The 131,106-nt window shown below is 62.1% G+C and overlaps 9 protein-coding genes and 1 long non-coding RNA gene across 18 annotated transcripts in view; 7 read left to right on the top strand and 3 right to left on the bottom strand.

The window, feature by feature from the left end:
* The window catches only part of PELP1 (proline, glutamate and leucine rich protein 1), a gene marked incomplete at its 3' end in the record, with an annotated part of 7,435 nt that extends 6,270 nt beyond the window's left edge, over positions 1 to 1,165 (top strand). The window contains 2 exon segments of the mRNA XM_082334502.1: positions 1 to 770; positions 897 to 1,165. The exon segment at positions 1 to 770 is cut by the window's left edge and continues 9 nt beyond it. Coding sequence (XP_082190628.1) covers positions 1 to 770; positions 897 to 1,165 — 1,039 coding nt within the window.
* A 4-nt stretch (positions 1,166 to 1,169) lies between these two features.
* On the top strand, positions 1,170 to 3,414 carry SNAPC2 (small nuclear RNA activating complex polypeptide 2). 2 transcript variants are annotated; one of them, XM_082334504.1, is made up of 5 exons: positions 1,170 to 1,417; positions 2,185 to 2,304; positions 2,382 to 2,450; positions 2,571 to 2,808; positions 3,078 to 3,414. In XM_082334504.1, exons 1-5 carry the CDS (start codon positions 1,208 to 1,210, stop codon positions 3,326 to 3,328), a joined length of 888 nt encoding a protein of 295 aa, XP_082190630.1. In that variant the 5' UTR covers positions 1,170 to 1,207; the 3' UTR covers positions 3,329 to 3,414. The 2 variants fall into 2 exon arrangements, with proteins under 2 accessions (XP_082190630.1, XP_082190631.1); XM_082334505.1 differs by lacking the exon at positions 2,185 to 2,304.
* Positions 3,415 to 13,477: 10,063 nt separating this feature from the next.
* Positions 13,478 to 18,424, top strand: COPS6 (COP9 signalosome subunit 6; the record flags this gene model as incomplete). Its single annotated transcript, XM_082334475.1, has 10 exons — positions 13,478 to 13,607; positions 14,391 to 14,516; positions 15,850 to 15,981; positions 16,450 to 16,538; positions 16,625 to 16,687; positions 16,798 to 16,845; positions 17,174 to 17,288; positions 17,553 to 17,645; positions 17,850 to 17,950; positions 18,167 to 18,424. The coding sequence occupies 10 exons, from the start codon at positions 13,478 to 13,480 to the stop codon at positions 18,305 to 18,307; spliced, it is 1,038 nt and encodes a 345-aa protein (XP_082190601.1). The 3' UTR covers positions 18,308 to 18,424.
* A 258-nt stretch (positions 18,425 to 18,682) lies between these two features.
* Positions 18,683 to 23,383, bottom strand: MCM7 (minichromosome maintenance complex component 7). Its single transcript, XM_082334485.1, has 15 exons — positions 23,243 to 23,383; positions 23,059 to 23,138; positions 22,622 to 22,786; positions 22,406 to 22,530; positions 21,978 to 22,158; positions 21,763 to 21,900; positions 21,155 to 21,304; positions 20,958 to 21,072; positions 20,716 to 20,847; positions 20,369 to 20,452; positions 19,902 to 20,295; positions 19,626 to 19,709; positions 19,383 to 19,551; positions 19,105 to 19,214; positions 18,683 to 18,949 (listed from the first exon to the last, which is right to left on the bottom strand). Exons 1-15 carry the CDS (start codon positions 23,271 to 23,273, stop codon positions 18,745 to 18,747), a joined length of 2,163 nt encoding a protein of 720 aa, XP_082190611.1. The 5' UTR covers positions 23,274 to 23,383; the 3' UTR covers positions 18,683 to 18,744.
* A 94-nt stretch (positions 23,384 to 23,477) lies between these two features.
* AP4M1 (adaptor related protein complex 4 subunit mu 1) lies at positions 23,478 to 26,983 on the top strand. Of its 3 annotated transcripts, XM_082334486.1 has the most exons (16): positions 23,478 to 23,562; positions 23,870 to 23,934; positions 24,032 to 24,126; positions 24,203 to 24,309; positions 24,387 to 24,483; positions 24,769 to 24,879; positions 24,971 to 25,051; positions 25,129 to 25,191; positions 25,356 to 25,422; positions 25,512 to 25,565; positions 25,673 to 25,779; positions 25,862 to 25,953; positions 26,040 to 26,084; positions 26,154 to 26,204; positions 26,281 to 26,398; positions 26,616 to 26,983. In XM_082334486.1, the coding sequence occupies exons 2-16, from the start codon at positions 23,877 to 23,879 to the stop codon at positions 26,802 to 26,804; spliced, it is 1,335 nt and encodes a 444-aa protein (XP_082190612.1). In that variant the 5' UTR covers positions 23,478 to 23,562; positions 23,870 to 23,876; the 3' UTR covers positions 26,805 to 26,983. The 3 variants fall into 3 exon arrangements, with proteins under 3 accessions (XP_082190612.1, XP_082190613.1, XP_082190614.1); XM_082334487.1 differs by lacking the exon at positions 23,478 to 23,562 and having other exon boundaries at positions 23,783 to 23,934; positions 26,302 to 26,398; XM_082334488.1 differs by lacking the exons at positions 23,478 to 23,562; positions 26,154 to 26,204 and having other exon boundaries at positions 23,783 to 23,934.
* A 41-nt stretch (positions 26,984 to 27,024) lies between these two features.
* Positions 27,025 to 36,593, bottom strand: STAG3 (STAG3 cohesin complex component; the record flags this gene model as incomplete). Its single annotated transcript, XM_082334501.1, has 33 exons — positions 27,025 to 27,033; positions 27,137 to 27,199; positions 27,303 to 27,396; positions 27,561 to 27,596; positions 27,683 to 27,833; positions 28,359 to 28,549; positions 28,768 to 28,896; positions 28,978 to 29,123; positions 29,549 to 29,650; positions 29,729 to 29,856; positions 29,932 to 30,112; positions 30,187 to 30,279; positions 30,363 to 30,443; positions 30,528 to 30,615; positions 30,938 to 31,020; positions 31,374 to 31,574; positions 31,899 to 31,988; positions 32,064 to 32,153; positions 32,232 to 32,335; positions 32,880 to 32,991; positions 33,069 to 33,168; positions 34,054 to 34,161; positions 34,368 to 34,447; positions 34,516 to 34,614; positions 34,716 to 34,839; positions 35,010 to 35,083; positions 35,161 to 35,312; positions 35,387 to 35,591; positions 35,662 to 35,738; positions 35,841 to 35,937; positions 36,084 to 36,200; positions 36,281 to 36,374; positions 36,448 to 36,593. 33 exons carry the CDS (start codon positions 36,591 to 36,593, stop codon positions 27,025 to 27,027), a joined length of 3,645 nt encoding a protein of 1,214 aa, XP_082190627.1.
* Positions 36,594 to 38,755: 2,162 nt separating this feature from the next.
* Positions 38,756 to 42,516, top strand: GAL3ST4 (galactose-3-O-sulfotransferase 4). Its single transcript, XM_082334468.1, has 4 exons — positions 38,756 to 39,022; positions 40,255 to 40,368; positions 40,610 to 40,877; positions 41,315 to 42,516. The coding sequence occupies exons 2-4, from the start codon at positions 40,259 to 40,261 to the stop codon at positions 42,116 to 42,118; spliced, it is 1,182 nt and encodes a 393-aa protein (XP_082190594.1). The 5' UTR covers positions 38,756 to 39,022; positions 40,255 to 40,258; the 3' UTR covers positions 42,119 to 42,516.
* Positions 42,517 to 43,329: 813 nt separating this feature from the next.
* TRAPPC14 (trafficking protein particle complex subunit 14) lies at positions 43,330 to 47,978 on the top strand. 5 transcript variants are annotated; one of them, XM_082334490.1, is made up of 11 exons: positions 43,356 to 44,006; positions 44,240 to 44,335; positions 44,737 to 44,869; positions 44,946 to 45,032; positions 45,212 to 45,332; positions 45,548 to 45,695; positions 46,087 to 46,169; positions 46,436 to 46,599; positions 46,824 to 46,978; positions 47,059 to 47,252; positions 47,607 to 47,835. In XM_082334490.1, the coding sequence occupies exons 1-11, from the start codon at positions 43,608 to 43,610 to the stop codon at positions 47,758 to 47,760; spliced, it is 1,734 nt and encodes a 577-aa protein (XP_082190616.1). In that variant the 5' UTR covers positions 43,356 to 43,607; the 3' UTR covers positions 47,761 to 47,835. The 5 variants fall into 5 exon arrangements, with proteins under 5 accessions (XP_082190618.1, XP_082190617.1, XP_082190615.1 ...); XM_082334492.1 differs by lacking the exon at positions 46,436 to 46,599 and having other exon boundaries at positions 43,330 to 44,006; positions 44,845 to 44,869; positions 47,607 to 47,978; XM_082334489.1 differs by lacking the exon at positions 46,436 to 46,599 and having other exon boundaries at positions 43,342 to 44,006; positions 47,607 to 47,978.
* A 541-nt stretch (positions 47,979 to 48,519) lies between these two features.
* On the bottom strand, positions 48,520 to 49,998 carry LAMTOR4 (late endosomal/lysosomal adaptor, MAPK and MTOR activator 4). Its single transcript, XM_082334472.1, has 4 exons — positions 49,949 to 49,998; positions 49,674 to 49,754; positions 49,283 to 49,400; positions 48,520 to 48,913 (listed from the first exon to the last, which is right to left on the bottom strand). The coding sequence occupies exons 1-4, from the start codon at positions 49,949 to 49,951 to the stop codon at positions 48,816 to 48,818; spliced, it is 300 nt and encodes a 99-aa protein (XP_082190598.1). The 5' UTR covers positions 49,952 to 49,998; the 3' UTR covers positions 48,520 to 48,815.
* A 94-nt stretch (positions 49,999 to 50,092) lies between these two features.
* LOC309601478 lies at positions 50,093 to 56,559 on the top strand. Of its 2 annotated transcripts, XR_014230568.1 has the most exons (8): positions 50,093 to 50,334; positions 53,385 to 53,753; positions 54,031 to 54,141; positions 54,615 to 54,704; positions 54,861 to 54,965; positions 55,289 to 55,307; positions 55,426 to 55,466; positions 55,939 to 56,559. It is a non-coding gene; the product is annotated as an uncharacterized lncRNA (long non-coding RNA). The 2 variants fall into 2 exon arrangements; XR_014230569.1 differs by having other exon boundaries at positions 54,615 to 54,965.
* Positions 56,560 to 131,106: the final 74,547 nt, after the last annotated feature.

Raw genomic sequence — 131,106 nt, 5'->3', positions numbered from 1 at the left:
GCCGGCGCCCCCCGAGCCCCCCGAGGAGCCGGGGCCCCCGCCGCCGCCCCCACCGCCCCCGCCGCCGCTGCCCCCCGTCCTCCCCCCGGCCGCCCCCCCGGAGCCGCCGGGGATCCCCGGGGAGCCCGACCCGGCCGTGATCAACATCAACAGCAGCGAGGAGGAGGAGGAGGAGGAGGAGGAGGAGGAGGAGGAAGAGGAGTTTGGGGAAGAAGAGTTCTTCGAGGAGGAGGAAGAGGAGGAGGAGGAGGAGGAGGAAGAGTTCGACGAGGAGGAAGAGCTGGGCGAGGAGGAGTACGAGGAGGATGAGGAGGAGTACGAGGAGGACGAGGGCCTCTCCGAGGAGGAGGAGGAGGAGGAAGAGGAGGAAGGGGGTGCTGAGGAGGGGCAGCCCCTGCCCGTGCCTGAGGAGCCCCCCCCCGCCCCCGGGGGACACCGGCGCCCTGGTGATGGAGGTGGACGAAGGCCACCCGCCCCCCCCCGGCTGAGGAGGAGGAGGAGGAGGAGGACGAAGAGGAGGAGGATGAAGAGGAGGAGGAGGGGACCAAAGCCCCCCAGGAGGGGGGGGAGGAAGAGGGGGAGCCCCCCCCAGCCATCCCCGAGCCCCCGCCCCCCCTCCTGGAGCCCCCCGAGGTGCCTCCCCCTGCCCTGGATGCGGCCCACCCCCCCCCCGCACCCCGACCCCCCGGGGGGGGCCGGCAGCCCCCCGCCCCCGGTGCCCCCCCGGCTGGAGGAGGAGGAGCCGCTCCCCCCCCGCGGCCAAGGAGGAGGTAGGGGGGCGTTGGGGGGGCGGGGGGCAGTTTGGAGGGCAGGGGAGGTCCGGGGGGGGGAGGAGGCAGGGGCAGTTGCCCCCTCCCAGCCCCCCCCGACTGCTGACACCCCCCCCCCCCCCCCAGGAGCTGGACGAGACGGCCACCATGCTCGCGGATTTCATCGACTGCCCCCCGGACGACGACAAGGCCCCCGAAGCCGCTCCGTGAACCCCCCGGGCGCCCCCCCCCCCCCCCCGCCAGCGGCGAGACGTGGAATAAACGCGGCCCCCACCCCCGCCTCCCTGTGTGTTAATGGGGGGGGGCTGGAACTACACCTCCCGGCGTGCCCCGCGGCTCTGGGCGCGCCGCGAGTGGCGCCATCAGGCGGCGCCGTGCGGGCGCGCCGCGAGTGACGCCATCTCCGCGCGCCGGCGGCGGCCCGGGCCGGTACCGCCATGAAGCCGCCGCTGCGGCCCCGCCTGGCCCCGGCGCGGTACGTGACGGGCCCGGGGGCGGCGGCGGAGCCGGAGCGGCCGCGAGCGGCCTGGTCGCTGCGGGAGAAGCGGGCGCTGCTGGCGGCGCTGCGGGCTCAGGCCGCCCTCGGCCTCCCCGAGCTGCAACCGCGGCCGCTGCGGGAGCGCCTGCCCCGGCGGAGCGAGGCCGAGGTGGGGGCGAGGGGCAGCGGGGACCCTCGGCCGCCTGGGGGGAGCGGGGGGGGCGGGGGGGATCCGGGTGCCTGGGGGTGCGGGGGCCCGGACCCCCGGGGAGGGGAGGGAATGGGGGGGGGGGGGACGCCTGCAGCCCCGGGGCTGGGGGAGGCTGACGTGGGGGTCCCTGGACGCTGGGGGGTGACGTGGGGGTCCTGAGGAATGACGTGGGGGTGTCTGGGGGTGACGTGGGGGTCCCTGGACGCTGGGGGGTGACGTGGGGGTCCTGAGGAATGACGTGGGGGTGTCTGGGGGTGACGTGGGGGTCCCTGGATGCTGGGGGGTGACGTGGGGGTCCTGGGGAATGACGTGGGGGTCTCTGGGGGTGACGTGGGGGTCCTGGGGAATGACGGGGGGGTCTCTCGGGGGCTGACATGGGGGTCCCTGGACGCTGGGGGGTGACGTGGGGGTCTCGGGGTGAAGTGGGGGTCCTGGGGAATGACGGGGGGGTCTCTCGGGGGCTGACATGGGGGTCCCTGGACGCTGGGGGCCCTGGACGGGTGACGTGGGGGCTCTGAGGAATGATGTGGGGGTCCTGGGGGGTGATGTGGGGGTCCTGGGGGGTGACGCGCGGTTCCCCATCACTGGGTTCCCAGGGGGAGCAGCGGCCGCAGAAGGGGGTGCGGGATCCCCTGGCCCCCCCCAGCCCCACGGGGGTCCCCGTGTGTCCCATCGGCCGCAGCCCCCCCCCCCAGTGGGAGCGCAGACCCTGACCCCCTCCGCAGATCCTGGCGTTCCTGTGCCGGCTGCGGGGCCGTGCGGCGCGGGAGGCCGTGCGCACCCAGTACCGGCACTGCCTGGAGCAGCAGCGCCGCCGCCGCGCCCAGATCCCGGCCCCCATCGAGGTGCGGGGGCGAGGGGTGGGGGGTCCCTGCCCGGGGGGGGTGGCTGGGGCCCGGTGTCACCCCCCTTCGCCTTCCAGGTGTGGCTGGAGCTGGCCGAGACCCTGGCGGAGGGGCTGGAGGAGGCGACGGCGGCCGCCTTCTCCCAGGTGAGGGGGTTTGGGGGGGCTTCCGGGTGGGGGGGCGGAGGGGACAGCCCCCCCCCCCTCCCCCCCGGGCACCTCTCGGGGTGCGTCACCGCCCCCCTGTCCCCGCGTTGTCACCTCCAGGTCCTCACCGTCGCAGCCACTGAGCCGCTGAGCCTCCTCCACTCCGTGCCCCCGCATCCCGCTGGCACCGTGGCACCGCCGGATCGGGTGGGGGCGGCACCGGGAGACCCCGCAGCCCCCCCGTCGCCCTCCCCCGAGCCCCGCGCCCCCGGGGGCTTCGCCGTCGACTTCCAGAAGGTCTACGAGTACCTGGCGCAGCTCTGCCGGGGCGGGAAGGGCCCCGCGCTCCCCCCCGGCGGTGAGAGGCTGTCCCCGATGCCGGGGGGGGGGCTGGGGGGAAATTTGGGGCCCCCCTGCCGGTTTCGGTGTCATGGGGTGGTGCAGGGAGGGGGATTTAGGGAGTGACGGTGGGAGGGGGGGCCTGGGGGGGTGGTCTGTCCCTTGCTGGGGGGGGTCTCGGTCCCAAACTGGGGACAGCGTCGCTGCTGTCGCCCCCGTGGGGCTGGGACGCCCCCGGGAGGGCGTGGGGCGGGTGGGGGGTCCTGACGCCGCGTGTGTCCCCCCCAGAATCGGCGGTGGTGCTGGCGCTGCTGGGCTCCCTCCCCCAGGAGCTGGGCGCCCTGGACCGCGCCGCCCTGCACAGCCACCTCCGGGGGGCCTACGCCGCCCTGACGGCCCCCCGGCCCCCCGCCGCGGCCGCGGCCCCCGAGGCCGCCCCGGCCCCCGGCCCCTCCGGCTGGAGGGGGGTCGGCCTCTGCCCCCTCAACCTCTTCCTGGTGCCGCTGCGGCTCCTGGCCCGAGCGGAGCCCTCGGGCTGAGCCCTGGGGGTGAGCCCTGGGGGTGAGCCGGGCCCCCGCTCCCCGGGGCTGCCCCCCCCCCCCCGCCTGGGGAATAAACGCCGCCCTTTGCCCAAAACGGGAGTTTCTGGAGTCACTGGGGCAGGGGAACGCGGGGGGGGGGGGGGAATCACCATTTGTGGGGGTGCAGGGAGGAGCCCCGTCCTCTGCCCCCCCCCGTGAGGCACCGGGAAGGGACTGAGAGAGCTTAGGAGAGAACTGGGATGGATTGGGAGGCACTGGGATGGACTGGGAGGCATTAGGGAGGGACTGGGGGGCGCTGGGATGGACTGGGAGGCATTACAGAGGCACTGGGATGGACTGGGGGGCACTGGGGTGGACTGGGAGGCATTAGGAGGGACTGGGGGGCACTGGGATGGACTGGGAGGCATTACAGAGGCACTGGGATGGAGTGGGGGGCACTGGGATGGACTGGGAGGCATTAGGGAGGGACTGGGGGCACTGGGATGGACTGGGATGCATTAGGGAGGGACCGGGGGACACTGGGATGGACTGGGAGGCATTAGGGGGTCTGGGGGGCGCTGGGATGGACTGGGAGGCATTAGGGAGGCACTGGGATGGACTGGGGGGCACTGGGATGGACTGGGAGGCATTAGGGAGGGACTGGGGGGCGCTGGGATGGACTGGGATGCATTAGGGAGAGACTGGGATGGATTGGGGGGCATTAGAGAGGGACTGGGATGGACTGGGAGGCATTAGGGGGGGACTGGGGGGCACTGGGATGGACTGGGAGGCATTACAGAGGCACTGGGATGGACTGGGGGGCACTGGGGTGGACTGGGAGGCATTAGGAGGGACTGGGGGGCACTGGGATGGACTGGGAGGCATTAGGGGGGCCTGGGGGGCACTGGGATGGACTGGGAGGTATTAGGGAGGCACTGGGATGGACTGGGGGGCACTGGGATGGACTGGGAGGCATTAGGGAGGGACTGGGGGGCACTGGGATGGACTGGGAGGCATTAGGGAGGGACTGGGGGGCACTGGGATGGACTGGGAGGCATTACAGAGGCACTGGGATGGACTGGGGGGCACTGGGATGGACTGGGAGGCATTAGGGAGGGACTGGGGGCACTGGGATGGACTGGGATGCATTAGGGAGGGACCGGGGGACACTGGGATGGACTGGGAGGCATTAGGGGGTCTGGGGGGCACTGGGATGGACTGGAAGGCATTGGGGGGGGACTGGGGGGTGCTGGGATGGACTGGGAGGCATTAGGGAGAGACTGGGGGGCACTGGGATGGACTGGGAGGCACTGGGATGGACTGGGAGGCATTAGGGAGGGACTGGGGGGCACTGGGATGGACTGGGAGGCATTACAGAGGCACTGGGATGGACTGGGGGGCACTGGGATGGACTGGGATGCATTAGGGAGGCACTGGGATAGACTGGGAGGCATTAGGGGGGACTGGGGGGCGTTGGGATGGACTGGGAAGCATTAGGGAGGGTCTGAGGGGCACTGGGATGGACTGGGAGGCATTAGGGAGGGACTGGGGGGCACTGGGATGGACTGGGAGGCATTAGGGAGGGACTGGGGGGCACTGGGATGGACTGGGAGGCATTAGGGGGGACTGGGGGGCACTGGGATGGACTGGGAGGCATTAGGGAGGGACCGGGGGACACTGGGATGGACTGGGAGGCATTAGGGGGTCTGGGGGGCGCTGGGATGGACTGGGAAGCATTAGGGAGGGACTGAGGGGCGCTGGGATGGACTGGGAGGCATTAGGGAGGGACTGGGGGGCACTGGGATGGACTGGGAGGCATTACAGAGGCACTGGGATGGACTGGGAGGCATTAGGGAGGGACTGGGGGGCACTGGGATGGACTGGGAGGCATTAGGGGGGACTGGGGGGCGCTGGGATGGACTGGGAGGCATTAGGGTGGCACTGGGATGGACTGGGGGGCACTGGGATGGACTGGGAGGCATTAGGGAGAGACTGGGGGGCGCTGGGATGGACTGGGAGGCATTGGGGGGGACTGGGGGGCGCTGGGATGGACTGGGAGGCATTACAGAGGCACTGGGATGGACTGGGGGGCACTGGGGTGGACTGGGAGGCATTAGGAGGGACTGGGGGGCACTGGGATGGACTGGGAGGCATTAGGGGGGCCTGGGGGGCACTGGGATGGACTGGGAGGTATTAGGGAGGCACTGGGATGGACTGGGGGGCATTAGGGAGGGACTGGGAGGCATTAGGGAGGCACTGGGATGGACTGGGGGGCACTGGGATGGACTGGGAGGCATTAGGGAGGGACTGGGGGGCACTGGGATGGACTGGGAGGCATTAGGGAGGGACTGGGGGGCACTGGGATGGACTGGGAGGCATTACAGAGGCACTGGGATGGACTGGGGGGCACTGGGATGGACTGGGAGGCATTAGGGAGGGACTGGGGGCACTGGGATGGACTGGGATGCATTAGGGAGGGACCGGGGGACACTGGGATGGACTGGGAGGCATTAGGGGGTCTGGGGGGCACTGGGATGGACTGGAAGGCATTGGGGGGGGACTGGGGGGTGCTGGGATGGACTGGGAGGCATTAGGGAGAGACTGGGGGGCACTGGGATGGACTGGGAGGCACTGGGATGGACTGGGAGGCATTAGGGAGGGACTGGGGGGCACTGGGATGGACTGGGAGGCATTAGGGGGGGACTGAGGGGCACTGGGATGGACTGGGAGGCATTACAGAGGCACTGGGATGGACTGGGGGGCACTGGGATGGACTGGGAGGCATTAGGGAGGGACTGGGGGCACTGGGATGGACTGGGATGCATTAGGGAGGGACCGGGGGGCACTGGGATGGACTGGGAGGCATTAGGGAGGGACTGGGGGGCACTGGGATGGACTGGGAGGCATTAGGGGGGGACTGGGGGGCACTGGGATGGACTGGGAGGCATTACAGAGGCACTGGGATGGACTGGGGGGCACTGGGATGGACTGGGAGGCATTAGGGAGGGACTGGGGGGCACTGGGATGGACTGGGAGGCATTACAGAGGCACTGGGATGGACTGGGGGGCACTGGGATGGACTGGGAGGCATTAGGGAGGGACTGGGGGGCACTGGGATGGACTGGGAGGCATTAGGGAGGGACTGGGGGGCACTGGGATGGACTGGGAGGCATTAGGGGGTCTGGGGGGCACTGGGATGGACTGGGAGGCATTGGGGGGCGACTGGGGGGCACTGGGATGGACTGGGAGGCATTAGGGAGAGACTGGGGGGCACTGGGATGGACTGGGAGGCATTACAGAGGCACTGGGATGGACTGGGAGGCACTGGGATGGACTGGGAGGCATTGGGGGGGGCTGGGGGGCACTGGGATGGACTGGGAGGCATTAGGGAGGGACTGGGGGGCACTGGGATGCATTAGGGAGGGACTGGGGGGCACTGGGATGGACTGGGAGGCATTAGGGAGGCACTGGGATGGACTGGGGGGCACTGGGATGGACTGGGAGTCATTAGGGAGGGACCGGGGGGTGCTGGGATGGACTGGGAGGCATTAGGGAGGCACTGGGATGGACTGGGGGGCACTGGGATGGACTGGGAGGCATTAGGGAGGCACTGGGATGGACTGGGGGTCACTGGGATGGACTGGGAGGCATTAGGGAGGGACTGCGGGGCACTGGGATGGACTGGGAGGCATTAGGGGGGGACTGGGGGGCACTGGGATGGACTGGGAGTCATTAGGGAGGGACTGGGGGCACTGGGATGGACTGGGATGCATTAGGGAGGGACTGGGGGGCACTGGGATGGACTGGGAGGCATTAGGGTGTCTGGGGGGCACTGGGATGGACTGGGAGGCATTGGGGGGGGACTGGGGGGTGCTGGGATGGACTGGGAGGCATTAGGGAGAGACTGGGGGGCACTGGGATGGACTGGGAGGCATTAGGGGGGGACTGGGATGGACTGGGGGGCACTGGGATGGAGTGGGAGGCATTAGGGGGGACTGGGGGGCACTGGGATGGACTGGGAGGCATTAGGGGGGAATGGGGGGCACTGGGATGGACTGGGAGGCATTAGGGGGGGACTGGGGGGCACTGGGATGGACTGGGAGGCATTAGGGAGGCACTGGGATGGACTGGGGGGCATTAGGGAGGGACTGGGAGGCATTAGGAAGGGACTGGGGGGCACTGGGATGGACTGGGAGGAATTAGGGGGGGACTGGGATGGACTGGGGGGCACTGGGAGGGACTGGGAGGTATTAGGAAGGCACTGGGATGGACTGGGGGGCATTAGGGAGGGACTGGGAGGCATTAGGAAGGGACTGGGGGGCACTGGGATGGACTGGGAGGCATTAGGGGGGACTGGGGGGCGTTGGGATGGACTGGGAGGCATTAGGGAGGCACTGGGATGGACTGGGGGGCACTGGGAGGGACTGGGAGGCATTACAGAGGCACTGGGATGGACTGGGGGGCACTGGGATGGACTGGGAGGCATTAGGGAGGGACTGGGGGCACTGGGATGGACTGGGATGCATTAGGGAGGGACCGGGGGACACTGGGATGGACTGGGAGGCATTAGGGGGTCTGGGGGGCGCTGGGATGGACTGGGAGGCATTAGGGAGGCACTGGGATGGACTGGGGGGCACTGGGATGGACTGGGAGGCATTAGGGAGGGACTGGGGGGCGCTGGGATGGACTGGGATGCATTAGGGAGAGACTGGGATGGACTGGGGGGCATTAGAGAGGGACTGGGATGGACTGGGAGGCATTAGGGGGGGACTGGGGGGCACTGGGATGGACTGGGAGGCATTACAGAGGGACTGGGATGGACTGGGAGGCATTAGGGGGGGACTGGGGGGCACTGGGATGGACTGGGAGGCATTACAGAGGCACTGGGATGGACTGGGAGGCACTGGGATGGACTGGGAGGCATTAGGGAGGGACTGGGGGCACTGGGATGGACTGGGATGCATTAGGGAGGGACCGGGGGGCACTGGGATGGACTGGGAGGCATAAGGGAGGGACTGGGGGGCACTGGGATGGACTGGGAGGCATTACAGAGGCACTGGGATGGAGTGGGGGGCACTGGGATGGACTGGGATGCATTAGGGAGGCACTGGGATGGACTGGGGGGCACTGGGATGGACTGGGAGGCATTAGGGGGGACTGGGGGGCGTTGGGATGGGCTGGGAAGCATTAGGGAGGGACTGAGGGGCACTGGGATGGACTGGGAGGCATTAGGGAGGGACTGGGGGGCACTGGGATGGACTGGGAGGCATTACAGAGGCACTGGGATGGACTGGGATGCATTAGGGAGGGACTGGGGGGCACTGGGATGGACTGGGAGGCATTGGGGGGGACTGGGGGGCACTGTGATGGACTGGGAGGCATTAGGGGGGGACTGGGATGGACTGGGGGGCATTAGGGAGGGACTGGGAGGCATTAGGGAGGGACTGGGGGGCACTGGGATGGACTGGGAGGCATTAGAGGGGACTGGGGGGAGTTGGGATGGACTGGGAGGCATTAGGGAGGGACTGGGGGGCACTGGGATGGACTGGGAGGCATTAGGGAGAGACTGGGGGGCACTGGGATGGACTGGAAGGCATTGGGGGGGGACTGGGGGGCGCTGGGATGGACTGGGAGGCATTAGGGAGAGACTGCGGGGCACTGGGATGGACTGGGAGGCATTACAGAGGCACTGGGATGGACTGGGGGGCACTGGGGTGGACTGGGAGGCATTAGGGGGGGACTGGGGGGCGCTGGGATGGACTGGGAGGCATTAGGGAGGGACTGGGGGGAGTTGGGATGGACTGGGAGGCATTAGGGAGGGACTGGGGGGCACTGGGATGGACTGGGAGGCATTAGGGAGAGACTGGGGGGCACTGGGATGGACTGGAAGACATTGGGGGGGGACTGGGGGGCGCTGGGATGGACTGGGAGGCATTAGGGAGAGACTGCGGGGCACTGGGATGGACTGGGAGGCATTACAGAGGCACTGGGATGGACTGGGGGGCACTGGGGTGGACTGGGAGGCATTAGGGGGGGACTGGGGGGCGCTGGGATGGACTGGGAGGCATTAGGGAGGGACTGGGGGGCACTGGGATGGACTGGGAGGCATTAGGGGGGACTGGGTGGCGTTGGGATGGACTGGGAGGCATTAGGGAGGCACTGGGATGGACTGGGGGGCACTGGGATGGACTGGGAGGCATTACAGAGGCACTGGGATGGACTGGGGGGCACTGGGATGGACTGGGAGGCATTAGGGAGGGACTGGGGGCACTGGGATGGACTGGGATGCATTAGGCAGGGACTGGGGGGCACTGGGATGGACTGGGAGGCATTAGGGGGGACTGGGGGGCGCTGGGATGGACTGGGAGGCATTAGGGTGGCACTGGGATGGACTGGGGGGCACTGGGATGGACTGGGAGGCATTAGGGAGAGACTGGGGGGCGCTGGGATGGACTGGGAGGCATTGGGGGGGACTGGGGGGCGCTGGGATGGACTGGGAGGCATTACAGAGGCACTGGGATGGACTGGGGGGCACTGGGGTGGACTGGGAGGCATTAGGAGGGACTGGGGGGCACTGGGATGGACTGGGAGGCATTAGGGGGGCCTGGGGGGCACTGGGATGGACTGGGAGGTATTAGGGAGGCACTGGGATGGACTGGGGGGCATTAGGGAGGGACTGGGAGGCATTAGGGAGGCACTGGGATGGACTGGGGGGCACTGGGATGGACTGGGAGGCATTAGGGAGGGACTGGGGGGCACTGGGATGGACTGGGAGGCATTAGGGAGGGACTGGGGGGTACTGGGATGGACTGGGAGGCATTACAGAGGCACTGGGATGGACTGGGGGGCACTGGGATGGACTGGGAGGCATTAGGGAGGGACTGGGGGCACTGGGATGGACTGGGATGCATTAGGGAGGGACCGGGGGACACTGGGATGGACTGGGAGGCATTAGGGGGTCTGGGAGGCACTGGGATGGACTGGGAGGCATTAGGGAGGGACTGGGGGGCACTGGGATGGACTGGGAGGCATTAGGGAGGGACTGGGGGGCACTGGGATGGACTGGGAGGCATTACAGAGGCACTGGGATGGAGTGGGGGGCACTGGGATGGACTGGGATGCATTAGGGAGGCACTGGGATAGACTGGGAGGCATTAGGGGGGACTGGGGGGCGTTGGGATGGACTGGGAAGCATTAGGGAGGGTCTGAGGGGCACTGGGATGGACTGGGAGGCATTAGGGAGGGACTGGGGGGCACTGGGATGGACTGGGAGGCATTAGGGAGGGACTGGGGGGCACTGGGATGGACTGGGAGGCATTAGGGGGGACTGGGGGGCACTGGGATGGACTGGGAGGCATTAGGGAGGGACCGGGGGACACTGGGATGGACTGGGAGGCATTAGGGGGTCTGGGGGGCGCTGGGATGGACTGGGAAGCATTAGGGAGGGACTGAGGGGCGCTGGGATGGACTGGGAGGCATTAGGGAGGGACTGGGGGGCACTGGGATGGACTGGGAGGCATTACAGAGGCACTGGGATGGACTGGGAGGCATTAGGGAGGGACTGGGGGGCACTGGGATGGACTGGGAGGCATTAGGGGGGACTGGGGGGCGCTGGGATGGACTGGGAGGCATTAGGGTGGCACTGGGATGGACTGGGGGGCACTGGGATGGACTGGGAGGCATTAGGGAGAGACTGGGGGGCGCTGGGATGGACTGGGAGGCATTGGGGGGGACTGGGGGGCGCTGGGATGGACTGGGAGGCATTACAGAGGCACTGGGATGGACTGGGGGGCACTGGGGTGGACTGGGAGGCATTAGGAGGGACTGGGGGGCACTGGGATGGACTGGGAGGCATTAGGGGGGCCTGGGGGGCACTGGGATGGACTGGGAGGTATTAGGGAGGCACTGGGATGGACTGGGGGGCATTAGGGAGGGACTGGGAGGCATTAGGGAGGCACTGGGATGGACTGGGGGGCACTGGGATGGACTGGGAGGCATTAGGGAGGGACTGGGGGGCACTGGGATGGACTGGGAGGCATTACAGAGGCACTGGGATGGACTGGGGGGCACTGGGATGGACTGGGAGGCATTAGGGAGGGACTGGGGGCACTGGGATGGACTGGGATGCATTAGGGAGGGACCGGGGGACACTGGGATGGACTGGGAGGCATTAGGGGGTCTGGGGGGCACTGGGATGGACTGGAAGGCATTGGGGGGGGACTGGGGGGTGCTGGGATGGACTGGGAGGCATTAGGGAGAGACTGGGGGGCACTGGGATGGACTGGGAGGCACTGGGATGGACTGGGAGGCATTAGGGAGGGACTGGGGGGCACTGGGATGGACTGGGAGGCATTAGGGATGGACTGGGGGGCACTGGGATGGACTGGGAGGCATTACAGAGGCACTGGGATGGAGTGGGGGGCACTGGGATGGACTGGGATGCATTAGGGAGGCACTGGGATAGACTGGGAGGCATTAGGGGGGACTGGGGGGCGTTGGGATGGACTGGGAAGCATTAGGGAGGGTCTGAGGGGCACTGGGATGGACTGGGATGCATTAGGGAGGGACTGGGGGGCACTGGGATGGACTGGGAGGCATTAGGGAGGGACTGGGGGGCACTGGGATGGACTGGGAGGCATTAGGGGGGACTGGGGGGCACTGGGATGGACTGGGAGGCATTAGGGAGGGACCGGGGGACACTGGGATGGACTGGGAGGCATTAGGGGGTCTGGGGGGCACTGGGATGGACTGGGAGGCATTGGGGGGGACTGGGGGGCACTGGGATGGACTGGGAGGCATTACAGAGGCACTGGGATGGACTGGGAGGTATTAGGGAGGCACTGGGATGGACTGGGGGGCATTAGGGATGGACTGGGAGGCATTGGGGGGGGACTGGGGGGCGCTGGGATGGACTGGGAGGCATTACAGAGGCACTGGGATGGACTGGGGGGCACTGGGATGGACTGGGAGGCATTAGGGAGGGACTGGGGGCACTGGGATGGATTGGGATGCATTAGGGAGGGACTGGGGGACACTGGGATGGACTGGGAGGCATTAGGGGGTCTGGGGGGCACTGGGATGGACTGGAAGGCATTGGGGGGGGACTGGGGGGTGCTGGGATGGACTGGGAGGCATTAGGGAGAGACTGGGGGGCACTGGGATGGACTGGGAGGCACTGGGATGGACTGGGAGGCATTAGGGAGGGACTGGGGGGCACTGGGATGGACTGGGAGGCATTAGGGGGGGACTGAGGGGCACTGGGATGGTCTGGGAGGCATTACAGAGGCACTGGGATGGACTGGGGGGCACTGGGATGGACTGGGAGGCATTAGGGAGGGACTGGGGGCACTGGGATGGACTGGGATGCATTAGGGAGGGACCGGGGGGCACTGGGATGGACTGGGAGGCATTAGGGAGGGACTGGAGGGCACTGGGATGGACTGGGAGGCATTAGGGGGGGACTGGGGGGCACTGGGATGGACTGGGAGGCATTACAGAGGCACTGGGATGGACTGGGGGGCACTGGGATGGACTGGGAGGCATTAGGGAGGGACTGGGGGGCACTGGGATGGACTGGGAGGCATTAGGGAGAGACTGGGGGGCACTGGGATGGACTGGGAGGCATTAGGGAGGCACTGGGATGGACTGGGGGGCACTGGGATGGACTGGGAGGCATTAGGGAAGGACTGGGGGGCACTGGGATGGACTGGGAGGCATTAGGGAGGGGCTGGGGGGCACTGGGATGGACTGGGAGGCATTAGGGAGGCACTGGGATGGACTGGGGGGCACTGGGATGGACTGGGAGGCATTAGGGAGGGACTGGGGGGCGCTGGGATGGACTGGGAGGCATTAGGGAGGCACTGGGATGGACTGGGGGGCACTGGGATGGACTGGGAGGCATTAGGGAGAGACTGGGGCGCGCTGGGATGGACTGGGAGGCATTGGGGGGGACTGGGAGGCACTGGGATGGACTGGGAGGCATTAGGGAGGGACTGGGAGGCACTGGGTTGCACTGGGAGGCATTATGGATGGACTGGGACGCACTGGGATACCCTGTGACGGGGGATACCGTGGGTGAAGGGGGGGGGGGGGGGCACCGCCACAGTGCGCATTCGCGCCCCGTCCCATTCATGCGCCCCGCCCCATTCATCCCCGCTCCCCCCGCGCATGCGCAGAGCCGCGGCGTACGGCGGCCGGGCAGGGACCGGCCGAGCCAAGATGGCGGCGGCGGCGGCCGGCGCCTCTTCCTCCGCGGCGGGGAGCAACGGGGCCGGCGGGATGGAGGTGGACGTGGCAGGTACCGCCCGCGGGGCCGCCCCGGCACAGGGGACCGCCGCCTCCGCGCCGGGGCTGCGGGGCCGCTCCGGCACCGCCCCGAGCGGCCGGTCGCTTCCCCGGGCCCCGCTGCCTTCGGCCTGGCCCCGCGCTTTTGCCCCGCCCACACCCCGGGGCCCCGCCCCTCCGCCCTTGCCCCGCCCCTGGACCTTTGCCCCGCCCACACCCCCGGGCCCCGCCCCTCTGCCCTTGCCCCGCCCACACCACGGGGCCGCGCCCCTCTGCCATTGCCCCGCACACACCCCGGCCCCCCCCTCCGCCCTTGCCCCGCCCACACCCCGGGCCCCCGCCCCTCCGCCCTTGCCCCGCCCCTCTGCCCTTGCCCCGCCCCACACCCCAGGGTCCCGCCCCTGGACCTTTGCCCCGCCCACACTCCGGGGCCCCGCCTCTCCGCCCTTGCCCCGCCCACACCCCGGGCCCCCGCCCCTCCGCCCTTGCCCCGCCCCTCTGCCCTTGCCCCGCCCCACACCCCAGGGTCCCGCCCCTGGACCTTTGCCCCGCCCACACTCCGGGGCCCCGCCTCTCTGCCCTTGCCCCGCCCACACTCCGGGGCCCCGCCTCTCTGCCCTTGCCCCGCCCACACCCCGGGGCCCCGCCCCTCTGCCCTTGCCCCGCCCATACCCCCTGGGTCCCGCCCTGGCCTGTGACCACGCCTCAGGCCATTGCTCCGCCCCCATTCCCTATGGCCCCGCCCCCGGCCCCAGCCCCGCCCCCAGCCGCCCGCCTGCTCACGGCCCCCCCGCAGCCGCCCCCTCGGTGATGGCCGGGGGGGTGACGGGCAGCGTCTCGGTGGCCCTGCACCCCCTCGTCATCCTCAACATCTCCGACCACTGGATCCGCATGCGCTCGCAGGAGGGGCGCCCCGGACAAGGTACCTGCGGCCCCCCAGAGCCCCCCGGGTCCCCCGCAGCCCCCCGGGATCCCCCAGAGCCCCCCTGGGTCCCCCGCAGCCCCCCGGGATCCCCCAGAGCCCCCCAGGTCCCCCGCAGCCCCCCGGGATCCCCCAGAGCCCCCCTGGGTCCCCCGCAGCCCCCCCAGGGTCCCCCACAGCCCCACGGAGCCCCCCAGAGCCCCTCTAGGGTCCCCCACAGCCCCCCCAGGGTCCCCCACAGCCCCACGGGGCTCCCCAGAGCCCTCCCAGGGTGCCCTGCAGCCCCCCAGAGCCCCCCCAGGGTCCCCCACATCCCCACGGAGCCACTCAGAGCCCTTCCAGCGTCCCCCACAGCCACCCGGGATCCCCCAGAGCCCCCCCAGGATCCCCCGCAGCCCCCCCAGGGTCCCCCACAGCCCCACGGGGCTCCCCAGAGCCCTCCCAGGGTGCCCTGCAGCCCCCCAGAGCCCCCCCAGGGTCCCCCGCAGCCCCCCGGGATCCCCCAGAGCCCCCCAGATCCCCACGGAGCCCCCAGGGTCCCCCGCAGCCCCCCCAGGGTCCCCCACAGCCCCCCGGGATCCCCCAGAGCCCCCCCAGGGTCCCCTGCAGCCCCCCAGAGCCCCCCCGGGGTCCCCCACAGCCCCTCCAGGGTCCCCTGCAGCCCCCCAGAGCCCCCCCGGGGTCCCCGCAGCTCCCCTGCACCTCCCAGAACCCACACAGCGCCCTGGGGTCCCCCACAGCCCTTTGGGGCCCTCCAGAGCCCCCCAGAGCCCCCCCAGTGGCTTCCATGGGCCCCCAGGGTCCCCTGCAGCCCCCCTGCAGCCTCTCCGGAGCCCCCCAGGTCTCCCCCAGCCCCCAGGGTCCCCCAGGGTCCCCCACAGCCCCCCTGCAGCCTCTCCGGAGCCCCCCAGGTCTCCCCCAGCCCCCAGGGTCCCCCAGGGTCCCTCACAGCCCCCCTGCAGCCTCTCCGGAGCCCCCCAGGTCTCCCCCAGCCCCCAGGGTCCCCCACAGCCCCCCTGCAGCCTCTCTGGAGCCCCCCAGGTCTCCCCCAGCCCCCAGGGTCCCCCACAGCCCCCCTGCAGCCTCTCCGGAGCCCCCCAGGTCCCCCCAGCCCCTGGCCTGGCCTCCGTGTCCCCCGGGGGTCTCCACGTGCCTTCCCCAGCCCTGGCCTGGGCCCAGCTGGTGCCTGGGGCTGGTTTGGGGCCCCCCCAGCACAAGGCTGAGACCGAGGCCGAGGCCGGTGCAGCGTTGGGTAGGGGCCGTTGGCGGTGGCCCCCAAACCCTGGTGACAGCCCCCCCCGCGCCCCCCCCGCGCCCCCCGCCATCCCCACAGTGATCGGGGCCCTCATCGGGCGGCAGGAGGGCCGCAACATCGAGGTGATGAATTCCTTCGAGCTGCTCTCGCACACGATGGACGGGCACGTGCTCATCGACAAGGAGTACTACTACACCAAGGAGGAGCAGTGTGAGGGGGGACGGGGGTCCGGGGGCGGTCCTGGGGGGCTTTGGGGGGTCCTGGGCTGCTCGAGGGGGGTCCTGGTCTGTCCCAGGGAGTCCTGGGGGGTCCTGGGCTGCCCCAGGGGGCCCTGAGGGGGGGTCCTGGTCTGTCCCAGGGAGTCCTGGGGGGTCCTGGGCTGCCCCAGGGGGCCCTGAGGGGGGGTCCTGGTCTGTCCCAGGGAGTCCTGGGGGGTCCTGGGGGGTCCTGGGCTGCCCCAGGGGGCCCTGAGGGGGGGTCCTGGGCTGCCGAGGGGCAGGGGGTCCTGGGGACGGCCCTGGGCTGTGGCTGAGGGGCTGCCTTGGCGGGGGGGGCGGGGATAGGGCCTGTTGGGAGGGGGGTGGGAGTAGAGGTGGTACCTGTTTACTGCCCTCAGAGGGCCTGTGGGGCCCCCCCGGGCTGGGGGTGGGGGGTGATGGGCCCCCCGTCCCTCCCCAGTCAAGCAGGTGTTCAAGGAGCTGGAGTTCCTGGGCTGGTACACGACCGGGGGCCCCCCCGACCCCTCCGACATCCATGTCCACAAGCAGGCGAGTGCGGGGGGGATGTGGGGGGGGGGCAGATGTGGGGGGGAGGGTGTGCACCCCATCCTGACCCCCCCCCCCCCACATTCCAGGTGTGTGAGATCATCGAGAGCCCCCTCTTCCTCAAGCTGAACCCCATGACGAAGCACACAGACGTGAGTGGGAGAAGATGAGGAGAGATCTGGGCGTATGGGGGGGCCCCCAGGACCCCCCCCAGCGTGGGCCTGGGCCCCCCCAAACACCCCTCTTTCTCTTCGCCCCCCAGCTGCCCGTCAGCGTCTTTGAGTCCGTCATTGACATCATCAACGGGGAGGTAAGTCAGTGCTGGGGGGGGAAATGGGGCTGGGGGGCTCCTGGGGGGGCTCCTGGGGATCCAGGGGTTGCTGGGGCCCTGGGGGAGGCTGGGGGGACCCCGGGGTGGGTGGGGGGGGTCGTCCAGGGGGGTTACTCAGGCTGGGGGGGGGGCTGCTAGGGACCTGGGGGGCTCCAGGGGAGCCATGGGGGCCCCAGGGGTGTACTGGGGCTGGGGGGGGTCACTCGGGGGGGCTGGGGTTGAGGCCATAGGGATTCTGGGGGTCCAGGGAGGGGGCATGGGGCTGTCTTGCCCCCCCGTCACCCCTCCTGTGTCCCGTCCCCCCCAGGCCACGATGCTGTTTGCGGAGCTGACCTACACCCTGGCCACCGAGGAGGCCGAGCGCATCGGGGTCGACCACGTGGCGCGAATGACGGCAACCGGCAGCGGGGAGAACTCCACAGGTGGGGGACGTGGCGGGGGACGGGGACGAGGGGGGGACAGCGTGGGGTGGGGACAGGTCCCAGCGTGGGGGGAGGTGTGCAGGGAACGGGGGGGATGGAGACGTGTGGGGAGCATGGGGACGCGGCCCCGGAGAAGGGGCACGGGGACAGGAGCTGCAGGGATGCGGCTCTTGGGCTGCCTGGAGGGACTGGAGCTGCCTGGGGAGGGCAGGGGGGAATGGGGATGTGGGGACGCAGGGGGACGCATGGCCTTGACCCCCACAGTGGCCGAGCACCTCATCGCCCAGCACAGCGCCATCAAGATGCTGCACAGCCGGGTGAAGCTGATCCTGGAGTACGTGCGGGCCTCCGAGGCGGGTGAGTTGGTGACAAGGCTGTCCCCGCTCTGCCTGGGCTTTCCTCGCTGTCCCAGAGCGGGGCCGGGGCAGGTTTGGCCCTGGGGTGTCCCCAGGGGAGGAGGGCTCTCCCCTGTGCCCAGGAGGGGATCCAGGAGGGCCCCGGGCCTGTCCCCGAGGGACCCGGCTGTCCCCCGGGTCCCCGAGGCTGACGCAGTCCTCGCAGGCGAGGTGCCCTTCAACCACGAGATCCTGCGCGAAGCCTACGCCCTGTGCCACTGCCTGCCCGTCCTCAGCACCGACAAGTTCAAGACCGACTTCTACGATGTGAGTGATGGCTCGGGGGGCCCTGGGGGGTCCCCGTGGGGCTGTGGGGGCGGCGCGGCCGGGTCCCCACGTCCCTGTTGGGGCGCACGATGGGGCTGAGCTGCGTCTCCTCTGCCACCGGTGCTGTTGGTGGCCCCTGGGCTGCTGCAGCTGGGGGGGGGGGTAGATGCAGTTTGGGGGGGCCGAGCAGCCCAGTAACCCCCACTCCCCCCCCAGCAATGCAACGACGTGGGGCTGATGGCCTACCTGGGCACCATCACCAAGACCTGCAACACCATGAACCAGTTCGTCAACAAGTTCAACATCCTCTACGACCGGCAGGGCATCGGCCGCCGCATGCGGGGCCTCTTCTTCTAGGGGGGACAGGACACTGGGGACCCCCCAAGCCGTGCCCTGAACCCCGCCCCGGGCCTGGGGGACTCCAGACCAGGACTGCGGCCCCCCCTGTCCTGGAGACTCCCCCAATAAATCGGTGCCAGGATGGGAATTGTGGCTCCGGCCTCGTGCGATGCCCTGGGAGAGCTGGGCCCAGGTGAGCGTGGTCCTAGGGGGGGTAATGTGGGCCCAAGGGGGGGAACGTGGGCCCAGGGGTGGGGACCAGGCTGGTGGTGCCACCAAAACCAGTAAGAAAAGCCTTTTTATTGGTAAAAAAAGCACTTAACAAGATGCTGTAACGAGGGGAGCGGGGCTGGGGCAGGTAGCAGAGACACGGGACGTGTCCCTGTGTCCGTCTGCATCCCTGCACAGCCCCTGCCCCGTGGGGGGCTGCAGGGTGTCCCCACGTGTCCCCCGCCTCAGACGAAGGTGATGCGGGTGCGGGCGGGGTTGACCTGCAGCACGTTGAGCTCCTCGTACTCCTGGAGCGCGGCCTGGACCTGCGCAGGGGTGAAGCCCTTGGCCAGGCAGCGCTGCAGGGCCTCGGCGTAGGGCACGGCCCGGCCCTGGCCCCCCGCCAGCTCCCGCACCGCTGCAAAGATGGCGTCGGCCGGACGCTGCACCCTGGGGCGGGGGGGACGCGAGGGTCAGGGGGACCCTGGCACTGCCACCTCCTCCCCACCCACCCCACGGCGACCCCAGGGTCGGGGCTCCCCCAGCGCTGCCACCCCCTTTCCTGGCAGGCTGGGGCCCGGGGAGGGACACCGTCCCCTGCTCACCGGCTCTGCTGTCCCTTGTCCCCCAGCAGCGAGTCCTTTGACATCTCCATGAGCCTCATGGCCTCGTTCACGTCCTCCTTCTCCACCACGTCCACCAGGCGCAGCCGGGCCTGTGGGAGCGGGGCGGGGGTTTAGCAGCAACCGGGACCCTGCCCAGTGCAGCCACTGGCACCCTGTGACATCGCCCGGGTGCCCCCTGAGACCACTGGAAGCCCTGCCGGTACGCTTGCCCCTGTCCTGGGGGCTACCTGCCCGTCCCTGCCCGCGCCGGGGCTCACCAGGGCGGTGGCCAGGCGGAGGATGCCCAGCAAGGTGCGCGCCGAGGTGTAGGTCGTGTCCTTGCTGGCCCAGGCCTCCTTCCGCATCTCCACGTAGGCGGCCGTGATGTAGTCGGCCAAAGCCTCCGGCACCACGGGCTGCTTCCGCTTGCACATGGCGATGTAGCGCCTGGGGGACGGGCAGGGTGAGGGGACAGCGGGGACGGGGGGACGGGGACAGGGGCCGCTCGCGGCCTCTCTCACCTCATGAGCTTCATGTCAAGCTGCTGGAAGGAGCAGGGGGGCTGGCGGCTGTGCTGGTGCACGTAGGTGATGTGCTGGGCCAGGCTGTGGGGCAGAGAGGGGCTGGCAGCAGGGCCGGGGCTGCCCCATGACTACCAGCCCAGCCCCACGGCTCTCCTGCGCGTCCCATGCTCCCTCCAGCCCAGCCCCCCAGCACCCAACGCTCACCCCACAGCTCCCAGCCCCACGCCCGCCCCAGGGCACCCCTCAGCCACCCCCACTGCTCCCCCTGCTCACCGCAGGTCGTTGTCGCGGTCGGGGCGGTCCTGGATAAGCCAGAGCAGGTCGAAGCGGGAGAGGAGGGCGGCGGGCAGCTGGATGTTGTGCTCCAGGCTGCGCTTGGGGTTGTAGCGGCCGTAGGCGGGGTTGGCGGCGGCCAGGATGGCACAGCGGGCGTTGAGGGTGGCCAGCACGCCCGCCTTGGCGATGGAGATGCTCTGCTGCTCCATCACCTCGTGGATAGCCGTGCGGTCGGCCTCCAGCATCTTGTCAAACTCATCAATGCAGCAGACGCCCCGGTCGGCCAGCACCAGCGCGCCCCCCTCCAGCGCCAGCTCCCCCGTCAGGGGGTCCCGCAGCACGGCCGCCGTCAGCCCCACGCCCGAGGAGCCCCGGCCTGTCGTGTACTGGCCTGGGGGCAGAGGAGAGCGGTGGGGTGAGGCGGGGGCGCGGGCACCCTCCACCCCCAGGAGCCCGGTACTCACTGCGGGGCGCCAGGCGGTCGATATAGGACAGGAGCTGGGACTTGGCCACGCCGGGGTCGCCCATGAGGCAGATGTTGATGTTTCCTGGGGGCAGAAGTGGGAGAACAAATCTGCTCCCTCTGCGCCGCTTTGCTGTGCTCCCATCCCAAATCTCTCGGCTGCGGCTGCCGATTCCCTCCGTGGTCCCACAGGGCCAATCCCATCCCCCAAACCTGCCTATGTGAAGCAGGATGCCCTGATCCCGAACCTCCCGGAGCCTTGGCTGATCCCGGACCCCCAGACCTTCCCACAGGATGGGGGGACAGCCCTGGCAAAGGTCCCCACCCCAGCACAGCGCGCGGCCTCACCCCGGATCTTCATGCCGTGGGGGTTGCGATCCACGCCGCCCACCAGCAGCAGCAGCAGCGCCTTCTTCACGTCCTCGTGGCCGTAGATCTCGGGGGCGATGGAGGAGGCCAGCTTGTCGTAGAAGTCCTCCTCTGTGAAGGCAGCGAGGGAAGCTGTGGGGCGGCCGCCTGCCCTGCCGTGGGGCGGCCCCAGGCCCTGCTCACCCCCAGCTGGGTGCGTCCCGGCTGCTTGATGGCCTCACCTGTGATCTGCCGGAGCTCCTCCTCGGTCAGCTCCCCAGCTCCTGACTCATCCTCCTCGCTCTTGTTCGTTTTCACAATGCAGTGGGCCTCCAGGTAGGTCTCGGAGAGCAAACCCTATGGGAGAGGAGGGCGGTGGTGGGTCGGGGGCAGCCGCGGGCCCCCAACGCGGCCCCCCACTCGCTGCCTCGGTGCTCACCTGGGCCATCTGGCGGAAGCCGGTCTTCAGCAGGGGCAGGAAGACACCGGTGACGCTGACGTGGTCCCCGGGCTGGGCCAGGCGCGTGTTCTCCCCGTGCACGGCCACGCTGATGGAGCGGGGAAGGTGCCCCACTGGCACCTGGTCAGTCTGTGGAGACAGACAGGGCTGGGGACCCGCAGCACCGGGGGGCACTGCCGGACTCTGCCCCCATCCCCGAACCACCCCTGCACCAGTACGGACTGGAGCAGACGAGGCAGGACAGAGTCACACAGACGTGTCACCCCCTTGTCTCCGGCGGTGGCAACGCTGACCCGGGGCTGGGCTGCGTTGGCTGGGGGAGGACTGTCCCCCTCCACCCCACGCTGCGGAAACCTCAGGGGGAGGCTGGGGCCCATCTGGGGCCTGAGGCCACCGCAGCCCCCGAGCTCCACGAAACCCTGGGGAGGTGACACAGCGGCGCTGCACCACCGCTCTTGGCTCCCTGACAGAGCCAGACCGGCCCCGGGGGAGAGCAGGGGAGGGGAGGAAGCCCAGGAGAGACGGGACCCTCCAGCTGCGGCCGGGGTTCACGGGGACACCCCAAGGTCCTGGCCCCCCCCACTCACATGCTCCTGCATCTTCAGCTCCTGGAACTTGATGAACTTGGAGCCACGGCTCTGCAGGTAGAGCCGCCCCCCTGAGCGGTTCGTCTGGCACTCGCGGCTCGGGCACATCAGCAGTGGCATGAAGGTGGGTGACTGGATCTGGGGAGAGCCGAGGGGGTGGGCTCAGGCCGGCCAGGGCCCCCGCGCCCACCCCAGGGCCCTTCCTCTGCGCTTACAGGCTGGTAGGTCTCAGCCCCGCACTGGTCGCAGCTGTAGGTGGCCACCACCATCATGGGCTTGACCTCGGTGACGCGAGTGACGATGCCGCGGACAGTCACCAGCTTCCCAATGCAGTCGGCTTTGACGTCGCGGACCACGCGGGCTTTAGCGGTGGAGGGGGCTTTGAAGTACAGCTCACTGGGGATGGGGGGGACAGAAAGGGCCGGGATCAGTGGGGAGGCAGCTGAGGCAGGGATCGGAACGGGGGATAAAAGAGGAGAGGGTTGGATTTGGGGGCAGCACACAGGGATGGAACGGGGCCCCAGGAGAAGCAGGGAATTGGTAGTGGGGGTTAGAGAGGAGACGGGGCTCCCCGGGGACGCTGGGCAGCGGGGCCGGGGGCAGAGGGGAACGCAGGGGGCGTGCGGCCCCTCCTCGCACTCACAAGCGCCGCAGCAGCTCGGGGGGGTACTGGTTCTGGGGGCTGCGGGCGTCCCCCGCGTCCCGGCCCCGCTGCTCCAGCAGCAGCCGGTGCTCGATGTACACGTCCAGCACGTCCTTGCGGGACACCTGGGGACGCGGGGACGTCGGAGGAGGGGGGATGTCAGAGGGGGCCGCCGGGGCACCCCCTTCACCCCCCGCCCGCCCGGGGAGCCCCCACCTCGCGCTCCTTGTAGAGCGGCAGCAGCTCGTGGACGGCGTCGGCGAAGAGGCGGCTGTAGCGCTTGGCGTTGTCGCAGACGGCCTCGGCCAGCTCGGGGTCGTCCTCCGCCACGTCGTCCAGCGCCACGTACAGCGCCACGCGCTCCCGGTGGGCCAGCGCCGTCTGGGGGGGCGAGGGGAGGCGTGGGGACCCCAAACCGGCCACGGGGACGCCCGCACCAGGGGACAGGGCAGGGACCCCAACGGGGGCGGGGTGACCGGAGGGACCCCCGGCTGCCACGGCGGGGGGGCCGCCGCTGTGATGGGGGGGCCGGCCCCAGCGCGGGGGGGGCGACGGGGACTCCGAGCCGGCTCGGGGGGGGTCCCACGGCGACAACCGGCACCGCGGATCCCCACCGGGCCCGGGTCCCCCGGGACGCGGGCGGCCGCTCTCACCAGCTGCTCCCGGTACGGGAACTCTTTGCCGCCGTCGGCGCCATCGCGGTAGAAGTCCTGCAGGAACCGCTTCGCCTTCTCTGGAGGGGGGATCTCGGTCACGCCCCGGCCGGTTCCCCCGGCCCCGGGCCCGGCCCGGCCCGGCCCGGCCCGGCCCGGCCCTCTCCCCCCGGCCCGCCCGCACCTTTCTCGGCAGCGTAGTCGCGCGGCGCCATGCCGGAGCCGGTCCCGGGCCGGACCGGGCCGGGTCACTTCCGGTGCCGGTTCCGGTCCCGGTACGGGTCCTCGCGAGGGTCAGTCCCGGTCCCGCCGCCGCCGCCGCCGCTCCGGCTCCCGCCGCCGCAACCAAGAGTGGCGCGAAAACCGGCACCACGTGACCGCCGCCGCCCAGTCCGGCGCAGGCCACGCCTTCGCGCCGCCGGCCAATAGCGGGGCGCGCCGGCCCGCGCCCCTGTCGGCGGTGTCATGTGACCGCCACCCGCCAGGCGCCGTCACCCCGCGCAGGTTCGGGGGTCCCGGCGGGGCCCTGGGCCCGCCCCCTCTTAAAGGGGCCGCGGCCGGGGCGGCCGGGGGGGCGCTGGGGCGGCGGCCTGGCGGGGGACGCGGAGCCGGGGGCGGCTTGGGGGGTGCCGAGCCCCGGGGGAGGGTGGGGGGGATCTTGGGGCGCGGGGCCGGGGGGCTCAGGGGCCGGGGGGGGGGGCGCTGGGGACTCTGGGGCGGGGGGTCTCGGGCAGGCGGCCTGGGGGTGCGCGGAGCTCGGCGGGGTGCGGGGCCCTGGGGGGCCCAGGCCGACCCCTCCCCATCCCGCCAGCCCGGCGATGCTGTCCCAGATCTTCATCCTCTCCTCCAAGGGCGACCGGCTCATCCACAAGGACTGTATCCTCCGCCCCCTGCACCCCCGCGGGTCCCCCCGCTTGGGGGGCTCCCCAGGGCCCCCCCGTGTCCCCCCCCATTCTCCTTAACCCCCCCCCAGTCCGCGGGGAGACCTGCGGCACCAGCACGGACCTCGCTGACGCCTTCTACCGCAGGATCACCTCGCTGCCGGGGGACCAGGCCCCCGTCTTCATGGTAAGGGGGGCTGAGGGGGAGACGGGGGGCTCCGTGGGGGTCCCGCGGGGGGTCACAGCTCTGCTTCCCCCCCCAGGCACACGAGGGCCGGCACTTTGTCCACGTGCGGCACGCAGGGCTCTACTTCGTGGCCACCACGACGCCGGACGCATCACCCTTCACCCTGGTGGAGTTCCTCGACAGGTATGAGGGGCCGGGGGGGCTGGGGGGGGCAGCGGGGGGAGCTGGGGACCCCCTGATGGCCGCGGGTCCTGCCACAGGCTGGTGACGCTGCTGCGGGACTTCTGCGGGCCCCTCAGCGAGAAGAACGTCAGCCTCAACTTCGCCCTCATCTACGAGCTGCTGGATGAGATGCTGGTGGGGACGTTGCCGGGGGGAGCTGGGGACACGCGGGGGAGGTGCTGGGGACACGCGGGGGAGGTGCTGGGGACACCTCATGGGGGTGGGGACACCCCTTGGGATGGCGGGGACCCCCTTGGGCCTGGGGGTGGCCCAAGGGGGTGACGGGGACCACGCCGGAACGCCCAGTTGGGACACCCTAGAGGGAGGGGGACAGGGGACAGTTCTGGGGGGGGGCAGAGGACACTCCAGGGGCCACACGGGACAGCTTCGGGGGGGTGACAGCCCCCTCCGCCCCCCCAGGACTATGGCTACGTCCAGACCACAGCGCCCGAGGTGCTGCGCAACTTCATGCACACAGAGCCCGTGGCCACCAAACCCTTCAGCCTCCTCGACCTGGGCTCCATCGGGCTGGTGAGGACCCAGGGACACCCCAACGCCCCCCCCAGCCCCCTCAGCCCGGCCGGGGCGCCCAAACCCTGCGTCCCCCGCCGTGTCGTTGCAGTTCGGCGCCGAGACGCAGCAGAGCAGGGTGGCCCCAAGCTCGGCTGCCAGCCGCCCCGTGCTGCCGCCCCGGGGGGAGCAGGTAGGACCCCCCCCCAATGTCCCTGTGTCCCCCTGTTGTCCCCCCCCCCAGCCTTGACCCCTGCTTTCTGGCTACAGGGCGCCAGGAATGAGCTTTTCGTGGATGTGGTGGAGAGGCTGACGGTGGTCATCGCCGCCAATGTGAGTGGGGATGGGGGCCCTGTGCCCCCCCCGTGTGTCCCCAAAGCATCACCCCATGTCCCCTGGGTGCTTTGGCTCTGCCCCGCCCCCGGGACCCCCCTGTTCCCCTGAAGTCTCATCCCCCCCCCGCCCTTCCCAGCTCAGCCCACGTCTCCTCTCCCCAGGGGACGCCCATGAAGGTGGACGTCCAGGGGGAAATCCGCCTCAAGTGCTACCTGCCCAGCTGCGTGGGTAAGGGGGGGCCAGGGCTGGGGCACCAGGGCCTGGGGACAGCCAGGGCCGTCCCCCGGCGCGACCCCACGCCATCCCTGTCCCCGCAGAGATGCGCATCGGGCTGACGGAGGAGTTCTGCGTGGGCAAGTCGGAGCTGCGGGGTGAGCCCCCCCAGCACCCCCAAATACCCTCCTGGCTGCCCCCCAGCACCCCCCTACCCCCTGCTTTGCCTCCCACCACCCCGTAGCACCGTTCTCTGCCCCCCTAGGCTACGGCACAGCCGTCAGGGTGGACGAATGCGCCTTCCACAGCTCAGTCAAGCTGGACGAGTTTGAGAGCGGGAGGGTCCTGAAGGTCACCCCGGGCCAGGGGGAGGTGAGGGACACCGGGGGACACTGGGGACACCGGGGGACGTGGGGGGGCTGCCACAGCCCCCCCTGAGCCCCGTCTCCCCCAGCTCACACTCATGCAGTACCAGCTGGCGGACGACATCCCCTCGCCTCTGCCCTTCCGCCTCTTCCCCACCGTGGACCAGGACCCCACGGGAAGGTGAGGGGGGGGCTGGGGGTGTCGCCCCCATTCTGACCATCCCTGGGGGGGTGACCCCAATTCTGACCATCCCTGTTTCCCTGCAGGCTCCGGCTGTACCTGAAGCTCCGCTGTGACCTGCCCCCAAAGAGGTAGGTGGCCAGGGGGGCCGGGGGGCCGCGGCGGAGCCCGACCCCTGACCCCCCCACCCCAAATTCCAGCCAAGCCCTCAACGTCCGCCTGCAGCTGCCCGTGCCCAAGGGAGTGAGCAGGTGGGTGCCGGCATTTGGGGGTCTGGGGGCTGTCCCCCGCCTTGTCACCCCCTCACGCCCCCCTGTGCCCCCCCAGCCTGGCACAGGAGCTGAGCAGCCCCGAGCAGACGGCCGAGCTGCAGCCCAGCACCAAGTCCATCCGCTGGGACATCCCGCGCTGCCAGGGGGGATCACAGCTCTCTGCGCTCTTCAAGGTGAGGGCGGGGGGGCTGAGGGGTGGGGGGGGCCAGGCAGGGACCTGTCCCCCCCCTCCTTGGGGAGCCTTTGGGTACCTGTCCCTCTTGCGGGGGTGGCTGTGGGGCCTGGGGCTGGGCAGGGACCCACGTCCCCTTTGGAGGGGGCAGCCGTGGGGCCCGGGGCGGGAAGCCGGCATCCCGTGCCGTCCCTGGTATCGCTGCGTCCTCCCCGCAGCTGGAGGTGCCGGGGCTGAGCCGCGCGTCGCTGCTGGAGCTGGGCCCGGCCAACCTGGCCTTCGAGCTGCCCGCGCACACCTGCTCGGGGCTGCACGTCCGCTTCGTGCGGCTGCCGGGGCCGGCTGGGCCCCCCCACCGCTGGGTCCGCTACCTCACCCACAGCGACTCCTACGTGCTGCGCCTCTGAGGGGGTCCCGCGCCCTGCGGACCCCCGGCACCAGGAACCCACGCCCTGACACTGGGGACCTGCGCCCCCGAAAGAGGAACCTGCGCCCCGATGCCGGTGTCAACCAAGTATTTATTAACCGTCACCAAACAGGGCCCAGGGAGCCGGGCTCCCCCAGATCCGGGCTTGTAACAACAATAAACAGGCACCAAACTGCTCCGCGCCCGCAGGGCTCCCTCGCTCAGGCATCCTGTGGGGAGAGGGGTCCTGTGAGACCCCCCCCAAAGTGGGGGGGAAGGCTCTCCTTTGGGGTCCCTCTTCCCCGGGGACCCCGTGCATTCCCCCCAGCTCACCTCGATGCCCAGGATGGTGGAGTCGAAGAGGTCCCGGAGCCGGTCCTGGGAGGCCAGCAGAGTCTGGGGGGGGGCAGGTTGGGGCTGGGGGGGGCACCCCAGGGCACCGCCAGCTGCACCCCTGCAGGCGCAGCAGGCTGGGGGGGCCCTTGGGGGGTGGCCTCACCCTGTCCTGCTCTGGGGTGTTCTCCTCATGGCTCTCCTCTTCAATTGTCACCTCCTCTTTCTCCTCCTCCTTCTCCTCCACCATCAGGCTGAGCCTGGGGGAGAGGGGAGGGAGGGAGGTGCAGGATGGAGGGCACCCCCCCAGACTCTCCCCCCGCAGCCCCAGTGTCCACCCTGGTCCTTCTGAGTGCCCACCACGTGAGCCCCAGCAGCCCCGGTCCCCCCCACGCCCACCCAGTGCCCCCTGGCCCTCGCTCACCGGTTCATCCTGCTGCGCCGGCGGGATAGCGAGCTGCTGTAGGGAGGAGAGGATGGGGAATGAGGGGGGGCCCTGGGCAGGGGGGCACCCGGTCTGGGGGGGGCTCGCCCCCAGCCACTCACCTCTGCAGGAGGCTGGGGTCGGAGCCGGGGTCCTGTGCTGGTGGCCAGGGCAGGGGGGGCCGGGGGCCACCTCGCAGCACGGTGGAGGTCAGGGCTGGGCTGGGGAGGCGGCTGCTCGGCCATGGGCTGGAGCTGGGGTGCTCCAGGGGGGCTGTGGGAGGGGGCTGAGCACGGGGACCCCTGCCCCATCCCCACGCCCGATCCCTGTCCCCAAGCCCTGTCCCCGTCCCCACACCCTGTCCCCATTCTTGAGCCCCGTCCTTGTCCCCGTCCCCAGACCCTGTCCCCATTCTTGAGCCCCGTCCTTGTCCCCGTCCCCAGACCCTGTCCCCATTCTTGAGCCCCGTCCTTGTCCCCGTCCCCAGACCCTGTCCCTGTTCTTGAGCCCCGTCCTTGTCCCCGTCCCCAGACCCAGCCCCGTCCCCTCCCAAGCACAGTCCGGCTCAGGTGATGGTGCCGACACGAGCCCCCCTTTGCCACCTCTCAGCTCCCCGCCCCGCAGCGACCCTGGCTCTGTGCTGGGGAGCCTCAGACTGGCCCCAGCCTCCGGCCAGGGCCCCCCCAGCGAGGGACGGAGCGGGACGAGCCCCCCCAGCCCTGCCCAGCCCAGCCTGCGTGCTGGGGGTGGTGCAGCCCCCAGGACATGGGGTTCCCCGGGGCTCAGCCCCTGCCTCACCGTCCAGGCGGGGTCTCTTGGCAGCGGAACCGGGCAGGGGGCGCAGGCGGGGGGCTGAGCTGCGGCTGCTCACTGAGCCCCCCTCCTCCTGCGTCTGCAGGGAGTTGCGGTAGGTGACAAGGGATGGCCATGGCGCATCCCGCGGCGCCAGCCACTGCCGCTCCTGGCACATCTTCTCCAGGTAGGCCAGGCTGGGGGGGGACGGGGAGACACGTGGGTGACGTGGCACCAGGAACCCGTGGGGTGCTGGGGGACACCGCGTGGCCCCTGGAGACCCCACACGTCCCTGGGGGACCCAACATTGACCCCGAGGATCCTACGTGGACCTTGAGGACCCCGCTGGGGACCCCACATGGCCCCTGGGGACCCAAATGGGACCCCCCCCAGGAACCCATGCTCCCCCACTCACAGCAGGGCCTTGTCGGGGCGCAGCAGCCGGGGTGAGAACTCACTCAGCACCTCCAGGAAGGGCAGGTTGAGGGGCGGCAGCCCCGGCCCAGGGCCCGGAGGCTCCTGGAAGGCGAACTGGATCCCCTCCCTGGCCGGGGCAGAGGGATGAGGGGGCAGGCTGAGCCCCAGCCCGGTCCCCCGGCCCCCCCAGCCCCCTAGCCCCTCGCACTTGTGCATGCTGAGCAGTGCCGGGCGGTTGCGGAGCTGGTGGAGGCTGAAGAAGAGGGAGAAACGCCGCGCCAGGTCCCGGATCTCCAGGAAAGCCTCAGCCGCCCGGATCTCAGGGCCCTGCTGCAGCAGCAGCTCCGTCATCAGCTGCACAAGGGCAGAAGGTCAGTGTGGGACCCCTTGGAGACCCCCAGACCCGCCTGGAGACCCCCAGACCTCCCTGGAGCCCCCAAGCTTCCAGTGTCCACCCTGGTCCTTCTCCAGTGCCCACCACATGAGCCCCAGCAGCCCCGGTCCCCCCCACGCCCACCCAGTGCCCCCTGGCCCTCGCTCACCGGTTCCCCACCCCTCTAGAGTCTCCCAGACTTCCCCCCCTAAAGCCTCCTGGACCCCTGGACCCCTCCAGAGACATCCCCCCAAACCCCATCCACATCTCCTGGAGCCTCCCTGACCTCCCTAGAGCACCCCAAAGACCCCTAGACTCCCTGGGAGACCTCCCAGATTCCCCAGAGACCCTCAGAGCCTCCTGGACAACCCCAGGGACCCCCAGAGCCCCCCAGCCGGCGCTGTACCTGCTGCAAGCTAAGCAGCAGGGTGCGAGCCCACCCCTGCCGGTCGATCTGCCGGGTGCAGTTCAGCGTCTCTTTGATGATGTCCCCGTAGTCGCTGTAAAACTGGGGAGGAGGTGACAGGGCCCGATGACCCCAAGCCATTGCCAGGACAGCAGGACAGCCCTTCTGCGCGCCCCCCACCTTGGCGTAGTGCTTGAAGACGTCGGAGGCGGCGCTGAGCTCCAGCACGTCGTAGATGATGAGTTTGCAGAAGCCGGCCAGGAGCACCCGGCGTTGGTGCAGCTCCTCGATGTGGCTCTCGCTGTCCTCTGCAGAGACAGGAGGGGACGGTGTGGGGACGGGCATCCCAGGGGACAACCCTGGGATGCGCGGAGGGGACGCACCTGTGGCCGAGAGCTCCTCGTGACTGCAGGCGTGGTGGAAGACATGGTCCATGAGGAAGGCGGCCAGCTGGGACTGCAGCCCTGCGTCGGGCAGCAGCACCAGTGGGGCCAGCGCCTCCCGCCCATCCCGCGGCAGCTGGGGCCCGAACACCAGCAGCAGGTCGCTGAGCACCACAAAGGCCTGAGGACACGAGGAGGGGCTCAGCGCCAGGCCCGGCCCCGCCGCCCCACCGCATCCCCCCAGCCCCTGCGTACCTGCTCCCGGACGCCGGCGTCCACGTCAGACAGGCAGCTTTGGCACAGCGAGCAGAAGGAGGTGACTCTGGTCTTCAGGCTCTGCAGCTGCTCCTGGCAGGGGGACGCCATGGCCTTTAGGGACACGGGGGCTGCCCCAAGTTGCCCTTGAAGCCACTCCTGTGCCACCCGCTCACCTGAGGGACACTGGTGCTGGGCAGGTGAGAGAGCTCCCAGAGGATGTGGAAATGGAGGCAGGCGATGGCAGGGACAAGGACCTGGGGGGGCGGATGCGGGCAAGGGATGGCCCTGGCGCTGAGGAGCCCCACCACGTCCCTGCCGTGTCGCCACCGTGGTGGTACCTGCGGGGGCACCTCGCCTGTGTCCACAGCGCGCTGCAGGAGCTGGGCGCAGGGCTTGAAGAGCTGCCAGGGTGTCAGGTCATGGGCGCTGCAGGGACAGAGTGGCATCAGCAGGGTGAGGGGAGACGTGGGGCAGGGGACAGGATGCTGGGGGACAGACAGACGGGGAGCACATGGGGCAGGGGACACAGAGGGCAAGGGACGGGACACCGGGACATGGGACACCACTGCACAGGCAGATGGAGAAGAGCACACGGGGCAGGAGACGGGGTGTCAGGGACACACCGGGCAGAGGGACAGGAGGCCATGGGACAGGGAACAAGGGAGGCAGGTGGAGCGGGACAAGGGTGCTGGGGGACCCCTGGGGACGTGGGCAGAGGGGCGGTGTGGCCCCACGGCTCCACACTCACTTGAACAGGACAGAGATCCTCTTCAGTGTGGCCGCCATGCTGTACACCTCCTCCTCGTCCAGGGACGAGGCCTGGGCAGGGCCCGGGGTTGGGGACACCCCACGCAGGGCTGGGGACACTCCGCGCGGGGTCCAGGACCCATGCCAGGCTGGGGACACCCTGCTCCCTGCGGTCCCTTGCTGGTTCCCCCACCCAGCACCCCTCGGACCAGCTCTTCCCCACCAATGCCCCATCCCTGCCCGGGCCACCGCTGTCCCTACAGGTCCTGGTCCCTCTCCTGTCCCCAGCCCTGTCCTGGAGTCTGAGTCCCTACCCTGGGGTGGCCCGAGCTCCGTTCCAGGCTCCAGGTCCATGTCCTGATCTTCAGGTCCCTGCCCTGTTCCCAGCAGTCCCCAGCCCCATTCCAGCCTCAGGGTCCCTCTCTCATCCCCTCTACCTGGAGCAGCTCGGTGACCTCCTGGTGGAACTTGTCGGCCAGCTGGTCAGCGAGGCGGCTGCGCACCAGGTCCCCACGGCCGTGCAGGGCGAGCTCAGGGTTGCAGAGCGCGTGGAGCGCGTGGGACGCAGCCTCCAGCACTGCCTGCCCCACATGCTTCTCCACCACCTCCTGCAGCTGCCCCAGCACCAGCTCCAAGTGCTGCAGGGAGAGGGGGCTGCAGGAGGGATTGGGGGACACGGGGCCTCCCATGGGGACGAGGGACTTGCAGCCTCCCGCAGGGATGTACGGCTCCCCGGGGAGGATGAGGACAGCCGCGGGCCCCCCGGGGGAACAGGGACAGCCCCTTACTGGGGGGCACAGGGCACACAGCCTCCCAATGGGGAGAGGGACGCAGAGCATCCCGAAGGGGACACCCAGGGGACTCAGCGGCATCCCGTCCCCACAGCCCCGTTTCCCAGGGTCAGAGCAGCTCTGCCCCAGCCCCGGGGGCCGGATCCTGCCTGAGGGGCAAGGGGGCAGCACCTTCTCCAGCCGCCCGGTGCAGTAGATGCTGAGGTCGAAGCAGCGCAGCACCTCCAGGAGCGGAGCCGCCTTCTCAGCGTCAGCCGAGAACTGGGGGGGGCGGGGGGGTGTCAGTGCCGACCCCCCAGGCCCCTGGCAGCGGCGGGGGGTCCCCACCCCCCTCACCTTGGCCAGCAGCTGGGGCAGGGCCGGGATGAGGCAGTGGGTGAGCCGGGTTCTCTCCTCCACCTGCGCCTTGCGCTCCCGGGCCGAGGGCTGGGGGCAGAGTGGGGGCTCAGGGCGGCCCGAGGGGGACCCCCACCCCCTCCCCAGCCCCCTCCCCAGCCCCGTTACCTTCTTGGCTGAGCCGCGGCCCACCGGGGGCTGCCCCTCGGCCGCCTGGACCACACTGGCCGCCAGGATCTCCACCAGTGCCTTCTCCTGCCGGTCTGCCAGGCCTGGGGGGAGGAATGGGAGGGCTGGGGGGCGGCCTGGCACCCCCTCTGCTGTGCCAGGGGGTCCCAGGGCATACCAACAAATCCCAGTATGTCCCCCAGCCACCCACCAGCGCCCCCACAATGTTGCAGCACAACCCAGTGACATCCCAGCATGTCCCCGTGTGTTCCAGTGATGCCCCAGTGCCACCCCATCACACCCCAGCATCTCCCAGCAGCGTCCCAACATCTCCTAGGGATGTCCCACAGCAACCCCAGTGTCTTCCAGTGATGTCCCAGTATATCCCAGTGCATTGCAACAGCATCCTGGTGCCTCCCTGTGATCTCTCAGTACACCCTAGTCATCCCAGCATCTCCCAGTGCATCGCAGCAATGGGCCTGTATACCTCAACGGTGTCCCAGGGTGTTCCAATGTAGCCTACTTGGTCCCAGTAACGTCCCAGCATATCCCAGTGTCTCCCAGTGACATCCCAGTATATCCCAGTGTTTCCCAGTGACTCCTCTGTGATGTCCCAGCACGTTCCAGTGTCTCCCAGTAGTGCTGTACCCTCGGTGGGCGACTCCTCCAGCAGCAAAGCGCTGATGGTCTCCCAGTCCCTCAGCCGGGGCCCAGCGCAGTCCCACAGGCTGTCCACCAAGTAGGCTGCGTGCTCGTGGAGCTGGGGACGGGGGACGGGGGACCGTCACGGTGCGCAGGGCCCCCCTGCTCTCCCGGGCCCCCCGCGGCCGCTCTCACCTCGCTCTCAATGAAGAAGGCCAGAAGCAGCCGGAAGAAGGTCCTGTTGTCCCCATCACGAGAAGGCTCCCTGCCCACCTCTCGCTGGGGGTCCAGCAGCCTGGGGACATGTGCGCAGGGTCAGGCGGAGGTCCCGTGTGCCCCTGCTGGGTGCGAGGGGGACAGAGCTCCGGGGGGACACAGGCATGGGGATCCCAAGGACCTGAGCGGGATGTACAGGGGACAGCGCCCCAAGGGACAGGGACACAGGGGTCCCACGTACCCCCCACCCTGGGGACAGAGCTGGGGGACACGCAGGGACCAGAAACCCAGGGGACAGAGATGGGGGAATCCATGTACCTCCTGCTCTGGGGCCAGAGGCCCAGGGGACACAGACGCGGGGGCCCCCCCGGCCCCCACCCTGGGGCGGCACCCGAACCCCGAGCCCCGGGCGACAGGGAGGACCCGGGCTGACGCCACACGCAGCTGCTGCCGCCCCAGATGCGCGGGGGAACAGGGCCACGACAAGCCCAAACACTGCCGCTGCCAAGAGCCGCCAAGGCCTGCGCCGAGATAAACACGGCGCCGCCGGCCCCCTCTCTGCCGAGCGCGCCAAAGCTGGCGCGAGAGCACGAGCGCGCGAGCGGGATGCGCGGCTGGGACGCCGGGCAGCTGACCCAGCGCGTGCTGGGCTCGCGCTTGTCCTGCAGCGACCCCGGGGCTGGATGCGGCCGTCCCAGTCCCCGTTCCGGTTAAGGACGGTGCTAATGAGCTCGTGACGAAGGTAGCCTGTCTGCCGGCCTCCGCCGGTCGCCTGCCAGACGCTCCCCATGGTGGAGCAGGGAGGAAGCTGAGCCTGAGTCAGGGTTTGGCAAGCAGAAAACGCTTGGCTTTTTTGCGGGGCCTGTGGCTGGATGACGGCAGCAGCTCCAGTGCCAGGCAGGGGTGGGCTGGGGACCAGCCCCTGGCGTGGGATGGGCCATGCCAGGCACCGGCCCTCGCTCACCTGCGGTAGAGGAAAAGCCCGGCGGCGGAGGCCAGCGCCCGGCTGGAGACGTAGACCACAGGGTAGACGCTCTGGCAGTCCTCCTCTGTCAGCGCCTCCTCCATGTTCCTGTGCACGAGGAACGGTGGGGGTCCCTGCTCCTCCCGTTCCCCAGCCCCTCTCCCCCGTCCCTGTTCTCGCTGCGGGGCTGTGTTCCCAGGGCCCTGCATTCAGGACCCCATCCCCTGGGTGCCCTCCGGGCCCATCATCTGTCCCCACTCTCACTGGAGGACCCCGCGTCCCCACGTCCCCCCCAGCCCTGGCCCCGCGCTCACTCCAGCATCAGCGTCAGCAGCTTCACCACCTCCACGGCCACGTCGGGCTCCTTGTCAAGCACCATGGACACCATGCGGGTCTGGCGAGGGGGATGCGGTTGCCGACACCCTGCAGGGACCTGGGGGACCCCCGCAGGTGCCTGCTCACCTTGAAGCGGCTGGTGAAGAGCTCCATGTGGGCGGCCGTGTCCCGGCAGCAGTACAGCCCCTGCAGCGCCTTCACACACTGCAGGCGCACCTCCCGCTGCTGCGGGGACAGCGACCGTCAGCGGAACCCCTGGGCCGGCCCCGTGGCCCCTGGTGCCCCATCCCTGGCCCCCCATCCCTGGCCCCCCATCCCTGGCCCACCTTGTCATGCAGGGTCCAGCCGATGTACTTGAGGTAGCCATCAGTGAGGAAGGAGGCCGCATAGCTCCTCATCCACATCCCCAGCTCCTCCATGCAGATGGCCCGGATCTCGGGCACCACGTCTCTGCAGCGTGTGGCAACGCCCGGGCTCGCACCATGGTCCCCAGCAGCGCCACATCCCCATCCCCTCGTCGCTCCCACCTGCCCTCCCAGCCCAGCCATGCCACACTCCATGTCCCTTCTCCCCAGTCACGAGACCCCCTTCCGCTCCCAAGCTGTCGGGCCAGCCCCGACCTGTAGCGGTGCACAAAGACGCCCTTGAAGATGGCATTCATCATGTTCTCGATCTCCTCCTGCTGCTCCTGGAGCTGGGGGGACACAGTGGGGCTCAGGCGGGGCCCAGCCCCCCGCCATTGCCGCCCAGCCCCCCGCCGCCGCTGCTCACCTCCCGGCGCTTCTCCAGCAGTGCCTCCAGCTTGTCGGTGGCCCGGCGGCTGGGCCCCTTGCTCCGCTCGGCCTCGTACTGCCGCTGGTTGTTCTCCTGGTGCAGGCTCACGCCCAGCGCCACGTTCACCAGCGCCGTCATCAGCTTCATGGCTGGGAGGACGGCGTGGTGGCAGCGGGGACCCCCATGGGGAGCCCACGGGGAGTCCCCCCAGGGAGCTGCCTACCTGCCAGAGTGCTGGTGTGGCGGAAAGCCCGCACCTGGGAGTCAGAGAGGCCGGTGAGCAGGGAGATGAGGGCGTCCATCAGGAACTCGTCGTAGACAACGCTGTACTGGCACTGCCGCACCACCGCTGACACCAGCTCGCAGAAGCCGGCCCGGAAGCGGCGCCAGGGCTGGGTGCCCAGCGAGAGCGGGTACTCGGCCGAGTCCTGCAGGAGACGGGGTGAGCTGGGCCCCCCGCCAGCCCTGCTGCCACCTCCCCCCCCGCCTGCCTGGCACCTCCTCGAACTTCTCCGTCAGCTGCTGGATGATCTCCGAGTTCTGCAAGTGCCTGAACATCTCCGGGGTCACCACGCCTGCCGGGGCAGCCAGGAGTAAAACAGGGGTCCCCGGCCTGGAGTGGGGGGGCCCCACCAGCAGTGCAGAGGGGACAGAGCACCCGGCGGGGACCCCCCCACCTCTGCAGCCGCAGGAGCGGATGATAAAGTTGACGAGCTCCAGGAACCCCGTCTCCCGGTCCTGCTTGTAGGTCTCCAGCCAGTCATCCACCACCGTCTGCGGGCACAGGAGAGCTGGCATCGAACAGCGGCCAGCTGGGGACACCCGCGTCCCCCGCTTGAGACGCACGAGGCCCCCTGCGTCCCTTCATCCCCTGCACGAGCCGGCTGGGGCCCCCCAGGGTTCTGCGTGAGTGGGGTTACCTCGACGGCGATCTTGGCCGACCTGATGGCCTCGAAGAGGGTGTTTTGCTCCGGGTTGCTCGTGGCCGGACTGCTCCCATCCCCGCTGGGCTCCCTCCTCCGGGGACGCTTTGCGACCTGGTGCGAGGGGGACACGGCAGAGATTCGGAGCAGCCCCAGGATGAGGAACACGGCCAGAAGCGGGGGGCAGGACGTACGGGGCCGCGGCTCAGCGCTCGGTGGGGTCCCCGCTTGCTGCGCAGCCGCAGCGTGTCCTCGAAGTCGCTGCCGGAGTCACCGCTGCCGAGGTCCCTGCGGGGACGGCACGGCAGTGGGGCACAGCCGAGGGCTGGCTGGGCCTCCACCCCCCGAGCCCCCCACTCACGGGCTGTCGGGGGCCGGCGGTGACGGCGGGGAGCTGCTCTGCACCCCGGCCGACCCCGGTGCAGGGCTGGAGCCGGCGCCCGGCCCGGCGGAGGAGCCGGAGCTGGAGGAGGCGCCCTGGATGCGGGCCGAGCGCCGCGGGGGCATGGGGACGGCAGGGCCTGGGGGACGGGGCAGGCAGGTGGGGCCGGGGGGACTGGGATGGCGGGGGCGCCCCCTCGGCCCCGACACCCCAGGGCCGGGGGGGCCCCAAGTACCCACAAACACCCCCTGCCTGGGGCTACCGAGGAGGGGACGAGGACCCCAGGGCTGCCCCGGGGGGCAGGGGGGGAAGGCCCCAACCCCGGGATCGCACCGGGGGTGAGGCCCCCCCCAACCCCGGGATCCCACCGGGGGGCGAGGCCCCCCCCAACACCAGGATCCCACCGGGGGGGTGAGGCCCCCCCAACACCGGGATCCCACCGGGGGGTGAGGCCCCCCCAACACTGGGATCGCACCGGGGGGTGAGGCCCCCCCCCAACACCAGGATCCCACCGGGGGGTGAGGCCCCCCCAACACTGGGATCGCACCGGGGGGTGAGGCCCCCCCAACACCGGGATCCCACCGGGGGGGTGAGGCCCCCCCAACACTGGGATCGCACCGGGGGGCGAGGCCCCCCCCAACACCAGGATCCCACCGGGGGGTGAGGCCCCCCCAACCCCGGGATCGCACCGGGGGCGAGGCCCCCCCAACACCGGGATCCCACCGGGGGGCGAGGCCCCCCCCAACACCAGGATCCCACCGGGGGGGTGAGGCCCCCCCCAACCCCGGGATCGCACCGGAGGCGAGGCCCCCCCCAACCCCGGGATCCCACCGGGGGGGTGAGGCCCCCCCAACCCCGGGATCCCACCGGGGGTGAGGCCCCCCCAACACCGGGATCCCACCGGGGGGGTGAGGCCCCCCCACCCCCCCGGGTCACGTGCCCGCCGCCGCTCCCCGCCCCGCCCCCCCGCCCTGCCTCGCCTCGAGGTCGGGCCCAGCACGTGCGGGCCGGGGCGGCGCGCGCAGCTCACCGCGCGCGGGCACAGCGGCTACGGCGGCCCCGCCCCCGGCCGGCACGTGCGAGGGGCGTGGCCCGGGCGGCCACGTGGGCGGGGTGGCCCGGGGCCCCTGTAGCCCCGTACAACCGGGGGTCCCTTGTGTGCTGGGACCCCCTGCAGCCCCGTGTGGCGCTGGGGTCCCACACAGGCCTTCCCTATGGCGCCCTATATGCCCCCATAGGTCCCCCTATTCTGGGGATCCCCTATAGGCCCTATGGCCACGTAGCACCGGCGCCCCAGCTGGTGCCATTTGGCCCTGGCATCTCCAAGAGCCTGGGGATCCCCTACAGCCCCATATGGCCTGGGGGGTCTCCATAGCCCCCTGTACTCTGGGGATCCCCTACAGCCACATATGGCCTGGGGGGTCTCCATAGCCCCCTATACTCTGGGGATCCCCTACAGCCCCATATGGCCTGGGGGGTCTCCATAGCCCCCTGTACTCTGGGGATCCCCTACAGCCCCATATGGCCTGGGGGGTCTCCATAGCCCCCTGTACTCTGGGGATCCCCTACAGCCCCATATGGCCTGGGGGGTCTCCATAGCCCCCTATAGTCTGGGGATCCCCTACAGCCCCATATGGCCTGGGGGGTCTCCATAGCCCCCTATAGTCTGGGGATCCCCTACAGCCCCATATGGCCTGGGGGGTCTCCATAGCCCCCTATAGTCTGGGGATCCCCTACAGCCCCATATGGCCTGGGGGGTCTCCATAGCCCCCTATAGTCTGGGGATCCCCTATAGCCACGTACGGCCTGAGGGTCCCCCATGTCCCCCCGACCTGCTGCCCCGCCTACGCCCCCCTGTGCCCCCCACCCACAGGCTTGTCTGTGTTCGTCTCCCCGTCCCCCTGCCCATCCTGTCCGTGCGTCCTCCCTCCGTCCCTCCTCTCCCCCCGCGGTGTCCCCCAGTACCCCCCCAAGCCCTGCAGCGTCCCCCCCAGTGCCTTCCCAGTGCTCCCAGTTTCCCCCAGCCTCCCGCAGCCCGGGGAGCAGGGGCAGCTCTTGGCCCTGGGCCATGCTCGGGAACGGCCCCCGGTGTCCCCAGGCTCTGTTCCGCTACCGGGCGGGGGGCGAGGGCACGGGGCGGGGGGCCCGTCCCGCTCCCGGTGCCGGTGCCGGTGCCGGGGCGTCCCGCCGTGTCCGGGCGGGGGCGCGGGGGCCGTCCCGGTACCGGGGGCCGTCCCGGTGCGGCGGGGCGGGGCGGGACAGCGGGAGACAAAGGAGAAAACTTCGCGGAGAGCGAGAGCGCGGCCCGGGACACCGGGAGCCGCCGGGACACCGGCCCCCGCCGAGCCCCCGGCCCGGCGTGCGAGACCGCGCCGGGCATCGGCTCCCCCGGCAGCGGGACCGGGGCGGCCGGACCCCCCGCCTGGGACACCGGGGCGGCCGGAGCCCCCCCGCCCCGAGCCCCGGGCCGCCCCTGACCCCCCCGGCCCCCCCCCGGGCCCCCGCGGAGCGCGGCGGGATGCGGCGGGGCTGAGCGAGCGGCCCCGCGTCCGCGGTGAGTGCGGGGGGGCACCGGGACGGGGGGGGAGGCGGGGGGCACCGGGACGGGGGGGGACAGGGGGGTGCACGGAGGGCAGCGTGGGGCACGGAGTGCCGGGGGACACCGGCACGGCAGGGAGCCGGGGGGCTGCGGGGGACGGGGCGGGCACAGGCGAGGGGTGCGGCGGGGACACGGGGCCGGGGATCCACGGGGGGGGGGGGGGGGGGGGCACAGGACTTGGGGGGGAGCCCCGGGGGGCAGCGTCTGGGAAGCCACGGGGCCTGGGGGCCACTGGGGACAGTGGGACGAGGCGACCGTCAGGCCACGCAGGGGACGGGGGTCCTGGTGGGACTTGGGGTCCGGGGGGGGCACGTGGCTGTGCAGGACATGGGGGGCCAGGGAGGGGGGCTGTAAGGGGCCGGGGCGATGGGGGACCCAGGGCTTAGGTGACCCAGGGGTCTGGGGAGCGGAGGGGGACGGGGGGGTCAGGGGGACCCGAGGGAGAAGGAGGTTCTGGAGGGGAGACAGGGGAGATCCAGGTCTGGGGGTCAACCTGGGGGGCGGGGGGGGCCCTGGAGCAGGGCTGGGGGGACATGGGGCCGGGGGGCTGTGGAGGGGGCGTGGGGGTACAGGGAGACACAGGGGGTGATGGGGAACACCACAGGGAGATGTGGGGTCCCAGGGCCCCGGAGCAAAGCAGGGGGGACAGGAGGGATGTTGGGGATGGGGCTGGGGACACGGGGTCAGGGGACAGGAGCGTCCTGAGGGGGTACAGGGGGATGCGGCATCTCGGGGAGAGGGGCTGTGGGGGACGGATGATGTCTGATGGAGGGGGACAGGGGGATCCTGGAAGGGACGGGGGGGGGTCCTGTAGGGGGACAGGAGGACGCGGGGGTTTCCTGGAGGGATGGGGAGAGCGGAGGGTCCCAGAGTGGGACAGAGAGGCCCGGGGGCACAGGGGGGTCCTGGTGCACAGGCGGGGAGGGGGGTGGCAGCGGCCCATCCCTGTCTCCGTCCCCTTCCCGTAATGGCCCCAGCTGTCCCCGGGTGGGGCCGGGCTGGCGGGGGCCCAACACCCCCGCAGACCCCCCCGGCGCCACGACGTGGCTCTGGGCGGTCCCGGGGCTCTGTCCCCCCCGGGCGGGATGCAGCTGGCTTAGGGGGAGCTCGGGGACCCCGATGCGGCAGCCCCCCCGTGTCCCCCAGGGAGGTGACGCCGGGGTCCCCTGAGCCGCGGGTCCCCGCAGGACGATGAAGCTGCCACCCGCCTGCTGCCGGCTCCAGACGCTGGGGGCCGCCCTGGGGGTCTGCGTCACCATCGGCTTCACGGTGCAGCTCCTGGGGGGGCCCTTCCAGCGCAGGTGAGACCCCCCCCCCCCAGCCCACACTGTACCCCCAAAATCCCCTGGCGCCTCACCCAGGGGATGTCCCAGGTCGGGCGGGACGCGGGTCCCCAACCCCTCGGGTGTCCCCTGGGCAGATGGGATGGGGGTCCCCAAGCCCCTGGGGGTCTCGGGACGGGTCCCTGTCCCCTTGGACGGCTGGGGCCCGGCAGGACTGGGGGTCCCCACCGGCACCCGCTGACCCCGCCGTTGCCCTCAGGGTCCCCGCGGCCCCCGCTGGCCGCCCCCCAGCGCCCTGCCAGCCCCGCACCCACCTGGTGTTCCTGAAGACCCACAAGACGGGGGGCAGCAGCGTGGTCAACCTGCTGCACCGCTTCGGGGAGGCGCGGGGGCTGCGCTTCGCCCTGCCCCACCGCTACCAGTTTGGGTACCCCAGCCCCTTCCGGGCCGAGCGGGTCAAGGGGTACCGCCCAGGGGGTCCCCCCTTCGACATCATCTGCCACCACATGCGCTTCAACCTCAGCGAGGTACCGCAGCGGGGACGCAGCGGCTGGGGCGGGGGGGAGGCGGGGGGACATGGAAGCGCGGGGCTGGGTTGCGGGATGCGGGGTGGGGGACAGGGCTGGGGCGGGGATGGCTGGGGCTGGGGGCATCTGGGGAAGGTGGGGGACATGGGGGGAGACGGAGGAGGTCTGGGGAGACTGGGAAAGGGAAACAGCGTCTGGCGGAGCCAGGGGATGCCCGGGGGGGCGCGGGGTGTCTGGAGGAGGTGAGGCAGATGAGGTCTAGGGGCGACGGGATGCCTGGGGGAGACGGAGGAGGCTGGGGGAAGACGGGGGGCGTCGGGGGGATCCGGGGACACCCAAGGGAGCGTGGGGGGGGGGGGACACAGCGGGGACGGGGGGGGGCGCAGCTGGTGGCCGCCCCGGTGGGGTGCCGAGCCGCCGCCGCGCTTCCTGCCCAGGTGCAGAAGGTGATGCCCAACGACAGCTTCTACTTCTCCATCGTGCGGGACCCGGGCACGCTGGGCGAGTCGGCGTTTGCCTACTACCGGGCCGTGGCGCCGGCCTTCCGGCAGGCCCCCTCGCTGACCGCCTTCCTGGCAGCCCCGGAGCGCTTCTATGAGGCCGGGGCGCGGGGCAACCACTACGCCCGCAACCTGCAGTGGTTCGACTTCGGGCTGCCGGCGGCTGGGGACGGGGCGGCGGTGGCGGCGGCGCTGGCGGGGCTGGAGCGGACCTTCGCCCTGGTGCTGCTGGCCGAGCACTTCGACGAGTCCCTGGTGCTGCTGCGCGAGGCCCTGTGCTGGCCCGAGGAGGCCGTGGCCGCCTTCGCCCACAACGGCCGCCCCGCCGGGGACAGCCCCCGCGTCTCGCCCGCCCAGGCCGCCCGCCTGCGGGCCTGGAACAGCCTCGACTGGGCGCTCTACGCCCACCTCAACCGCTCCTTCTGGCGCCGGGCCGAGGCCTTCGGGGCCGCCCGCCTGCGGGAGGAGGTGGCCCGCCTGCGCCAGCGCCGCACCGCCCTGGCGCGCCGCTGCCTGCGCGGCGGCGGACCCCTGCCCGCCCGCGCCATCCCCGACAGCCGCCTGCGCCCCTTCCAGCCCCCCGGCCGGGCTCAGATCCTGGGGTACGCCCTGCGGGCCGGGCTGCCCCCCGCCGAGCGGGAGCGCTGCGCTCGCCTGGCCACCCCCGAGCTGCAGTACAAGGACATCCTCGACCGGCGGCAGTTTGGGGGGGCCAACGTGTCCGCCCCACCCAGGGGGTAGCAGGGCCCCCCGGCAGCGACACGCGGCCCCTGAACCCTGACGGGGGTCGGGGTCCCCCCACGGAACCACTTTGTGCCTCGGTTTACCTGCTGTGGGGAGCGCTGCCCCCTGCAGTCTCATAGGGATTGGGGTCCCCCCCACGGTACAGCTGCGTGCCTCAGTTTCCCTGGGCTGGTAACGGCCACCCCTAAACCCTGACAGGGATCAGGGTTCTCCCACGGTACCACCCTGTGCCTCAGTTCACCAGGGCCAGGGAATGGCCCCCCCCACGGTACAGCTGCGTGCCTCAGTTTACCAGGGCTGGGGAATGGCCCCCCCCACGGTACAGCTGCGTGCCTCAGTTCACCAGGGCCGGGGAATGGCCCCCCCCACGGTACAGCTGCGTGCCTCAGTTTACCAGGGCCAGGGAATGGCCCCCCCCCCCCGGTACAGCTGCGTGCCTCAGTTTACCAGGGCTGGGGAATGGCCCTCCCCCCGGTACAGCTGTGTGCCTCAGTTTACCAGAGCCAGGGAATGGCCCCCCCCATGGTACAGCTGCGTGCCTCAGTTTACCAGAGCCAGGGAATGGCCCCCCATGGTACAGCTGCGTGCCTCAGTTTACCAGGGCCGGGGAATGGCCCCCCCCATGGTACAGCTGCGTGCCTCAGTTTACCAGAGCCAGGGAATGGCCCCCCATGGTACAGCTGCGTGCCTCAGTTTACCAGGGCCAGGGAATGGCCCCCCCCCCATGGTACAGCTGCGTGCCTCAGTTTACCAGGGCCGGGGAATGGCCCCCCATGGTACAGCTGCGTGCCTCAGTTTACCAGGGCTAGGGAATGGCCCCGCCTCATCAGGGCTCGCTTTGTGGTAACTATGGCAATAAAGACTGGAATCAGACCGCTGATTGGGTGCTGCTGCTGCCAGTCACTCGTCGGGGATGTCCCACCCTCGGGCAGGAGAGGAAGTCCCGCCCCTCCGGGGGCGATTGGTCCCTGTGCCGGAGGCGTAGCATCGATGCGTTCGGCGCTCGGCTGCCCGACCCGACCCAGGCGCTCGGAGCTCGGTCCTGCGCCCTGCGTGCGCCCCGCCCAGCCGCGCCCGGTCGCTCTGGCAGCGCCGCGCGGAGCCGGCCCCGGCCCCGACCCCGGGAGGCCCCGGCCCGGCCCGCTCCGCTCCCGGCACCTCCCCCGGCGCGGCCCGGCTCCGGGAGACCCTCCGGGCACGTCCGGCCCGGCCCCGGCATCCCCACCCCCGGCGTCCCCCGGTCCGGCCCCGGGATCCCCCGGGCCCCTCGTCTCCGGGGTTTTCCCTGGCCCGGAACCCGCTGGTGCCCCGGCATCGCCCCCCCGGGCCTTTCCGCCTGCTCCCCCTCCCCCCCCCCCCCGCAATCCCCCCGGTACGGCCAGGCCCCGGCACCCCCCCGGTCCCCGGGGTCCCGCCCCGGTCCCTGGGTCTGTCCCTTGCCCCTAAGAGTCCCCGGTTCTCCCCGGTTCCCCCGGGGCCGGTGCCCATGGAGTCGCAGTGCGATTACTTCATGTACTTCCCGGCGGTGCCGTTCGCGGCGCGGGAGCTGCTGTCGGGGGAACCGGGCCGGTACCGGGCGCTGCCCCGCCGCAACCACCTCTACCTGGGCGAGACCGTGCGGTTCCTCCTGGTGCTCCGCTGCCGCCCCGGCAGCGGCGGCGGCACCGGGCCGGGCCGGCCGCCCTGGGCCGAGCTGGCTGCCTCGCTGGCCGCCCTGGCCAGCGTCAGCCCCGGTGGCACAGAGGCCGGCGGGGACCGGGACGGGGACCTGGATGGCACCGGGGATGACACCGGGAGCGGGGCCTCGCCGGAGCCCACCGTCTTCCGGGACTGCCGGGCCTTGCTGACGCACAGCCAGGGCCCCCCGGGGCGCCCTGCCGCCGGGGTGGGTGATGGGGACCGGGGGGGGGAATATGGGGGCGAGGAGGAGTCGGGGGGACACAGGGACAAGGGAGGATTTGGTGGGGACATGGGGGAGAAGGGGATGTGGGAGCAAGGGAGGGGCCTGGGAACAAGAGGGGTGTGGGGACAAAGGGAGATGTGGGGATGAGGACCGGGGGAGGACACGGGGGATGTGGCTGGGGGTCCCTGTGGTGCTGAGCCGCGCTGTGTCTCCAGATACCGGTGGAGGACCCCATTGTGTCCACGGACGAGGTCATCTTCCCCCTGACCATCTCCCTCGACAAGCTGCCGCCTGGCACCGTCAAGGCCAAGGTGAGGCTGAGGGGGGGATGGGAGGGGACCTCAGGGACAGCATGGGGACCTCGAGGATGGGAGGGGACCTTGGGGACAATATGCAGTCATCAGGGACGGCATCTTGGGGACAGTGTGGGACCACAGAGCTGGCACAGAGATCTAGCCCTGCTCCTCCTTTCTGGGTCCATCAAGGGCAAGGTAGAATCTGGGGACAGGAGGTGGCCTTGGTCACAATGTGGGGACCTTGGGGACGGCGTAGTGACATGGGACGGGGAGCAGGATCTAGCCCTGCTTCCCCCTCTCTGGGTTCACGAAAGCCATGTGGGGTAGGCGTGAGGGACGGAAGGAGCCATGGGGACGGGGGGGGAGCTCGGGGCTGGACCCGGGCCGGCCGTGACCCATATCCCTGCTGTCCCCAGATCGTGGTGACGGTGTGGAAAAGGGACACGGAGCCACCCGAGCTGCAGGAGGGCGGCGGGTACCTAAGCCTGCTGCAGACACGGGCACCCGCACATGTCTTCCGCCAGGAGCAGGGGGCCTTCAAGGCGCAGGGTAGGAGCATCCCCACGTCCCCTCTCCTCCCCGTGTCCCCACGTCACGTGTCCCCTGACCGCCCGTGTCCCTGCAGTGAGCACCCTGCTGACGGTGCTGCCCCCACCCGTGGTGCGATGCCGCCAGCTCACCGTGTCCGGGAAGTACCTCACCGTGCTCAAAGGTGACGGGAACAGGGCAGTGGCATGGGGACAAGGGTCCCGGGGTGGCTGGGATGGGGACAGGGGTCCCAGGGTGGCTGGGACAGGGGTGGCGTCTGTGACAGAGCGGAGGACGTGACACAGGCTGGTCGGGGCCAGGACGGTGTCGCCTGTGCTGTCCCCTGATGTCCCCGTCCCCCAGTGCTCAACGGCTGGTCCCAGGAGGAGATCTCGCTGTGGGATGTGCAGATCCTGCCCAACTTCAACGCCAGTTACTTGCCCGTCATGCCCGACGGCTCTGTGCTGCTGGTCGATGACGTCTGGTGAGCGCTGGGACAGCTGGGGGACTGTCCCTGGGGCTGGGGGGGCACGACCGTGCCATTTTCCACACCCCGTGGGGCCCCCCCGCTTCCTCAGGACGGGGCTGTGCTGCGTCCCTGGCCCCACCCTGGGAAAGCCCTGGGGGGCACTGCCAGCCTCGGGCTGGCAGCGCGGGACCCTGCATGTCATTGAGCTGTCCCCGTGCTCCGTTCTGCAGCCACCACTCGGGTGAGGTGCCCGTGGGCGCCTTCTGCCGTGTGGCCAGTGCCGGCTCGGCCTGTCCCTGTGCCCTCAGCGCGCTCGAGGAGCACAACTTCCTCTTCCAGCTCCAGGCGCCCGAGAGGCCCCCTGAGGATGCCAAGGAGGTGAGTGGACACCGGTGGGACCCTCAGGGCTGGGGGTACACTAGGGGTGACTGCCCTGAGGCCAGGCACAAGGGGACACTGGGGGGACGTCCCGGGCAGGGACTGTCCTAGTTGGGAGATGTTGTCTGGGCCAGGATCAAGGGGCACCATCCCGGTCGGTGGCCTGGAGGATGCTGTCCTTGTGCAGGGGTCCTTGTCCTCCCCTGGGGCAGTGGAGACCACCCTCGCTGGGACGTGGGGCCACCGTCCTTGCTGTGGGGGACTGTCCTTGTTGGGCCCTGAGGTGTTTGTCCTTGCCAGGGAGCCTAGGGGAACGTGGGGATGTTGGGGACCGTCCTTGCTGGGAGCAGTGGTGGCAAGGACATCTCTGACCTGTTGTCCCCCCACCCAGGGCTTGGAGGTCCCACTGGTGGCTGTGATCCAGTGGTCAACGCCAAAACTGCCCTTCACCAGCAGCATCTACACGCACTACCGGTGAGAGCCGCTCCAAGGGTCCTTGATGTGGCCTGTCCCCAAGCCAGGAGGGACCCCCAGATCCTCCTGCCCCAAGGGGGGGACCCAGAGATATCCCTGCCCCTGCTTGTGCCATTAACCTCATGTCCTGGGGCTGCCGTGTGGCTGTCTCCATGTCCCTGTTCCCGTGTCCTCGGGGCTCTGCGGGGCTGTCCCATGTTGCTAATCCCACGTCCCCATGGCTCCTGGTGGCCGTCCCCATGTCAGTACCCCCCTCCCATCCCCAGGCTGCCAAGCATCCGCCTGGAGCGGCCGCGCTTCGTGATGACAGCTGCCTGCGAGTCCCCAGTGCGGGCCCGGCAGCGCTTCACCGTCACCTACACGCTGCTCAACGACCTCCAGGACTTCCTGGCCGTGCGCCTTGTCTGGACGCCCGAGACCGCCACGGCCGGTGGGGACAGAGGGGACAGGGTCCGGCAGGGGACCGAGAGGGTGGGGAGGGGATCAGAGGGGCTGGAGGTGCCTCTGGGTGCAGCTAAGAGGGGACAGATGGGGTGACGGAAGGGGGGCGGAGATCCAGGGAGGCCAGGAGGGGCGGCCGGGGACAGTCGTAGCCAGGAGGTGGCCGGGCGGGGGCCAGCAGTCCCATCCCCGCCGTGCTGATGTTCCCCGCAGGGAAGAAGCTGTCTGGGGAGGAGCGCCGGGCCACGCAGGCAGCACTGGACGCCATCGTGTGCCACACGCCGCTCAACAACCTGGGATACTCGCGCAAGGGCAGTGCCCTCACCATCCGCGTGGCCTTCCAGGCGCTGCGGGCCGGCCTCTTCGAGGTGAGGCTGCCCAGCCGCGGGGCCCCCGGGACCCCCCTGGGGCCTGGCCCAACATCACTGTGTCCCCTGTCCATCCCCAGCTGTCCCAGCACATGAAGCTGAAGCTGCAGTTCACGGCCAGCGTGGCCAACCCGCCGCCCGAGGCCCGCCCCGTGTCGCGCAAGAGCAGCCCCAGCAGCCCGGCCGTGCGGGACCTGGTGGAGCGGCACCAGGCCGGGCTGGGCCGGTCCCAGTCCTTCTCCCACCAGCAGCCATCCCGCAGCCACCTCATGAGGTACCTGGCAGAGGGACACGTGGGACGGGCAGGGCACCTGGGGTGGGCTTGGAAGGGACACCTGGAAGGAGAGGGGCAGGGGGTGGGATCAGAGCAGGGTTGGGGGGGCACGCAGAAGGGTGTCGTGGTGGGGGGACAGGCAGGACAGGGCTGGGGCACACCTGGGACAGGGACACCCAGGACAGGGGTGGATGCGGTGGGGGGATGGCTGGGGCTGATGGGGACACAGCAGGGGGACACCTGGGACCGGGAGAGGAGGTGGGACAGGAGACAGCTGCAGGGGGAGAGCACAGGGAAGGGACAGCCAGCCCCGCAGGGACCTGGAGCAGCCCCCCTTACCTCTCCACGCCCCAGGTCAGGCAGCGTGATGGAGCGGCGTGCCATCACCCCACCGGTGGGGTCCCCTGTGGGGCGTCCCCTCTACCTGCCCCCCGAGAAGACGGTGCTGTCCCTGGACAAGATTGCCAAGCGGGAGTGCAAGGTGCTGGTTGTGGAGCCCGTCAAGTGATGGGGACCTTGGGGACAACGGGGATGGATAAATCCTGCTGCGTCCTGGAGACTGCGCTGGAAGGGGACAAGCTTGGGGGGGGTGCGCGGGGGGCTGGGGACGGGGCTGTGTCCCCGCATCCCCGGGGGATGAACCTGCTGCTTCACTGGGACTGGACTGGAAGGTGCCACGGGGGAACCAATGGGGACAGGGGTCTGTCCTCAGCCCGGGGGTGACAATGCTCTGGGGACGGGGGTGGCACAGGGGAAGCGGGGGGACGTCCTGCGGCTGGTCCCAGCGCTGTTTACACCCCTTCAGCTTCCTGCGTTGCCTTGAATTTGGCTGCTTGGGGGGGGGGGGAGGGATGGGGGGGAACAAGGGACCAGGACCTGTCCCTGGGGCCGCAGGGGACACTGGGACCTGTCCCCAGGGCGCCGAGCCAAAGGCGAGTCCTGCACTGCCAACCCCCGCGCCCTGCCGGGGACGGGGACATCCCCACGCCTCCCGGTACGGGTGGCACCTCCACTCCGTTATTTATTTGTCTCCACACTGGCTGCCATCCGTGTGCGTGTGCACGTGCCAATAAAGCACTGGCCTGGACAAGGGGACAAGTCTGTCACTGGGGGAGGGCAGGGGATGCTGGGGTGACTTGGGGTGTCGCGGGGAGTGAAAGTGGGGGGAGCGGGAGCCCCCCAAAGGACTCTGCATCCCCTCTCCTGTGTGAGGGCCCCGTCTCACTCCGTGCCCTGTCCTGAGCAGACCGGTATCCCCACCAAAGGAGCCGGGTGGCAGGACATAATTTATTGCCTCAACAGAGGGACAGTGTGCGTGGGGGGGTGACGCTGCGGGGCCCCAAGGCATGCACAGGGGACGCCACGTGGCCTCGGGGACTGAAGGGACGTGCAGGACCAGTCCCCAAGGCCCTTGAGGTGACAGGGACACGAGCGGGCGTCGCTGCAGGGCCCTGGGGCCAGCAGGGACAGGGGAGCCGGGCGTTCCCCCCCACCCCCTGAGGCCCTGGGGACAGTGGGGATGAGGGGGACCGTCCCCGCTCTCGGCGACAGCAGGGATGCATCTCAGACGGCAACGGGCTCCTGGACGTGGTTCTGCCGCTTCACCACGAAGAGCTTCTGTCCGGAGACGGTGACGAGGAGGGAGTGTTCCCCAAACACCACTGCGGGGACAGGGTGAGCACAGGGACAGGGCTACCGCCAGCACCCCAAGGACACTGGGGGAGAGCACCCGGGGTGGTGGGGACACCGCCACAGGGACAGCGCGGCGGTCGGGGCTGTTCTGGGCACAGTGGGGCCACCGGGAGTGAGGGTCACAGCCGCCTTAGGAGAGTAGGGCCGCCTCTACTGGGGGGGGATAACCTGGGGTCACCCCTAAAACATCGGGAACAGCAGTGCCACCACTGGGGAGAGCGCAGCGGTCACAGCCACCGGGGGCACTTCAGGGCCACCAGCACTGCCCTGGGGCAGTTTTGGGGACACTGTCTTGACCCTGGGGGCGGCGTGGGGGGTCAGGGCCACCCCAGACTCACCCGAGAGGCGCTTGAAGGGGGGGTCGTGGCCACGCTGGAGCCGCAGCCCGCAGGCCGTGGCCACCAGCTCTGAGAGGATGGCGGCCGTCTGCTCATCGTTCTCCAGGTCGCCCGATGACTGGGGGGGAACAGCGTCAGTGGGACCCCGGGGCCTGAGCCGCCCCCCCCGACACGCGGGTACCCCTTCCGCCCCCCAGGACGCGGGTGTCCGGCCGCCACCCCTCGCCCCGGCATCCAGGTGCCTCCAGGTACCTCCGCGTCCCTTCTGCGCCCCCCCCCCCCCCCCCCCCGCAGGGACGGTGGCCCGGTGACCCGGTGACCCTCCCTGCTCCCCCCGCCCTGCCCCGGGACCCCGCCCCGGGCCTCCGGGAGCGGGTGCCGCCGCCCTCACCGCCAGCACGGCCCCGTCGCTGATGACCAGGTAGCCCAGCTGGTCCGGGATGCGCTCCAGCCCCTGGGTCAGCGCCGTGGTCTGGGGACGGGGGACGGGGGGGCCGTCAGCCCACACGGCACAGGGCCCCCCGGTTCTCCGCGCGCCTCAGCGCTCCGCTGCCGCCGCTGCCCCCTGCCCCAGCGCCTCCGGTTCCAGCCGCCCCCGGGCCCCAAAGCGCCGGCCCCGGCCCCGGTCCCCGCCCCATCCCGGTCCCGGTCCCTCCCAGCGCTCACCATGGCGCCGCTCCGGCGCCGTCCCGGTCAGGTGACAGCCGCGCCCCGCCCCCCCCGCCCCATTGGCGCAGGGTTCCGCCCGTCACTGGCCCGCCCGCCAATGGGAGCGGGCTGGGCGAGCCGCGCGCGGGGCCGCTTCCGGGAGCGAGGCCGCGCTCCGCGGGGCAGCGGGGAGCGGCCCTCGGCATCGCCGAAACCGGCGGCCGCGTTGCGGTTGTTGCCGCGGGGAGGCAGCCGGACTTCGCCGTGAACCCCGTCGTGTAGAACAGGCTCCGGCTCCCGCGTCAAACGGGATCCGCCTCTTCCAAGGCTGCGCTGCGTCCTCTGCAGTTAGCGCCACAGCAGTGAGACATTTTACGCCCGCGACTTGTTTTGCGCTTGTGTCTGTAGGTGAAACTTTCTCCATAAAGCCATGTCTAGCATCAGGAACGCGTTAATGACGCAAGCGATGATTTCTGTATGTGGCTTTGTGTTGGTAGGGGCCTCAGAATAATTTCCAGCTCGTGTTATTAATCACCATTTTAATCTCGAGTCGGCATGGGGGGGGCTTTTCCCACCTGCTCTGTTTTTTGGAATGCTATTACTTGACAAATGGCTCTGCTTCCCACCGGATCGTGTAGCACCTGATGCCCACGCGTTGTTTTTGTGGCTGGCTCAAAAGGTGGGCAGGAGAACGTCTTGGGCTACGCAAGCTCCCTCTTCATAGGCTCTTCTGGGAGCCGCGGCCCCGCTCCCCCCCGGGTCCGGGGCCTTCGCCCAGGTGTGCAAAGGGCCGATTCACACGCAGCATCGCGATACCCATCCGTTCCGTGTGGACAGCTTCGGGGAGGCGGCGATGTGCTGGGGGGCTTTGGCAACGGCCCCTATTCAATGCCTTCCTCTGTCCCGCACCCCGTCGCTTTTAAAATTCTCCTTCCGTGGCTCCTTCTATCCATCTCCCCGTCCCCGTTGTTTTAATATTCCCGTGTCTCTTGTACCCGATCCCTGGTTACGTTTTCTTTCTGCGTCGTCCTCTATCCATCTCCCTGTCCCTAGGTTTTAATCCTTGTCTATGTTTCTGGTACTCAGTTGCTTTTTAAAATCCCTTCTAGGTCTCCCTCTATCCGTCTCCCTTTCTTGATTTTTTTTTTTTTTTTAATTTTTCCCGTATATTTCTTGTACCCCATTGCGATTTGATGTCTCTTTCAAGAATTCCCTTTATCTGGCTCCCTTCCCCTAAAGTTCACTTCCTCCCTTTCATCTGCATACCCTCTCACTTTTTAAATTTCCTTTCAATATTTCCTTCTATTCTCATCCCTGCTCCTATTTTTTAATTCTTTCCTGTGTTTCTTGTAGCCTGTCGCTTTTAAAAATTTCTTTCTATGTCTCCCACTGATTCCTTGTCACTATTTTTTAATTCCTCCCTCTCTCTCCTGTACCCAGTTGCTGTAAAAAAATTTCTTTCTATATCTCCATTTATTTAGTCTCCTGTTCTTATTTTTTTTTCCTGTCGATACTATACTCTGCCAATTTAAAATTTTGTTTCTATGGCTACTTTTAGCCAGCTCACTGTCTTTATTTTCTGATTCTCTCCTGTCTGTCCTGTACCCTGTTGCTTCTTCAATTTTCTTTCTATGCCTGCTTTTATCAAGCTCCCTATCCATAGTTTTTAACTCTTTCCTGTGTTGTGTACCCTGTTGCCTTTAAAATTTACTTTTATGTGTATCTCTATTTTTCCCCCATTCTTATTTTTTGATTTACTCCTGTCTTTCCTTAAAGCCATCACATTTTACATTTTCTTTCTACGTCAAAGTTTATCTACTTTGCTGTCCCTATTTTTTATATTTTCCTGTCTATCCTGTACCCAGTCGCTTTTAAAATTTTCTTTCCATGTCTCCTTTAACCAATTCACTGTCTGTCTTTTTTGTTTCTCGTCTGTCTTGTACCTAATTGCTTTTGAAATTTTCTTCCTATGCATCTCTGTATTTTTCTCCCTATTCTTATTTTGTAACTTTTCCCTTGTCTTTCCTTAATGCCTCCGCTTTTATAATTTTCTTCCTGTCTCTCTATCACCCTACCCTTATTTTAAAAATTATTTCTTGTCTTTCCTTAATGCCTTTGCTTTTAAAATTTTCTTTCTGTGTCAACTTTTAACCCGTTTTCTGTCCCCCATTTTGATTTTTTTTCCTGCTTGTCCTTTACCCAGTTGCTTTTAAAATTTTCTTTCTATGGCTCCTTTAACCAATTCACTGTCTTTTTTAAAAATTTTTTTCCTGTCTGTCCTGAGCCCCATTGCTTTTACAATTTTCATTCTGTGTCTACTTTTATCAAGATCCCTATCCATATTTTTCAATTTATTCCTGTGTACCCTGTCACTTCAGAAATTATATTTCCATGTGTGTTTTAACTAAAAAACAAAAAAATTTGCCGTATTTGTGCTTTAATTATTTCTTGTCTTTCCTTAGTGCTGTCGCTTTTAACGTTTTCTTTCTACGTCTCCGTTTTAGTTTGCTATCCCTATTTTCTTCGTTTTTCCCCTTAATTTCCTGAATTATTCTCGCTTTTAAAAAGTTCTTTCTATGCCTACTTTTTTCCTTCATTGTCTTTTTAAAAATTATTTCTTTTCTTGCTTCTTTGCCATCACTTTTTAGAGTTTCCTTTTCTTTCTACTTCTCTGTTGTAGTTTAATATCGCTATTATTTAATTTTTCTTTATTTCCTTAATCTATTTCTAAAATTTTCTGTCTGCTTTTCTTGTTAGCTGTCTTTAATTATTTGTTGTCCTCCCTTAGTGCCTCTGCTGTTAAAATTTCTTTCTACGTCTGTGTTTTAGTTTGTTGAACCTATTTTTTTAAATTTTCTCTTTACTTCCCTAACCCCCTTGCTTTTTAGATTTTCTGCTTTTGTCCCGTTCACTGTCTTTATTTTACTGTCTGTTTTTTTTAATAATTTCTTGTCTTTCCTTAGCGCCCTCTCTTTTTGAAACTTTCTTTCTCCTTCTCTGAGTTTGCTGACCCTATTTTTTAATTCTTTCTCTTTATTTCCTTAATCCCCCTCTTCTTTTTAAATGTTCTTTCTATGCCAACTTTTGTTCCTTTTGCTGGTTTTAAAGAACGATTTATTTCCCCGCAGGGGATTGTGGGAAGGGCGGTGGGCGGGGCCGGGGGCGCATGAGCGCAGCCCCTGCGGAGGGACTCATTCTGCTCCGGGGCCGGTGCTCTGCTGTTTCTTTAGGCGATCGTGGCTTTTGGGCAGGTGCGTTTCGACGTCGGGAGAACCGGAGGTGTCTTTTTGAGGCAAGGCTCAGCAGCCTGTATATTCGAAAGTACACTTGCATGCAGCTTTGTGCTTGGTTTTTTTTTTGTTTTTTTTCGGGTCAGTAATTTTGTATTGGGCGTTCAGGGGTGGCAAAATGGTTTAATAGGATGTGTTTTGGTTTTGTTCTTTTTTTTCCTAAGTGCTTTGTGTTTTCCTGGACTTCCTGATTTTATTGAAGATGGAGCCTCGTTTCTCACCAGTTTTGCGGCGTACCGTGCCAGTTGTTGACACCATCTCCTAATAGGGCTGATGGCGCGATGACCTAGCAGGGGCTGAGGTGGGCATCTTGTATGCATCTGTAGATGGAGCTTCAGCATTGCTCAAGAAAGCAGCAGGGCCGTAAGGCGTAGCGCCTTTCAGGGTATGGAACAGCTCATCGCCTTTCCCCATCGCTGACGGCGTACCCTGTTCTCCCTGGAGCCTTTGTGGATTGCGGCAGGCCCCTCGGAGATGATAAGCATCAGGACTTCGGTTATTTTGTGGGCCTGGAGTCCGTGGGAGGATGAAAGGTAAGGGGTGCTCGCAGAAGGCAGGGCACAGCTGGGAAGAGCGGCTCCCGAGGAGCGGCCGACGCGGGGGGTTCAGGGGTGCAAATACAGGGCAGGAGCTGTCGGGAAGGAGCGGGCTTGCTTCCCTGCCAGTTCAGGAGAAGAGAAGGGGTTTCTCCAAGTTTTGGGACCAGGGGATGGTTGGGCAAGGGAGGCGGGTTCATCAACCTTTCTTGGATGGGTTTTGTAGTCGGATTTGGGTTTTGCTGAGGTCTGTTCTGTTTTTGTCTCTCCACAGGCAATGGGAGGTACGGCAAAGTCACGAGAAGCACAGTGTAAACTGTCCAGGCCTCTGCGTCACGACGTGCGGGGCCGAATGTCAGACAACTCTCATCTCGGGAAGCATTGGGTACGTTAAGTTACGTTAACATATACCCTCCGGAACCCTGAGGTCTCCGGCGCCTCCCTGGGCGCTTTGTGGTGCCCCCAGCGCCTCCCTCTGCTCCCAGGCTTCATAGTGCAGTGCTACCTAATAGGAGCACTGTGGATGCAAGCAGCCTGGGGCAGCCCAGCGTCCTGTCCCCTATGTGTCAGTGCTCCCACGCGAGCATGCTCCCTCCACCGAGGGGTTCTCCGTGCTGCAGTTCGTGGAGTCATTTAGGAGTTACTTATCCGTAAAGGAAGAGTCTGTCATTACGCCAGCCATGGTCATTTGCTGCTTGTAGCTCTTTTGGTGTTTGGCCTGCTGGTCTTTGCCTATATTTGAGTCATCTGGCAGTAACTAATTTTTGTGTGTCAGTGGGTAGATAATAATAATATTAATAAGTAATAATATTAATAAGTAATAATAATAATAAGTAATAATATTACTTATTCTTGCAGCTTAAGTAATAGGTCTGGGCTGAGCAGGACAGGCGAGCAAGGCATGACAAGAAAAGCGAGTGGACGGCATTGTGGGCCGTGACGGGGGAGGTGAGGTCGATCGTTTGGGTTTTGTGGTTTTGGGGTCTCTGTGTTGCCTGAGTATGTGAGTCAGTCCAAGGGATTTGTTAGTCTGTTTTGCATGGTGGGCTCTTTCTTTTGGAAAGCAGTATGTAACATCTGTGTGCCTCTCCACGCTTTCCCAAGGGAGGCCTGGCATCAAATGTTATGGTTCCTGAGTCATCGGAGAAGGACCGACTGTACGAGCAGGCGCCTGACGTGGATGCTGACCCCGGAGGCGCAGCATGGGAGGTGAGCAGATCCGTGTTAGCCTGCTGGGGGAAAGGATGAGTCAGGCATGCGGCTATTGGGGTACAGGAAAGAAGAGGGAAAGGTGTATACTAATTAGGGGTATTACTGTCTGTCTGTTTTTGTTTTTTGACTCACTGATGTTGCTGTGTCAGCCTGGCAGGTCAGAGCACAAAGCACAGATCAACAAGGTTAGTGGGGCGAAGAAGTTGGAATGGAGAAGGTTCGGTGTTGGCTAGGGTATTTGTCAGCACCTGTTTGACTTTGTATTATTGTTGCTGCAGATGCGCAATAGGGAGCTTTGATTTTTTTTTTTTTTTTTGCAGGTGATGCACATGGCATCAGGTGAGTGAAGCAGCACATTGAGTGGTCCAAGAAGGCGAGGAGGTTGTCGGCTGAGTTGGCATCTGAGAGTGAAGTATCCTGTGGCAACTCGGTGAAGCTTTTCTCTTTGGTTTTGCAGGTTCTGTGCGGGCCGTCTTTGGAATCGGATGAGCATTTGAGGTGAGCTGGGTAGTAGAGAGGAGGAGCACGGGACTGGTGATTTTCTTACAAGCGCAATTGTGATTTCGTGTCTCTTGGTGCCACATGTCGGCCGCAGGGGTGCCCCTGAGGCAGGCTTCTGTGATCCCTCGTGCTTCCATTCCCTTTTGAGCTTATTGTATCCTCAAGATGATGAGTCCCCCTCTTTCTCTCTTCTACCTCTCTGTTTTCTTTTTCTCTTTGTGCTTCTGTCCTGTTCCCTGTCCCTCTTTTTCATCTTCTGTCTCTGTCCTGCAGCCCATCACTATTTTTGTCTTTCTCCATCTATATGTCTGTCTTCCTATCCCAATTTTTTAAATTTATCCCTCTCTGTCCTTTAGCACTTCACAATTCCCATTCCCCTGCCTCTCTGTCTGGCTCCATGTCCCTATTTTTTTTTTTAATTCCTCTCTCTCTGCCCTTCAGCTCATCAAGGTTTTTTGGCATTTCTCAGTTCACAGCCACTTCCAGCTCCAAGACGGATCTGCTGCCAGTCCAAGCCGAGCCCATCGGCGATGCTGGTTGTGCCTCTGGGATGGACATTTAAGAAGGGGTAAAAAATGCTGTGCAGATGCTGTGATAGAGAAAACGTGAGTGTGAAACAGCCCTGCAGGCACTAAGGTCGGTGACGAAGGAGGGGGAGGAGATGCTCCAGGCACTGGAGCAGAGATTCCCCTGCAGGCTGTGGTGAAGGCCATGGTGAGGCAGGTCGTCCTCCTGGAGCCCGTGGAGGTCCGCGGTGGAGCAGACATGCACCTGCAGCCCATGGAGGACCCCATGCCGCAGCAGGTGGATGTGCCTGAAGGAAGCTGTGACCCCATGGAGGGCTTGCGCTGGAGCAGGCTCCTGGCAGCACCTGCGGCCCCGTGGAGAGGAGCCCACGCTGGAGCAGAAGAAGAGCGCGAGGAGGAAGGAGCGGCAGAGATGATGTGTGATGAACTGAGTGTGACCCCTGCTCCCTGTCCCCCTGCATTGCTCGGGGGTGGGATGTAGGGAGGTCAGGAGTCGTGGAGATGAGCCCAGGAAAAAAGAGCGGGCTGTTTTTTAGATTTGTTCTTATTTCTTATTGTTCTGATCTTGATTTTGATTGACAATAAATTTAATTACCCCAAGTTGAGTCTGTTTTGCCTGTGACAGTAATGGGGGAGTGATCTCTTTGTCCTTATCTTGACCTACAAGGTTTTTTCTTGTGTTTTCTTCCCCTGTCTTGTTGAGGAGGGGGAGCGATAGAGCGGCTTGGTGGGCACCCGGCAGCCAGCCGAGGTCAACCCACCACAGTTGCTTTCTTTTCTGTCCCTATTTTTTAATTCTTGCCTATGTTTCTTGTACCCCATTGCTTTTGAAACTTACTTTCTACTTCTCCATCCCTATTTGTTAAAATCTTGCATATATTTCTCAAACTCAGTTGCTTTTTAAATTTTCTTGCTACCTTTCCCTCTCTCTTTCATTTCTTGCCAGTGTTTCTTACACCCTGTTGCTTTTCAAATTTTCTTCCTACATCTCCCTCTATGCAGCTCCATGTACTTATTTTTTAATTCTCGTGTATGATTCTTGTATCCTGTCACTTACAAAATTTTCTTACAAAATGTCTCCCTCTATCCATCTCTGTCTCTAACTCTTAATTCTTCCCTCTCTGTCCTCTACCCTGTCACTTTTTACACTTTCTTTCTAGATCTCCCTCTTTCTAGCTCCCTGTCTCTATTTGTTTGTTAGTTCTTGCCTATGTTTCTTGCACCCCGTTGCTTTTTGAGAATTTTCTTTCTACGTCTACCTCTATCGGGCTGTTTCTATTTTTTAATTTCTTGCCTACGTTTCCACCCCCCCACCCCCTTTAGAATTTTTCTGTGTCCCTTGTCTTGTCTCTATCTTGTTGTCCTGCTGGTCCCTTCCACCTCTCTCTCCTGCTCCCTGTCTCTCTTATTTATTCCTCCATCTCTCTGCTCTCTCTACACTGTTGTCCTCCTCCCCATCCCTCTCCTGTTTGCAGCATCCCATTTTCTGGCTCCCTGTCCCACATCTCTTCCCTGTGTCCCTCTGACTTTCCCACTGCTTTTCTCTTTCCCTCTCTCCTCCTGCATTTGGGCAGTGAAACTTGCAATTTCTTACAGCTGGGGTTTCTTATGTGCATTAATGAATAAACTTTCCCTGCCTCCTCTGTGCCCCTGGATGTGTTTGCAGCCCCTGGGTGCAGAGCATGTGGCTGTGGAGAGGTGCAGGGGAGGGGGTGATGTGCTGGGGGGCGTTGGCAATGGCCCCTGTTCCTGATGGGCTCCAGCTGGGTCTAGGGCAGCCCCAGGTGTGGCCAGTGAGGCTGAGGATGGGGCTGGCCCTGCTGGGTGAAGGGGCTCCAGCTGGGTCTAGGGCAGCCCCAGGTGTGGCCAGTGAGGCTGAGGATGGGGCTGGCCCTGCTGGGTGAAGGGGCTCCAGCGGGGTCTAGGGCAGCCCCAGGTGTGGCCAGTGAGGCTGAGGATGGGGCTGGCCCTGCTGGGTGAAGGGGCTCCAGCGGGGTCTAGGGCAGCCCCAGGTGTGGCCAGTGAGGCTGAGGATGGGGCTGGCCCTGCTGGGTGAAGGGGCTCCAGCGGGGTCTAGGGCAGCCCCAGGTGTGGCCAGTGAGGCTGAGGATGGGGCTGGCCCTGCTGGGTGAAGGGGCTCCAGCGGGGTCTAGGGCAGCCCCAGGTGTGGCCAGTGAGGCTGAGGATGGGGCTGGCCCTGCTGGGCGAAGGGGCTCCAGCTGTAAAAGGGGCTGCCTGGGCATGCCTAGGGCTCTGTGGGCGAGCCACCAGGTATTGAGGAAGCCTTGCGGATGAGGAGCATAGAGGTGTCCGCTGCATGCTGCTGAGTGGGCGAGGGTCCGGCATGCAGCACTGCAGAGGAGGAAGGGGCAGAGGCAGAGAGAGAAGCGTCGAGGCGATGAAGGTCTCCTGCTGGCACCAGGAGCTGTGGTGAGTCACGCGTCCTCTCCTCTGCATCCTGGCCCGTCTCTGCCACCCTTCTCCAGATGTCTGCCTGCCTCCCTTCCTCGGTCTCCCTCTCTGCCCACCTCCCTGTATGGCTCCCCAAAACTTGTTATTCTTCTGCCAACTCTGGAGAATACCCCGTTGCATTTTATATTTTTTCTATGCGTCTCTCTAGCCAGCTCCCTCTCCCTATTTTGTAGTTTTTCTGCACTGCCTTGTAGCCTATTATTTTTAAATTTTAATTTCTATATCTCCCCCCTATCCAGCTCCCTGACCCTATGTTTTTTTAATATCTCCCTCTGCTCTGTACCCCATTGCTTTTCAAACTTTCTTTCTATGCCTCCCTCTATTTGGCTCCGTTCTCCTACTTTTTTATTTCTTCTCACTCTTTCCTTCACCCCATTTGTTTTAAAATTTCGTCATATGTATGTATCTCTCTCGTCATCTCCCTGGCCTTGTTTTTTAATTCTCGCCTGTGCAAATTGTACCCCATTGCTTCTTGAATTTTCTTTCCGTTTGTCCCTCTATCTCCCACCCTGTTGTTGAAATCCCCCTCGGAGTTCCTCATTGATACCTCTGAGGCTGCTTTGGTCTCTCAGGCCCCCTCGGGACTCCTCCGCTCCCATTGCCGAGCTCTCGTGAGACATCCCCTACGCCCTAGAGCCCTGTTTTAGCTCGGCAGGGCGCTTTGTGCACCTCTTTTCCCCTCCAAACCCTTCCTGAGTCCACCTCCGTTCCCTCGGTCGGTCCTTCCGTCCTCTCCCTTGTTCGGCGCACCTCTGTTCGGTCCCCGAGGACACCCGTCCTTTCTTCAACTCCCTTTTGAACTCATTGCGTCCTCAGGGCTTCTTTGGTCTCTCTGGCCCCTTTGGGGCCTCTCTGAGCCCTGCAACGATGCCTCTCATTCTGTCAGAACCTTTTCTAAAGCCGTCTTTGTGCTCCGCAGCAGTCCCTTTGGTTTTTTGTCTTACGGTACGTTTCTGTTTGGCGGTTGGTACCCCAAAGACATTTATCGTCAGCTCAGATCTCCCCTTGACTTTTTCAGAGAAGGCGATAGCCTTCCTCTATTTTTATTGACAGATCTCCTGTGGTTTTTTTGGTTGTGTTCTGCAATTTATGTTTGTTCTAGCTACTTAGGTGTTCATTCAGCTGCTTCGTATGGCCTCTGAGACATTTTTTGTATTTCTATAGGGTTTTTGTGGTTTTTGTCTCTTAGGACTCATCTAGTTCCGTTAAGGGAGTCTGTCGGAGAGACCGTCGAGGGGACTCTGAACTGTCGGTGATTTACAGTAAGTGATTTACTGTAAGTGATTTACTTTGCAACTGGAGGAATTTTTGAGAAAGGGTTTTTATGGGATCTAATTGTGCTTTGTCATTCAGTCCTATCCAGAACGTACTTCCAGTAGAAGTTAGGTAGCACGCGTGGTCTTGCTAGAAATGAAGCGTAACCCCATAGCATCTTGTGTTTTTTATTTTTTGATAATAACAGTGCTAATGAGTTTAATGAGCTTCTTTCCTACACAGCTTAGCAGGATGTTGACCTCATTCAATCCACACCCTAGGAAAAACACATTTAATTCCTTACCCGGTTGCATTGCTGATGCAATAGATGTAGTTGGTGTACAAGAGCAGGTCTTGTTGTTTCTAGTAAGGGTCGCTTTCCCCATTTAAGTGCTTTGCACATTGCAAATCTAAGGCACAGGAGAAACCTCCCTGCTGCTCCTTGGGCAGCCTTTATGCCTTCTGGTGGTTTGCCCCTCCCCTTTCCCAGGGGATTGTGGGAAGGGTGGTGGGTGGGGCCAGGGGTATATGAGCCACAGCCTCGCCTCAGGGGGCTCATTCTGCTCCCTGGCTTCATTGGTGTTAGTGCTCTGCTGTTCCTCCAGGTGATTGCAGATTTTTGACCTGCCCCAACTATTTGGGCAGGTGTGTGTGTTTGAGGTAAGGGCCTCAGGACCAGTCAAGGTTCAGCAGCATTATATAGTAGAAAGTACACTTGAATGCAGCTTTTTTTTTCTTTTTTTTTTTTTTTTTCCCCTGCTCAGCAATGTTGTATGGGTGTTCAGGGGTGGCAAGATGGTTTAATACTCTGAGTTTGTATGGTTGTGTTTTTTTTTTTTTTTTTTTTATTGAAAATGCATTGTATTTTTTCTGGAATTCCTGATTTTATTGAAGACAGAACCTTGTTTTCCTCACCAGTTTTGCTGTGTAAGTTGTTGACACTATTTCTTAATAGAAGTGATGGTGAGGTGATCTAGCAGGGGTTAAGGTGGGCATCTGTATATGGAATTTTAGCTTTTTTTCAAGAAAGCAGCCAGGTCATAAGGTGTAGAGTCTTTCAGCGTATGGAATAATTAATCACTGTTCCTAATTGTTTCCAGAGTACTATGTTGTCCGTAGAATCTTTTGGGTTTGCAGCAGGCCCCTCCTAGATGATAAGCTTCAGGACTTCAGTTACTTTGTGGGTCTGCTCCAGAGCCCGGAGTCTTTGCGAAGATGAAAGATGAGAGGTGCTCGCAGAACATGGGGCACAGCTCAGAAGAGCAGCTCCCAAGGAGCAGCTGACATGGGGGGTTCAGGGGTGCAAATACAGGGCAGGAGCTGTCGGGAAGGAGCAACCTTCCTTCCCTGCCACGTCGGGAGAAGAGTAGGTGTTTCTCAAGTCTTCGGAGCAGGGGACGGTTGGGAAAGGGAGGCAGGTTCACCAGCCTTTCTCAGATGGGTTGTGCAGTTTTATTTAGATTTTGATCAGGTCTGTTCTGTTTTTGTCTCTCCATGGCCAACAGGAGAAACAACGGAGTCATGAGAGACGCAGCGTAAACTATCTGGACCTCCGCATCTCAACGTGCGGGGACAAACATCAGACAAGTCTCAACTCGGAAAGCGCTGGGTACATTAAGGTACGTGAAAATGTACCCTCTGGAATTCTCGGGTCTCCACTCCTCTGTGCTGCTTTCTCATTTCGCTCCCTGAGCTAATTTTTGCATCTGTCCATCAGGATGTCACAGAAACTGTTACTTAGAGGCATTGACTGGACACTTATTTCCAGCGCAGGCTTGTGTTGCTGTCTTCCCTTCCCTTCTCCTCTTCTGGAGCAGAGGATGTGTATTATTTGTGCTCTTAGAAATCTCTAGGGAGGGCTGTGTCTTTTATCGCAGTCCTGGGCACGCAAGCTTTTTCTATTTTTCTTTTTGCCCTTTGCCTTGAGCGCCCAAGGAGGCTTGCTCTAGTGTTGGTCATGATAATGATGTTCTTGTTTATAGTGTTTTTAGCACTGGTTTCTGTAGTCATCAGGTGCCCGTTTCAGATCTCTGAATTGCCGTGTTATGATGAAGAGGATCTGGGTGATTGCAGTGACATCCTGGGTAGCCGATGGGGTCTTTTTAGAAGATGGTTTCTGAGCCCCAGCCCTCTGAAAGGCAAGTTGAGGGGCTGACCCTATCTTTGTGCAGGTGGTCGGTTGGGTGGGGGAAGCACAGGTGGGGTGGGCAGGGGTTATAAAATCAGTGTAGTGGAGAAGGCGGTTTGAGATCAGGCACGTTTGGGCACGGAGAGGACGCGGGGTCCTTTCCGTAAAACAAGAACATCTACCAGGCAGGGCAGGTCCAGCCTGTGTCTGTGTTACTGTGTAGTCTGTCTTCTGTGTCTCATACCATACCTTACTCAGGTCTTGATGTCTTCAGTCTTCTCTGTGTCCAGTGGGAACATCGAAATACCCAGGGTCTTGCAAGCCTCGGCTCATCAACATAACACTAACTGAGCGCTTCCTTTATCACACTTTAAGTCTAAGGCACGTATCTTTCTTGTGTGTCTTGTGTATCAGATGATTATCGATGGCAATTTATTGTGCTGGTGATTAAGGCAGCGTTAGCATCGTCGCTCAGGAGTGGTCGCTTTTCCCAGAGCACTTTTCTGGGATTTCTTCCCTGCGTCTTAATGTTCTTGGGTCTTTAAGCCTGGCTTCTCATGCATCTGCTGTCACAGTTACAGACATATGTTTATACATATCTTTCTACCATTGGCGATGGCATTTGACTTTTCAGGGGCTGCCGTAGATTCTTCCTTGCGGCCCCGTCGATCTTCTTGACTGACAGCATCTCTGGGCTGGGACTCGTTCCTCTTGCTGAGAGTTTTCTTAGGTCTCTGGGTCGTGTCGTTTGTAGCGTTTGAGTGCAGCATCGGTCTGTGCGTGTCTGTGTGTGGGTTGGAGCTGCTCCGCCTGGGGGTGTAGCAATGGTAGAGTCAGGGGAAGATTAGCACTAAGAGCATCTGGTTAATGTTAATATGCCTAGACTGCTTTGGCCAAGGCTGTACAGCCCATCTCAGAGCAAGCAGCCATTGGCAGCAGGCGAGGACAGTAATTTCCGTAGCATTTTGCGGGTGCTGAGGGGATGACCAGAGCTGTTTGGGAGTGGCACTAGGGCGCTGCTAGTTGAGCAGATTGAATCTCAAAGGTCTTAAGGCTTGTATGGGCGGGGCTTCATGTTTGAGTTACATATTTCTTTTAATGGCAGGCTGTAGTTGGGCTCTAGATGGTATTCCTAATGGGAACAAGACCTCTGGAATTGTTAAGCTGTCGCTCTGCATCTGTGTGACTTCTTTGATATTACTGTTTTGCAGATGCGGAAGGACGAGCTGTGTAGGGTGACAGAGTTAAGGTGGGTCGGTGTGTGGTGTTAGAGAGATGTGACTGGCGGGTATACCACTAGGTTACGGTTTGGGTTTTTGGCTTTATTTTGAACATGTGAAGCCACGTGGGATATGGGCACCAGAGCTGACTCAGGCATGGTGAGCAATGACTAGCGGGCAAGCGTCGCAGTTAGTTTTCAGGTGTCATCTTGTGGGTGAAGCTTTAAGGATCCTTTCTTGCTTGGGTTTTACAGGTGGTACCCGCACCTCAACATGACAACCTGAAAACAACAGAGGCAGTGCAGGCAACTGGCCAAGGTAAAGGAGCAGGAGATGGGAATCAGTGTGGGTGGGCTCTTGTTTTGGGTAGTATCTCAGCATGTGTTTGCTTTGATTGTTGTAGATTATGCATGTAGCGTCAGAGGAGCGAAGCAGCAACTTGCTGAGAGGTCTGAGAAGGTGAGGTGGTTGCAGGCCTGTTGGCGCCCGAGAGTCAAGTATCCTGCGGCAACTCGGTGAAGCTTTTCTCTTTGGTTTTGCAGGTTACGTGCGGGCCGTCTCTGGAATCGGATGAGCATTAGAGGCGAGGTGGGAAGTAGAGAGGAGGAGTGTGGGACTTGTGATTTTTCACAAGCACAAAGGTAATTTTGTGTCTCTTAGCATCTTGGGCACCACAAGGAACGACGGCCGCAGCCTCCGGCCTCCGACTCTGGAATGGGCGTGGAGGAGGAGAGTTGAATGCTGCGGCGCTTACGAGGGTGAAGGTGGCGCAGAAGAGGTCGGTTTTCACAGTCGCGATGCTTACTGCTGGTGCCGTGGGGTTTTGTTTTGCAGGTGAGGAAGAGGAACCTGGGGAGTGCAGGAAAATATCAGCTAGCCGATGTGTGGGTGGTCAAGGATGGATGTGGACCCCCTGGCCCTCTGAAAGATTAAGTTGAGGGGCTGGCACCGGGAAGGGGGTGAGGAGACGAGGCTGGCCATTGCAGGAAGGGGTTTTGAAAGGTAGGGCAGGGGAGAGGGCTGTCCGGGAATGGTCCCCTCTGGGCAGGTAAAGGGAGCAGGTTAGTCTTCAGCAGGATGGCAGCGTGTGCCGGGCAGGGCGGTTCCAGGCTGTGTCTGTCGTTGTGCAGTTTGTGTGGTGCGTCTTCTGTGTCTTAGGCCTTCGCCAGGTCTGGATGCCCTCGTTGTGCCCAAAGAGGGTGGCACGCGCCGCGGGTGTCATCCCTACCGTCCCAAATGCTTGTGCTCGTTGGCATAGTGCTGATCGGGCGCTGCTTTTCTGGTGTCGCAAGCGTACGGCGCGGATCGGCATGGTGTCTCGGAGGTTTCTGGGCAGTCCTCTCGTGCGGCGTTGTTCTCGGCTGCGTCAGCAGCTCAGCTCTCTTGAGGTCCGTTTTTGCGAACTGGGCTTTCTTGCCTGCGTCCTTACGTTCCTAGGTCTTGAAGCCGGGATTGTTGTGCCTATGTCCTCTCGGTTTTGACAGTAACTTCTTATCAGGGGCCGTCATGTTCTACTCTCTTTCTGGGGCTGCTGTGGAACCTCGTCACATAACCGTCATGGTCCCGCAGGTCTTGCTTGCTGGACGGCGTCTTCCATACAAGTGAGGAGCAATGTGGGATGTGGGCCCTGCAGCTGACTCGGGGATGGGTGGGCTGAAGGAGGGGTTATTTTTCAGGTGCTGCGTGTGGCTGGTGCGGTTCTAAGCCACCCCTGTTGTTTGCATCTTAGAGGTGGTGCGTCAGCCTCCAAGCGGGAACCCAAAGTGACGGAGGCGGGGGAGGCAAGCTGTTGGGGTGTGCGTGTGGCCTGGAGCCGCCCTGCCCGGGGGGTGTAGAGTCAGGGGGTAGGTGGAGTAGTGCGAAGGGTCTGTGGCTAATGCCTTGCTCTGCCTAGACTGTTGAGGCAAAGGTGGTTCAGTCGGGTTGGATGGAGTAGCTGAGGGGTTAGAGGGAAGATGTGACTGGTGGTTCTTTGACTACTTTATGGTGTTTCTGACTTTTTTTTTTGTTTTTTTTAACGTGAAGGTTCCAAGCGAGGAGCAATGTGGGGTATGGGCCCTGGAGCTGACTCGGGGACGGGTGGGCTGAAGGAGGGGTTATTTTTCAGGTGCTGCGTGTGGCTGGTGCGGTTCTAAGCCACCCCCGTTGTTTGCATCTTAGAGGTGGTGCGTCAGCCTCCAAGCGGGAACCCAAAGTGACGGAGGCGGGGGAGGCAAGCTGTTGAAGGCAAAGGAGGGGGAGAAGGGGATAGGTGTGGGCAGGCTGTGGTTTTGGGCAGTGTTTCAGGAAGTGCCTTTTGGCTTTGGTTTTTGTAGGTGCCGTTTGGAGGGGCAATGCCACCCGCTGAGGAGCGTTCCTGGAAGGCGAGGCGGTTGTGGTTTGGGTTGGTGTCTCGTAGCCAAGTCTTGTATGGCCACGGAGTTGCAGTGTTTCTCTTTGGTTTTGCAGGCTCTGTGCGGGTCGCATTTGGAAGCGGAGGAGCGTTTGAGGTGAGCTGGGGAGTAGGGAGCGTGGGGCTGGTGTGTTTTTGGCAAGCGCATAGGTCATTTTGTGTCTCTTTGTATCCTAGGTGCTGGAAGCGACCAGAGCCGCGGCGTCGGACTCTGGCGTAGGTACGGAGCGGTTCAGCGGCACGCCTTGGCACGTCTGAGGCGGCGGATGTTGTGCGATAGCTCCGTGATGACTGCTGCGATGCTGACTGACGGCGTTGTTCTTGTTGTGCAGACGGTGGAGCGGAACCTGGTGACGGCAGGCTGAATGCAGCGGGCCGAGCGTGGTTTTCCTTGTCCAGGATGGATTTGGACTCGTGGCTGTCTGCAAGCTAAGTTGAGGCTCCGGTGCCGGAGAGGGGTCGGGGGAGGGAGGGTGCGAGGTTGGCCGTTGCGGGGTGGGGTTTCTGAGTGTAGCGCAGCGGAGAGGGCTGCCTGGGAACGGTGCCCTCTGGTCGGGGAAAGGGAGCAGGTTAGTCTTCAGCAGGATGGCAGCGTGTGCCGGGCAGGGCGGTTCCAGGCTGTGTCTGTTGTTGTGCAGTTTGCGTGGTGCGTCTTGTGCGTCTTAGGACTTTGTTGGGTCTCGATGTTGCCTTTGTGCCCAAGGAGGGTGCCGTGCGCCTCAGGTGTTGTGAGTTGGGCATAGTCCCTAGCATCTCGAACGCGTGTATCCGTCGACTCGGTGCCGATCGGGCACTTCTTTTCTGGCGTTCCAAGCGTGCGGCGTGGATCGGTCTGGCATCTGGGAGGTTTCCAGGCGGTCCTTTTTTGCGGCGTCGTTCTCGGCTGCGTCAGCAGCTCTGCTCTCTTGCGGTCCGTTTTTGTGGACTGGGCTTTCTTGCCTGCGTCCTTACGTTCTTAGGTCTTGAAGCCGGGATTGTTGCGCCTGCGTCCTCTCGGTTTTGAGAATAACCCCTTGTCGGGGGCCGTGACGTTCCTCTCTTTTTCTGGGGCTGCCGTAGAACCTCATCACATGGCCGTCACGGTCCCGCAGGTCTTCTCGCCGGACGGCGTCTTCCGTCCGGGTGTCGTTCTTCTTACCGAGAGTTCTCTCTCTCGTCTTTTAAGGCACGTTGTTTGTAGTGCGCTGTGGATCGTCGGGGTGTGCGTGTGGCCTGGAGCCGCCCTGCCCGGGGGGTGTAGAGTCAGGGGGTAGGTGGAGTAGTGCGAAGGGTCTGTGGCTAATGCCTTGCTCTGCCTAGACTGTTGAGGCAAAGGTGGTTCAGTCGGGTTGGACGGAGTAGCTGAGGGGTTAGAGGGAAGATGTGACTGGTGGTTCTTTGACTACTTTATGGTGTTTCTGACTTTTTTTTTTTTTTTTTATGTGAAGGTTCCAAGCGAGGAGCAATGTGGGGTATGGGCCCTGGAGCTGACTCGGGGACGGGTGGGCTGAAGGAGGGGTTATTTTTCAGGTGCTGCGTGTGGCTGGTGCGGTTCTAAGCCACCCCCGTTGTTTGCATCTTAGAGGTGGTGCGTCAGCCTCCAAGCGGGAACCCAAAGTGACGGAGGCGGGGGAGGCAAGCTGTTGAAGGTAAAGGAGGGGGAGAAGGGGATAGGTGTGGGCAGGCTGTGGTTTTGGGCAGTGTTTCAGGAAGTGCCTTTTGGCTTTGGTTTTTGTAGGTGCCGTTTGGAGGGGCAATGCCGCCCGCTGAGGAGCGTTCCTGGAAGGTGAGGTGGTTGTGGTTTGGGTTGGTGTCTCATAGCCAAGTCTTGTATGGCCATGGAGTTGCAGTGTTTCTCTTTGGTTTTGCAGGCTCTGTGCGGGTCGCCTTTGGAAGCGGAGGAGCGTTTGAGGTGAGCTGGGGAGTAGGGAGCGTGGGGCTGGTGTGTTTTTGGCAAGCGCATAGGTCATTTTGTGTCTCTTTGTATCCTAGGTGCTGGAAGCGACCAGAGCCGCGGCGTCGGACTCTGGCGTAGGTACGGAGCGGTTCAGCGGCACGCCTTGGCACGTCTGAGGCGGCGGATGTTGTGCGATAGCTCCGTGATGACTGCTGCGATGCTGACTGACGGCGTTGTTCTTGTTGTGCAGACGGTGGAGCGGAACCTGGTGACGGCAGGCTGAATGCAGCGGGCCGAGCGTGGTTTTCCTTGTCCAGGATGGATTTGGACTCGTGGCTGTCTGCAAGCTAAGTTGAGGCTCCGGTGCCGGAGAGGGGTCGGGGGAGGGAGGGTGCGAGGTTGGCCGTTGCGGGGTGGGGTTTCTAAGTGTAGCGCAGCGGAGAGGGCTGTCTGGGAACAGTGCCCTCTGGTCGGGGAAAGGGAGCAGGTTAGTCTTCAGCAGGATGGCAGCGTGTGCCGGGCAGGGCGGTTCCAGGCTGTGTCTGTTGTTGTGCAGTTTGCGTGGTGCGTCTTGTGTGTCTTAGGACTTTGTTGGGTCTCGATGTTGCCTTTGTGCCCAAGGAGGGTGCCGTGCGCCTCAGGTGTTGTGAGTTGGGCATAGTCCCTAGCATCTCGAACGCGTGTATCCGTCGACTCGGTGCCGATCGGGCACTTCTTTTCTGGCGTTCCAAGCGTGCGGCGTGGATCGGTCTGGCATCTGGGAGGTTTCCAGGCGGTCCTTTTTTGCGGCGTCGTTCTCGGCTGCGTCAGCAGCTCTGCTCTCTTGCGGTCCGTTTTTGTGGACTGGGCTTTCTTGCCTGCGTCCTTACGTTCTTAGGTCTTGAAGCCGGGATTGTTGCGCCTGCGTCCTCTCGGTTTTGAGAATAACCCCTTGTCGGGGGCCGTGACGTTCCTCTCTTTTTCTGGGGCTGCCGTAGAACCTCATCACATGGCCGTCACGGTCCCGCAGGTCTTCTCGCCGGACGGCGTCTTCCGTCCGGGTGTCGTTCTTCTTACCGAGAGTTCTCTCTCTCGTCTTTTAAGGCACGTTGTTTGTAGTGCGCTGTGGATCGTCGGGGTGTGCGTGTGGCCTGGAGCCGCCCTGCCCGGGGGGTGTAGAGTCAGGGGGTAGGTGGAGTAGTGCGAAGGGTCTGTGGCTAATGCCTTGCTCTGCCTAGACTGTTGAGGCAAAGGTGGTTCAGTCGGGTTGGACGGAGTAGCTGAGGGGTTAGAGGGAAGATGTGACTGGTGGTTCTTTGACTACTTTATGGTGTTTCTGACTTTTTTTTTTGTTTTTTTTAACGTGAAGGTTCCAAGCGAGGAGCAATGTGGGGTATGGGCCCTGGAGCTGACTCGGGGACGGGTGGGCTGAAGGAGGGGTTATTTTTCAGGTGCTGCGTGTGGCTGGTGCGGTTCTAAGCCACCCCTGTTGTTTGCATCTTAGAGGTGGTGCGTCAGCCTCCAAGCGGGAACCCAAAGTGACGGAGGCGGGGGAGGCAAGCTGTTGAAGGTAAAGGAGGGGGAGAAGGGGATAGGTGTGGGCAGGCTGTGGTTTTGGGCAGTGTTTCAGGAAGTGCCTTTTGGCTTTGGTTTTTGTAGGTGCCGTTTGGAGGGGCAATGCCACCCGCTGAGGAGCGTTCCTGGAAGGCGAGGCGGTTGTGGTTTGGGTTGGTGTCTCGTAGCCAAGTCTTGTATGGCCACGGAGTTGCAGTGTTTCTCTTTGGTTTTGCAGGCTCTGTGCGGGTCGCATTTGGAAGCGGAGGAGCGTTTGAGGTGAGCTGGGGAGTAGGGAGCGTGGGGCTGGTGTGTTTTTGGCAAGCGCATAGGTCATTTTGTGTCTCTTTGTATCCTAGGTGCTGGAAGCGACCAGAGCCGCGGCATCGGACTCTGGCGTAGGTACGGAGCGGTTCAGCGGCACGCCTTGGCACGTCTGAGGCGGCGGATGTTGTGCGATAGCTCCGTGATGACTGCTGCGATGCTGACTGACGGCGTTGTTCTTGTTGTGCAGACGGTGGAGCGGAACCTGGTGACGGCAGGCTGAATGCAGCGGGCCGAGCGTGGTTTTCCTTGTCCAGGATGGATTTGGACTCGTGGCTGTCTGCAAGCTAAGTTGAGGCTCCGGTGCCGGAGAGGGGTCGGGGGAGGGAGGGTGCGAGGTTGGCCGTTGCGGGGTGGGGTTTCTAAGTGTAGCGCAGCGGAGAGGGCTGCCTGGGAACAGTGCCCTCTGGTCGGGTAAAGGGAGCGGGTTAGTCTTCAGCAGGATGGCAGCGTGTGCCGGGCAGGGCGGTTCCAGGCTGTGTCTGTTGTTGTGCAGTTTGCGTGGTGCGTCTTGTGTGTCTTAGGACTTTGTTGGGTCTCGATGTTGCCTTTGTGCCCAAGGAGGGTGCCGTGCGCCTCAGGTGTTGTGAGTTGGGCATAGTCCCTAGCATCTCGAACGCGTGTATCCGTCGACTCGGTGCCGATCGGGCACTTCTTTTCTGGCGTTCCAAGCGTGCGGCGTGGATCGGTCTGGCATCTGGGAGGTTTCCAGGCGGTCCTTTTTTGCGGCGTCGTTCTCGGCTGCGTCAGCAGCTCTGCTCTCTTGCGGTCCGTTTTTGTGGACTGGGCTTTCTTGCCTGCGTCCTTACGTTCTTAGGTCTTGAAGCCGGGATTGTTGCGCCTGCGTCCTCTCGGTTTTGAGAATAACCCCTTGTCGGGGGCCGTGACGTTCCTCTCTTTTTCTGGGGCTGCCGTAGAACCTCATCACATGGCCGTCACGGTCCCGCAGGTCTTCTCGCCGGATGGCGTCTTCCGTCCGGGTGTCGTTCTTCTTACCGAGAGTTCTCTCTCTCGTCTTTTAAGGCACGTTGTTTGTAGTGCGCTGTGGATCGTCGGGGTGTGCGAGTGTGCGTGTGGCCTGGAGCCGCCCTGCCCGGGGGGTGTAGAGTCAGGGGGTAGGTGGAGTAGTGCGAAGGGTCTGTGGCTAATGCCTTGCTCTGCCTAGACTGTTGAGGCAAAGGCGGTTCAGTCGGGTTGGACGGAGTAGCTGAGGGGTTAGAGGGAAGATGTGACTGGTGGTTCTTTGACTACTTTATGGTGTTTCTGACTTTTTTTTTTTTGTTTTTTTTAACGTGAAGGTTCCAAGCGAGGAGCAATGTGGGGTATGGGCCCTGGAGCTGACTCGGGGACGGGTGGGCTGAAGGAGGGGTTATTTTTCAGGTGCTGCGTGTGGCTGGTGCGGTTCTAAGCCACCCCCGTTGTTTGCATCTTAGAGGTGGTGCGTCAGCCTCCAAGCGGGAACCCAAAGTGACGGAGGCGGGGGAGGCAAGCTGTTGAAGGTAAAGGAGGGGGAGAAGGGGATAGGTGTGGGCAGGCTGTGGTTTTGGGCAGTGTTTCAGGAAGTGCCTTTTGGCTTTGGTTTTTGTAGGTGCCGTTTGGAGGGGCAATGCCACCCGCTGAGGAGCGTTCCTGGAAGGCGAGGCGGTTGTGGTTTGGGTTGGTGTCTCGTAGCCAAGTCTTGCATGGCCATGGAGTTGCAGTGTTTCTCTTTGGTTTTGCAGGCTCTGTGCGGGTCGCATTTGGAAGCGGAGGAGCGTTTGAGGTGAGCTGGGGAGTAGGGAGCGTGGGGCTGGTGTGTTTTTGGCAAGCGCATAGGTCATTTTGTGTCTCTTTGTATCCTAGGTGCTGGAAGCGACCAGAGCCACGGCGTCGGACTCTGGCGTAGGTACGGAGCGGTTCAGCGGCACGCCTTGGCACGTCTGAGGCGGCGGATGTTGTGCGATAGCTCCGTGATGACTGCTGCGATGCTGACTGACGGCGTTGTTCTTGTTGTGCAGACGGTGGAGCGGAACCTGGTGACGGCAGGCTGAATGCAGCGGGCCGAGCGTGGTTTTCCTTGTCCAGGATGGATTTGGACTCGTGGCTGTCTGCAAGCTAAGTTGAGGCTCCGGTGCCGGAGAGGGGTCGGGGGAGGGAGGGTGCGAGGTTGGCCGTTGCGGGGTGGGGTTTCTAAGTGTAGCGCAGCGGAGAGGGCTGCCTGGGGACGGTGCCCTCTGGTCGGGGAAAGGGAGCGGGTTAGTCTTCAGCAGGATGGCAGCGTGTGCCGGGCAGGGCGGTTCCAGGCTGTGTCTGTTGTTGTGCAGTTTGCGTGGTGTGTCTTGTGTGTCTTAGGACTTTGTTGGGTCTCGATGTTGCCTTTGTGCCCAAGGAGGGTGCCGTGCGCCTCAGGTGTTGTGAGTTGGGCATAGTCCCTAGCATCTCGAACGCGTGTATCCGTCGACTCGGTGCCGATCGGGCACTTCTTTTCTGGCGTTCCAAGCGTGCGGCGTGGATCGGTCTGGCATCTGGGAGGTTTCCAGGCGGTCCTTTTTTGCGGCGTCGTTCTCGGCTGCGTCAGCAGCTCTGCTCTCTTGCGGTCCGTTTTTGTGGACTGGGCTTTCTTGCCTGCGTCCTTACGTTCTTAGGTCTTGAAGCCGGGATTGTTGCGCCTGCGTCCTCTCGGTTTTGAGAATAACCCCTTGTCGGGGGCCGTGACGTTCCTCTCTTTTTCTGGGGCTGCCGTAGAACCTCATCACATGGCCGTCACGGTCCCGCAGGTCTTCTCGCCGGACGGCGTCTTCCGTCCGGGTGTCGTTCTTCTTACCGAGAGTTCTCTCTCTCGTCTTTTAAGGCACGTTGTTTGTAGTGCGCTGTGGATCGTCGGGGTGTGCGTGTGTGCGTGTGGCCTGGAGCCGCCCTGCCCGGGGGGTGTAGAGTCAGGGGGTAGGTGGAGTAGTGCGAAGGGTCTGTGGCTAATGCCTTGCTCTGCCTAGACTGTTGAGGCAAAGGTGGTTCAGTCGGGTTGGACGGAGTAGCTGAGGGGTTAGAGGGAAGATGTGACTGGTGGTTCTTTGACTACTTTATGGTGTTTCTGACTTTTTTTTTTGTTTTTTTTAACGTGAAGGTTCCAAGCGAGGAGCAATGTGGGGTATGGGCCCTGGAGCTGACTCGGGGACGGGTGGGCTGAAGGAGGGGTTATTTTTCAGGTGCTGCGTGTGGCTGGTGCGGTTCTAAGCCACCCCCGTTGTTTGCATCTTAGAGGTGGTGCGTCAGCCTCCAAGCGGGAACCCAAAGTGACGGAGGCGGGGGAGGCAAGCTGTTGAAGGTAAAGGAGGGGGAGAAGGGGATAGGTGTGGGCAGGCTGTGGTTTTGGGCAGTGTTTCAGGAAGTGCCTTTTGGCTTTGGTTTTTGTAGGTGCCGTTTGGAGGGGCAATGCCGCCCGCTGAGGAGCGTTCCTGGAAGGCGAGGCGGTTGTGGTTTGGGTTGGTGTCTCATAGCCAAGTCTTGCATGGCCATGGAGTTGCAGTGTTTCTCTTTGGTTTTGCAGGCTCTGTGCGGGTCGCATTTGGAAGCGGAGGAGCGTTTGAGGTGAGCTGGGGAGTAGGGAGCGTGGGGCTGGTGTGTTTTTGGCAAGCGCATAGGTCATTTTGTGTCTCTTTGTATCCTAGGTGCTGGAAGCGACCAGAGCCGCGGCATCGGACTCTGGCGTAGGTACGGAGCGGTTCAGCGGCACGCCTTGGCACGTCTGAGGCGGCGGATGTTGTGCGATAGCTCCGTGATGACTGCTGCGATGCTGACTGACGGCGTTGTTCTTGTTGTGCAGACGGTGGAGCGGAACCTGGTGACGGCAGGCTGAATGTAGCGGGCCGAGTGTGGTTTTCCTTGTCCAGGATGGATTTGGACTCGTGGCTGTCTGCAAGCTAAGTTGAGGCTCCGGTGCCGGAGGGGGGTCGGGGGAGGGAGGGTGCGAGGTTGGCCGTTGCGGGGTGGGGTTTCTAAGTGTAGCGCAGCGGAGAGGGCTGTCTGGGAACAGTGCCCTCTGGTCGGGGAAAGGGAGCAGGTTAGTCTTCAGCAGGATGGCAGCGTGCGCCGGGCAGGGCGGTTCCAGGCTGTGTCTGTTGTTGTGCAGTTTGCGTGGTGCGTCTTGTGTGTCTTAGGACTTTGTTGGGTCTCGATGTTGCCTTTGTGCCCAAGGAGGGTGCCGTGCGCCTCAGGTGTTGTGAGTTGGGCATAGTCCCTAGCATCTCGAACGCGTGTATCCGTCGACTCGGTGCCGATCGGGCACTTCTTTTCTGGCGTTCCAAGCGTGCGGCGTGGATCGGTCTGGCATCTGGGAGGTTTCCAGGCGGTCCTTTTTTGCGGCGTCGTTCTCGGCTGCGTCAGCAGCTCTGCTCTCTTGCGGTCCGTTTTTGTGGACTGGGCTTTCTTGCCTGCGTCCTTACGTTCTTAGGTCTTGAAGCCGGGATTGTTGCGCCTGCGTCCTCTCGGTTTTGAGAATAACCCCTTGTCGGGGGCCGTGACGTTCCTCTCTTTTTCTGGGGCTGCCGTAGAACCTCATCACATGGCCGTCACGGTCCCGCAGGTCTTCTCGCCGGACGGCGTCTTCCGTCCGGGTGTCGTTCTTCTTACCGAGAGTTCTCTCTCTCGTCTTTTAAGGCACGTTGTTTGTAGTGCGCTGTGGATCGTCGGGGTGTGCGTGTGGCCTGGAGCCGCCCTGCCCGGGGGGTGTAGAGTCAGGGGGTAGGTGGAGTAGTGCGAAGGGTCTGTGGCTAATGCCTTGCTCTGCCTAGACTGTTGAGGCAAAGGCGGTTCAGTCGGGTTGGACGGAGTAGCTGAGGGGTTAGAGGGAAGATGTGACTGGTGGTTCTTTGACTACTTTATGGTGTTTCTGACTTTTTTTTTGTTTTTTTTAACGTGAAGGTTCCAAGCGAGGAGCAATGTGGGGTATGGGCCCTGGAGCTGACTCGGGGACGGGTGGGCTGAAGGAGGGGTTATTTTTCAGGTGCTGCGTGTGGCTGGTGCGGTTCTAAGCCACCCCTGTTGTTTGCATCTTAGAGGTGGTGCGTCAGCCTCCAAGCGGGAACCCAAAGTGACGGAGGCGGGGGAGGCAAGCTGTTGAAGGTAAAGGAGGGGGAGAAGGGGATAGGTGTGGGCAGGCTGTGGTTTTGGGCAGTGTTTCAGGAAGTGCCTTTTGGCTTTGGTTTTTGTAGGTGCCGTTTGGAGGGGCAATGCCACCCGCTGAGGAGCGTTCCTGGAAGGCGAGGCGGTTGTGGTTTGGGTTGGTGTCTCGTAGCCAAGTCTTGTATGGCCATGGAGTTGCAGCGTTTCTCTTTGGTTTTGCAGGCTCTGTGCGGGTCGCCTTTGGAAGCGGAGGAGCGTTTGAGGTGAGCTGGGGAGTAGGGAGCGTGGGGCTGGTGTGTTTTTGGCAAGCGCATAGGTCATTTTGTGTCTCTTTGTATCCTAGGTGCTGGAAGCGACCAGAGCCACGGCGTCGGACTCTGGCGTAGGTACGGAGCGGTTCAGCGGCACGCCTTGGCACGTCTGAGGCGGCGGATGTTGTGCGATAGCTCCGTGATGACTGCTGCGATGCTGACTGACGGCGTTGTTCTTGTTGTGCAGACGGTGGAGCGGAACCTGGTGACGGCAGGCTGAATGCAGCGGGCCGAGCGTGGTTTTCCTTGTCCAGGATGGATTTGGACTCGTGGCTGTCTGCAAGCTAAGTTGAGGCTCCGGTGCCGGAGAGGGGTCGGGGGAGGGAGGGTGCGAGGTTGGCCGTTGCGGGGTGGGGTTTCTAAGTGTAGCGCAGCGGAGAGGGCTGTCTGGGAACAGTGCCCTCTGGTCGGGGAAAGGGAGCAGGTTAGTCTTCAGCAGGATGGCAGCGTGCGCCGGGCAGGGCGGTTCCAGGCTGTGTCTGTTGTTGTGCAGTTTGCGTGGTGCGTCTTGTGTGTCTTAGGACTTTGTTGCCTTTGTGCCCAAGGAGGGTGCCGTGCGCCTCAGGTGTTGTGAGTTGGGCATAGTCCCTAGCATCTCGAACGCGTGTATCCGTCGACTCGGTGCCGATCGGGCACTTCTTTTCTGGCGTTCCAAGCGTGCGGCGTGGATCGGTCTGGCATCTGGGAGGTTTCCAGGCGGTCCTTTTTTGCGGCGTCGTTCTCGGCTGCGTCAGCAGCTCTGCTCTCTTGCGGTCCGTTTTTGTGGACTGGGCTTTCTTGCCTGCGTCCTTACGTTCTTAGGTCTTGAAGCCGGGATTGTTGCGCCTGCGTCCTCTCGGTTTTGAGAATAACCCCTTGTCGGGGGCCGTGACGTTCCTCTCTTTTTCTGGGGCTGCCGTAGAACCTCATCACATGGCCGTCACGGTCCCGCAGGTCTTCTTGCCGGACGGCGTCTTCCGTCCGGGTGTCGTTCTTCTTACCGAGAGTTCTCTCTCTCGTCTTTTAAGGCACGTTGTTTGTAGTGCGCTGTGGATCGTCGGGGTGTGCGTGTGGCCTGGAGCCGCCCTGCCCGGGGGGTGTAGAGTCAGGGGGTAGGTGGAGTAGTGCGAAGGGTCTGTGGCTAATGCCTTGCTCTGCCTAGACTGTTGAGGCAAAGGCGGTTCAGTCGGGTTGGACGGAGTAGCTGAGGGGTTAGAGGGAAGATGTGACTGGTGGTTCTTTGACTACTTTATGGTGTTTCTGACTTTTTTTTTTGTTTTTTTTAACGTGAAGGTTCCAAGCGAGGAGCAATGTGGGGTATGGGCCCTGGAGCTGACTCGGGGACGGGTGGGCTGAAGGAGGGGTTATTTTTCAGGTGCTGCGTGTGGCTGGTGCGGTTCTAAGCCACCCCCGTTGTTTGCATCTTAGAGGTGGTGCGTCAGCCTCCAAGCGGGAACCCAAAGTGACGGAGGCGGGGGAGGCAAGCTGTTGAAGGTAAAGGAGGGGGAGAAGGGGATAGGTGTGGGCAGGCTGTGGTTTTGGGCAGTGTTTCAGGAAGTGCCTTTTGGCTTTGGTTTTTGTAGGTGCCGTTTGGAGGGGCAATGCCACCCGCTGAGGAGCGTTCCTGGAAGGCGAGGCGGTTGTGGTTTGGGTTGGTGTCTCGTAGCCAAGTCTTGTATGGCCATGGAGTTGCAGCGTTTCTCTTTGGTTTTGCAGGCTCTGTGCGGGTCGCATTTGGAAGCGGAGGAGCGTTTGAGGTGAGCTGGGGAGTAGGGAGCGTGGGGCTGGTGTGTTTTTGGCAAGCGCATAGGTCATTTTGTGTCTCTTTGTATCCTAGGTGCTGGAAGCGACCAGAGCCACGGCGTCGGACTCTGGCGTAGGTACGGAGCGGTTCAGCGGCACGCCTTGGCACGTCTGAGGCGGCGGATGTTGTGCGATAGCTCCGTGATGACTGCTGCGATGCTGACTGACGGCGTTGTTCTTGTTGTGCAGACGGTGGAGCGGAACCTGGTGACGGCAGGCTGAATGCAGCGGGCCGAGCGTGGTTTTCCTTGTCCAGGATGGATTTGGACTCGTGGCTGTCTGCAAGCTAAGTTGAGGCTCCGGTGCCGGAGAGGGGTCGGGGGAGGGAGGGTGCGAGGTTGGCCGTTGCGGGGTGGGGTTTCTAAGTGTAGCGCAGCGGAGAGGGCTGTCTGGGAACAGTGCCCTCTGGTCGGGGAAAGGGAGCAGGTTAGTCTTCAGCAGGATGGCAGCGTGCGCCGGGCAGGGCGGTTCCAGGCTGTGTCTGTTGTTGTGCAGTTTGCGTGGTGCGTCTTGTGTGTCTTAGGACTTTGTTGGGTCTCGATGTTGCCTTTGTGCCCAAGGAGGGTGCCGTGCGCCTCAGGTGTTGTGAGTTGGGCATAGTCCCTAGCATCTCGAACGCGTGTATCCGTCGACTCGGTGCCGATCGGGCACTTCTTTTCTGGCGTTCCAAGCGTGCGGCGTGGATCGGTCTGGCATCTGGGAGGTTTCCAGGCGGTCCTTTTTTGCGGCGTCGTTCTCGGCTGCGTCAGCAGCTCTGCTCTCTTGCGGTCCGTTTTTGTGGACTGGGCTTTCTTGCCTGCGTCCTTACGTTCTTAGGTCTTGAAGCCGGGATTGTTGCGCCTGCGTCCTCTCGGTTTTGAGAATAACCCCTTGTCGGGGGCCGTGACGTTCCTCTCTTTTTCTGGGGCTGCCGTAGAACCTCATCACATGGCCGTCACGGTCCCGCAGGTCTTCTCGCCGGACGGCGTCTTCCGTCCGGGTGTCGTTCTTCTTACCGAGAGTTCTCTCTCTCGTCTTTTAAGGCACGTTGTTTGTAGTGCGCTGTGGATCGTCGGGGTGTGCGTGTGGCCTGGAGCCGCCCTGCCCGGGGGGTGTAGAGTCAGGGGGTAGGTGGAGTAGCGCGAAGGGTCTGTGGCTAATGCCTTGCTCTGCCTAGACTGTTGAGGCAAAGGTGGTTCAGTCGGGTTGGACGGAGTAGCTGAGGGGTTAGAGGGAAGATGTGACTGGTGGTTCTTTGACTACTTTATGGTGTTTCTGACTTTTTTTTTTTTTTTTTTATGTGAAGGTTCCAAGCGAGGAGCAATGTGGGGTATGGGCCCTGGAGCTGACTCGGGGACGGGTGGGCTGAAGGAGGGGTTATTTTTCAGGTGCTGCGTGTGGCTGGTGCGGTTCTAAGCCACCCCCGTTGTTTGCATCTTAGAGGTGGTGCGTCAGCCTCCAAGTGGGAACCCAAAGTGACGGAGGCGGGGGAGGCAAGCTGTTGAAGGTAAAGGAGGGGGAGAAGGGGATAGGTGTGGGCAGGCTGTGGTTTTGGGCAGTGTTTCAGGAAGTGCCTTTTGGCTTTGGTTTTTGTAGGTGCCGTTTGGAGGGGCAATGCCACCCGCTGAGGAGCGTTCCTGGAAGGTGAGGCGGTTGTGGTTTGGGTTGGTGTCTCGTAGCCAAGTCTTGCATGGCCATGGAGTTGCAGTGTTTCTCTTTGGTTTTGCAGGCTCTGTGCGGGTCGCATTTGGAAGCGGAGGAGCGTTTGAGGTGAGCTGGGGAGTAGGGAGCGTGGGGCTGGTGTGTTTTTGGCAAGCGCATAGGTCATTTTGTGTCTCTCTGTATCCTAGGTGCTGGAAGCGACCAGAGCCACGGTGTCGGACTCTGGCGTAGGTACGGAGCGGTTCAGCGGCACGCCTTGGCACGTCTGAGGCGGCGGATGTTGTGCGATAGCTCCGTGATGACTGCTGCGATGCTGACTGACGGCGTTGTTCTTGTTGTGCAGACGGTGGAGCGGAACCTGGTGACGGCAGGCTGAATGCAGCGGGCCGAGTGTGGTTTTCCTTGTCCAGGATGGATTTGGACTCGTGGCTGTCTGCAAGCTAAGTTGAGGCTCCGGTGCCGGAGAGGGGTCGGGGGAGGGAGGGTGCGAGGTTGGCCGTTGCGGGGTGGGGTTTCTAAGTGTAGCGCAGCGGAGAGGGCTGCCTGGGGACGGTGCCCTCTGGTCGGGGAAAGGGAGCGGGTTAGTCTTCAGCAGGATGGCAGCGTGTGCCGGGCAGGGCGGTTCCAGGCTGTGTCTGTTGTTGTGCAGTTTGCGTGGTGTGTCTTGTGTGTCTTAGGACTTTGTTGGGTCTCGATGTTGCCTTTGTGCCCAAGGAGGGTGCCGTGCGCCTCAGGTGTTGTGAGTTGGGCATAGTCCCTAGCATCTCGAACGCGTGTATCCGTCGACTCGGTGCCGATCGGGCACTTCTTTTCTGGCGTTCCAAGCGTGCGGCGTGGATCGGTCTGGCATCTGGGAGGTTTCCAGGCGGTCCTTTTTTGCGGCGTCGTTCTCGGCTGCGTCAGCAGCTCTGCTCTCTTGCGGTCCGTTTTTGTGGACTGGGCTTTCTTGCCTGCGTCCTTACGTTCTTAGGTCTTGAAGCCGGGATTGTTGCGCCTGCGTCCTCTCGGTTTTGAGAATAACCCCTTGTCGGGGGCCGTGACGTTCCTCTCTTTTTCTGGGGCTGCCGTAGAACCTCATCACATGGCCGTCACGGTCCCGCAGGTCTTCTCGCCGGACGGCGTCTTCCGTCCGGGTGTCGTTCTTCTTACCGAGAGTTCTCTCTCTCGTCTTTTAAGGCACGTTGTTTGTAGTGCGCTGTGGATCGTCGGGGTGTGCGTGTGTGCGTGTGGCCTGGAGCCGCCCTGCCCGGGGGGTGTAGAGTCAGGGGGTAGGTGGAGTAGTGCGAAGGGTCTGTGGCTAATGCCTTGCTCTGCCTAGACTGTTGAGGCAAAGGTGGTTCAGTCGGGTTGGACGGAGTAGCTGAGGGGTTAGAGGGAAGATGTGACTGGTGGTTCTTTGACTACTTTATGGTGTTTCTGACTTTTTTTTTTGTTTTTTTTAACGTGAAGGTTCCAAGCGAGGAGCAATGTGGGGTATGGGCCCTGGAGCTGACTCGGGGACGGGTGGGCTGAAGGAGGGGTTATTTTTCAGGTGCTGCGTGTGGCTGGTGCGGTTCTAAGCCACCCCCGTTGTTTGCATCTTAGAGGTGGTGCGTCAGCCTCCAAGTGGGAACCCAAAGTGACGGAGGCGGGGGAGGCAAGCTGTTGAAGGTAAAGGAGGGGGAGAAGGGGATAGGTGTGGGCAGGCTGTGGTTTTGGGCAGTGTTTCAGGAAGTGCCTTTTGGCTTTGGTTTTTGTAGGTGCCGTTTGGAGGGGCAATGCCGCCCGCTGAGGAGCGTTCCTGGAAGGCGAGGCGGTTGTGGTTTGGGTTGGTGTCTCATAGCCAAGTCTTGCATGGCCATGGAGTTGCAGTGTTTCTCTTTGGTTTTGCAGGCTCTGTGCGGGTCGCATTTGGAAGCGGAGGAGCGTTTGAGGTGAGCTGGGGAGTAGGGAGCGTGGGGCTGGTGTGTTTTTGGCAAGCGCATAGGTCATTTTGTGTCTCTCTGTATCCTAGGTGCTGGAAGCGACCAGAGCCACGGTGTCGGACTCTGGCGTAGGTACGGAGCGGTTCAGCGGCACGCCTTGGCACGTCTGAGGCGGCGGATGTTGTGCGATAGCTCCGTGATGACTGCTGCGATGCTGACTGACGGCGTTGTTCTTGTTGTGCAGACGGTGGAGCGGAACCTGGTGACGGCAGGCTGAATGCAGCGGGCCGAGTGTGGTTTTCCTTGTCCAGGATGGATTTGGACTCGTGGCTGTCTGCAAGCTAAGTTGAGGCTCCGGTGCCGGAGAGGGGTCGGGGGAGGGAGGGTGCGAGGTTGGCCGTTGCGGGGTGGGGTTTCTAAGTGTAGCGCAGCGGAGAGGGCTGCCTGGGGACGGTGCCCTCTGGTCGGGGAAAGGGAGCGGGTTAGTCTTCAGCAGGATGGCAGCGTGTGCCGGGCAGGGCGGTTCCAGGCTGTGTCTGTTGTTGTGCAGTTTGCGTGGTGTGTCTTGTGTGTCTTAGGACTTTGTTGGGTCTCGATGTTGCCTTTGTGCCCAAGGAGGGTGCCGTGCGCCTCAGGTGTTGTGAGTTGGGCATAGTCCCTAGCATCTCGAACGCGTGTATCCGTCGACTCGGTGCCGATCGGGCACTTCTTTTCTGGCGTTCCAAGCGTGCGGCGTGGATCGGTCTGGCATCTGGGAGGTTTCCAGGCGGTCCTTTTTTGCGGTGTCGTTCTCGGCTGCGTCAGCAGCTCTGCTCTCTTGCGGTCCGTTTTTGTGGACTGGGCTTTCTTGCCTGCGTCCTTACGTTCTTAGGTCTTGAAGCCGGGATTGTTGCGCCTGCGTCCTCTCGGTTTTGAGAATAACCCCTTGTCGGGGGCCGTGACGTTCCTCTCTTTTTCTGGGGCTGCCGTAGAACCTCATCACATGGCCGTCACGGTCCCGCAGGTCTTCTCGCCGGACGGCGTCTTCCGTCCGGGTGTCGTTCTTCTTACCGAGAGTTCTCTCTCTCGTCTTTTAAGGCACGTTGTTTGTAGTGCGCTGTGGATCGTCGGGGTGTGCGTGTGTGCGTGTGGCCTGGAGCCGCCCTGCCCGGGGGGTGTAGAGTCAGGGGGTAGGTGGAGTAGTGCGAAGGGTCTGTGGCTAATGCCTTGCTCTGCCTAGACTGTTGAGGCAAAGGTGGTTCAGTCGGGTTGGACGGAGTAGCTGAGGGGTTAGAGGGAAGATGTGACTGGTGGTTCTTTGACTACTTTATGGTGTTTCTGACTTTTTTTTTTGTTTTTTTTAACGTGAAGGTTCCAAGCGAGGAGCAATGTGGGGTATGGGCCCTGGAGCTGACTCGGGGACGGGTGGGCTGAAGGAGGGGTTATTTTTCAGGTGCTGCGTGTGGCTGGTGCGGTTCTAAGCCACCCCCGTTGTTTGCATCTTAGAGGTGGTGCGTCAGCCTCCAAGCGGGAACCCAAAGTGACGGAGGCGGGGGAGGCAAGCTGTTGAAGGTAAAGGAGGGGGAGAAGGGGATAGGTGTGGGCAGGCTGTGGTTTTGGGCAGTGTTTCAGGAAGTGCCTTTTGGCTTTGGTTTTTGTAGGTGCCGTTTGGAGGGGCAATGCCGCCCGCTGAGGAGCGTTCCTGGAAGGCGAGGCGGTTGTGGTTTGGGTTGGTGTCTCATAGCCAAGTCTTGCATGGCCATGGAGTTGCAGTGTTTCTCTTTGGTTTTGCAGGCTCTGTGCGGGTCGCATTTGGAAGCGGAGGAGCGTTTGAGGTGAGCTGGGGAGTAGGGAGCGTGGGGCTGGTGTGTTTTTGGCAAGCGCATAGGTCATTTTGTGTCTCTTTGTATCCTAGGTGCTGGAAGCGACCAGAGCCGCGGCATCGGACTCTGGCGTAGGTACGGAGCGGTTCAGCGGCACGCCTTGGCACGTCTGAGGCGGCGGATGTTGTGCGATAGCTCCGTGATGACTGCTGCGATGCTGACTGACGGCGTTGTTCTTGTTGTGCAGACGGTGGAGCGGAACCTGGTGACGGCAGGCTGAATGTAGCGGGCCGAGTGTGGTTTTCCTTGTCCAGGATGGATTTGGACTCGTGGCTGTCTGCAAGCTAAGTTGAGGCTCCGGTGCCGGAGAGGGGTCGGGGGAGGGAGGGTGCGAGGTTGGCCGTTGCGGGGTGGGGTTTCTGAGTGTAGCGCAGCGGAGAGGGCTGCCTGGGGACGGTGCCCTCTGGTCGGGTAAAGGGAGCGGGTTAGTCTTCAGCAGGATGGCAGCGTGCGCCGGGCAGGGCGGTTCCAGGCTGTGTCTGTTGTTGTGCAGTTTGCGTGGTGCGTCTTGTGCGTCTTAGGACTTTGTTGGGTCTCGATGTTGCCTTTGTGCCCAAGGAGGGTGCCGTGCGCCTCAGGTGTTGTGAGTTGGGCATCATCCCTAGCATCTCGAACGCGTGTATCCGTCGACTCGGTGCCGATCGGGCACTTCTTTTCTGGCGTTCCAAGCGTGCGGCGTGGATCGGTCTGGCATCTGGGAGGTTTCCAGGCGGTCCTTTTTTGCGGCGTCGTTCTCGGCTGCGTCAGCAGCTCTGCTCTCTTGCGGTCCGTTTTTGTGGACTGGGCTTTCTTGCCTGCGTCCTTACGTTCTTAGGTCTTGAAGCCGGGATTGTTGCGCCTGCGTCCTCTCGGTTTTGAGAATAACCCCTTGTCGGGGGCCGTGACGTTCCTCTCTTTTTCTGGGGCTGCCGTAGAACCTCATCACATGGCCGTCACGGTCCCGCAGGTCTTCTCGCCGGACGGCGTCTTCCGTCCGGGTGTCGTTCTTCTTACCGAGAGTTCTCTCTCTCGTCTTTTAAGGCACGTTGTTTGTAGTGCGCTGTGGATCGTCGGGGTGTGCGTGTGGCCTGGAGCCGCCCTGCCCGGGGGGTGTAGAGTCAGGGGGTAGGTGGAGTAGTGCGAAGGGTCTGTGGCTAATGCCTTGCTCTGCCTAGACTGTTGAGGCAAAGGCGGTTCAGTCGGGTTGGACGGAGTAGCTGAGGGGTTAGAGGGAAGATGTGACTGGTGGTTCTTTGACTACTTTATGGTGTTTCTGACTTTTTTTTTTGTTTTTTTTTAACGTGAAGGTTCCAAGCGAGGAGCAATGTGGGGTATGGGCCCTGGAGCTGACTCGGGGACGGGTGGGCTGAAGGAGGGGTTATTTTTCAGGTGCTGCGTGTGGCTGGTGCGGTTCTAAGCCACCCCTGTTGTTTGCATCTTAGAGGTGGTGCGTCAGCCTCCAAGCGGGAACCCAAAGTGACGGAGGCGGGGGAGGCAAGCTGTTGAAGGTAAAGGAGGGGGAGAAGGGGATAGGTGTGGGCAGGCTGTGGTTTTGGGCAGTGTTTCAGGAAGTGCCTTTTGGCTTTGGTTTTTGTAGGTGCCGTTTGGAGGGGCAATGCCACCCGCTGAGGAGCGTTCCTGGAAGGCGAGGCGGTTGTGGTTTGGGTTGGTGTCTCGTAGCCAAGTCTTGTATGGCCACGGAGTTGCAGTGTTTCTCTTTGGTTTTGCAGGCTCTGTGCGGGTCGCATTTGGAAGCGGAGGAGCGTTTGAGGTGAGCTGGGGAGTAGGGAGCGTGGGGCTGGTGTGTTTTTGGCAAGCGCATAGGTCATTTTGTGTCTCTTTGTATCCTAGGTGCTGGAAGCGACCAGAGCCACGGCGTCGGACTCTGGCGTAGGTACGGAGCGGTTCAGCGGCACGCCTTGGCACGTCTGAGGCGGCGGATGTTGTGCGATAGCTCCGTGATGACTGCTGCGATGCTGACTGACGGCGTTGTTCTTGTTGTGCAGACGGTGGAGCGGAACCTGGTGACGGCAGGCTGAATGCAGCGGGCCGAGCGTGGTTTTCCTTGTCCAGGATGGATTTGGACTCGTGGCTGTCTGCAAGCTAAGTTGAGGCTCCGGTGCCGGAGAGGGGTCGGGGGAGGGAGGGTGCGAGGTTGGCCGTTGCGGGGTGGGGTTTCTAAGTGTAGCGCAGCGGAGAGGGCTGTCTGGGAACAGTGCCCTCTGGTCGGGGAAAGGGAGCAGGTTAGTCTTCAGCAGGATGGCAGCGTGCGCCGGGCAGGGCGGTTCCAGGCTGTGTCTGTTGTTGTGCAGTTTGCGTGGTGCGTCTTGTGTGTCTTAGGACTTTGTTGGGTCTCGATGTTGCCTTTGTGCCCAAGGAGGGTGCCGTGCGCCTCAGGTGTTGTGAGTTGGGCATAGTCCCTAGCATCTCGAACGCGTGTATCCGTCGACTCGGTGCCGATCGGGCACTTCTTTTCTGGCGTTCCAAGCGTGCGGCGTGGATCGGTCTGGCATCTGGGAGGTTTCCAGGCGGTCCTTTTTTGCGGCGTCGTTCTCGGCTGCGTCAGCAGCTCTGCTCTCTTGCGGTCCGTTTTTGTGGACTGGGCTTTCTTGCCTGCGTCCTTACGTTCTTAGGTCTTGAAGCCGGGATTGTTGCGCCTGCGTCCTCTCGGTTTTGAGAATAACCCCTTGTCGGGGGCCGTGACGTTCCTCTCTTTTTCTGGGGCTGCCGTAGAACCTCATCACATGGCCGTCACGGTCCCGCAGGTCTTCTCGCCGGACGGCGTCTTCCGTCCGGGTGTCGTTCTTCTTACCGAGAGTTCTCTCTCTCGTCTTTTAAGGCACGTTGTTTGTAGTGCGCTGTGGATCGTCGGGGTGTGCGTGTGTGCGTGTGGCCTGGAGCCGCCCTGCCCGGGGGGTGTAGAGTCAGGGGGTAGGTGGAGTAGCGCGAAGGGTCTGTGGCTAATGCCTTGCTCTGCCTAGACTGTTGAGGCAAAGGTGGTTCAGTCGGGTTGGACGGAGTAGCTGAGGGGTTAGAGGGAAGATGTGACTGGTGGTTCTTTGACTACTTTATGGTGTTTCTGACTTTTTTTTTTTTTTTTTTATGTGAAGGTTCCAAGCGAGGAGCAATGTGGGGTATGGGCCCTGGAGCTGACTCGGGGACGGGTGGGCTGAAGGAGGGGTTATTTTTCAGGTGCTGCGTGTGGCTGGTGCGGTTCTAAGCCACCCCCGTTGTTTGCATCTTAGAGGTGGTGCGTCAGCCTCCAAGCGGGAACCCAAAGTGACGGAGGCGGGGGAGGCAAGCTGTTGAAGGTAAAGGAGGGGGAGAAGGGGATAGGTGTGGGCAGGCTGTGGTTTTGGGCAGTGTTTCAGGAAGTGCCTTTTGGCTTTGGTTTTTGTAGGTGCCGTTTGGAGGGGCAATGCCACCCGCTGAGGAGCGTTCCTGGAAGGTGAGGCGGTTGTGGTTTGGGTTGGTGTCTCGTAGCCAAGTCTTGCATGGCCATGGAGTTGCAGTGTTTCTCTTTGGTTTTGCAGGCTCTGTGCGGGTCGCATTTGGAAGCGGAGGAGCGTTTGAGGTGAGCTGGGGAGTAGGGAGCGTGGGGCTGGTGTGTTTTTGGCAAGCGCATAGGTCATTTTGTGTCTCTCTGTATCCTAGGTGCTGGAAGCGACCAGAGCCACGGTGTCGGACTCTGGCGTAGGTACGGAGCGGTTCAGCGGCACGCCTTGGCACGTCTGAGGCGGCGGATGTTGTGCGATAGCTCCGTGATGACTGCTGCGATGCCGACTGACGGCGTTGTTCTTGTTGTGCAGACGGTGGAGCGGAACCTGGTGACGGCAGGCTGAATGCAGCGGGCCGAGTGTGGTTTTCCTTGTCCAGGATGGATTTGGACTCGTGGCTGTCTGCAAGCTAAGTTGAGGCTCCGGTGCCGGAGAGGGGTCGGGGGAGGGAGGGTGCGAGGTTGGCCGTTGCGGGGTGGGGTTTCTAAGTGTAGCGCAGCGGAGAGGGCTGCCTGGGGACGGTGCCCTCTGGTCGGGGAAAGGGAGCGGGTTAGTCTTCAGCAGGATGGCAGCGTGTGCCGGGCAGGGCGGTTCCAGGCTGTGTCTGTTGTTGTGCAGTTTGCGTGGTGTGTCTTGTGTGTCTTAGGACTTTGTTGGGTCTCGATGTTGCCTTTGTGCCCAAGGAGGGTGCCGTGCGCCTCAGGTGTTGTGAGTTGGGCATAGTCCCTAGCATCTCGAACGCGTGTATCCGTCGACTCGGTGCCGATCGGGCACTTCTTTTCTGGCGTTCCAAGCGTGCGGCGTGGATCGGTCTGGCATCTGGGAGGTTTCCAGGCGGTCCTTTTTTGCGGCGTCGTTCTCGGCTGCGTCAGCAGCTCTGCTCTCTTGCGGTCCGTTTTTGTGGACTGGGCTTTCTTGCCTGCGTCCTTACGTTCTTAGGTCTTGAAGCCGGGATTGTTGCGCCTGCGTCCTCTCGGTTTTGAGAATAACCCCTTGTCGGGGGCCGTGACGTTCCTCTCTTTTTCTGGGGCTGCCGTAGAACCTCATCACATGGCCGTCACGGTCCCGCAGGTCTTCTCGCCGGACGGCGTCTTCCGTCCGGGTGTCGTTCTTCTTACCGAGAGTTCTCTCTCTCGTCTTTTAAGGCACGTTGTTTGTAGTGCGCTGTGGATCGTCGGGGTGTGCGTGTGTGCGTGTGGCCTGGAGCCGCCCTGCCCGGGGGGTGTAGAGTCAGGGGGTAGGTGGAGTAGTGCGAAGGGTCTGTGGCTAATGCCTTGCTCTGCCTAGACTGTTGAGGCAAAGGTGGTTCAGTCGGGTTGGACGGAGTAGCTGAGGGGTTAGAGGGAAGATGTGACTGGTGGTTCTTTGACTACTTTATGGTGTTTCTGACTTTTTTTTTTGTTTTTTTTAACGTGAAGGTTCCAAGCGAGGAGCAATGTGGGGTATGGGCCCTGGAGCTGACTCGGGGACGGGTGGGCTGAAGGAGGGGTTATTTTTCAGGTGCTGCGTGTGGCTGGTGCGGTTCTAAGCCACCCCCGTTGTTTGCATCTTAGAGGTGGTGCGTCAGCCTCCAAGCGGGAACCCAAAGTGACGGAGGCGGGGGAGGCAAGCTGTTGAAGGTAAAGGAGGGGGAGAAGGGGATAGGTGTGGGCAGGCTGTGGTTTTGGGCAGTGTTTCAGGAAGTGCCTTTTGGCTTTGGTTTTTGTAGGTGCCGTTTGGAGGGGCAATGCCGCCCGCTGAGGAGCGTTCCTGGAAGGCGAGGCGGTTGTGGTTTGGGTTGGTGTCTCATAGCCAAGTCTTGCATGGCCATGGAGTTGCAGTGTTTCTCTTTGGTTTTGCAGGCTCTGTGCGGGTCGCATTTGGAAGCGGAGGAGCGTTTGAGGTGAGCTGGGGAGTAGGGAGCGTGGGGCTGGTGTGTTTTTGGCAAGCGCATAGGTCATTTTGTGTCTCTTTGTATCCTAGGTGCTGGAAGCGACCAGAGCCGCGGCATCGGACTCTGGCGTAGGTACGGAGCGGTTCAGCGGCACGCCTTGGCACGTCTGAGGCGGCGGATGTTGTGCGATAGCTCCGTGATGACTGCTGCGATGCTGACTGACGGCGTTGTTCTTGTTGTGCAGACGGTGGAGCGGAACCTGGTGACGGCAGGCTGAATGTAGCGGGCCGAGTGTGGTTTTCCTTGTCCAGGATGGATTTGGACTCGTGGCTGTCTGCAAGCTAAGTTGAGGCTCCGGTGCCGGAGAGGGGTCGGGGGAGGGAGGGTGCGAGGTTGGCCGTTGCGGGGTGGGGTTTCTGAGTGTAGCGCAGCGGAGAGGGCTGCCTGGGGACGGTGCCCTCTGGTCGGGTAAAGGGAGCGGGTTAGTCTTCAGCAGGATGGCAGCGTGCGCCGGGCAGGGCGGTTCCAGGCTGTGTCTGTTGTTGTGCAGTTTGCGTGGTGCGTCTTGTGCGTCTTAGGACTTTGTTGGGTCTCGATGTTGCCTTTGTGCCCAAGGAGGGTGCCGTGCGCCTCAGGTGTTGTGAGTTGGGCATCATCCCTAGCATCTCGAACGCGTGTATCCGTCGACTCGGTGCCGATCGGGCACTTCTTTTCTGGCGTTCCAAGCGTGCGGCGTGGATCGGTCTGGCATCTGGGAGGTTTCCAGGCGGTCCTTTTTTGCGGCGTCGTTCTCGGCTGCGTCAGCAGCTCTGCTCTCTTGCGGTCCGTTTTTGTGGACTGGGCTTTCTTGCCTGCGTCCTTACGTTCTTAGGTCTTGAAGCCGGGATTGTTGCGCCTGCGTCCTCTCGGTTTTGAGAATAACCCCTTGTCGGGGGCCGTGACGTTCCTCTCTTTTTCTGGGGCTGCCGTAGAACCTCATCACATGGCCGTCACGGTCCCGCAGGTCTTCTCGCCGGACGGCGTCTTCCGTCCGGGTGTCGTTCTTCTTACCGAGAGTTCTCTCTCTCGTCTTTTAAGGCACGTTGTTTGTAGTGCGCTGTGGATCGTCGGGGTGTGCGTGTGGCCTGGAGCCGCCCTGCCCGGGGGGTGTAGAGTCAGGGGGTAGGTGGAGTAGTGCGAAGGGTCTGTGGCTAATGCCTTGCTCTGCCTAGACTGTTGAGGCAAAGGCGGTTCAGTCGGGTTGGACGGAGTAGCTGAGGGGTTAGAGGGAAGATGTGACTGGTGGTTCTTTGACTACTTTATGGTGTTTCTGACTTTTTTTTTTGTTTTTTTTTAACGTGAAGGTTCCAAGCGAGGAGCAATGTGGGGTATGGGCCCTGGAGCTGACTCGGGGACGGGTGGGCTGAAGGAGGGGTTATTTTTCAGGTGCTGCGTGTGGCTGGTGCGGTTCTAAGCCACCCCTGTTGTTTGCATCTTAGAGGTGGTGCGTCAGCCTCCAAGCGGGAACCCAAAGTGACGGAGGCGGGGGAGGCAAGCTGTTGAAGGTAAAGGAGGGGGAGAAGGGGATAGGTGTGGGCAGGCTGTGGTTTTGGGCAGTGTTTCAGGAAGTGCCTTTTGGCTTTGGTTTTTGTAGGTGCCGTTTGGAGGGGCAATGCCACCCGCTGAGGAGCGTTCCTGGAAGGCGAGGCGGTTGTGGTTTGGGTTGGTGTCTCGTAGCCAAGTCTTGTATGGCCACGGAGTTGCAGTGTTTCTCTTTGGTTTTGCAGGCTCTGTGCGGGTCGCATTTGGAAGCGGAGGAGCGTTTGAGGTGAGCTGGGGAGTAGGGAGCGTGGGGCTGGTGTGTTTTTGGCAAGCGCATAGGTCATTTTGTGTCTCTTTGTATCCTAGGTGCTGGAAGCGACCAGAGCCACGGCGTCGGACTCTGGCGTAGGTACGGAGCGGTTCAGCGGCACGCCTTGGCACGTCTGAGGCGGCGGATGTTGTGCGATAGCTCCGTGATGACTGCTGCGATGCTGACTGACGGCGTTGTTCTTGTTGTGCAGACGGTGGAGCGGAACCTGGTGACGGCAGGCTGAATGCAGCGGGCCGAGCGTGGTTTTCCTTGTCCAGGATGGATTTGGACTCGTGGCTGTCTGCAAGCTAAGTTGAGGCTCCGGTGCCGGAGAGGGGTCGGGGGAGGGAGGGTGCGAGGTTGGCCGTTGCGGGGTGGGGTTTCTAAGTGTAGCGCAGCGGAGAGGGCTGTCTGGGAACAGTGCCCTCTGGTCGGGGAAAGGGAGCGGGTTAGTCTTCAGCAGGATGGCAGCGTGCGCCGGGCAGGGCGGTTCCAGGCTGTGTCTGTTGTTGTGCAGTTTGCGTGGTGCGTCTTGTGTGTCTTAGGACTTTGTTGGGTCTCGATGTTGCCTTTGTGCCCAAGGAGGGTGCCGTGCGCCTCAGGTGTTGTGAGTTGGGCATAGTCCCTAGCATCTCGAACGCGTGTATCCGTCGACTCGGTGCCGATCGGGCACTTCTTTTCTGGCGTTCCAAGCGTGCGGCGTGGATCGGTCTGGCATCTGGGAGGTTTCCAGGCGGTCCTTTTTTGCGGCGTCGTTCTCGGCTGCGTCAGCAGCTCTGCTCTCTTGCGGTCCGTTTTTGTGGACTGGGCTTTCTTGCCTGCGTCCTTACGTTCTTAGGTCTTGAAGCCGGGATTGTTGCGCCTGCGTCCTCTCGGTTTTGAGAATAACCCCTTGTCGGGGGCCGTGACGTTCCTCTCTTTTTCTGGGGCTGCCGTAGAACCTCATCACATGGCCGTCACGGTCCCGCAGGTCTTCTCGCCGGACGGCGTCTTCCGTCCGGGTGTCGTTCTTCTTACCGAGAGTTCTCTCTCTCGTCTTTTAAGGCACGTTGTTTGTAGTGCGCTGTGGATCGTCGGGGTGTGCGTGTGGCCTGGAGCCGCCCTGCCCGGGGGGTGTAGAGTCAGGGGGTAGGTGGAGTAGTGCGAAGGGTCTGTGGCTAATGCCTTGCTCTGCCTAGACTGTTGAGGCAAAGGCGGTTCAGTCGGGTTGGACGGAGTAGCTGAGGGGTTAGAGGGAAGATGTGACTGGTGGTTCTTTGACTACTTTATGGTGTTTCTGACTTTTTTTTTTGTTTTTTTTTAACGTGAAGGTTCCAAGCGAGGAGCAATGTGGGGTATGGGCCCTGGAGCTGACTCGGGGACGGGTGGGCTGAAGGAGGGGTTATTTTTCAGGTGCTGCGTGTGGCTGGTGCGGTTCTAAGCCACCCCCGTTGTTTGCATCTTAGAGGTGGTGCGTCAGCCTCCAAGCGGGAACCCAAAGTGACGGAGGCGGGGGAGGCAAGCTGTTGAAGGTAAAGGAGGGGGAGAAGGGGATAGGTGTGGGCAGGCTGTGGTTTTGGGCAGTGTTTCAGGAAGTGCCTTTTGGCTTTGGTTTTTGTAGGTGCCGTTTGGAGGGGCAATGCCACCCGCTGAGGAGCGTTCCTGGAAGGCGAGGCGGTTGTGGTTTGGGTTGGTGTCTCGTAGCCAAGTCTTGCATGGCCATGGAGTTGCAGTGTTTCTCTTTGGTTTTGCAGGCTCTGTGCGGGTCGCATTTGGAAGCGGAGGAGCGTTTGAGGTGAGCTGGGGAGTAGGGAGCGTGGGGCTGGTGTGTTTTTGGCAAGCGCATAGGTCATTTTGTGTCTCTTTGTATCCTAGGTGCTGGAAGCGACCAGAGCCACGGCGTCGGACTCTGGCGTAGGTACGGAGCGGTTCAGCGGCACGCCTTGGCACGTCTGAGGCGGCGGATGTTGTGCGATAGCTCCGTGATGACTGCTGCGATGCTGACTGACGGCGTTGTTCTTGTTGTGCAGACGGTGGAGCGGAACCTGGTGACGGCAGGCTGAATGCAGCGGGCCGAGCGTGGTTTTCCTTGTCCAGGATGGATTTGGACTCGTGGCTGTCTGCAAGCTAAGTTGAGGCTCCGGTGCCGGAGAGGGGTCGGGGGAGGGAGGGTGCGAGGTTGGCCGTTGCGGGGTGGGGTTTCTAAGTGTAGCGCAGCGGAGAGGGCTGTCTGGGAACAGTGCCCTCTGGTCGGGGAAAGGGAGCGGGTTAGTCTTCAGCAGGATGGCAGCGTGCGCCGGGCAGGGCGGTTCCAGGCTGTGTCTGTTGTTGTGCAGTTTGCGTGGTGCGTCTTGTGTGTCTTAGGACTTTGTTGGGTCTCGATGTTGCCTTTGTGCCCAAGGAGGGTGCCGTGCGCCTCAGGTGTTGTGAGTTGGGCATAGTCCCTAGCATCTCGAACGCGTGTATCCGTCGACTCGGTGCCGATCGGGCACTTCTTTTCTGGCGTTCCAAGCGTGCGGCGTGGATCGGTCTGGCATCTGGGAGGTTTCCAGGCGGTCCTTTTTTGCGGCGTCGTTCTCGGCTGCGTCAGCAGCTCTGCTCTCTTGCGGTCCGTTTTTGTGGACTGGGCTTTCTTGCCTGCGTCCTTACGTTCTTAGGTCTTGAAGCCGGGATTGTTGCGCCTGCGTCCTCTCGGTTTTGAGAATAACCCCTTGTCGGGGGCCGTGACGTTCCTCTCTTTTTCTGGGGCTGCCGTAGAACCTCATCACATGGCCGTCACGGTCCCGCAGGTCTTCTCGCCGGACGGCGTCTTCCGTCCGGGTGTCGTTCTTCTTACCGAGAGTTCTCTCTCTCGTCTTTTAAGGCACGTTGTTTGTAGTGCGCTGTGGATCGTCGGGGTGTGCGTGTGGCCTGGAGCCGCCCTGCCCGGGGGGTGTAGAGTCAGGGGGTAGGTGGAGTAGTGCGAAGGGTCTGTGGCTAATGCCTTGCTCTGCCTAGACTGTTGAGGCAAAGGCGGTTCAGTCGGGTTGGACGGAGTAGCTGAGGGGTTAGAGGGAAGATGTGACTGGTGGTTCTTTGACTACTTTATGGTGTTTCTGACTTTTTTTTTTGTTTTTTTTTAACGTGAAGGTTCCAAGCGAGGAGCAATGTGGGGTATGGGCCCTGGAGCTGACTCGGGGACGGGTGGGCTGAAGGAGGGGTTATTTTTCAGGTGCTGCGTGTGGCTGGTGCGGTTCTAAGCCACCCCCGTTGTTTGCATCTTAGAGGTGGTGCGTCAGCCTCCAAGCGGGAACCCAAAGTGACGGAGGCGGGGGAGGCAAGCTGTTGAAGGTAAAGGAGGGGGAGAAGGGGATAGGTGTGGGCAGGCTGTGGTTTTGGGCAGTGTTTCAGGAAGTGCCTTTTGGCTTTGGTTTTTGTAGGTGCCGTTTGGAGGGGCAATGCCACCCGCTGAGGAGCGTTCCTGGAAGGCGAGGCGGTTGTGGTTTGGGTTGGTGTCTCGTAGCCAAGTCTTGCATGGCCATGGAGTTGCAGTGTTTCTCTTTGGTTTTGCAGGCTCTGTGCGGGTCGCATTTGGAAGCGGAGGAGCGTTTGAGGTGAGCTGGGGAGTAGGGAGCGTGGGGCTGGTGTGTTTTTGGCAAGCGCATAGGTCATTTTGTGTCTCTCTGTATCCTAGGTGCTGGAAGCGACCAGAGCCACGGTGTCGGACTCTGGCGTAGGTACGGAGCGGTTCAGCGGCACGCCTTGGCACGTCTGAGGCGGCGGATGTTGTGCGATAGCTCCGTGATGACTGCTGCGATGCTGACTGACGGCGTTGTTCTTGTTGTGCAGACGGTGGAGCGGAACCTGGTGACGGCAGGCTGAATGCAGCGGGCCGAGTGTGGTTTTCCTTGTCCAGGATGGATTTGGACTCGTGGCTGTCTGCAAGCTAAGTTGAGGCTCCGGTGCCGGAGAGGGGTCGGGGGAGGGAGGGTGCGAGGTTGGCCGTTGCGGGGTGGGGTTTCTAAGTGTAGCGCAGCGGAGAGGGCTGCCTGGGGACGGTGCCCTCTGGTCGGGGAAAGGGAGCGGGTTAGTCTTCAGCAGGATGGCAGCGTGTGCCGGGCAGGGCGGTTCCAGGCTGTGTCTGTTGTTGTGCAGTTTGCGTGGTGTGTCTTGTGTGTCTTAGGACTTTGTTGGGTCTCGATGTTGCCTTTGTGCCCAAGGAGGGTGCCGTGCGCCTCAGGTGTTGTGAGTTGGGCATAGTCCCTAGCATCTCGAACGCGTGTATCCGTCGACTCGGTGCCGATCGGGCACTTCTTTTCTGGCGTTCCAAGCGTGCGGCGTGGATCGGTCTGGCATCTGGGAGGTTTCCAGGCGGTCCTTTTTTGCGGCGTCGTTCTCGGCTGCGTCAGCAGCTCTGCTCTCTTGCGGTCCGTTTTTGTGGACTGGGCTTTCTTGCCTGCGTCCTTACGTTCTTAGGTCTTGAAGCCGGGATTGTTGCGCCTGCGTCCTCTCGGTTTTGAGAATAACCCCTTGTCGGGGGCCGTGACGTTCCTCTCTTTTTCTGGGGCTGCCGTAGAACCTCATCACATGGCCGTCACGGTCCCGCAGGTCTTCTCGCCGGACGGCGTCTTCCGTCCGGGTGTCGTTCTTCTTACCGAGAGTTCCCTCTCTCGTCTTTTAAGGCACGTTGTTTGTAGTGCGCTGTGGATCGTCGGGGTGTGCGTGTGTGCGTGTGGCCTGGAGCCGCCCTGCCCGGGGGGTGTAGAGTCAGGGGGTAGGTGGAGTAGTGCGAAGGGTCTGTGGCTAATGCCTTGCTCTGCCTAGACTGTTGAGGCAAAGGTGGTTCAGTCGGGTTGGACGGAGTAGCTGAGGGGTTAGAGGGAAGATGTGACTGGTGGTTCTTTGACTACTTTATGGTGTTTCTGACTTTTTTTTTTGTTTTTTTTAACGTGAAGGTTCCAAGCGAGGAGCAATGTGGGGTATGGGCCCTGGAGCTGACTCGGGGACGGGTGGGCTGAAGGAGGGGTTATTTTTCAGGTGCTGCGTGTGGCTGGTGCGGTTCTAAGCCACCCCCGTTGTTTGCATCTTAGAGGTGGTGCGTCAGCCTCCAAGCGGGAACCCAAAGTGACGGAGGCGGGGGAGGCAAGCTGTTGAAGGTAAAGGAGGGGGAGAAGGGGATAGGTGTGGGCAGGCTGTGGTTTTGGGCAGTGTTTCAGGAAGTGCCTTTTGGCTTTGGTTTTTGTAGGTGCCGTTTGGAGGGGCAATGCCGCCCGCTGAGGAGCGTTCCTGGAAGGCGAGGCGGTTGTGGTTTGGGTTGGTGTCTCATAGCCAAGTCTTGCATGGCCATGGAGTTGCAGTGTTTCTCTTTGGTTTTGCAGGCTCTGTGCGGGTCGCATTTGGAAGCGGAGGAGCGTTTGAGGTGAGCTGGGGAGTAGGGAGCGTGGGGCTGGTGTGTTTTTGGCAAGCGCATAGGTCATTTTGTGTCTCTTTGTATCCTAGGTGCTGGAAGCGACCAGAGCCGCGGCATCGGACTCTGGCGTAGGTACGGAGCGGTTCAGCGGCACGCCTTGGCACGTCTGAGGCGGCGGATGTTGTGCGATAGCTCCGTGATGACTGCTGCGATGCTGACTGACGGCGTTGTTCTTGTTGTGCAGACGGTGGAGCGGAACCTGGTGACGGCAGGCTGAATGTAGCGGGCCGAGTGTGGTTTTCCTTGTCCAGGATGGATTTGGACTCGTGGCTGTCTGCAAGCTAAGTTGAGGCTCCGGTGCCGGAGAGGGGTCGGGGGAGGGAGGGTGCGAGGTTGGCCGTTGCGGGGTGGGGTTTCTGAGTGTAGCGCAGCGGAGAGGGCTGCCTGGGGACGGTGCCCTCTGGTCGGGTAAAGGGAGCGGGTTAGTCTTCAGCAGGATGGCAGCGTGCGCCGGGCAGGGCGGTTCCAGGCTGTGTCTGTTGTTGTGCAGTTTGCGTGGTGCGTCTTGTGCGTCTTAGGACTTTGTTGGGTCTCGATGTTGCCTTTGTGCCCAAGGAGGGTGCCGTGCGCCTCAGGTGTTGTGAGTTGGGCATCATCCCTAGCATCTCGAACGCGTGTATCCGTCGACTCGGTGCCGATCGGGCACTTCTTTTCTGGCGTTCCAAGCGTGCGGCGTGGATCGGTCTGGCATCTGGGAGGTTTCCAGGCGGTCCTTTTTTGCGGCGTCGTTCTCGGCTGCGTCAGCAGCTCTGCTCTCTTGCGGTCCGTTTTTGTGGACTGGGCTTTCTTGCCTGCGTCCTTACGTTCTTAGGTCTTGAAGCCGGGATTGTTGCGCCTGCGTCCTCTCGGTTTTGAGAATAACCCCTTGTCGGGGGCCGTGACGTTCCTCTCTTTTTCTGGGGCTGCCGTAGAACCTCATCACATGGCCGTCACGGTCCCGCAGGTCTTCTCGCCGGACGGCGTCTTCCGTCCGGGTGTCGTTCTTCTTACCGAGAGTTCTCTCTCTCGTCTTTTAAGGCACGTTGTTTGTAGTGCGCTGTGGATCGTCGGGGTGTGCGTGTGGCCTGGAGCCGCCCTGCCCGGGGGGTGTAGAGTCAGGGGGTAGGTGGAGTAGTGCGAAGGGTCTGTGGCTAATGCCTTGCTCTGCCTAGACTGTTGAGGCAAAGGCGGTTCAGTCGGGTTGGACGGAGTAGCTGAGGGGTTAGAGGGAAGATGTGACTGGTGGTTCTTTGACTACTTTATGGTGTTTCTGACTTTTTTTTTTGTTTTTTTTAACGTGAAGGTTCCAAGCGAGGAGCAATGTGGGGTATGGGCCCTGGAGCTGACTCGGGGACGGGTGGGCTGAAGGAGGGGTTATTTTTCAGGTGCTGCGTGTGGCTGGTGCGGTTCTAAGCCACCCCCGTTGTTTGCATCTTAGAGGTGGTGCGTCAGCCTCCAAGCGGGAACCCAAAGTGACGGAGGCGGGGGAGGCAAGCTGTTGAAGGTAAAGGAGGGGGAGAAGGGGATAGGTGTGGGCAGGCTGTGGTTTTGGGCAGTGTTTCAGGAAGTGCCTTTTGGCTTTGGTTTTTGTAGGTGCCGTTTGGAGGGGCAATGCCGCCCGCTGAGGAGCGTTCCTGGAAGGTGAGGTGGTTGTGGTTTGGGTTGGTGTCTCATAGCCAAGTCTTGTATGGCCATGGAGTTGCAGTGTTTCTCTTTGGTTTTGCAGGCTCTGTGCGGGTCGCATTTGGAAGCGGAGGAGCGTTTGAGGTGAGCTGGGGAGTAGGGAGCGTGGGGCTGGTGTGTTTTTGGCAAGCGCATAGGTCATTTTGTGTCTCTTTGTATCCTAGGTGCTGGAAGCGACCAGAGCCACGGCGTCGGACTCTGGCGTAGGTACGGAGCGGTTCAGCGGCACGCCTTGGCACGTCTGAGGCGGCGGATGTTGTGCGATAGCTCCGTGATGACTGCTGCGATGCTGACTGACGGCGTTGTTCTTGTTGTGCAGACGGTGGAGCGGAACCTGGTGACGGCAGGCTGAATGCAGCGGGCCGAGCGTGGTTTTCCTTGTCCAGGATGGATTTGGACTCGTGGCTGTCTGCAAGCTAAGTTGAGGCTCCGGTGCCGGAGAGGGGTCGGGGGAGGGAGGGTGCGAGGTTGGCCGTTGCGGGGTGGGGTTTCTAAGTGTAGCGCAGCGGAGAGGGCTGTCTGGGAACAGTGCCCTCTGGTCGGGGAAAGGGAGCAGGTTAGTCTTCAGCAGGATGGCAGCGTGTGCCGGGCAGGGCGGTTCCAGGCTGTGTCTGTTGTTGTGCAGTTTGCGTGGTGCGTCTTGTGTGTCTTAGGACTTTGTTGGGTCTCGATGTTGCCTTTGTGCCCAAGGAGGGTGCCGTGCGCCTCAGGTGTTGTGAGTTGGGCATAGTCCCTAGCATCTCGAACGCGTGTATCCGTCGACTCGGTGCCGATCGGGCACTTCTTTTCTGGCGTTCCAAGCGTGCGGCGTGGATCGGTCTGGCATCTGGGAGGTTTCCAGGCGGTCCTTTTTTGCGGCGTCGTTCTCGGCTGCGTCAGCAGCTCTGCTCTCTTGCGGTCCGTTTTTGTGGACTGGGCTTTCTTGCCTGCGTCCTTACGTTCTTAGGTCTTGAAGCCGGGATTGTTGCGCCTGCGTCCTCTCGGTTTTGAGAATAACCCCTTGTCGGGGGCCGTGACGTTCCTCTCTTTTTCTGGGGCTGCCGTAGAACCTCATCACATGGCCGTCACGGTCCCGCAGGTCTTCTCGCCGGACGGCGTCTTCCGTCCGGGTGTCGTTCTTCTTACCGAGAGTTCTCTCTCTCGTCTTTTAAGGCACGTTGTTTGTAGTGCGCTGTGGATCGTCAGGGTGTGCGTGTGGCCTGGAGCCGCCCTGCCCGGGGGGTGTAGAGTCAGGGGGTAGGTGGAGTAGTGCGAAGGGTCTGTGGCTAATGCCTTGCTCTGCCTAGACTGTTGAGGCAAAGGTGGTTCAGTCGGGTTGGATGGAGTAGCTGAGGGGTTAGAGGGAAGATGTGACTGGTGGTTCTTTGACTACTTTATGGTGTTTCTGACTTTTTTTTTGTTTTTTTAATGTGAAGGTTCCAAGCGAGGAGCAATGTGGGGTATGGGCCCTGGAGCTGACTCGGGGACGGGTGGGCTGAAGGAGGGGTTATTTTTCAGGTGCTGCGTGTGGCTGGTGCGGTTCTAAGCCACCCCCGTTGTTTGCATCTTAGAGGTGGTGCGTCAGCCTCCAAGCGGGAACCCAAAGTGACGGAGGCGGGGGAGGCAAGCTGTTGAAGGTAAAGGAGGGGGAGAAGGGGATAGGTGTGGGCAGGCTGTGGTTTTGGGCAGTGTTTCAGGAAGTGCCTTTTGGCTTTGGTTTTTGTAGGTGCCGTTTGGAGGGGCAATGCCACCCGCTGAGGAGCGTTCCTGGAAGGTGAGGCGGTTGTGGTTTGGGTTGGTGTCTCGTAGCCAAGTCTTGTATGGCCACGGAGTTGCAGTGTTTCTCTTTGGTTTTGCAGGCTCTGTGCGGGTCGCATTTGGAAGCGGAGGAGCGTTTGAGGTGAGCTGGGGAGTAGGGAGCGTGGGGCTGGTGTGTTTTTGGCAAGCGCATAGGTCATTTTGTGTCTCTTTGTATCCTAGGTGCTGGAAGTGACCAGAGCCGCGGCGTCGGACTCTGGCGTAGGTACGGAGCGGTTCAGCGGCACGCCTTGGCACGTCTGAGGCGGCGGATGTTGTGCGATAGCTCCGTGATGACTGCTGCGATGCTGACTGACGGCGTTGTTCTTGTTGTGCAGACGGTGGAGCGGAACCTGGTGACGGCAGGCTGAATGCAGCGGGCCGAGCGTGGTTTTCCTTGTCCAGGATGGATTTGGACTTGTGGCTGTCTGCAAGCTAAGTTGAGGCTCCGGTGCCGGAGAGGGGTCGGGGGAGGGAGGGTGCGAGGTTGGCCGTTGCGGGGTGGGGTTTCTGAGTGTAGCGCAGCGGAGAGGGCTGCCTGGGGACGGTGCCCTCTGGTCGGGTAAAGGGAGCGGGTTAGTCTTCAGCAGGATGGCAGCGTGCGCCGGGCAGGGCGGTTCCAGGCTGTGTCTGTTGTTGTGCAGTTTGCGTGGTGTGTCTTGTGTGTCTTAGGACTTTGTTGGGTCTCGATGTTGCCTTTGTGCCCAAGGAGGGTGCCGTGCGCCTCAGGTGTTGTGAGTTGGGCATAGTCCCTAGCATCTCGAACGCGTGTATCCGTCGACTCGGTGCCGATCGGGCACTTCTTTTCTGGCGTTCCAAGCGTGCGGCGTGGATCGGTCTGGCATCTGGGAGGTTTCCAGGCGGTCCTTTTTTGCGGCGTCGTTCTCGGCTGCGTCAGCAGCTCTGCTCTCTTGCGGTCCATTTTTGTGGACTGGGCTTTCTTGCCTGCGTCCTTACGTTCTTAGGTCTTGAAGCCGGGATTGTTGCGCCTGCGTTCTCTCGGTTTTGAGAATAACCCCTTGTCGGGGGCCGTGACGTTTCTCTCTTTTTCTGGGGCTGCCGTAGAACCTCATCACATGGCCGTCACGGTCCCGCAGGTCTTCTCGCCGGATGGCGTCTTCCGTCCGGGTGTCGTTCTTCTTACCGAGAGTTCTCTCTCTCGTCTTTTAAGGCACGTTGTTTGTAGTGCGCTGTGGATCGTCGGGGTGTGCGTGTGTGCGTGTGGCCTGGAGCCGCCCTGCCCGGGGGGTGTAGAGTCAGGGGGTAGGTGGAGTAGTGCGAAGGGTCTGTGGCTAATGCCTTGCTCTGCCTAGACTGTTGAGGCAAAGGTGGTTCAGTCGGGTTGGACGGAGTAGCTGAGGGGTTAGAGGGAAGATGTGACTGGTGGTTCTTTGACTACTTTATGGTGTTTCTGACTTTTTTTTTTGTTTTTTTTTAACGTGAAGGTTCCAAGCGAGGAGCAATGTGGGGTATGGGCCCTGGAGCTGACTCGGGGACGGGTGGGCTGAAGGAGGGGTTATTTTTCAGGTGCTGCGTGTGGCTGGTGCGGTTCTAAGCCACCCCCGTTGTTTGCATCTTAGAGGTGGTGCGTCAGCCTCCAAGCGGGAACCCAAAGTGACGGAGGCGGGGGAGGCAAGCTGTTGAAGGTAAAGGAGGGGGAGAAGGGGATAGGTGTGGGCAGGCTGTGGTTTTGGGCAGTGTTTCAGGAAGTGCCTTTTGGCTTTGGTTTTTGTAGGTGCCGTTTGGAGGGGCAATGCCGCCCGCTGAGGAGCGTTCCTGGAAGGCGAGGCGGTTGTGGTTTGGGTTGGTGTCTCGTAGCCAAGTCTTGTATGGCCATGGAGTTGCAGCGTTTCTCTTTGGTTTTGCAGGCTCTGTGCGGGTCGCATTTGGAAGCGGAGGAGCGTTTGAGGTGAGCTGGGGAGTAGGGAGCGTGGGGCTGGTGTGTTTTTGGCAAGCGCATAGGTCATTTTGTGTCTCTTTGTATCCTAGGTGCTGGAAGCGACCAGAGCCGCGGCGTCGGACTCTGGCGTAGGTACGGAGCGGTTCAGCGGCACGCCTTGGCACGTCTGAGGCGGCGGATGTTGTGCGATAGCTCCGTGATGACTGCTGCGATGCTGACTGACGGCGTTGTTCTTGTTGTGCAGACGGTGGAGCGGAACCTGGTGACGGCAGGCTGAATGCAGCGGGCCGAGCGTGGTTTTCCTTGTCCAGGATGGATTTGGACTCGTGGCTGTCTGCAAGCTAAGTTGAGGCTCCGGTGCCGGAGAGGGGTCGGGGGAGGGAGGGTGCGAGGTTGGCCGTTGCGGGGTGGGGTTTCTGAGTGTAGCGCAGTGGAGAGGGCTGCCTGGGGACGGTGCCCTCTGGTCGGGTAAAGGGAGCGGGTTAGTCTTCAGCAGGATGGCAGCGTGCGCCGGGCAGGGCGGTTCCAGGCTGTGTCTGTTGTTGTGCAGTTTGCGTGGTGCGTCTTGTGTGTCTTAGGACTTTGTTGGGTCTCGATGTTGCCTTTGTGCCCAAGGAGGGTGCCGTGCGCCTCAGGTGTTGTGAGTTGGGCATAGTCCCTAGCATCTCGAACGCGTGTATCCGTCGACTCGGTGCCGATCGGGCACTTCTTTTCTGGCGTTCCAAGCGTGCGGCGTGGATCGGTCTGGCATCTGGGAGGTTTCCAGGCGGTCCTTTTTTGCGGCGTCGTTCTCGGCTGCGTCAGCAGCTCTGCTCTCTTGCGGTCCGTTTTTGTGGACTGGGCTTTCTTGCCTGCGTCCTTACGTTCTTAGGTCTTGAAGCCGGGATTGTTGCGCCTGTGTCCTCTCGGTTTTGAGAATAACCCCTTGTCGGGGGCCGTGACGTTCCTCTCTTTTTCTGGGGCTGCCGTAGAACCTCATCACATGGCCGTCACGGTCCCGCAGGTCTTCTCGCCGGACGGCGTCTTCCGTCCGGGTGTCGTTCTTCTTACCGAGAGTTCTCTCTCTCGTCTTTTAAGGCACATTGTTTGTAGTGCGCTGTGGATCGTCGGGGTGTGCGTGTGGCCTGGAGCCGCCCTGCCCGGGGGGTGTAGAGTCAGGGGGTAGGTGGAGTAGTGCGAAGGGTCTGTGGCTAATGCCTTGCTCTGCCTAGACTGTTGAGGCAAAGGTGGTTCAGTCGGGTTGGACGGAGTAGCTGAGGGGTTAGAGGGAAGATGTGACTGGTGGTTCTTTGACTACTTTATGGTGTTTCTGACTTTTTTTTTTTTTGTTTTTTTTAACGTGAAGGTTCCAAGCGAGGAGCAATGTGGGGTATGGGCCCTGGAGCTGACTCGGGGACGGGTGGGCTGAAGGAGGGGTTATTTTTCAGGTGCTGCGTGTGGCTGGTGCGGTTCTAAGCCACCCCCGTTGTTTGCATCTTAGAGGTGGTGCGTCAGCCTCCAAGCGGGAACCCAAAGTGACGGAGGCGGGGGAGGCAAGCTGTTGAAGGTAAAGGAGGGGGAGAAGGGGATAGGTGTGGGCAGGCTGTGGTTTTGGGCAGTGTTTCAGGAAGTGCCTTTTGGCTTTGGTTTTTGTAGGTGCCGTTTGGAGGGGCAATGCCACCCGCTGAGGAGCGTTCCTGGAAGGCGAGGCGGTTGTGGTTTGGGTTGGTGTCTCGTAGCCAAGTCTTGTATGGCCACGGAGTTGCAGTGTTTCTCTTTGGTTTTGCAGGCTCTGTGCGGGTCGCATTTGGAAGCGGAGGAGCGTTTGAGGTGAGCTGGGGAGTAGGGAGCGTGGGGCTGGTGTGTTTTTGGCAAGCGCATAGGTCATTTTGTGTCTCTTTGTATCCTAGGTGCTGGAAGCGACCAGAGCCGCGGCGTCGGACTCTGGCGTAGGTACGGAGCGGTTCAGCGGCACGCCTTGGCACGTCTGAGGCGGCGGATGTTGTGCGATAGCTCCGTGATGACTGCTGCGATGCTGACTGACGGCGTTGTTCTTGTTGTGCAGACGGTGGAGCGGAACCTGGTGACGGCAGGCTGAATGCAGCGGGCCGAGCGTGGTTTTCCTTGTCCAGGATGGATTTGGACTCGTGGCTGTCTGCAAGCTAAGTTGAGGCTCCGGTGCCGGAGAGGGGTCGGGGGAGGGAGGGTGCGAGGTTGGCCGTTGCGGGGTGGGGTTTCTAAGTGTAGCGCAGCGGAGAGGGCTGCCTGGGGACGGTGCCCTCTGGTCGGGTAAAGGGAGCGGGTTAGTCTTCAGCAGGATGGCAGCGTGCGCCGGGCAGGGCGGTTCCAGGCTGTGTCTGTTGTTGTGCAGTTTGCGTGGTGCGTCTTGTGCGTCTTAGGACTTTGTTGGGTCTCGATGTTGCCTTTGTGCCCAAGGAGGGTGCCGTGCGCCTCAGGTGTTGTGAGTTGGGCATCGTCCCTAGCATCTTGAACGCGTGCATCCGTCGACTCAGTGCCGATCGGGCACTTCTTTTCTGGCGTTCCAAGCGTGCGGCGTGGATCGGTCTGGCATCTGGGAGGTTTCCAGGCGGTCCTTTTTTGCGGCGTCGTTCTCGGCTGCGTCAGCAGCTCTGCTCTCTTGCGGTCTGTTTTTGTGGACTGGGCTTTCTTGCCTGCGTCCTTACGTTCTTAGGTCTTGAAGCCGGGATTGTTGCGCCTGCGTCCTCTCGGTTTTGAGAATAACCCCTTGTCGGGGGCCGTGACGTTCCTCTCTTTTTCTGGGGCTGCCGTAGAACCTCATCACATGGCCGTCACGGTCCCGCAGGTCTTCTCGCCGGACGGCGTCTTCCGTCCGGGTGTCGTTCTTATTACCGAGAGTTCCCTCTCTCGTCTTTTAAGGCACACTGTTTGTAGTGCGCTGTGGATCGTCGGGGTGTGCGTGTGTGCGTGTGGCCTGGAGCCGCCCTGCCCGGGGGGTGTAGAGTCAGGGGGTAGGTGGAGTAGTGCGAAGGGTCTGTGGCTAATGCCTTGCTCTGCCTAGACTGTTGAGGCAAAGGCGGTTCAGTCGGGTTGGACGGAGTAGCTGAGGGGTTAGAGGGAAGATGTGACTGGTGGTTCTTTGACTACTTTATGGTGTTTCTGACTTTTTTTTTTTTTGTTTTTTTTAACGTGAAGGTTCCAAGCGAGGAGCAATGTGGGGTATGGGCCCTGGAGCTGACTCAGGGATGGGTGGGCAGAAGGCGTGTGGGAGGAATCCCTGGACGTTCGCAATTGCTGAGCCGGGCTCCGGCTGTACCGAGTAGCACAGGCTTCTAGTATTGGACTTTGGGAGGCTGTCGCAAGAGAGGGTGCCATCGTTTGTGGGGCTGTGAATGGGGTTGCCTGGCTCCTTGAAGAGCAGCAAGAGCTTTTGGTCCTGGCCCCTTTGGTGTGGGAGGAATCCCTGGACGTTCGCAATTGCTGAGCCGGGCTCTGGCCGTACCGAGCGTTGCAGGTAGCTAGTATTGGACTTCGGCAGGCTGTCGCAAGAGAGAGCGCCATCGTTTGTGGGGCTGTGAATGGGGTTGCCTGGCACCTTGAAGAGCAGCAAGAGCTTTTGGTCCTGGCCCCTTTGGTGTGGGAGGAATCCCTGGATGTTCACAATTGCTGAGCCTGGCTCTGGCTGTACCGAGGGGTGCAGGCAGATAGTGTTGGACTTTGGGAGGCTGTCGCAAGAGAGAGCGCCATCGTTTGTGGGGCTGTGAATGGGGTTGCCTGGCACCTTGAAGAGCAGCAAGAGCTTTTGGTCCTGGCCCCTTTGGTGTGGGAGGAATCCCTGGACGTTCGCAATTGCTGAGCCGGGCTCCGGCTGTACCGAGGAGTGCAGGCAGGTAGTATTGGACTTTGGGAGGCTGTCGCAAGAGAGAGCGCCATCGTTTGTGGGGCTGTGAATGGGGTTGCCTGGCACCTTGAAGAGCAGCAAGAGCTTTTGGTCCTGGCCCCTTTGGTGTGGGAGGAATCCCTGGACGTTCGCAATTGCTGAGCCGGGCTCCGGCTGTACTCGTTGGTGCAGGCAGCTAGTCTTGGACTTTGGGAGGCTGTCGCAAGAGAGAGCGCCATCGTTTGTGGGGCTGTGAATGGGGTTGCCTGGCTCCTTGAAGAGCAGCAAGAGCTTTTGGTCCTGGCACCTTCGGTGTGGGAGGAATCCCTGGACGTTCGCAATTGCTGAGCCGGGCTCCGGCTGTACCGAGCGCGCAGGCAGCTAGTATTGGACTTTGGGAGTCTCTCGCAAGAGAGAGCACCATCGTTTGTGGGGCTGTGAATGGGGTTGCCTGGCTCCTTGAAGATCAGCAAGAGCTTTTGGTCCTGGCCCCTTTGGTGTGGGAGGAATCCCTGGACGTTCGCAATTGGTGAGCCTGGCTCCGGCTGTACCGAGGGGTGCTGGCAGCTAGTATTGGACTTTGGGAGGCTGTCGCAAGAGAGAGCACCATTGTTTGTGGGGCTGTGAATGGGGTTGCCTGGCTCCTTGAAGAGCAGCAAGAGCTTTTGGTCCTGGCCCCTTTGGTGTGGGAGGAATCCCTGGACGTTCGCAATTGCTGAGCCTGGCTCCGGCTGTACCGAGCGGCGCAGGCAGCTAGTATTGGACTTTGGGAGGCTGTCGCAAGAGAGAGCGCCATCATTTGTGGGGCTGTGAATGGGGTTGCCTGGCTCCTTGAAGAGCAGCAAGAGCTTTTGGTCCTGGCCCCTTTGGTGTGGGAGGAATCCCTGGACGTTCGCAATTGCTAAGCCTGGCTCCGGCTGTACCGAGGGGTGCTGGCAGCTAGTATTGGACATTGGGAGTCTCTCGCAAGAGAGAGCACCATCGTTTGTGGGGCTGTGAATGGGGTTGCCTGGCACCTTGAAGAGCAGCAAGAGCTTTTGGTCCTGGCCCCTTTGGTGTGGGAGGAATCCCTGGACGTTCACAGTTGCTGAGCCGGGCTCCGGCTGTACCGAGGGGTGCAGGCAGCTAGTATTGGACTTTGGGAGGCTGTCGCAAGAGAGGGCGCCATCGTTTGTGGGGCTGTGAATGGGGTTGCCTGGCTCCTTGAAGAGCAGCAAGAGCTTTTGGTCCTGGCCCCTTTGGTGTGGGAGGAATCCCTGGACGTTCGCAATTGCTGAGCCTGGCTCCGGCTGTACCGGACGCGCAGGCAGCTAGTATTGGACTTTGGGAGGCTGTCGCAAGAGAGAGCGCCATCGTTTGTGGGGCTGTGAATGGGGTTGCCTGGCTCCTTGAAGAGCAGCAAGAGCTTTTGCTCCTGGCCCCTTTGGTGTGGGAGGAATCCCTGGACGTTCGCAATTGCTGAGCCGGGCTCCGGCTGTACTGAGTGGCACAGGCAGCTAGTATTGGACTTTGGGAGGCTGTCGCAAGAGAGAGCGCCAGCGTTTGTGGGGCTGTGAATGGGGTTGCCTGGCTCCTTGAAGAGCAGCAAGAGCTTTTGGTCCTGGCCCCTTTGGTGTGGGAGGAATCCCTGGACATTCTCAATTGCTGAGCCGGGCTCCGGCCGTACCGAGGGGTGCAGGCAGCTAGTCTTGGACTTTGGGAGGCTGTCGCAAGAGAGAGCGCCATCGTTTGTGGGGCTGTGAATGGGGTTGCCTGGCTCCTTGAAGAGCAGCAAGAGCTTTTGGTCCTGGCACCTTTGGTGTGGGAGGAATCCCCGGACGTTCGCATTTCCTGAGCCTGGCTGCGGCTGTACCGGACGCGCAGGCAGCTAGTATTGGACTTTGGGAGGCTGTCGCAAGAGAGAGCGCCATCGTTTGTGTGGCTGTGAATGGGGTTGCCTGGCTCCTTGAAGAGCAGCAAGAGCTTTTGGTCCTGGCCCCTTTGGTGTGGGAGGAATCCCTGGACGTTCGGAATTGCTGAGCCTGGCTCCGGCTGTACCGAGGGGTGCAGGCAGCTAGTCTTGGACTTTGGGAGGCTGTCGCAAGAGAGAGCGCCATCGTTTGTGGGGCTGTGAATGGGGTTGCCTGGCTCCTTGAAGAGCAGCAAGAGCTTTTGGTCCTGGCCCCTTTGGTGTGGGAGGAATCCCCGGACGTTCGCAATTGCTGAGCCGGGCTCCGGCTGTACCGGACGCGCAGGCAGCTAGTATTGGACTTTGGGAGTCTCTCGAAAGAGAGAGCGCCATCGTTTGTGGGGCTGTGAATGGGGTTGCCTGGCTCCTTGAAGAGCAACAAGAGCTTTTGGTCCTGGCACCTTTGGTGTGGGAGGAATCCCCGGATGTTCGCAGTTCCTGAGCCGGGCTCCGGCTGAACCGAGTGGCACAGGCTTCTAGTGTTGGACTTTGGGAGGCTGTCGCAAGAGAGAGCGCCAGCGTTTGTGGGGCTGTGAATGGGGTTGCCTGGCTCCTTGAAGAGCAGCAAGAGCTTTTGGTCCTGGCCCCTTTGGTGTGGGAGGAATCCCTGGACGTTCGCAATTGCTGAGCCGGGCTCCGGCTGTACTGAGTGGCACAGGCAGCTAGTATTGGACTTTGGGAGTCTGTCGCAAGAGAGAGCGCCATCGTTTGTGGGGCTGTGAATGGGGTTGCCTGGCTCCTTGAAGAGCAGCAAGAGCTTTTGGTCCTGGCCCCTTTGGTGTGGGAGGAATCCCTGGACGTTCGCAGTTCCTGAGCCGGGCTCCGGCTGTACCGAGGGGTGCAGGCAGCTAGTGTTGGACTTTGGGAGGCTGTCGCAAGAGAGAGCGCCATCGTTTGTGGGGCTGTGAATGGGGTTGCCTGGCTCCTTGAAGAGCAACAAGAGCTTTTGGTCCTGGCACCTTTGGTGTGGGAGGAATCCCTGGACGTTCGCAGTTCCTGAGCCGGGCTCCGGCTGAACCGAGTGGCACAGGCTTCTAGTGTTGGACTTTGGGAGGCTGTCGCAAGAGAGAGCGCCATCGTTTGTGGGGCTGTGAATGGGGTTGCCTGGCTCCTTGAAGAGCAGCAAGAGCTTTTGGTCCTGGCCCCTTTGGTGTGGGAGGAATCCCTGGACGTTCGCAATTGCTGAGCCGGGCTCCGGCCGTACTGAGGGGTACAGGCAGCTAGTCTTGGACTTTGGGAGGCTGTCGCAAGAGAGAGCGCCATTGTTTGTGGGGCTGTGAATGGGGTTGCCTGGCTCCTTGAAGAGCAGCAAGAGCTTTTGGTCCTGGCCCCTTTGGTGTGGGAGGAATCCCTGGACGTTTGCAGTTGGTGAGCCGGGCTCCGGCTGTACTGAGTGGCACAGGCTTCTAGTGTTGGACTTTGGGAGGCTGTCGCAAGAGAGAGCGCCATCGTTTGTGGGGCTGTGAATGGGGTTGCCTGGCTCCTTGAAGAGCAGCAAGAGCTTTTGGTCCTGGCCCCTTTGGTGTGGGAGGAATCCCTGGACATTCGTAATTACTGAGCCGGGCTCTGGCCGTACGGAGGGGTGCAGGCAGCTAGTCTTGGACTTTGGGAGGCTGTCGCAAGAGAGAGCGCCATCGTTTGTGGGGCTGTGAATGGGGTTGCCTGGCTCCTTGAAGAGCAGCAAGAGCTTTTGGTCCTGGCCCCTTTGGTGTGGGAGGAATCCCTGGACGTTCACAATTGCTGAGCCTGGCTCCTGCTGTACCGAGGGGTGCAGGCAGCTAGTATTGGACTTTGGGAGGCTGTCGCAAGAGAGAGCGCCATCGTTTGTGGGGCTGTGAATGGGGTTGCCTGGCTCCTTGAAGAGCAGCAAGAGCTTTTGGTCCTGGCCCCTTTGGTGTGGGAGGAATCCCTGGACGTTCGCAATTGCTGAACCGGGCTCCGGCTGTACTGAGTGGCACAGGCAGCTAGTATTGGACTTTGGGAGGCTGTCGCAAGAGAGAGCGCCATCGTTTGTGGGGCTGTGAATGGGGTTGCCTGGCTCCTTGAAGAGCAGCAAGAGCTTTTGGTCCTGGCCCCTTTGGTGTGGGAGGAATCCCCGGATGTTCGCAGTTCCTGAGCCGGGCTCCGGCTGTACCGAGGGGTGCAGGCAGCTAGTGTTGGACTTTGGGAGGCTGTCGGAAGAGAGAGCGCCATCGTTTGTGGGGCTGTGAATGGGGTTGCCTGGCTCCTTGAAGAGCAGCAAGAGCTTTTGGTCCTGGCCCCTTTGGTGTGGGAGGAATCCCTGGACGTTCGCAATTGCTGAGCCTGGCTCCGGCCGTACCGAGGGGTGCTGGCAGCTAGTATTGGACTTTGGGAGTCTCTTGAAAGAGAGAGCGCCATCGTTTGTGGGGCTGTGAATGGGGTTGCCTGGCTCCTTGAAGAGCAGCAAGAGCTTTTGGTCCTGGCCCCTTTGGTGTGGGAGGAATCCCTGGACGTTCGCAATTGCTGAGCCTGGCTCTGGCTGTACTGAGTGGCACAGACAGCTAGTATTGGACTTTGGGAGGCTCTCGAAAGAGAGAGCGCCATCGTTTGTGTGGCTGTGAATGGGGTTGCCTGGCTCCTTGAAGAGCAGCAAGAGCTTTTGGTCCTGGCCCCTTTGGTGTGGGAGGAATCCCTGGACGTTCGCAATTGCTGAGCCGGGCTCCGGCTGTACTGAGTGGCACAGGCTTCTAGTGTTGGACTTTGGGAGGCTGTCGCAAGAGAGAGCGCCATCGTTTGTGGGGCTGTGAATGGGGTTGCCTGGTTCCTTGAAGAGCAGCAAGAGCTTTTGGTCCTGGCCCCTTTGGTGTGGGAGGAATCCCTGGACGTTCGCAATTGCTGAGCCGGGCTCCGGCTGTACCGAGCGGCGCAGGCAGCTAATATTGGACTTTGGGAGGCTGTCGCAAGAGAGAGCGCCAGCGTTTGTGGGGCTGTGAATGGGGTTGCCTGGCTCCTTGAAGAGCAGCAAGAGCTTTTGGTCCTGGCCCCTTTGGTGTGGGAGGAATCCCTGGACGTTCGCAATTGCTGAGCCTGGCTCCGGCCGTACCGAGGGGTGCAGGCTTCTAGTGTTGGACTTTGGGAGGCTGTCGCAAGAGAGAGCACCAGCGTTTGTGGGGCTGTGAATGGGGTTGCCTGGCTCCTTGAAGAGCAGCAAGAGCTTTTGGTCCTGGCACCTTTGGTGTGGGAGGAATCCCCGGACGTTCGCAGTTCCTGAGCCGGGCTCCGGCTGTACCGAGGGGTGCAGGCAGCTAGTGTTGGACTTTGGGAGGCTGTCGCAAGAGAGAGCACCAGCGTTTGTGGGGCTGTGAATGGGGTTGCCTGGCTCCTTGAAGAGCAGCAAGAGCTTTTGGTCCTGGCCCCTTTGGTGTGGGAGGCATCCCTGGACGTTCGCAATTGCTGAGCCGGGCTCCGGCTGTACTGAGTAGCACAGGCAGCTAGTATTGGACTTTGGGAGGCTGTCGGAAGAGAGAGCACCATCGTTTGTGGGGGTGTGAATGGGGTTGCCTGGCACCTTGAAGAGCAGCAAGAGCTTTTGGTCCTGGCCCCTTTGGTGTGGGAGGCATCCCTGGACGTTCGCAATTGCTGAGCCGGGCTCCGGCTGTACTGAGGGGTGCAGGCAGCTAGTATTGGACTTTGGGAGGCTCTCGCAAGAGAGAGCGCCATCGTTTGTGTGGCTGTGAATGGGGTTGCCTGGCTCCTTGAAGAGCAGCAAGAGCTTTTGGTCCTGGCCCCTTTGGTGTGGGAGGAATCCCTGGACGTTCGCAATTGCTGAGCCGGGCTCCGGCTGTACTCAGCGGCGCAGGCAGCTAGTATTGGACTTTGGGAGGCTGTCGCAAGAGAGAGCGCCATCGTTTGTGGGGCTGTGAATGGGGTTGCCTGGCTCCTTGAAGAGCAGCAAGAGCTTTTGGTCCTGTCCCCTTTGGTGTGGGAGGAATCCCTGGACGTTCGCAATTGCTGAGCCTGGCTCCGGCTGTACTGAGTGGCACAGGCAGCTAGTATTGGACTTTGGGAGGCTGTCGCAAGAGAGAGCGCTATCGTTTGTGTGGCTGTGAATGGGGTTGCCTGGCTCCTTGAAGAGCAGCAAGAGCTTTTGGTCCTGGCACCTTTGGTGTGGGAGGAATCCCTGGACGTTCGCAATTGCCGAGCCGGGCTCTTGCCGTACGGAGCGGTGCAGGCAGCTAGTCTTGGACTTTGGGAGGCTGTCGCAAGAGAGAGCGCCATCGTTTGTGGGGCTGTGAATGGGGTTGCCTGGCTCCTTGAAGAGCAGCAAGAGCTTTTGGTCCTGGCTCCTTTGGTGTGGGAGGAATCCCTGGACGTTCGCAATTGCTGAGCCGGGCTCCGGCTGTACCGAGGGGTGCAGGCAGCTAGTATTGGACTTTGGGAGGCTCTCGAAAGAGAGAGCGCCATCGTTTGTGGGGCTGTGAATGGGATTGCCTGGCTCCTTGAAGAGCAGCAAGAGCTTTTGGTCCTGGCCCCTTTGGTGTGGGAGGAATCCCTGGACGTTCGCAGTTCCTGAGCCTGGCTCCGGCTGTACCGAGGGGTGCAGGCAGCTAGTGTTGGACTTTGGGAGGCTCTCGCAAGAGAGAGCACCAGCGTTTGTGGGGCTGTGAATGGGGTTGCCTGGCTCCTGGAAGAGCAGCAAGAGCTTTTGGTCCTGGCCCCTTTGGTGTGGGAGGAATCCCTGGACGTTCGCAGTTCCTGAGCTGAAGCTCCGGCTGTACTCAGCGGCGCAGGCAGCTAGTATTGGACTTTGGGAGGCTGTCGCAAGAGAGAGCGCCATCGTTTGTGGGGCTGTGAATGGGGTTGCCTGGCTCCTTGAAGAGCAGCAAGAGCTTTTGGTCCTGGCCCCTTTGGTGTGGGAGGAATCCCTGGACGTTCGCAATTGCTGAGCCGGGCTCCGGCTGTACCGAGGGGTGCAGGCAGCTAGTATTGGACTTTGGGAGGCTGTCGCAAGAGAGAGCGCCATCGTTTGTGGGGCTGTGAATGGGGTTGCCTGGCTCCTTGAAGAGCAACAAGAGCTTTTGGTCCTGGCACCTTTGGTGTGGGAGGAATCCCTGGATGTTCACAGTTGCTGAGCCTGGCTCCGGCTGTACCGAGGGGTGCAGGCAGCTAGTGTTGGACTTTGGGAGGCTGTCGCAAGAGAGAGCACCAGCGTTTGTGGGGCTGTGAATGGGGTTGCCTGGCTCCTGGAAGAGCAGCAAGAGCTTTTGGTCCTGGCCCCTTTGGTGTGGGAGGAATCCCTGGACGTTCGCAGTTCCTGAGCTGAAGCTCCGGCTGTACTCAGCGGCGCAGGCAGCTAGTATTGGACTTTGGGAGGCTGTCGCAAGAGAGAGCGCCATCGTTTGTGGGGCTGTGAATGGGGTTGCCTGGCTCCTTGAAGAGCAGCAAGAGCTTTTGGTCCTGTCCCCTTTGGTGTGGGAGGAATCCCTGGACGTTCGCAATTGCTGAGCCGGGCTCCGGCTGTACCGAGGGGTGCAGGCAGCTAGTATTGGACTTTGGGAGGCTGTCGCAAGAGAGAGCGCCATCGTTTGTGGGGCTGTGAATGGGGTTGCCTGGCTCCTTGAAGAGCAACAAGAGCTTTTGGTCCTGGCACCTTTGGTGTGGGAGGAATCCCTGGATGTTCACAGTTGCTGAGCCTGGCTCCGGCTGTACCGAGGGGTGCAGGCAGCTAGTATTGGACTTTGGGAGGCTCTCGAAAGAGAGAGCGCCATCGTTTGTGTGGCTGTGAATGGGGCTGCCTGGCTCCTTGAAGAGCAGCAAGAGCTTTTGGTCCTGGCCCCTTTGGTGTGGGAGGAATCCCTGGACGTTCGCAATTGCTGAGCCGGGCTCCGGCTGTACCGAGGGGTGCAGGCAGCTAGTATTGGACTTTGATAGTCTCTCGAAAGAGAGAGCGCCATCGTTTGTGGGGCTGTGAATGGGGTTGCCTGGCTCCTTGAAGAGCAACAAGAGCTTTTGGTCCTGGCCGCTTTGGTGTGGGAGGAATCCCTGGACGTTCGCAGTTCCTGAGCCGGGCTCCGGCTGTACCGAGGGGTGCAGGCAGCTAGTGTTGGACTTTGGGAGGCTGTCGCAAGAGAGAGCGCCATCGTTTGTGGGGCTGTGAATGGGGTTGCCTGGCTCCTTGAAGATCAGCAAGAGCTTTTGGTCCTGGCCCCTTTGGTGTGGGAGGAATCCCTGGACGTTCGCAATTGCTGAGCCGGGCTCCGGCTGTACCGAGGGGTGCAGGCAGCTAGTATTGGACTTTGATAGTCTCTCGAAAGAGAGAGCGCCATCGTTTGTGGGGCTGTGAATGGGGTTGCCTGGCTCCTTGAAGAGCAACAAGAGCTTTTGGTCCTGGCCGCTTTGGTGTGGGAGGAATCCCTGGACGTTCGCAGTTCCTGAGCCGGGCTCCGGCTGTACCGAGGGGTGCAGGCAGCTAGTGTTGGACTTTGGGAGGCTGTCGCAAGAGAGAGCGCCATCGTTTGTGGGGCTGTGAATGGGGTTGCCTGGCTCCTTGAAGATCAGCAAGAGCTTTTGGTCCTGGCCCCTTTGGTGTGGGAGGAATCCCTGGACGTTCGCAGTTCCTGAGCCGGGCTCCGGCTGTACCGAGGGGTGCAGGCAGCTAGTATTGGACTTTGATAGTCTCTCGAAAGAGAGAGCGCCATCGTTTGTGGGGCTGTGAATGGGGTTGCCTGGCTCCTTGAAGAGCAGCAAGAGCTTTTGGTCCTGGCCCCTTTGGTGTGGGAGGAATCCCTGGACGTTCGCAGTTCCTGAGCCGGGCTCCGGCTGTACCGAGGGGTGCAGGCAGCTAGTATTGGACTTTGGGAGGCTGTCGCAAGAGAGAGCGCCATCGTTTGTGGGGCTGTGAATGGGGTTGCCTGGCTCCTTGAAGAGCAGCAAGAGCTTTTGGTCCTGGCCACTTTGGTGTGGGAGGAATCCCTGGACGTTCGCAATTGCTGAGCCGGGCTCCGGCTGTACTGAGTGGCACAGGCAGCTAGTATTGGACTTTGGGAGGCTCTCGCAAGAGAGAGCACCATCGTTTGTGGGGCTGTGAATGGGGTTGCGTGGCACCTTGAAGAGCAGCAAGAGCTTTTGGTCCTGGCCCCTTTGGTGTGGGAGGAATCCCTGGATGTTCGCAATTGCTGAGCCAGGCTCTGGCCGTACGGAGCGGTGCAGGCAGCTAGTGTTGGACTTTGGGAGGCTGTCGCAAGAGAGAGCGCCAGCGTTTGTGTGGCTGTGAATGGGGTTGCCTGGCTCCTTGAAGAGCAGCAAGAGCTTTTGGTCCTGGCCCCTTTGGTGTGGGAGGAATCCCTGGACGTTCGCAGTTCCTGAGCCGGGCTCTGGCCGTACCGAGGGGTGCAGGCAGCTAGTGTTGGACTTTGGGAGTCTCTCGCAAGAGAGAGCACCATCGTTTGTGGGGCTGTGAATGGGGTTGCCTGGCTCCTTGAAGAGCAGCAAGAGCTTTTGGTCCTGGCTCCTTTGGTGTGGGAGGTATCCCTGGACGTTCGCAGTTCCTGAGCCGGGCTCCGGCTGTACTGAGTGGCACAGGCAGCTAGTATTGGACTTTGGGAGTCTCTCGCAAGAGAGAGCGCCATCGTTTGTGGGGCTGTGAATGGGGTTGCCTGGCTCCTTGAAGAGCAGCAAGAGCTTTTGGTCCTGGCCCCTTTGGTGTGGGAGGAATCCCTGGACGTTCGCAGTTCCTGAGCCTGGCTCCGGCTGTACCGAGGGGTGCAGGCAGCTAGTGTTGGACTTCGGGAGGCTGTCGCAAGAGAGAGCACCAGCGTTTGTGGGGCTGTGAATGGGGTTGCCTGGCTCCTTGAAGAGCAGCAAGAGCTTTTGGTCCTGGCCCCTTTGGTGTGGGAGGAATCCCTGGACGTTCGCAGTTCCTGAGCTGAAGCTCCGGCTGTACTCAGCGGCGCAGGCAGCTAGTATTGGACTTTGGGAGGCTGTCGCAAGAGAGAGCGCCATCGTTTGTGGGGCTGTGAATGGGGTTGCCTGGCTCCTTGAAGAGCAGCAAGAGCTTTTGGTCCTGTCCCCTTTGGTGTGGGAGGAATCCCTGGACGTTCGCAATTGCTGAGCCGGGCTCCGGCTGTACCGAGGGGTGCAGGCAGCTAGTATTGGACTTTGGGAGGCTCTCGAAAGAGAGAGCGCCATCGTTTGTGTGGCTGTGAATGGGGTTGCCTGGCTCCTTGAAGAGCAGCAAGAGCTTTTGGTCCTGTCCCCTTTGGTGTGGGAGGAATCCCTGGACGTTCGCAATTGCTGAGCCGGGCTCCGGCTGTACCGAGGGGTGCAGGCAGCTAGTATTGGACTTCGGGAGGCTGTCGCAAGAGAGAGCGCCATCGTTTGTGGGGCTGTGAATGGGGTTGCCTGGCTCCTTGAAGAGCAGCAAGAGCTTTTGGTCCTGGCCCCTTTGGTGTGGGAGGAATCCCCGGATGTTCGCAGTTCCTGAGCTGGGCTCCGGCTGTACTGAGTGGCACAGGCAGCTAGTATTGGACTTTGGGAGTCTCTCGCAAGAGAGAGCACCATCGTTTGTGGGGCTGTGAATGGGGTTGCCTGGCACCTTGAAGAGCAGCAAGAGCTTTTGGTCCTGGCCCCTTTGGTGTGGGAGGAATCCCTGGACGTTCACAGTTGCTGAGCCGGGCTCCGGCTGTACCGAGGGGTGCAGGCAGCTAGTATTGGACTTTGGGAGGCTGTCGCAAGAGAGAGCACCATCGTTTGTGTGGCTGTGAATGGGGTTGCCTGGCTCCTTGAAGAGCAGCAAGAGCTTTTGGTCCTGGCCCCTTTGGTGTGGGAGGAATCCCTGGACGTTCGCAATTGCTGAGCCAGGCTCTGGCCGTACGGAGCGGTGCAGGCAGCTAGTCTTGGACTTTGGGAGGCTGTCGCAAGAGAGGGCGCCATCGTTTGTGGGACTGTGAATGGGGTTGCCTGGCTCCTTGAAGAGCAGCAAGAGCTTTTGGTCCTGGCCCCTTTGGTGTGGGAGGAATCCCTGGACGTTCGCAATTGCTGAGCCGGGCTCCGGCTGTACTGAGTGGCACAGGCAGCTAGTATTGGACTTTGGGAGGCTGTCGCAAGAGAGGGCGCCATCGTTTGTGGGGCTGTGAATGGGGTTGCCTGGCTCCTTGAAGAGCAGCAAGAGCTTTTGGTCCTGGCCCCTTTGGTGTGGGAGGAATCCCTGGACGTTCGCAATTGCTGAGCCTGGCTCCGGCTGTACCGGACGCGCAGGCAGCTAGTATTGGACTTTGGGAGGCTGTCGCAAGAGAGAGCGCCATCGTTTGTGGGGCTGTGAATGGGGTTGCCTGGCTCCTTGAAGAGCAGCAAGAGCTTTTGGTCCTGTCCCCTTTGGTGTGGGAGGAATCCCTGGACGTTCGCAATTGGTGAGCCGGGCTCTGGCTGTACCGAGGGGTGCAGGCAGCTAGTATTGGACTTTGGGAGGCTGTCGCAAGAGAGAGCGCCAGCGTTTGTGGGGCTGTGAATGGGGTTGCCTGGCTCCTTGAAGAGCAGCAAGAGCTTTTGGTCCTGGCCCCTTTGGTGTGGGAGGAATCCCCAGACGTTCGCAATTGGTGAGCCGGGCTCCGGCTGTACTCGGTGGTGCACGCAGCTAGTATTGGACTTTGGAAGTCTCTCGCAAGAGAGAGCGCCAGCGTTTGTGGGGCTGTGAATGGGGTTGCCTGGCTCCTTGAAGAGCAGCAAGAGCTTTTGGTCCTGGCCCCTTTGGTGTGGGAGGAATCCCTGGACGTTTGCAGTTGGTGAGCCGGGCTCCGGCTGTACCGAGCGGCGCAGGCAGCTAGTATTGGACTTTGGGAGGCTGTCGCAAGAGAGAGCGCCATCGTTTGTGGGGCTGTGAATGGGGTTGCCTGGCTCCTTGAAGAGCAGCAAGAGCTTTTGGTCCTGGCCCCTTTGGTGTGGGAGGAATCCCTGGACGTTCGCAATTGCTGAGCCGGGCTCCAGCTGTACCGAGTGGCACAGGCTTCTAGTGTTGGACTTTGGGAGGCTGTCGCAAGAGAGAGCGCCAGCGTTTGTGGGGCTGTGAATGGGGTTGCCTGGCTCCTTGAAGAGCAGCAAGAGCTTTTGGTCCTGGCCCCTTTGGTGTGGGAGAAATCCCTGGACATTCGTAATTGCTGAGCCGGGCTCTGGCCGTACGGAGGGGTGCAGGCAGCTAGTATTGGACTTTGGGAGTCTCTCGCAAGAGAGAGCACCAGCGTTCGTGGGGCTGTGAATGGGGTTGCCTGGCTCCTTGAAGAGCAGCAAGAGCTTTTGGTCCTGGCCCCTTTGGTGTGGGAGGAATCCCTGGACGTTCGCAATTGCTGAGCCGGGCTCCGGTTGTACCGAGGGGTGCAGGCAGGTAGTATTGGACTTTGGGAGGCTGTCGCAAGAGAGAGCGCCATCGTTTGTGGGGCTGTGAATGGGGTTGCCTGGCTCCTTGAAGAGCAGCAAGAGCTTTTGGTCCTGGCCCCTTTGGTGTGGGAGGAATCCCTGGACGTTCGCAATTGCTGAGCCTGGCTCCGGCTGTACCGAGGGGTGCAGGCAGCTAGTATTGGACTTTGGGAGGCTGTCGCAAGAGAGAGCGCCATCGTTTGTGGGGCTGTGAATGGGGTTGCCTGGCTCCTTGAAGAGCAGCAAGAGCTTTTGGTCCTGGCCCCTTTGGTGTGGGAGGAATCCCCGGACGTTCGCAATTGGTGAGCCGGGCTCCGGCTGTACTCGGTGGTGCAGGCAGCTAGTCTTGGACTTTGGGAGGCTGTCGCAAGAGAGAGCGCCAGCGTTTGTGGGGCTGTGAATGGGGTTGCCTGGCTCCTTGAAGAGCAGCAAGAGCTTTTGGTCCTGGCCCCTTTGGTGTGGGAGGAATCCCTGGACGTTCGCAATTGCTGAGCCGGGCTCCGGCTGTACTGTTTGGCACAGGCAGCTAGTATTGGACTTTGGGAGGCTGTCGCAAGAGAGAGCGCCATCGTTTGTGGGGCTGTGAATGGGGTTGCCTGGCTCCTTGAAGAGCAGCAAGAGCTTTTGGTCCTGGCCCCTTTGGTGTGGGAGGAATCACTGGACGTTCGCAATTGCTGAGCCGGGCTCCGGCTGTACCGAGTGGCACAGGCTTCTAGTGTTGCACTTTTGGAGGCTGTCGCAAGAGAGGGCGCCATCGTTTGTGGGGCTGTGAATGGGGTTGCCTGGCTCCTTGAAGAGCAGCAAGAGCTTTTGGTCCTGGCCCCTTTGGTGTGGGAGGAATCCCTGGACGTTCGCAATTGCTGAGCCTGGCTCCGGCTGTACCGAGGGGTGCAGGCTTCTAGTGTTGGACTTTGGGAGGCTGTCGCAAGAGAGAGCGCCAGCGTTTGTGGGGCTGTGAATGGGGTTGCCTGGCTCCTTGAAGAGCAGCAAGAGCTTTTGGTCCTGGCCCCTTTGGTGTGGGAGGAATCCCTGGACGTTCGCAATTGCTGAGCCGGGCTCCGGCTGTACTCGGTGGTGCAGGCAGCTAGTATTGGACTTTGGGAGGCTGTCGCAAGAGAGAGCGCCATCGTTTGTGGGGCTGTGAATGGGGTTGCCTGGCTCCTTGAAGAGCAGCAAGAGCTTTTGGTCCTGGCCCCTTTGGTGTGGGAGGAATCCCTGGACGTTTGCAGTTGGTGAGCCTGGCTCCGGCTGTACCGAGGGGTGCAGGCAGCTAGTATTGGACTTTGGGAGGCTGTCGCAAGAGAGAGCGCCATCGTTTGTGGGGCTGTGAATTGGGTTGCCTGGCTCCTTGAAGAGCAACAAGAGCTTTTGGTCCTGGCCCCTTTGGTGTGGGAGGAATCCCTGGACGTTCACAATTGCTGAGCTGGGCTCCGGCTGTACTGAGTGGCACAGGCAGCTAGTATTGGACTTTGGGAGGCTGTCGCAAGAGAGAGCGCCATCGTTTGTGGGGCTGTGAATGGGGTTGCCTGGCACCTTGAAGAGCAGCAAGAGCTTTTGGTCCTGGCACCTTTGGTGTGGGAGGAATCCCTGGACGTTCGCAATTGCTGAGCCGGGCTCCGGCTGTACCGAGGGGTGCAGGCAGCTAGTATTGGACTTTGGGAGGCTGTCGCAAGAGAGAGCGCCAGCGTTTGTGGGGCTGTGAATGGGGTTGCCTGGCTCCTTGAAGAGCAGCAAGAGCTTTTGGTCCTGGCCCCTTTGGTGTGGGAGGAATCCCTGGACGTTCGCAATTGGTGAGCCGGGCTCCGGCCGTACTGAGGGGTGCAGGCAGCTAGTATTGGACTTTGGGAGGCTGTCGCAAGAGAGAGCACCATCGTTTGTGGGGCTGTGAATGGGGTTGCCTGGCTCCTTGAAGAGCAGCAAGAGCTTTTGGTCCTGGCCCCTTTGGTGTGGGAGGAATCCCTGGACGTTTGCAGTTGGTGAGCCGGGCTCCGGCTGTACCGAGCGGCGCAGGCAGCTAGTCTTGGACTTTGGGAGGCTGTCGCAAGAGAGAGCGCCATCGTTTGTGGGGCTGTGAATGGGGTTGCCTGGCTCCTTGAAGAGCAGCAAGAGCTTTTGGTCCTGGCCCCTTTGGTGTGGGAGGAATCCCTGGACGTTCGCAATTGCTGAGCCGGGCTCCAGCTGTACCGAGTGGCACAAGCTTCTAGTGTTGGACTTTGGGAGGCTGTCGGAAGAGAGAGCGCCATCGTTTGTGGGGCTGTGAATGGGGTTGCCTGGCTCCTTGAAGAGCAGCAAGAGCTTTTGGTCCTGGCCCCTTTGGTGTGGGAGGAATCCCTGGACGTTCGCAATTGCTGAGCCGGGCTCCAGCTGTACCGAGTGGCACAGGCTTCTAGTGTTGGACTTTGGGAGGCTGTCGCAAGAGAGAGCGCCAGCGTTTGTGGGGCTGTGAATGGGGTTGCCTGGCTCCTTGAAGAGCAGCAAGAGCTTTTGGTCCTGGCCCCTTTGGTGTGGGAGAAATCCCTGGACATTCGTAATTGCTGAGCCGGGCTCTGGCCGTACGGAGGGGTGCAGGCAGCTAGTATTGGACTTTGGGAGTCTCTCGCAAGAGAGAGCACCAGCGTTCGTGGGGCTGTGAATGGGGTTGCCTGGCTCCTTGAAGAGCAGCAAGAGCTTTTGGTCCTGGCCCCTTTGGTGTGGGAGGAATCCCTGGACGTTCGCAATTGCTGAGCCGGGCTCCGGTTGTACCGAGGGGTGCAGGCAGGTAGTATTGGACTTTGGGAGGCTGTCGCAAGAGAGAGCGCCATCGTTTGTGGGGCTGTGAATGGGGTTGCCTGGCTCCTTGAAGAGCAGCAAGAGCTTTTGGTCCTGGCCCCTTTGGTGTGGGAGGAATCCCTGGACGTTCGCAATTGCTGAGCCTGGCTCCGGCTGTACCGAGGGGTGCAGGCAGCTAGTATTGGACTTTGGGAGGCTGTCGCAAGAGAGAGCGCCATCGTTTGTGGGGCTGTGAATGGGGTTGCCTGGCTCCTTGAAGAGCAGCAAGAGCTTTTGGTCCTGGCCCCTTTGGTGTGGGAGGAATCCCCGGATGTTCGCAGTTCCTGAGCCGGGCTCCGGCTGTACTCGGTGGTGCAGGCAGCTAGTCTTGGACTTTGGGAGGCTGTCGCAAGAGAGAGCGCCAGCGTTTGTGGGGCTGTGAATGGGGTTGCCTGGCTCCTTGAAGAGCAGCAAGAGCTTTTGGTCCTGGCCCCTTTGGTGTGGGAGGAATCCCTGGACGTTCGCAATTGCTGAGCCGGGCTCCGGCTGTACTGTTTGGCACAGGCAGCTAGTATTGGACTTTGGGAGGCTGTCGCAAGAGAGAGCGCCATCGTTTGTGGGGCTGTGAATGGGGTTGCCTGGCTCCTTGAAGAGCAGCAAGAGCTTTTGGTCCTGGCCCCTTTGGTGTGGGAGGAATCCCTGGACGTTCGCAATTGCTGAGCCGGGCTCCGGCTGTACCGAGTGGCACAGGCTTCTAGTGTTGCACTTTTGGAGGCTGTCGCAAGAGAGGGCGCCATCGTTTGTGGGGCTGTGAATGGGGTTGCCTGGCTCCTTGAAGAGCAGCAAGAGCTTTTGGTCCTGGCCCCTTTGGTGTGGGAGGAATCCCTGGACGTTCGCAATTGCTGAGCCTGGCTCCGGCTGTACCGAGGGGTGCAGGCTTCTAGTGTTGGACTTTGGGAGGCTGTCGCAAGAGAGAGCGCCAGCGTTTGTGGGGCTGTGAATGGGGTTGCCTGGCTCCTTGAAGAGCAGCAAGAGCTTTTGGTCCTGGCCCCTTTGGTGTGGGAGGAATCCCTGGACGTTCGCAATTGCTGAGCCGGGCTCCGGCTGTACTCGGTGGTGCAGGCAGCTAGTATTGGACTTTGGGAGGCTGTCGCAAGAGAGAGCGCCATCGTTTGTGGGGCTGTGAATGGGGTTGCCTGGCTCCTTGAAGAGCAGCAAGAGCTTTTGGTCCTGGCCCCTTTGGTGTGGGAGGAATCCCTGGACGTTTGCAGTTGGTGAGCCTGGCTCCGGCTGTACCGAGGGGTGCAGGCAGCTAGTATTGGACTTTGGGAGGCTGTCGCAAGAGAGAGCGCCATCGTTTGTGGGGCTGTGAATTGGGTTGCCTGGCTCCTTGAAGAGCAACAAGAGCTTTTGGTCCTGGCCCCTTTGGTGTGGGAGGAATCCCTGGACGTTCGCAATTGCTGAGCTGGGCTCCGGCTGTACTGAGTGGCACAGGCAGCTAGTATTGGACTTTGGGAGGCTGTCGCAAGAGAGAGCGCCATCGTTTGTGGGGCTGTGAATGGGGTTGCCTGGCACCTTGAAGAGCAGCAAGAGCTTTTGGTCCTGGCACCTTTGGTGTGGGAGGAATCCCTGGACGTTCGCAATTGCTGAGCCGGGCTCCGGCTGTACCGAGGGGTGCAGGCAGCTAGTATTGGACTTTGGGAGGCTGTCGCAAGAGAGAGCGCCAGCGTTTGTGGGGCTGTGAATGGGGTTGCCTGGCTCCTTGAAGAGCAGCAAGAGCTTTTGGTCCTGGCCCCTTTGGTGTGGGAGGAATCCCTGGACGTTCGCAATTGGTGAGCCGGGCTCCGGCCGTACTGAGGGGTGCAGGCAGCTAGTATTGGACTTTGGGAGGCTGTCGCAAGAGAGAGCACCATCGTTTGTGGGGCTGTGAATGGGGTTGCCTGGCTCCTTGAAGAGCAGCAAGAGCTTTTGGTCCTGGCCCCTTTGGTGTGGGAGGAATCCCTGGACGTTTGCAGTTGGTGAGCCGGGCTCCGGCTGTACCGAGCGGCGCAGGCAGCTAGTCTTGGACTTTGGGAGGCTGTCGCAAGAGAGAGCGCCATCGTTTGTGGGGCTGTGAATGGGGTTGCCTGGCTCCTTGAAGAGCAGCAAGAGCTTTTGGTCCTGGCCCCTTTGGTGTGGGAGGAATCCCTGGACGTTCGCAATTGCTGAGCCGGGCTCCAGCTGTACCGAGTGGCACAAGCTTCTAGTGTTGGACTTTGGGAGGCTGTCGGAAGAGAGAGCGCCATCGTTTGTGGGGCTGTGAATGGGGTTGCCTGGCTCCTTGAAGAGCAGCAAGAGCTTTTGGTCCTGGCCCCTTTGGTGTGGGAGGAATCCCTGGACATTCGTAATTGCTGAGCCGGGCTCTAGCCGTACGGAGGGGTGCAGGCAGCTAGTATTGGACTTTGGGAGTCTCTCGCAAGAGAGAGCACCAGCGTTCGTGGGGCTGTGAATGGGGTTGCCTGGCACCTTGAAGAGCAGCAAGAGCTTTTGGTCCTGGCACCTTTGGTGTGGGAGGAATCCCTGGACGTTCGCAATTGCTGAGCCGGGCTCCGGCTGTACCGGACGCGCAGGCAGGTAGTATTGGACTTTGGGAGGCTGTCGCAAGAGAGAGCGCCATCGTTTGTGGGGCTGTGAATGGGGTTGCCTGGCTCCTTGAAGAGCAGCAAGAGCTTTTGGTCCTGGCCCCTTTGGTGTGGGAGGAATCCCTGGACGTTCGCAATTGCTGAGCCGGGCTCCGGTTGTACCGAGGGGTGCAGGCAGGTAGTATTGGACTTTGGGAGGCTGTCGCAAGAGAGAGCGCCATCGTTTGTGGGGCTGTGAATGGGGTTGCCTGGCTCCTTGAAGAGCAGCAAGAGCTTTTGGTCCTGGCCCCTTTGGTGTGGGAGGAATCCCTGGACGTTCGCAATTGCTGAGCCTGGCTCCGGCTGTACTCAGCAGCGCAGGCAGCTAGTATTGGACTTTGGGAGGCTGTCGCAAGAGAGAGCGCCAGCGTTTGTGGGGCTGTGAATGGGGTTGCCTGGCTCCTTGAAGAGCAGCAAGAGCTTTTGGTCCTGGCCCCTTTGGTGTGGGAGGAATCCCTGGACGTTCGCAATTGCTGAGCCGGGCTCCGGCTGTACTGAGTGGCACAGGCTTCTAGTATTGGACTTTGGGAGGCTGTCGCAAGAGAGAGCGCCATCGTTTGTGGGGCTGTGAATGGGGTTGCCTGGCTCCTTGAAGAGCAGCAAGAGCTTTTGGTCCTGGCACCTTTGGTGTGGGAGGAATCACTGGACGTTCGCAATTGCTGAGCCGGGCTCCGGCTGTACCGAGTGGCACAGGCTTCTAGTGTTGCACTTTGGGAGGCTGTCGCAAGAGAGAGCGCCATCGTTTGTGGGGCTGTGAATGGGGTTGCCTGGCTCCTTGAAGAGCAGCAAGAGCTTTTGGTCCTGGCCCCTTTGGTGTGGGAGGAATCCCTGGACGTTCGCAATTGCTGAGCCTGGCTCCGGCTGTACCGAGCGGCGCAGGCAGCTAGTATTGGACTTTGGGAGGCTGTCGCAAGAGAGAGCGCCATCGTTTGTGGGGCTGTGAATGGGGTTGCCTGGCTCCTTGAAGAGCAGCAAGAGCTTTTGGTCCTGGCCCCTTTGGTGTGGGAGGAATCCCTGGACGTTTGCAGTTGGTGAGCCGGGCTCCGGCTGTACCGGACGCGCAGGCAGGTAGTATTGGACTTTGGGAGGCTGTCGCAAGAGAGAGCGCCATCGTTTGTGGGGCTGTGAATGGGGTTGCCTGGCTCCTTGAAGAGCAGCAAGAGCTTTTGGTCCTGGCCCCTTTGGTGTGGGAGGAATCCCTGGACGTTCGCAATTGCTGAGCCGGGCTCCGGTTGTACCGAGGGGTGCAGGCAGGTAGTATTGGACTTTGGGAGGCTGTCGCAAGAGAGAGCGCCATCGTTTGTGGGGCTGTGAATGGGGTTGCCTGGCTCCTTGAAGAGCAGCAAGAGCTTTTGGTCCTGGCCCCTTTGGTGTGGGAGGAATCCCTGGACGTTCGCAATTGCTGAGCCTGGCTCCGGCTGTACTCAGCAGCGCAGGCAGCTAGTATTGGACTTTGGGAGGCTGTCGCAAGAGAGAGCGCCATCGTTTGTGGGGCTGTGAATGGGGTTGCCTGGCTCCTTGAAGAGCAGCAAGAGCTTTTGGTCCTGGCCCCTTTGGTGTGGGAGGAATCCCTGGACGTTCGCAATTGCTGAGCCTGGCTCCGGCTGTACCGAGGGGTGCAGGCTTCTAGTGTTGGACTTTGGGAGGCTGTCGGAAGAGAGAGCGCCATCGTTTGTGGGGCTGTGAATGGGGTTGCCTGGCTCCTTGAAGAGCAGCAAGAGCTTTTGGTCCTGGCCCCTTTGGTGTGGGAGGAATCCCTGGACATTCGTAATTGCTGAGCCGGGCTCTGGCCGTACGGAGGGGTGCAGGCAGCTAGTCTTGGACTTTGGGAGGCTGTCGCAAGAGAGAGCGCCAGCGTTTGTGGGGCTGTGAATGGGGTTGCCTGGCTCCTTGAAGAGCAGCAAGAGCTTTTGGTCCTGGCCCCTTTGGTGTGGGAGGAATCCCTGGACGTTCGCAATTGCTGAGCCGGGCTCCGGCTGTACTGTTTGGCACAGGCAGCTAGTATTGGACTTTGGGAGGCTGTCGCAAGAGAGAGCGCCATCGTTTGTGGGGCTGTGAATGGGGTTGCCTGGCTCCTTGAAGAGCAGCAAGAGCTTTTGGTCCTGGCACCTTTGGTGTGGGAGGAATCCCTGGACGTTCGCAATTGCTGAGCCGGGCTCCGGCTGTACCGAGTGGCACAGGCTTCTAGTGTTGCACTTTGGGAGGCTGTCGCAAGAGAGAGCGCCATCGTTTGTGGGGCTGTGAATGGGGTTGCCTGGCTCCTTGAAGAGCAGCAAGAGCTTTTGGTCCTGGCCCCTTTGGTGTGGGAGGAATCCCTGGACGTTCGCAATTGCTGAGCCGGGCTCTGGCCGTACGGAGGGGTGCAGGCAGCTAGTATTGGACTTTGGGAGTCTCTCGCAAGAGAGAGCGCCAGCGTTTGTGGGGCTGTGAATGGGGTTGCCTGGCTCCTTGAAGAGCAGCAAGAGCTTTTGGTCCTGGCCCCTTTGGTGTGGGAGGAATCCCTGGACGTTTGCAGTTGGTGAGCCGGGCTCTGGCCGTACGGAGGGGTGCAGGCTTCTAGTGTTGGACTTTGGGAGGCTGTCGCAAGAGAGAGCGCCAGCGTTTGTGGGGCTGTGAATGGGGTTGCCTGGCTCCTTGAAGAGCAGCAAGAGCTTTTGGTCCTGGCCCCTTTGGTGTGGGAGGAATCCCTGGACGTTCGCAATTGCTGAGCCGGGCTCTGGCCGTACGGAGGGGTGCAGGCAGCTAGTATTGGACTTTGGGAGGCTGTCGCAAGAGAGAGCGCCAGCGTTTGTGGGGCTGTGAATGGGGTTGCCTGGCTCCTTGAAGAGCAGCAAGAGCTTTTGGTCCTGGCCCCTTTGGTGTGGGAGGAATCCCTGGACGTTCGCAATTGCTGAGCCGGGCTCCGGCTGTACTGTTTGGCACAGGCAGCTAGTATTGGACTTTGGGAGGCTGTCGCAAGAGAGAGCGCCATCGTTTGTGGGGCTGTGAATGGGGTTGCCTGGCTCCTTGAAGAGCAGCAAGAGCTTTTGGTCCTGGCACCTTTGGTGTGGGAGGAATCACTGGACGTTCGCAATTGCTGAGCCGGGCTCCGGCTGTACCGAGTGGCACAGGCTTCTAGTGTTGCACTTTGGGAGGCTGTCGCAAGAGAGAGCGCCATCGTTTGTGGGGCTGTGAATGGGGTTGCCTGGCTCCTTGAAGAGCAGCAAGAGCTTTTGGTCCTGGCCCCTTTGGTGTGGGAGGAATCCCTGGACGTTCGCAATTGCTGAGCCGGGCTCTGGCCGTACGGAGGGGTGCAGGCTTCTAGTGTTGGACTTTGGGAGGCTGTCGCAAGAGAGAGCGCCATCGTTTGTGGGGCTGTGAATGGGGTTGCCTGGCTCCTTGAAGAGCAGCAAGAGCTTTTGGTCCTGGCCCCTTTGGTGTGGGAGGAATCCCTGGACGTTCGCAATTGCTGAGCCTGGCTCCGGCTGTACCGGACGCGCAGGCAGCTAGTATTGGACTTTGGGAGGCTGTCGCAAGAGAGAGCGCCATCGTTTGTGTGGCTGTGAATGGGGTTGCCTGGCTCCTTGAAGAGCAGCAAGAGCTTTTGGTCCTGGCCCCTTTGGTGTGGGAGGAATCCCTGGACGTTCGCAATTGCTGAGCCGGGGTCCGGCCGTACTGAGGGGTGCAGGCAGCTAGTATTGGACTTTGGGAGGCTGTCGCAAGAGAGAGCGCCAGCGTTTGTGGGGCTGTGAATGGGGTTGCCTGGCTCCTTGAAGAGCAGCAAGAGCTTTTGGTCCTGGCCCCTTTGGTGTGGGAGGAATCCCCGGACGTTCGCAATTGCTGAGCCGGGCTCCGGCTGTACTCGGTGGTGCACGCAGCTAGTATTGGACTTCGGGAGGCTGTCGCAAGAGAGAGCGCCAGCGTTTGTGGGGCTGTGAATGGGGTTGCCTGGCTCCTTGAAGAGCAGCAAGAGCTTTTGGTCCTGGCCCCTTTGGTGTGGGAGGAATCCCTGGACGTTCGCAATTGTTGAGCCGGGCTCCAGCTGTACCGAGTGGCACAGGCTTCTAGTGTTGGACTTTGGGAGGCTGTCGGAAGAGAGAGCGCCATCGTTTGTGGGGCTGTGAATGGGGTTGCCTGGCTCCTTGAAGAGCAGTAAGAGCTTTTGGTCCTGGCCCCTTTGGTGTGGGAGGAATCCCTGGACATTCGTAATTGCTGAGCCGGGCTCTGGCCGTACGGAGGGGTGCAGGCAGCTAGTATTGGACTTTGGGAGTCTCTCGCAAGAGAGAGCACCAGCGTTCGTGGGGCTGTGAATGGGGTTGCCTGGCACCTTGAAGAGCAGCAAGAGCTTTTGGTCCTGGCACCTTTGGTGTGGGAGGAATCCCCGGACGTTCGCAATTGCTGAGCCGGGCTCCGGCTGTACCGGACGCGCAGGCAGCTAGTATTGGACTTTGGGAGGCTGTCGCAAGAGAGAGCACCATCGTTTGTGGGGCTGTGAATGGGGTTGCCTGGCTCCTTGAAGAGCAGCAAGAGCTTTTGGTCCTGGCCCCTTTGGTGTGGGAGGAATCCCTGGACGTTCGCAATTGCTGAGCCGGGCTCTGGCCGTACGGAGCGGTGCAGGCAGGTAGTATTGGACTTTGGGAGGCTGTCGCAAGAGAGAGCGCCAGCGTTTGTGGGGCTGTGAATGGGGTTGCCTGGCTCCTTGAAGAGCAGCAAGAGCTTTTGGTCCTGGCCCCTTTGGTGTGGGAGGAATCCCTGGACGTTCGCAATTGCTGAGCCGGGCTCCGGCTGTACCGAGGGGTGCAGGCAGCTAGTGTTGGACTTTGGGAGGCTGTCGCAAGAGAGAGCGCCATTGTTTGTGGGGCTGTGAATGGGGTTGCCTGGCTCCTTGAAGAGCAGCAAGAGCTTTTGGTCCTGGCCCCTTTGGTGTGGGAGGAATCCCTGGACGTTCGCAATTGCTGAGCCTGGCTCCGGCTGTACCGAGGGGTGCAGGCAGCTCGTATTGGACTTTGGGAGGCTGTCGCAAGAGAGAGCACCAGCGTTTGTGGGGCTGTGAATGGGGTTGCCTGGCTCCTTGAAGAGCAGCAAGAGCTTTTGGTCCTGGCCCCTTTGGTGTGGGAGGAATCCCTGGACGTTCGCAATTGCTGAGCCTGGCTGCGGCCGTACTGAGGGGTGCAGGCAGCTAGTATTGGACTTTGGGAGGCTGTCGCAAGAGAGAGCGCCATCGTTTGTGGGGCTGTGAATGGGGTTGCCTGGCTCCTTGAAGAGCAGCAAGAGCTTTTGGTCCTGGCCCCTTTGGTGTGGGAGGAATCCCTGGACGTTCGCAATTGCTGAGCCGGGCTCCGGCCGTACGGAGGGGTGCAGGCAGCTAGTATTGGACTTTGGGAGGCTGTCGCAAGAGAGAGCGCCATCGTTTGTGGGGCTGTGAATGGGGTTGCCTGGCTCCTTGAAGAGCAGCAAGAGCTTTTGGTCCTGGCCCCTTTGGTGTGGGAGGAATCCCCGGACGTTCGCAATTGGTGAGCCGGGCTCCGGCTGTACTCGGTGGTGCAGGCAGCTAGTATTGGACTTTGGGAGGCTGTCGCAAGAGAGAGCGCCATCGTTTGTGGGGCTGTGAATGGGGTTGCCTGGCTCCTTGAAGAGCAGCAAGAGCTTTTGGTCCTGGCCCCTTTGGTGTGGGAGGAATCCCTGGACGTTCGCAATTGCTGAGCCGGGCTCCGGCTGTACTGTTTGGCACAGGCAGCTAGTATTGGACTTTGGGAGGCTGTCGCAAGAGAGAGCGCCATCGTTTGTGGGGCTGTGAATGGGGTTGCCTGGCTCCTTGAAGAGCAGCAAGAGCTTTTGGTCCTGGCCCCTTTGGTGTGGGAGGAATCCCTGGACATTCGCAATTGCTGAGCCGGGCTCCGGCTGTACCGAGCGGCGCAGGCAGCTAGTATTGGACTTTGGGAGGCTGTCGCAAGAGAGAGCGCCATCGTTTGTGGGGCTGTGAATGGGGTTGCCTGGCTCCTTGAAGAGCAGCAAGAGCTTTTGGTCCTGGCCCCTTTGGTGTGGGAGGAATCCCTGGACGTTCGCAATTGCTGAGCCGGGCTCCGGCTGTACCGAGGGGTGCAGGCAGCTAGTATTGGACTTTGGGAGGCTGTCGCAAGAGAGAGCACCAGCGTTTGTGGGGCTGTGAATGGGGTTGCCTGGCTCCTTGAAGAGCAGCAAGAGCTTTTGGTCCTGGCCCCTTTGGTGTGGGAGGAATCCCTGGACGTTCGCAATTGCTGAGCCTGGCTCCGGCTGTACCGAGGGGTGCAGGCAGCTAGTATTGGACTTTGGGAGGCTGTCGCAAGAGAGAGCACCATCGTTTGTGGGGCTGTGAATGGGGTTGCCTGGCTTCTTGAAGAGCAGCAAGAGCTTTTGGTCCTGGCCCCTTTGGTGTGGGAGGAATCCCTGGACGTTCGCAATTGCTGAGCCGGGCTCCGGCTGTACCGAGGGGTGCAGGCAGGTAGTATTGGACTTTGGGAGGCTGTCGCAAGAGAGAGCGCCATCGTTTGTGGGGCTGTGAATGGGGTTGCCTGGCTCCTTGAAGAGCAGCAAGAGCTTTTGGTCCTGGCCCCTTTGGTGTGGGAGGAATCCCTGGACGTTCGCAATTGCTGAGCCGGGCTCCGGCTGTACTGAGTGGCACAGGCAGCTAGTCTTGGACTTTGGGAGGCTGTCGAAACAGAGAGCGCCAGCGTTTGTGGGGCTGTGAATGGGGTTGCCTGGCTCCTTGAAGAGCAGCAAGAGCTTTTGGTCCTGGCCCCTTTGGTGTGGGAGGAATCCCTGGACGTTCGCAATTGCTGAGCCGGGCTCCGGCTGTACTGAGTGGCACAGGCAGCTAGTATTGGACTTTGGGAGGCTGTCGCAAGAGAGAGCGCCATCGTTTGTGGGGCTGTGAATGGGGTTGCCTGGCTCCTTGAAGAGCAACAAGAGCTTTTGGTCCTGGCCCCTTTGGTGTGGGAGGAATCCCTGGACGTTCGCAATTGCTGAGCCGGGCTCCGGCCGTACTGAGGGGTACAGGCAGCTAGTATTGGACTTTGGGAGGCTGTCGCAAGAGAGAGCGCCATCGTTTGTGGGGCTGTGAATGGGGTTGCCTGGCTCCTTGAAGAGCAACAAGAGCTTTTGGTCCTGGCACCTTTGGTGTGGGAGGAATCCCTGGACGTTCGCAATTGCTGAGCCTGGCTGCGGCTGTACCGGACGCGCAGGCAGCTAGTATTGGACTTTGGGAGGCTGTCGCAAGAGAGAGCGCCATCGTTTGTGGGGCTGTGAATGGGGTTGCCTGGCTCCTTGAAGAGCAGCAAGAGCTTTTGGTCCTGGCCCCTTTGGTGTGGGAGGAATCCCTGGACGTTCGCAATTGCTGAGCCGGGCTCCGGCTGTACCGAGGGGTGCAGGCAGCTAGTATTGGACTTTGGGAGGCTGTCGCAAGAGAGAGCGCCATCGTTTGTGGGGCTGTGAATGGGGTTGCCTGGCTCCTTGAAGAGCAGCAAGAGCTTTTGGTCCTAGCCCCTTTGGTGTGGGAGGAATCCCTGGACGTTCGCAATTGCTGAGCCGGGCTCCGGCTGTACTGAGTGGCACAGGCAGCTAGTATTGGACTTTGGGAGGCTCTCGCAAGAGAGGGCGCCATCGTTTGTGGGGCTGTGAATGGGGTTGCCTGGCTCCTTGAAGAGCAGCAAGAGCTTTTGGTCCTGGCCCCTTTGGTGTGGGAGGAATCCCTGGACGTTCGCAATTGCTGAGCCTGGCTCCGGCTGTACCGAGCGGCGCAGGCAGCTAGTCTTGGACTTTGGGAGGCTGTCGCAAGAGAGAGCGCCATCGTTTGTGGGGCTGTGAATGGGGTTGCCTGGCTCCTTGAAGAGCAGCAAGAGCTTTTGGTCCTGGCCCCTTTGGTGTGGGAGGAATCCCTGGACGTTCGCAATTGGTGAGCCGGGCTCCGGCTGTACCGAGGGGTGCAGGCAGCTAGTGTTGGACTTTGGGAGGCTGTCGCAAGAGAGAGCTCTAGCGTTTGTGGGGCTGTGAATGGGGTTGCCTGGCTCCTTGAAGAGCAACAAGAGCTTTTGGTCCTGGCCCCTTTGGTGTGGGAGGAATCCCTGGACGTTTGCAGTTGGTGAGCCGGGCTCCGGCTGTACTGAGTGGCACAGGCAGCTAGTATTGGACTTTGGGAGGCTCTCGCAAGAGAGGGCGCCATCGTTTGTGGGGCTGTGAATGGGGTTGCCTGGCTCCTTGAAGAGCAGCAAGAGCTTTTGGTCCTGGCCCCTTTGGTGTGGGAGGAATCCCTGGACGTTCGGAATTGGTGAGCCGGGCTCCGGCTGTACCGAGGGGTGCAGGCAGCTAGTATTGGACTTTGGGAGGCTGTCGCAAGAGTGAGCGCCATCGTTTGTGGGGCTGTGAATGGGGTTGCCTGGCTCCTTGAAGAGCAGCAAGAGCTTTTGGTCCTGGCCCCTTTGGTGTGGGAGGAATCCCTGGACGTTCGCAATTGCTGAGCCTGGCTCCGGCTGTACCGGACGCGCAGGCAGCTAGTATTGGACTTTAGGAGGCTGTCGCAAGAGAGAGCGCCATCGTTTGTGGGGCTGTGAATGGGGTTGCCTGGCTCCTTGAAGAGCAGCAAGAGCTTTTGGTCCTGGCACCTTTTGTGTGGGAGGAATCCCTGGACGTTCGCAATTGCTGAGCCTGGCTGCGGCTGTACCGGACGCGCAGGCAGCTAGTATTGGACTTTGGGAGGCTGTCGCAAGAGAGAGCGCCATCGTTTGTGTGGCTGTGAATGGGGTTGCCTGGCTCCTTGAAGAGCAGCAAGAGCTTTTGGTCCTGGCCCCTTTGGTGTGGGAGGAATCCCTGGACATTCGCAATTGCTGAGCCGGGCTCCGGCTGTACCGAGGGGTGCAGGCAGCTAGTATTGGACTTTGGGAGGCTGTCGCAAGAGAGAGCGCCAGCGTTTGTGGGGCTGTGAATGGGGTTGCCTGGCTCCTTGAAGAGCAACAAGAGCTTTTGGTCCTGGCCCCTTTGCTGTGGGAGGAATCCCTGGACGTTCGCAATTGCTGAGCCTGGCTCTGGCTGTACCGAGGGGTGCAGGCAGCTAGTGTTGGACTTTGGGAGGCTGTCGCAAGAGAGAGCGCCAGCGTTTGTGTGGCTGTGAATGGGGTTGCCTGGCTCCTTGAAGAGCAGCAAGAGCTTTTGGTCCTGGCCCCTTTGGTGTGGGAGGAATCCCTGGACGTTTGCAATTGCTGAGCCTGGCTGCGGCTGTACCGGACGCGCAGGCAGCTAGTATTGGACTTTGGGAGGCTGTCGCAAGAGAGAGCGCCATCGTTTGTGTGGCTGTGAATGGGGTTGCCTGGCTCCTTGAAGAGCAACAAGAGCTTTTGGTCCTGGCACCTTTGGTGTGGGAGGAATCCCTGGACGTTCGCAATTGCTGAGCCTGGCTGCGGCTGTACCGGACGCGCAGGCAGCTAGTATTGGACTTTGGGAGGCTGTCGCAAGAGAGAGCGCCATCGTTTGTGGGGCTGTGAATGGGGTTGCCTGGCTCCTTGAAGAGCAGCAAGAGCTTTTGGTCCTGGCCCCTTTGGTGTGGCAGCAATCCCTGGACGTTCGCAATTGCTGAGCCGGGCTCCGGCTGTACCGAGGGGTGCAGGCAGCTAGTATTGGACTTTGGGAGGCTGTCGAAAGAGAGAGCGCCAGCGTTTGTGGGGCTGTGAATGGGGTTGCCTGGCTCCTTGAAGAGCAGCAAGAGCTTTTGGTCCTGGCCCCTTTGGTGTGGGAGGAATCCCTGGACGTTCGCAATTGCTGAGCCGGGCTCCGGCTGTACTGAGTGGCACAGGCAG

The sequence above is a fragment of the Platalea leucorodia genome (assembly GCF_965183815.1).
Source record: "Platalea leucorodia genome assembly, chromosome: 35".
NCBI lineage: Eukaryota > Metazoa > Chordata > Aves > Pelecaniformes > Threskiornithidae > Platalea > Platalea leucorodia.
Note: the sequence above shows the minus strand (reverse complement) of the source record. Positions and strands in the feature narration are given on the sequence as shown.

Bases quoted from the DNA above. Each gene is read 5' to 3' on its own strand.
- LAMTOR4 (XM_082334472.1), bottom strand. The intron at 49,401-49,673 runs GTGAGGGCGGCG...GTTCCCCCCCAG, and splicing joins GCGACGGGGCCGTGCTGGCG to TCATCGGGCGACCTGGAGAA. The intron at 48,914-49,282 runs GTGAGTCTGGGG...CTGTCCCCGCAG, and splicing joins CCCCTTCAAGCGCCTCTCGG to TGGTGTTTGGGGAACACTCC.
- TRAPPC14 (XM_082334489.1), top strand. From the start codon at position 43,608: ATGGAGTCGCAGTGCGATTACTTCATGTACTTCCCGGCGGTGCCGTTC. The intron at 44,870-44,945 runs GTAGGAGCATCC...GTGTCCCTGCAG, and splicing joins GGGGGCCTTCAAGGCGCAGG to TGAGCACCCTGCTGACGGTG. The intron at 45,033-45,211 runs GTGACGGGAACA...CCCGTCCCCCAG, and splicing joins GTACCTCACCGTGCTCAAAG to TGCTCAACGGCTGGTCCCAG.
- MCM7 (XM_082334485.1), bottom strand. From the start codon at position 23,273: ATGGCGCCGCGCGACTACGCTGCCGAGAAAG. The intron at 20,453-20,715 runs GTGAGGCCGCGC...TTCTGCCCCCAG, and splicing joins CCACGGCATGAAGATCCGGG to GAAACATCAACATCTGCCTC. The intron at 19,552-19,625 runs GTGAGAGAGGCC...CCCGTCCCCCAG, and splicing joins CTTGACATGAAGCTCATGAG to GCGCTACATCGCCATGTGCA.
- AP4M1 (XM_082334486.1), top strand. From the start codon at position 23,877: ATGCTGTCCCAGATCTTCATCCTCTCCTCCAAGGGCGACCGGCTCATC. The intron at 25,052-25,128 runs GTAGGACCCCCC...TTCTGGCTACAG, and splicing joins TGCCGCCCCGGGGGGAGCAG to GGCGCCAGGAATGAGCTTTT. The intron at 25,780-25,861 runs GTGAGGGACACC...CGTCTCCCCCAG, and splicing joins TCACCCCGGGCCAGGGGGAG to CTCACACTCATGCAGTACCA.
- SNAPC2 (XM_082334504.1), top strand. From the start codon at position 1,208: ATGAAGCCGCCGCTGCGGCCCCGCCTGGCCCCGGCGCGGTACGTGACG. The intron at 1,418-2,184 runs GTGGGGGCGAGG...CCCCCTCCGCAG, and splicing joins CCCGGCGGAGCGAGGCCGAG to ATCCTGGCGTTCCTGTGCCG. The intron at 2,305-2,381 runs GTGCGGGGGCGA...TTCGCCTTCCAG, and splicing joins AGATCCCGGCCCCCATCGAG to GTGTGGCTGGAGCTGGCCGA.
- GAL3ST4 (XM_082334468.1), top strand. From the start codon at position 40,259: ATGAAGCTGCCACCCGCCTGCTGCCGGCTCCAGACGCTGGGGGCCGCC. The intron at 40,369-40,609 runs GTGAGACCCCCC...CGTTGCCCTCAG, and splicing joins GGGGGGCCCTTCCAGCGCAG to GGTCCCCGCGGCCCCCGCTG. The intron at 40,878-41,314 runs GTACCGCAGCGG...CTTCCTGCCCAG, and splicing joins TGCGCTTCAACCTCAGCGAG to GTGCAGAAGGTGATGCCCAA.